A 111,375-nucleotide genomic window follows, 5' to 3' on the forward strand; every position below is an offset into this window, starting at 1 on the left:
TTATGTAAACAATGTTTTACTTCATGACATTCTGAAAGCCAGTGAGCTGAGGTTTCTTCGGGTTCAATGCTCAGAAGGATTGCCTGAAAGATTAGGGCTTCCCACATAGGCAGGCGGAGGAATTTCCAACTGGGGGACTGGAACATTTCTGAAACGGGGCCACTTCTGGCTGATGGGCTCTCAGTGATCCTTCCTTTTATTCCCAAGGCCCTCTGAAATCTACCAAAGATGTGCACTGTAGACAGCCCACCCCATCCCATCCCACCCCATGTGCTTTAGGGTGCAATGCACAGGTCCCAAGGGAAGGCTAGTATTGGGATCATCTATTTTCGTTGACCCTTCATAGTAGTCAAGGACTTTCTCAAGAAGTGAAGGAAGCTTTGTTTAATGAGACTGCCCAGATGGGAGCCATGCTAAATCCAATCATTCTAAGACTTCAAGAGTACAAGAGAGTTTAGACTGGGAAAAGACATCAACCACCACTCCTCAGTATCCAATGGGAACAGTGGGTAGACATCCACCTGCATAGCAAAGAATCAGAAAAACTAAAAGAAATCACAGGGGAGCCTGTGACAGGAGGCCACAGGTTATCAGAAATCCAGATAGAAACCTGAAAGGAAGGAGTGGACTCAGTTTTTGCTCCAATTCACACTCAAACCTCCCACCTAAATTCTCATTCATAGAAAAAGAAACACAGATGCCAGCCACCTTAAAAACTAGGTTTGCATTTCTGGGCAGGTTCCAAGTGACAGAATTTAGGAGTCATATTGTATCCAACCTGGCCCCATCTTAACTTATCTTCCTCCCTCCCACAAATAACATTGTACAAAACTGTATTTACAGGAAAACAAGTTAAAAATTAAGGGTGTGTACAAAAGTAGAAGAGAGCCAAATATCAATGCAGAGATGGTTTCAGGAATAGAGCATCGGGTTGGGACAATGTATCATGTGCTGGGCAGGGAGAAGTGAGTGAATCTGTGCCAATTTTAGGGGGAACCAGTCATTCCAAGGGAAGAGTTGAGGGGAGAGAGCTATTGGCTTTAATATTACAGCCTTAAATATCCAGTCACCTTTCTCCTGCCATATAGCAGAAGACAGGTGGTAATGATGGTAGTAAGGGTCAAAAACAGTGTCTCTGGCAAGCCCACAGGTACAGCAAGGGCTCAGAAGGCATAACGGGTCCGGATATCCTCAAGCTTCTTGGACACCTCAGGTGGGGTTCGGTCCAGTTCTTCAGAGACATTCTTTTGCTTATTGGGCTCCATGGAGTTGAACTGCTCACAGAGGTCTCCATCAATCACATTCTGAGACATGCAAGATTAAGAGAAAGAAAAAGGTTTGATACTCAAAGAAAAAGGCATATGCTAAAGCAGCAGCTGCAGAGAGAGCTTTTTCTTCTCCCCCAGATACCTGAGTAGCTGGAGTTCAGACTGACAAAACCCAGTACAGCTTCTTCTCTGGCTATGGCCTGCCCTGTGAGAAGAGGGCTCAGAATTTATCACTAACCATGAATCTCCATCATTGCCTCCTCTATCAATCCACTCACTCACTGCTCCACTCAGGACTACTCTTTTAAGAAGCAGAAGCCCAGAGAAAAGACCAGGTGAATAGGTTGAGAAACCTACCTTAACAGGGAAATAATAGGAACGAAAGCTAAGGTGGTCCCGCCCACAAAGCGGGGGATGCTCAGACCTCAGGTGCATTTCTACGTGTTGGAAGAAGTCATGGTCCTGGTGGAAGAAACAAAGAATCTGTCACTGAGAAAAAAAAATGATTTCAACTGCTAGTCTAATAGTTTCCACAAGCACAATGAACAAATGAGCCACTGATTTTTACCATCTGAACAGACAGTAAACATCTCACCACTCTTCTGATGGTCACAGGTTTTTCTGTTATAACAAGAGAGCTAAAGTCCAAAACAGACCTCATTGTATTTGTAATACAAGAGACACTGTCATTTGCTAACAGTGGCCTGTGAAGTCAGATTCCTGGCTAGAATGACATAAACCAAACTTAGCCAATTCCATAAGACAATGAGTCCCCCAAAGGACAACATTCCATCATTTCTAGTCTGTAGAAGTCCATTTCTGGGGCTTTAGCCTGAGAATAACCTATACCCAAATCAGAATTAGTATTATATAAATTAAATAATTTTGCTCAGGGGGTAAAAATTCAGGATTCCTATTCTCCCAGGCACTTGTAACTGTAACCTTATACAATTTCTAGTCACTCCTAATTACAAATAAGGATACATAAATGGACTTTCCCTCTTAGGAAGATTCAACACTAGAAAGGCCAAGTCCGAGGCCAAAACCATGTGGGGGAATCTCACCTCATGGGATGTGAATGGGACAAGGATGCCAATTCCACCTGACAAGGTGGTATAGACAAGTGATTCTGAACCTCCAGGGATCAACGTAGTCTTCTGTAATGACAGCACTGTCTCCCCAACATGGTAGTTCATGATCACCTCTGCCTGTAAGTCAAAAACAAACTAGTAATTATATGTGCTCTCTGGAGCCTGTTCTGGCTTCCTGTGGGCAAGCAGTGCCTCCAGGAACATTTAACCACCTTTTTCTGGGTCAGAACTAGAGATTACACCCAGGGATGCCCTACTACTAAAATCCCCAGCCCTTTCCATTTTAAAATTCTGAAACAGACTCTTGCTAAGTTGTTTAAACCTGCAATCCTTAGTTGGCCTTAAACTTGAAATCTTCCTGCCTTATTCTCCCAGAGTTAGCTGAGATTCCAATTACGCCACTCTACCTAGCACATTTCATTATCTTTTAAAATTGAAAAATTGCCAAATGCAATGGCACCTGCCTGTAATATCAGCGACCTGGAGGCTAAAGCAGGAGGATCAAAGTTCAAGACCAACCTGAGCAACTTAGTGAGGCCCCAAGTAACTTAGTGAGACCCTGTCTCAAAATTTAAAAAAAAAGAAGAAAGTTTAAAAATATAGTTCAGTGGCTAAGCACCCCTGGTTTAGTCGCCAGTACCAAAACTAGTTAATTAATTAATTTAATCCAAAAATTACTGAAATCTAAAAACACTTTTTTACATTCCTTCATTATTTTAAACCTTGGTGCCTCAAAACATACTGAGGTTAGATAATTTCTCGTAAACAATCATCGTGTACAAACCTTTTGGTTAAATTATCAAGTTTACAATTAAAAAAAAAGAAGGGGCTAGGGTTGTGGCTTAGCAGTAGAGCACTCACTTTGCATGTGTAAGACCCTGGGTTCGATTCTCAACACCACAAAAAAATATAAATAAGTGAAATAAAAGTATTGTGTCCAACTACAACTAAAAAAAAAAAAAAAAGAAAACCACATAAAAATTATAAACAACAGCTATCATTAGGTTGTTCTCTAAAACAGATCTGTCTTTAAAAAGTCCAGAGATTCTCTATCAAAGTATATGCCTATAGAAGATGAGCAAAGTTCAAGACCCAGAGAAGAGGTGGCTAATACTGGGAATGAACCTTATGTCCACATTTTTCAAGAACCTCACTGTTCTCCAAATAGATTTTTACTGATTGACAGAATGTCTCAGAAAAATTCCTATTTTAAACTCATAAAGAACATGCAAGAGAACATTCAGCAGTCAGGTGCATTGTGGATAATCCAATCAAGACTCTTTCTTCAGTGTGGGCAAGAGGGAAGGTAGTGATCTTATCTTTCACTTGGGCCCTTTGTACAATCTTACCTTTTGTGAGGCCCCATTGAGCAAGCCCCGGTCCCACAGGGCTTTGTTTCCTGTGGGATCCTCATCCACTTCATCATTGGTGTTAGGTGGGAGCCTCACCTATAAGGAAGTGACACAAATCATAGGGATGGGACCTGAACCTGCTCCCCTGGATCAAAAAGCAATATGCTTGCCTGGGTCCTTTTAAGCAAGAAACTACCTAGGAAAACTATCTAGACAGATGCCGGAGCCCAAATATCCTATACCTGCTCTGGGGAGCTGTGTCTGAGGTGTAAGAAATCCAAGAGAACCAAGCTTTAAGCAAGGTTCAGCACAAAAAGAACAAAACTAGACCACAGATTACAGACAAAAGAAGTCAGGCCTGGGCAAGCTAAGATTCTACCAAAAGGTAAAAACAAATATTATCCATTAGTTCAAACAAAACCTATCGATATTAAATTACATTCTATGGAAAGGAAGGAGGTGACCATGGGGTTTGGAGTGGATGTCAAAAGACTGGTAAGAAGATCAGAAAGATTTTTGTTTTTTAGAATTTGCCTTAGCAGGACTGAATCTTATACCCATGTTTACTTCCCGTATTAGAGATCATAATCCTGGCTCTTTGGCTTTACCAACACCACAAACCAAACTCTTTCCTACACATCACAGTAACCAAAGTAAATAACAACTCACCACACAAATGTTACCAAACTTGTCTGCTCCAGCCACAGTGTCATAGTCTAGGAGGCTAGCTGTAGTGACCCACCGGGGGTAGGTGTCATCAGCAAAAATGATGAGCTGGTTCTCATTACGCTTGTAGCGAACCCAGATGAAACTTTCTTGGACATCTGACACAATTACTCTATGTCCAATAGTCTGGATTCCAGATATATAATTGGCAATATGCTGGGGGGAAAAAAAAACAAGATCAGAAATGAATTCTGGAATTCGAACCTACAGAAAATTGAGGCTGGGGTTGTGGCTCAGAGATAAAATGCTTGCCTAGCTATGTGAGAGGCACTGGGTTCAATCCTCAGCACCACATAAAAATAAATATATTGTGTCCACCTATAATTAAAAAATAAATATTTTTTAAAATATATTTTTAGTTGTTGATGGACCTTTATTTTATTTGCTTGTTTATATGCGGTGCTGGGAATCGAACGCAGTGCCTCACACGTATGAGGCAAGCACTCTATTGCTGAGCCACAACTCCAGCCCCAAAAATAATTAAAAAAAAAAAAAAAAAAAAGAACCTACAGAAAAATCCAGCTTTCTCTGACTAGAACATACACATACATAGGGTATGCGGAAAAGCACACATCAAAAGAATAGCAGTCAGCGATAAATGCCTAGAAGGTAGGGAAAAGAACGAGTCTTTTTTTTTTTTTTTTGGTTGTAGATGGACACAATACCTTTGTTTTATTTATTTTTTATGTGGTACTGAAGATCAAACTTAGTGCCTTACACATATGCTAGGCAGGCGCTCTACCACTGAGCCACAACCCCAGCCCAATAATAGTGAAAATACATGTCTAAATTCCTTATAAGAAATAAGAATAAAAAGCTGGTTCTTGGTTTGAATGAGATCATCTACTTCTGCCCCTCTCAAGACTTAAGAAGTCTAATTCTGAGGGTGGAATAGGGGGAATATAATATGGTTCTAATAAAGTCACATGACTTCAAGAATCTGTGTCCATTACCACAACAATGCTCCCTCTTGCCTCATAGCTAGGTCCTAGCCTCCACACCAGAATATTTACCTTATTCTCACATTTTCGGAGTAACTTCTTTTTCCCCAGGTCATAGACTCGCAAAAGCTTCCCCACACCAATCAACACCCTCCCTTGAAAAGGAGCAATGGCAGCAGGGACTTCTTCCACTGGAGTCTTTTGAGAAAAAAACAGATCATACACCTGTCAGAACACACAGCCACAAGCTAGTTTCACCCCTTCAACCCAGAACTGCCTGCTTCTATGGGCACCTGTCAGGAAGATAGACAGCAAGTGACTCTATGTATCTTTGCTCATAAGAGAAATAAACCATGTATGCAGGAGTCTCCATGAAACAGCATCTTTGGGTAAACAGATCCTATACAATGCATTTCACCTAGCAAGTGGCTCAATGCCACAAATGTGAAGTCTGGTGCCTAATGAGTGCTGTCCTTAGCCTATGCTAGGTTTAACTGTCACCATGAAATTTAACAGTTAAGTTTCAACATCTGAGAAGTGACTGAGGGTTATGGAGGGATAGAAAAGGAATGCTAGTGAAAAGTGACAGTTATAAGAGAGACAGTAAGTTTAACAAAGAATGGTCTGTGAAGTGATTAACTCCAAGAAGACACTCCTCATGGTAGGACTGAGGGAGTAATTTATCACTTATATTTTAAGACATGTCTATACAGTTCAGAGGCATTAACTATATTTATACTGTTATGCAACTATCACCACATCATCTCCAGTTTTTTTATCCTCCCAAACAGAAACTCTGTTTCTATTAAATGGTAACTTCCCAGAATTTTAATTGTTTAAAACTGCAAAATTTTGGTCACGAACTGCTGTTTGCTGAGTGAGACAGTAAACAAGGAGGTGATTCAGTGTGCATCTATCTTCCCACTGTGGGTGGTTAGCACCTAGGCTTCTTCTTGGAGCTAGGCACTGGTGCATCACTAAAGCATGACCTCAGCATTATCTCTGTGCTGCCAAGAGATGGATTAGAATCAATGAGCTGATCCCCAAAAGATATGACTCATAAGTTCAGCAAAAATGGAGAACCTAAGAGTCAGGATATCACTGGCTGATTCGTACCTTGTGCAAAAACTCCAGTTTTTCCCCATTGTTCACAAGCTTGTAAGTATAGACAAAGCCTCCTGCCACAGATCGAGGGTTGAGTATCAGATCCTTAGCCACACCCACCAGCACATACCAATCTTCACCAGTGTTGGAGAACCTACACACAGCCACACTATAAAAAGAGAAAGAAGCAAGAGTCAGGTATTAGTCAAAACCCAAAGAATTCTGGTACCTGCCTAACAAATCCTGAACTTTCCTAAGCTCCTTACCTAAAAGCTGCCTCATTCTGTTCCAGCTGGACAAGATCCAGGGTGTTTCCCTGAATAGGATTCATCACCCGGATCACAGAAGCCCATTGCCCATTGCCAGCCTTGGGAGCTCCAAAAATGGATTCAGGGAGGTTTTCATTGAGGAATGCTGCTGCCATTTCTGCAGCTAGCTCCCGTTCATCCTCTCCTGCTGCTTCCACCATTTCCTAAATCCAAAAAGAAAAGAGTCAGTGTGTTCAGAGGTGAGAAGTGGGTAAGCAGCAAGAACATTAAAGGGGAAGCTTAACACATAAAATAGCAAAGACTGTTGTTATCTAAAACCTGGATTTCCCAAAGTAAAGATTCAAGGGTAAGTATGCACTGATGAGAGGAAGTACAAAGATCACTACCTGGATCACTACCACCAAGTTAAATTTGAGAAGAAAATGCCAAAAGAATATACCAGTTGTAGCAAATATTAGTGGTCTGAGAAATGTGAAAATGAAAACCTCCATTTTTATATCTAGATTACTTCATATCCCTTGCTAAGACTATTAATCTCCTCTCTTTCAGGCTAGATCCAGTTCTACATGGTTATGATTATTTGGTTTTTGCTAGGAAATGGTTTCTGGAAAGAGGTGGTATTGTGGGGAAATCTGAAAGCTGTTTCCTCTGGGTTCAAATCCAGGAAACACTTAACACAACCTATTTTGGAAGTTCAAGGACTGAAGAACTCTTCCTTAGTGGAAGCGGAATCCTGAATAACCCAGGTTAGTATTTTAATACTCAGCCACAAGACTGACTTTCCTATAAAAGTACCCAGGCACGCCTTTAAACTGAACCACGGAAGTCAGACACATCACCTCTGCCATCTGCTGCTTTCTCTGAGCTTTTGTAGCCTCAGTATAGGCATTGTGGTCTGTCTCAATAATGATAAGGTTGTTACTCTCAGGGTGGATGACAAATTTCCTGGGTGTGTACTGAAGTGGAAAGGCTACTTGATTGAAGACAGCACCAAGCTTCTCCAATGCCAAAATCCTAAGACGAAAAGCAAAGGATTAACAGGCCATTCACTCAGGACCTAGAAACTGATGCTGAAATGGACCATGATCAGTGATAGTAAACACAATCCCTGAAGCTTTAATGTTGTCATTACACAATACAAAAAGACAGTAAGCTAGAAGATTCCACACAGTGAATAAGGAAATCCAGAAGGGCCATCCCCTTCAGCAATTTTACACTGATTTTGGTATCTACCATTGAAACACATGTTATGATTATCAAAGATATTTATCACTCCAGTGATAATGTGATAGTGAAAGGCAGAATCTCTTCTTTTACTGACAAATCCAGAAATAAGGAGCACTAAAATTCTAAATTTATTGTAAAGCACTGTAATTACCTGACATGGTATTAGGCTGATCATGTTTTTTTTTTTTTGAAAATTTTTAATTGTAGATGGACACATACCTTTATTTTATTTATTTAAAATATTTATTTTTTAATTGTATTTGGACGCAATACCTTTATTATATTTATTTTTATGTGGTGCTGAGGATTGAACCCAGGGCCTCACACATGCTATACGAGTGCTCTACCGTTGAGCCACAACCCCAGCTCCTATTTATTTATTTTTGTGTGGTGCTGAGGTTCGAACCCAGTGCTTCACATGTGCTAGGCAAGCGCTCTATCACTGAGCTATAACCCCAGCCCTCTGGATCATGTTTTTAAAAATAGATGGTACTATTCTGAATGAAAATCAGTCATAGCTTTAAAAAACTCATGGACAATCCAAGAGATAGCAAGTAAGGGAATACAAACTTCTGTCCAACAGGACATAGAAACGCAAATCCAAGCCAAACTATGTGTAAAAACAAGGAGAAAGTAGGCACTCTTAAAAAATAGTAACTAGATTTCTAATGATGTACTTTTAGTCACAGTTTAAATATTTTCTGCATTAAAACATAAAAACCTACAAAGGATAAAATAGAAGATTATAGTAGATATGAAATGCCAAATAAAATTCTAGTAGATGAAAAGAGGTACAGAGTTAAACTACAAATTGACTGAGCCCTCAAACCTGAGAAAGGTTTAAGAATTAGAAAGACAAGGATCTCAGAAGATCTTAGACGATATGGCACAGGGAGTAGTTTTCTAAAATGTCAAGTGAGGCCTGGGGATATGGCTCAAGCGGTAGCGCGCTCGCCTGGCATGCGTGCGGCCCGGGTTCGATCCTCAGCACCACATACAAATAGGTTGTGTCCGCCAAAAACTGAAAAATAAATGTTAAAATTCTCTCTCTCTTTAAAAAAAAATTAAAAAAAAAAAAATAAATGTCAAGTGAACAAAACCTTTGATCCAGTAACTCTACTTCTAAGAATGATATAACACTCTAGCAATAAAACAATATGGAAGTCATATAATATTTACATTGATTTCCAAGATGTACTATAAAATGAGAAAAACATGGTGTGAATAGTGGATGTAGTAAGCTCTCGACGAAAGCAAGAGAAAAAAAGAACACATACACATATTCATTAGGATATGCTTAAAACTCCGGTATGAAGACAACACACAAGAACCAGTAATTCAGTTGTCTGAGAGAGGACTAACTAACCACATGCCTGGAAAGAAGACATCCATTTTTCAAATGATGAAGCTGGGGACAGTGGCACATGCCAGTAATTCCAGCTGAGGCTGAGGCAGAAGGATCACATGTTAAAGGCCAGCCTGGGTAACTAAGTTAAGATTCAGTCTCAATATAAAATTGAAGGGGCTGGCGATGGAGCTCAGTGATAGAACACTTGCCTAGCATGTGTTAGGCTCTGGAATTATTGTGAATAAATAAATAAATAGGGCTGGGAATGTAGCTCAGAGATAGAGCACCCCTGGATTTAATCCCCAGAAACACACACACACACACATCCCCAAAGCAAAAACTAACAATACCTCCCCTCCAAGCTAGGGCCTTCAGAGTCATCTAAAACTTCACTCAAATCTTTTTCTTTCCATTTCTTCACTGAGTCTCTCTATGAGGGCTAAAAATAATGGTACTGCTATCTATATACTTAGGGTAATTCAACGATGTATAGAACTGCTAATTCTCAAGAAGGTAAGCAGTGTTTAAAGGTTATATACCTTTTGTAAAAGGTTTTCATAGAAATGAGAATGGGTACTCTATAACTGGCATTCTTTCTAAACTCAATTACCCATTTGATTATATACCCTCTCCCTCACATATACACCGGGACTATCCTGCGTGCCATAACTATAAGCTAAAGTCCACTAGATGATGCGGTGAACATATTATAAGACTTGCCTCTAGGGAATTCACATCTCGATCAGTCACCAGTACACCAGAAATCAAACGGTAACTAAAAATCAAAAGCCAAAAGACTTTTTATTTTTGGCTAGATGTGGTGACACACGCATGCCTGTAAACCCAGAGGTTCAGGAGGCTGAGACAGACAAAGTTCAAGGCCAGCCTAATAAAAACAAGAGATTATGTTTTACATGTAAACAGAAATACACACATACATACACAGACACCCACCCCCAAATAAATCCTCCAAAACTCTGAGGAAGAGCCAGTATCAAGCAGGATCTGGTCATATAATTGAAGAATTATCCAGAATGCAGCAGAATCAGAGATAGAATATGAAAGGGGATGGGGCCTGAAAGACAAAGAAGGACAGAATGAGAAGATTTCAAACATCTAATCTGAATTCCAAAAGAACAGAAATGAGAAAATTAAAACTTTTCAGGTAAAACAAAACAAACAAAAAACCAACAGAGAGAAAAAATATAAGCCAATCTAGATAAAGTCCCTAAGAACTACAGAAAACATCAAAAAACAATAACAACAGACCACATTCGGTCTGACCATAGTCCTAAAATTCAACAATGAAAGATAGCAGAAAACTCTCCCAAAGTGCTAAGACAGCCAACCCAGAAGCACAGAGCATAAAACAAAATAAAAACATTTGCTTATTCACATTAATATTGATAGTATTTCTACTCTGTGTACACCCAAGTTCTCTGAGTAGTTCCTTTATTTGTGGAGAAACAAATTCAAGTATTTCACAAATATCTAATTATAAAATGAACCATATAAATATCAAAAATTATCATTCTATCAAGAAAAAAATTAAGTATGCCATAAAGAAAACAAAACAAAAAATCACAATTTTTGATCCCATTGTTCTCATTTTCCTGTGATCTAACTCACAACTATAGAGCACAGACTCTAAGCAGAAAGGAAACCTGTCCTCAAAAAGACACATACAAAACTAAGACCACAGATGTTCTCATGCTATATTGCTTCTTGGAAAATACAAAGTTACCTAGCATTTGTCTAAGAGGAGGCATGAGCTATTGGTGATAACCAATACTTTGGGTAGTTTTCAGATACACTTTTAAACAATTATTTTAAAAATAATTAGCCTTCAGTGTTACAAAGGACACCATCAAGAAAATGAAAGAAAACTCCAGAGAATAGGAAAAAACACTCAAATCATGTATTTGATAGGAGTCTTATATCTAAAATATATATAAAGAACTCACAATTTGCTTTGGTTTGGATGTTGAATGTCCCCCTGGTTCTAGGGTGGTGCTTTTGGGAAGTGGTAGAATCTTTAGGAGGTAGAACCTGGTAGATCTTTAGGTCACTAGGTTGTGAACCAGAAGGGGATTATGAGACCCTGGACTCTTCCTTGCTCTTTTTTCCTTCCAGGCTTACAATGTAAGCAGTTTTGCTCTGCCACATGATTCCACAACAATATGCTACCTCACCACAAGCCCAAATCAATGGGGCCAACCAATTACAGACTAGAACTTATAAAACTGTGAGCCAAAATAAACCTTTTCTAAGTTGATTATCTTATGTGTTTTGTTATAGTAACAGAAAACTAACACAATTTAATAATAAAAGGACAACAACCCAATTTAAAAAATGGCCAATAGACATTAAGAAAAATAGCCAAAAAACATGAAAATATACTTGCTATTAGTCATCAGAAACATACAAATATAAATCATGATACACTTCACACTCAGCAAGATGGCTAGACTCCAAAGTCATAATGCAAGTGTGTGTTTGCAAGAATATGGAGAAATTGGAACCCGCATACCTTGGCTAGTAGAAATGTAAAATAGTTCAGCCACTTTGAAAAGCCATCTGAAAGTTTCTCAAAAAGTTTTTAAAAAAGTTTTCATATTACCTATCAATTCTACTTTTGTATTTCAGAGAAAAATAAAAACCTATGTCCACAAAAAAATTCATATGTGAATGTTTATAGCAGTGGTCTTCTCTTAAAGAAGTTAAGGGAAGTGGGGGGGACAGTTCCTGTTAGGAGAAAGTCTGGAGATTATCTAAATCTAGAGCAATTTAGGAGTTAGGGGCTACAGATGAGACCCAGGTGGAACCATGACAGGCAGAGACATAAAGGAGAAGTATTCAAGGGCAAGTGCAGAGATTTAAAATAAATAAATAATAATAGGGAATGTATGAAAGAATGCAGAAAGATTAAGTCTGCTGGAAAAGGTATATAAAAATGCCAAAAGTTAAGACAGTAGCTACCAATAAATCCTAAAAGCTGTTGCAAAAGAGCAAGTTCACTTAAAGAGTAACAGTTTTATCTTTTATCAAGAGGGCTACACTAGTTTCATTGTGAACAACCAAGAGTAATAATCAGGACATGAACAACTTCAATGTCTTAAAAACTTATAGCTGGATGCAGTGGTATACACTTGTAATCCCAGGTACAGAGGAAGCCAAAGCAGGAGAATCACAACCTCAGCAACTTGGCAAGACCTTGTCTTAAAATAAAAATATAAAGAGCTGGAAATGTAGCTCTGTGGTACAGAGTCCCTGAGTTCCCGGGGGCGGGGGCAGGGGGAGCTTAAAAAAATAAAAATTAAAACCCCGAGAAAGTCAAATTGACCAGGTTATTTTCTATCTTAATAAGAATACAATATATTTGACTCATAAAAGTCAATGCTGTTGGGCTGGGGTTGTAGCTCATTGGTAGAGTGCTTGCCTAGCACCCCTGAGGCACTGGGTTTGATCCTAGCACACTAAAAAACAAAACAAAACAAACTTAATCAACAAAATAAAGGTATTGTGTCTATCTACAACTAAAAAAAAAGTCAATGCTGTAAGAACAATAGCTTCCAAATAGCTTGCAAAAGGCCTAAATAACTTACACTGAATTCAAACTTTCAGATGTAATACTGCAAATGACAAGACTCCAAGATAATTATCAATAATTGGACCCTGCTGGGGTTGTGGCTTAGTGGTAGAGTGCTTCCCAAGCATGTGAGACATTGGGTTCGATCCTCAGCACCACATAAAAACAAAGAAAGAAGAAATAAATAAAGAAAGAAAGTCTAAAAAAAAAATTAAACTAATCCAATGCATTGCCTGTCCCTTTTGCTGGAAAACAAAAATCTTAATCTGAAGACTGGACAGTAGCGCTAAGTATTATAACTTGACCCTGAAAGTTTAAACAGAAGCTAAAACTCTCAACATTGAAACTTGGCTTCTAGGTACTTAAATTCTGAGCCAAAAGAAGGTTTCACTTGCAACTCACGGTGAAGAGCTGGCTCTCTTCCATCCCTCCACAACCTCCTCCAACACCAGCAAAAAGGCTTTCTGCTTTATAGTCACTGGGCTATAAACCAGTGCAGAGCAATTGCCTAGCACATGTGAGACACTGTGTTCAATCCTCAGCACCACATAAAAATAAATAAATAAATAAAAGTATTGGGTCCATCTGCAATTTAAAACAACAACAACAACAACAACAAAAATGCTTTCTGCTGGCCTCCAAACCTGGAACGCACTCACCTCAGGGTATTGGTGGAGATGGCCACAATGCCCTCAGGACACTGTTCAGAGGCAAAACCAGATGCAAATTCCAGGGTCTCATAAGACAGGGGAGTGAGATGAAAGCGAGACTGGTAAGAATAGCTTAACCAAGACCGACTTGACATGGCCAATACCTGAGGAGAGAAAAACACTTTCACTTTGAGCTTGGGAAAAATTCACACATGGTAAGCTGACCAAATATCTTAACCTAAATTTCAGCCCACAGAATATTGAGACCTAAAAGGAAATTTTTTAAAAAGGAAGTAGTAATGATAAATATGATAAATCCATGGGCTACCAGCTGCATGACCTAAGCTAATTATTACTACATCTCACTGAGCCTGTTTTCATAGGAATAGGAATACTATTATAGTTTAATTCTTAACAGTGTTGGGATTGAACCCAGAGCCTCACCCATGCAAGGCAAGCACTCTTCCACTGAGCTACATCCCCAGCCCCAGCTGTAAGAATAAAATAACATTTAAGAACTGGCAGAGCTTCAGCAAACTACTACTCTTAACTACAAAGGATACATTTTCCAATCTCTTTAACATTAGGTAGTAAATCATGATACTATGAGCCTGGGGTAAATTAGACAATTCATGGCTAATGGTGACCTGGGTGGGAGGTTTCCAACTATCCCCAGCCCAAGGGCAAAAGGGATCAATATTCCAATTTCCCTAAAACCAGATTATGCCACAGTGCCATGGAATCCCTGTTAGGAAGTTCTAGGTTAAGGGACCCAAGAATTTTTACATCAATTTTTACATCTAATCAAGATAGAACTGATATCATATCAATTATATACTGGTGAATTAGTGAAAGAGGGATTTTTTTCAGCTGGTGTCACTAATAACATCTGTATACGCTGCCTGCCCCACTTTATTACTTACTGCCTCCTGGCCTTGCATCCGGACTCGGAAGAGTTTCACAGGACGGGAACCCAGGTACCTAGTGCGAGTATCAGACAGGTCCCCAGTGACAGGGTCTAGGACAGTTCTCAGCAGCACACCATTCTAATCAAAAGAAGAGGAGTGGGTGAGCCTACTTACAATGTAAGCTTATCAGATATGACGAGGAAATCTCCCTCTTAGCTACTTTCAGAGCAGACAAAAGGAAAATGGCTTAGTGGTTTAAAAAAAAAAAAACAAAAAAACCTAAGCATCATTCATTCATTCTTTCAATAAATCACTAATTCAAATAGTTAAACATCTACTAAATGAAAATATACTTATTCTTCACTATATACCCTGTACTCTTTTTTTAAAATCATGAATGTTAAAATCTCTTTTATAATTTTAAAATAGATCCAGAGTTTAAAAATCCCAGGCCCACGGAGTATGGTCTTTATACACCATTTTCTCTAAAATGAACAAGGTTCCTAAAAGAAATGATTCAAGACTGGGGCAAGAATGTTCCAGATGCATGTGGGACATCTTATTGTGCAAGAAGGCAAAACAGTGGGGTCATGTTAAAAGAACAAAGGAAAAAACTTCAAAGGGGAACTTCCAGTTGTCTAAAATTAGACAATTTAACAACAAAACGATAGCATAGTTTGAAGAACAAATATACAAAACCCCACAAAATCATGTTACTTTAAAAAGGAAAAACCAGAATACCCACTTCATCAGTCCCCTCTGGAGACAGACTGTTATGGCCCTAACTCCTTAACTCTGGATACAAATGAACAAAGAGAAAAAATTAAGTACTGATCTTTTCCTGCATACACTACATTTAGGATAAGCAAATGAATCTCATTTTGTCTTTAGAGAAGAATTCCATCCAATTAAATAAAGAAAGAAATTAGAAAATCATTTTCCAAACCCCCAATGAAATAATCAATCTAGGCAATATGTATCAATAACTATTAAGTTTAAAAGCTAAAGGGAAGCTTTAAAACATAATACAAACATTTCAACATCAATAGAATTGGGACAACTAGACATTCCTGTATCTAATGTGATGCAATAGGAAATAAATAGCACCATCGCTGAACTATTCTTATCACCTCAAATTAAATCTGAATTAAACAAATATTGTGATCTGTACTAGCCAGTCCTACAGCCATTAAACATCAAAAGTGTGGCCACTCAGAACTGATATACGCTGTTAAGTTTTAAGTATCAAATACCAGAGTGCTTGCCTCCCATGCACAAGGCCATGGGTTCAATCCCTAGCACCACAAAAACAAAAATAAAAACAAACAAAAAACAAACTAAAAAGGACTGGATATGTGGCTTACTGGTTAATTGCCATTACCTCTAAATTAAATCCCCAATTAAAAAAAAAAAAGTATCAAATACCAGATTTCAAAAGACTTAGATCAGGGATTGGGGTTGTGGCTTGGCGCTGGGTTTGATCCTTAGCACCACATAAAAATAAATAAAGGTTATAAAAAAAAAAAAAGTAAATTCTACAAGAAAAATTATCTGGTCTCTTAAAACAAAGAATGGGAGTGGGACAGTTATTGTGAGACTTTAAAAGACAGGAAACAGCTGGGTGTGGTGGCCTGTCTGTAATCCCAGAAACTTGGGAGGCTGAGGTAGGAGGATCATGAGTTCAAAGCTAGCCTCAGCAATTTAGCACAGCCCTAACAACTTAGTGTGACCCTCTCAAAACAAAAAAATTTAAAAGGTCGGGGTGCTAGGGTTGTGGTTCAGTGGCAAAGTGCCCCTTGATGTAATCCCAGGTACTGAAAAAAAAAAAAAAGACAGAAAGGAAATGCAAATTATGAACTGTTCTATTGAAATCTTGAGTAGATCCAATTATATGGCCACTCTTTTATGGCAAAAACTATAACACAGACAAAGTATCACATGACGGTAAGGAATACAAGATTTTTGCTGGGTGTGAGAATATTAGTGCTTTAAGAAAACATCTGTTAAAGGTACTTTCATCAAGTATTTGAAAATGAAAAATGACTCATCTTGGATTTGCTTTAAAATACTCCAGGAAAAAGAGGGAAAGGAGGCATATTACACTAGTCTAAGTTCTGTTTATGCTTGAAAACTTCTAAAAAAAAAAAAAAAAAAGTAAATTTAAGGGGCTGGGATTGTGGCTCATCAATACAGTGCTCGCCTAGCATGTGTGAGATACTGGGTTTGATCCTCAGCACCACAAATAAAATAAAGGTACTGTGTCCAACAATAGCTTAAATTTTTTTTTTTTTTAAGTAAATTGAAAAAGCAAAAATACGGGCTGGGGCTCAGCATAGAGTACTCACCTAACACATGCAAGGACCTAGGGGTTCAAACCTTAGCACCATATATAAATAAATAAAATAAAGGTATTATGTCCAACTACCACTAAAAAATAAATATTTAAAAAAAAAAAAAAAAAAGCAAAAATATGCTCTGTGCAGTAGTGTAGTAAACCTGTAATACAAGCGGCTCGGGAGGCCAAGGCAGGAGGACTGCAAGCTTGAGGCCAGCCTTAGTAAAAGCAAGGTGCTAAGCAACTCAGAGAAATCCTGTCTCTAAATAAAATACAAAATAGGGTTGAGGATGTGGCTCAGTGCCCGAGTTCAATCTCTGGTATTAAAAAAAAAAAAAAAAGGCAAAAATATCTAGGTTAAATTAATGTGTTCATGTAAATAATAGTTAAGGAAAATAAAAAGTACACAATCAAGAGCCCCAACACTCTCGTATCCTTAGGTTCCTACTTTTAATATGACATGAAGAGCTTAGATCCTTTGACAACAAGGAACATGTAGGGATCCTTTATCGAGAGAGAAGTCAATTAGGAACTCTAAGGTATTGATTTCAAAAAGCTGAATATTGTGGGGACTGTATGTGACTCAAAGATCCCCCCCTGAAGTATGCTGCTATGATAATCAAGAGAAGCAGTAAGTACAGGGCTGGGGGTATAGTTCAGTGGTACAGAGCTTGCCTAGCATGCATGAGGCCTGGGTTCAATCCCTAGCACCACACACACACACAAAAAAAAAAAAAAAAGAGAGAAGCAGCAAATGTAGATTTTAGGGCCCAGGTATTCAGATTCCAACCAGAAGATTCTTTTTTTTTTTTTTTTTTTTTTTTTTTTTTTTTTTTTGAGAGAGAATTTTAACATTTATTTATTTTTTCTTAGTTCTCGGCGGACACGACATCTTTGTTGGTATGTGGTGCTGCTGAGGATCGAACCCGGGCCGCACGCATGCTAGGCGAGCGCGCTACCGCTTGAGCCACATCCCAGCCCCACCAGAAGATTCTTGAAATTGAGGGTGTCACTCACTGAGGGGTCCAGGGAGATGATTCTGACAGTATTGTCCACCAGTCCCACAGCCAGGAAGCGAGACCGCTGCTCTCCAGAGAGCACATTAGTCAGTTCTGACCCAGAACAGGGAAAGTAAGGTGTTTTTATCAAATGCAAAAATACTTTTTTCCAGGGCCGATATGTTCTAATCAAAGTGCTAAGAAAAGTAGAGCCCAGATCAACACTGTTCACTTCTCATAAGCTGGCATCTGAAATTCTGGGCATAAAAAATGCCTTTATTGGACAAAGGAGTGTGTAAAACCTACATAAGTCCTGACAACAACGTCAACCTCTGGATCTCTTACCTGCAGTCCAATGTTTAGGTAGAGGAAGCCAATAGAGCCCCTCTCACCCAGTTCGTCCTGCTTCTCGGTCCCACCCATTTCCACAATACACAAGGACTCAGGCTGAGCTGGGAGAGCTTGCATGCTCAGAGGTTGCAAACAGTCCTGGGGTTGGGGGTAGGGAGGACAGAAAAATCATTAAAAACAGGAAATGACCAATTTGGAAAAAAACATTCAGAAAAATCTAATGCTAGCATTGAAGGAAGAACCATCTTGTGGGCAGAGGAAACTCCAGGAATGAGAGGATAGTGCATTGTTAATTTTAACTAAATCTCAGAATAAGCTCTGAAAAATATTGTTTTTCTTCTTTTATCAAAACAGATAATGTAAGAGCAAATAAGTAATGGGTATCTCTCTGAAACTTATCTAAGACCTGGAAGTAAGTAAAATTCCTTCCATATATAGTCTTGGGGTTTTGGGGTTTTTAGTACAAAAGAGATTCAAGGATTAGCTAAAAGAAACAGTAGTTTCAGATCAACATTCTCAACCACAGCACAAGACTCCTAAAGTGTGTTGCTATGATAATCAAGAGAAGCAGCAGGTACAGGGCTAGGGGTATAGTTCAGTGGTATAGAGCTTGCCTAGCATGCATGAGGCCCTGGGTTCAATCCCCAGCACCACATACACCCCCACCCCCCCAAAAAAAGAATAGCAGCAAATATAGGTTTTAGGACCCAGGTGTTCAGATTCCAACCAGAAGATCCTTGAAATTGAGGGTGTCACTCACTGAGGGGTCCAGGGAGATGATTCTGACAGTATTGTCCACCAGTCCCACAGCCAGGAAGCGGGAACGCTGCTCTCCAGGGGGCACATTAGCCAGACTCATGCACACCACATCTGCTGACATCTCCTTCCGCTCAGTGTACTCATTCAGCTGTCCTGACTACATAAGGGAAAACATAGTGTGTTCAGAAACTACAGAGATGGGTCTAGATGCTCCAATTCACACCAAAATCCTCATCCAGGGAAGGAAGACAGGTGTTAGGTTTCTTTCTGGCTCTTCCCACTCCCCTTATATATTCAGTGACCAACAATTTCTCAACCTAAGAACCCAAGACAATATTTAACAAGCTAACAGCAAGCAAAATTAATGTGTCTGAGTAAGAAAAGAAACGAGAACTTTAACAACAAATTTAATGTGCCACCACAGTCCTCAGGAAACAGAAATATATAAAAATGTTTAAGCTGTTCATGAAAATACTTTGGGAGAAAGGGAATTCAAATATGATGATTAAAAACAAAAAAATCTCAGGGTGGGGATATAGCTCAGTTGACAGAGTGCTTGCCACGCACAAGGCCCTGGGTTCAATCCCCAGCACCACTAACTAACTAAATAAATAAATAAAAAGAAATCTCAATTTCTAACACAAAACAACAAAGAAATCTCAACCACACTAGAAACTCCTTAAGAGCAAGATAGTTTAGTATTGCCAAACAGATTTCCATACAGAAAAGAAAATTTCCCTAATGGATTAAGATGGTAGAAAACAAAGCTCTGCCAAATATTTGTTGGAAAAGTAGGTGTAAAATGCAGAGGGATCAAGTGTTTTACTCCTAGGAGGTAATCTTCCAACTTCAATGGAATTAAACATCAATTTCCTCCTTTTTTCTCCTTTGGAAAGGGTGAGATTGGTTTGTGGACAATTACATTCCCTCATTGTCTTTCTTGTGAATGCACTCTAGATGCCTGGATGACAATTCTCCACTTTACCTCTGGACCATATACTAAGTCCCACATGAATTGTAAAATAACATACGGGATCCATCTCAAAATAGACCAGCTCTCCTCCTGTCAGGGCAATCACCACTTGTCGCTGGTTCACTGCACACTTCACAATTGTTTTCTTTCCAGGGGTCTTCCATTCATTGACTCTCTTATCTGCTCGAATGTGCCGAATACCATCTGGATAAACCTGGAGTCAGGAAAGGAAGGAAACCTGACCTTAGTGATTTGACTCATCACTCAGAATGATCCCTAGACCTGTCAGATCTGTCATCCCTGGTAGATCTAGAGCCACTGCATTTGAGGCACCAACTGGAGTTAGTAAGTCCAGAGAAGGATAACTTTTTAAAGTTTATGTTTTGCAATGTCCACTTTGAAGAAGTTCAAAACTCATCAACAAAATAAGTATTAAAATCTTTAACAGCTGGGAAAAGTGGGGCATGCCTGTAATCTCACTAACTTGGGAGCCTGAGATAAGAAGACCGCAAATTCAAGGCAGTCTCAGCAAATCAGTGAGACCGTCTCAAAAAAAAGAAAAAGTAAAAATAAAGAAAAAAAAAAGTAGTGGGGAGATGATTGGGGATGTAGTTCAGTGGCAGAGTACCCCTGGATTCGTGTGAAAAAAAATAAATGAAAACTTTATAGAGATGGAGCTCTGAAGCAACTATAGAAATGGCAAAGAGGAATATTATGTTTCAAAATTCTCTAAGTGAATAGTTAAGTTGGTAAAAATCTGAAAAATCCAATTCTTGGTGTAGTTCTATATTTTTATAAAATAGCAAGCCCCTCCCTAAGGCTTTTGGTGGAGAGAGACCTGAATGCAGCTGCCTATATAGCACAACAAAGGCAAAGAAATGAGAAAACAAGCTAAGCAAGTAAGCTCTGAGAATTCTCACCTGTACCAAGGCATCATCTCCTAACAAGGAGCAGGACAAGGTTGGGGTGGTACCCAGGAACCCAGAGTCAGTCACTTCTTCTACAGTCTCTCCAATAGACAGTACAAGGGTGGCATTCACGAAAGACACAATGATGTAGGCATCAAACTCATCTGGAAAAAGAAAGAAAGGAGTTGGTCAGCTAAGAACTCCTCAGAATTAAAAAGTCAAATAATGACACATAAAAGTTTTAAGAATTCTTCCAAGGCATTTCTGTGTATGGTCAGCATAGACACAAAGCACAAAATGATCCAAAAGATAACTGAGCACCATAGAGGCTACATATAAATGCCTCAATGCGTTGAATACAAATATTTTCCTCAGCATCTTTGAAAATTAGTACTCTTGAGACATTTTCTAGAGAAATGAGAGAGGACAATGTAAGGGAATCAAAGGCATGAAGAAATCTTTACTACTACTACTAGTACTATTACTATATATGTCGAGCTAGAGCATGTTTTGACAGTTGCCAATAGCTAGAAGAAATATTCCTTAAAACTAGGAAAGATCCCTAACTTTTCCCAGAAGAAGCTATTGTAGGAATATAAGCTCTAATGAATGAAGCAGAGATTACTTAAACCTCCATGTGATTAAGTTATTCTAGGAATGGAAATTGAGAGAGTCCTAGTCCCATTGGGAATGATGTAAGAACACCAAATAACCAGGAAATGGGGGAGGGGATATGTTTATATTATCATTCTTTGACCCCTCTGGTTTTTCACTATTTAAAAATACAACCCAGTGATCATGACCAATCCTATTAGGGTTTGTTTTTCAAAATGAAATGTAGTTGGATAAACAAACACTAATGAGATTCTCAAGGAGGTCAGAGACCTGAAGTATACAGGCAACCCCAAAAGTTTTCTCTGCAGATTCCATAGTTAAAGGCCATCTACTTCCCATATTACAACATAAAACAGCTTCTGTGTCTCCCACATCCAACAATGTTTGGCATAAAACTTCATAAATGTTGAATAAAGGCACATCTTTTTTTAAAAGAAGAGTTGAGATTAGCAATCAGATGAACAAAGGACAGAACAAGACAAGGGACTAAACTTAAGAATGGCAGCTATGGGACCTTGTTTGCCTGAGCATTGTAAGAACTCAGTACCATTGGGCTGGCTGATTCCATGACACACTTATGGTTTTTGACTGCTCTAAGTTGAGTTTCAGATAAACTAAAGTTACTAGATTAGTTCAGCAGAATCAGCGTTCTTTATAGGAGGGGTCAGGTGAAGATACATCATTTATATAGCCCACAGTAGTGTTCTGACCTATTAGCAGGACTTTAATAAAATCAATCTAGGGGCTGGCGAACACCACATTATAACAGAAATAATTTTGAGGCTGCTTCACATTGTAAGGGCAAGTACTTTTTGGCAAAACTTCTGTTTCAGCTAATAATAGTATGTGTACTATAGTAGCTAAAAACCAGGGATCAAAAACCCTTCCCAATGCATGTTTTACTGCCTAGACCAAGAATCCACAGGGTACAGGTTCAATTTCCAAATCATAAATACTAGTGAAGAAGTCACTTGGTTTTTTGTTGTTGTTGTTTTGTTTTTCCCCATACTGGGGACTGAACCACAGTACAGGAAAAATTTATATTTCTCATACATGCTAGGCAAGTGCTCTAACACTAAACTACAATGCCACCCTCTATTTAAAAATTTATTTTGAGGAGCTAGGTTGTAGCTCAGTGGTAGAGTGTTTACCACATATAGATAAATTAATAAATAATAAAATAAAAGTCTCATTGACAACTAAAAATAAATATTTTTTTTAAAAAAACTTATATAATTTTTTTTTTTTTAAATTTTGAGTCAGGGTCTCACTAAATTGCCCAGGCTGACTTCAAACTTGAAATCCTTTTGCATCAGTCTCCCAAGTAGCTGGGATTACAGGTGTGTGCCACTGCACACAGCTGATACCTGGTTATTGGTTATTTTGATATTATCATCAACATATATCAAAAGCTTTGGGAACATCTTATAAAACAGTTTTAAAAGACTAGGCATTATTCATGATCATAAAATGAAAAAGGTTAGAGGTGTTCCTGAAGTAGAGGTCTTAATTGTTTTCAACAAAACCAAACCAATCTCCACATGACTCTAAGCTTGGAAATTTTAATACAGCTCTTAGTTTTGACTGAAAATTTCTGTCATGTAATTACTAAAACATAATATCTTAAAAGCTATGTCAGAAGAAATTAAAGCCAATTCTAACAGGCAATAATTTGCAGTCTTTTGCTTGAACAAAGGGGAAAAAATAGGATTCCAGAAGCTAGATCATAAACTTTTGACTCATATGCAAAAGAATGGGAGGTAAGAAGGAGAAGGCATGCCCGGGTTTGTACTTTTACCTCTAACCAAAGTACCAGATTGCTCAGACATAAGAAGATGCTCAGTCAATTTAAACAGGGTCATACTTTGGCTTGACAGTTCAGATAGAAAAGCAATGAATGGAGTCTAAAAGATGCTTTTCATCACAAATTTCCTAAAAATATCTATTATCCTGTGAATACCAAGTACACTGTTACTTCTACCCTTTCCAATCTCCAGCTTAGAAAGACCTGCAGCATAGCAGATACTCTTTTATGTCCTAGGGAGATTACAGATTAAAAGTTGGTATTCAGTACAAAGCCAACCTTTTAATTATAAGTTAAATGACTTAGGAACTATAAATATCCACGTTGCCTTTTTCTAGGGGTTTCAAATTTCATGAAGAATGTTATTTCATATCTCAGTGAAGAATGTCCTAGGATATGAAAACATGTCTTTAGGTCTCAGTTCAGTAGGACTTCTGTCTTAATACTGCTGAAACATCCTACAGAAGGAAATGCTTCATTCTACTCCCTTGCCTTAAGGATTTAAGGGTTGACAAGCAGTTCACTCTCAAGGATAAAGAGAGAGCCATCCAGATGATTTCAATTTCACTATACTCAAAGTACTTGGTATTTATCTTGTCTTAGCACAGACCTGAATATACTCTCCAGATCCTAATTTTTCAGTGTACATCTGAAATGGTCAACTCCAAGACAGAGTGTGAAGCTACAATTTGCTAGCTACAGTCTTAGTCAGTTTATCAAATGACAAATTAGTTAAGTTTTCCAAAATCTGTAGGGGAAAGTGGAGAAATTGATTCCTGCCTCAAACCAGCTGATACACAAGCAAATGGGTGTACATCATTATAATGCACATCAACACCCAACTGCAAAGTTACACTGAGAGACATCATTAGGGCAGCCTCAATATTTTATGCAGGTCCCTCTCCCTAGTTAAACTATAAGGCCCCAGAGTAGACCCTAGCAGTAGGTACACACCTGTGGTGATCAGCACCTTCACCAGCCACCTGTGGAAGAGAAAAAAAGGCTTGGTATTGGTAGTATGCATCACCAAGTACCAGCCAAGGTTAGTATTTGCCTGAAGACTGCAGCATGTGTGGACAGAGGAATGCTCAATAGTAAGTTGGGATATCTGGAAAGAAAATGAAGAAAGAGAACCTGACCTATTTCTGTGGGTGACTGTCCAAATTATAGTATCTAAAGAGCAAAATTTAGCAGAAAATAGTCTTTCCCAGGGCTTTGATATTTAATAGAAGAGGAATTTCAAGTTCCATCATACAATATACTACTTTTCACTAACTTAGCAAATATTTTCTCTTCACAAACTTTTCATAATCTCAAACACACGACCATTCCCTCTCCTCTAACCCCTTTTCTGGCAACACCGGTGTGCCTATCATAAATCAAAGCATACAATGGTTTTGCTTACTTGTTTTCTTTCATGTTTTATTTTTTGTAGTGCTGGATATTGAACCTAGGGTATTGCAGATGCTAGACAAATACTCTACCACTGAGCTATCCCAGCTCCCTCATTGTCATTTGTAGACAGAAAGTCCTTTGAGGCAGGAATTCCATGTTAATTACTCTAAACATATGGTAGGATCTTAAATGACCATAGGATAAAACTACAGAACTTATCCTAAAAGAAACTAGCAAGATCCACATACTCAGCAGGGTGTGGAGGCGCATGCCTGTAATCCCAGCGGCTCAGGAGGCTGAGACTGGAGGACCTGGGTTCAAAGCCAGCCTCAGCAATGATGAGGCACTAAGCAACTCAGTGAGACCCTGTCTCTAAATAAAACACAAAATAGGGCTGGGGATGTGGCCCAGTAGCTGAGTGTCCCTGAATTCAATCCCCTAGTACCAAAATAATCATCATCATCATCATCATCATCATCATCATCATCATCCATATACTCCCACCAGTGTTGATCAAAATGAGAACTGGTCTAGAATTCAGGACCCATTTCTGCTCCTATTACTTGTTATCTTGAAAGTTAACCCTTGGGACTTTCTGCCTCCTTCATAAAATGAGAACTTACTTTTCTATAAACCTAAATCTGGTTTAAAAATTCATCCAAAAAGTTTAAGGAAAATGAGGGGGCATACTAGGTTTTATCTAAAAGTATCTTTCTAATTCAAATAATCTAGACAACTTTAAAGAGCCATGATATCAACAAGCCACCAAACAAAGGGACATCAATACCAACCAACTTCTTCATATAAACATCTATAAAACACAGAAATCTTTTAAAAACAATTATCCAGTAATTATTTTCCCACCTAAAATGGGCCTAGAATCCCCCCATTTTTTATTTCCCCTTTCAACTCAACGTGATTCCAACAGATATAATGAAAACAAAATCTACAAAAGTGTGCAGTAATCTAACAGAGATTTACCTCCTACACATTTCCCGGCTCTCTTAAACTTATTCCATACAACTAGAACATCTAACCTGAAGCAGAATTATAGCTATTTTCTAGAAAAAGCTCTGTCTGCTGGCCAGGGTGACCTTACTCACCAGCCCCACATTCCTGAGGGAAAAAGGGAAAATGAGGTCTCAGAACAGAAATGACCCAGAGCTCCAAAGCGAACCAAAGGGAAAAATAAGTGAGTTCTACTTCTGTGGGGCTGAAATCCATTTTTTGTGATGAGACTTCCCTGCTACTGGAGTTCCATGAATTTTCACATTACTTTTAAGGTTTTAGGATGAGGTAACCACTTTAACCTAGGAACTCAACTTCCTCTCCTTCCCTACTCCTTCTTTTCCACTCACTCTAATGTTCTGATTTTAATCAACCAATCTCTGCTTTCCTTAAGACAAGCAGAACTCACCAACTAATAAGACAAGCAGAACTCACCAACTAATAACTTCCCCAAATATCTCAATTTCTAGAATACCACATTGAATTTCACTGTGGTTTCAGCACAATAAGACAGCACAGCTGACGAAAAATGAATAAGCAACAACTTTTCCTCAACTCACACCTCTTATATAAGAGATGGAACCAATGCCTTTATTTAAAAAAAAAAAAAAAAAACCTCATGAAAACTATGATACTAAAATGTTTACATAACTAAAACCAACAGCTGCCCTATGTCCCCTTACCCACTTGCACAAACAGTAGTAGTAGATGAAGGCAAACTAACTGGAAGAGCTTCAAAAATTAGGTATTGGGTCAAAAGTTTCTGGTATAAGATACTAAATGAAATTATATAGAAATATTATAAATGAAGTCTCTTAAGTCTTCTATGTCAGTGCCTCCCAGGCCCTAATGTTGACTACTGAGAAAGGGATGCTTACCTTCAATGTGCCGACGTACTGTCCAGACAGCATTGGGGTTACCAGGTAGCTCAGAAACAGCCATTTCCGACACCTGACAGGAAAGGAGGCAAGTACAGATCCAGTGAGCATGGAACTGAACTCAGCTACTTGCTTACTATGCTAAATAATAAGGTCCTAAAAGCAAAAGAAGTGTTCACACTGCACACTAGATTAAAAGGATGGGAACATCCAGTGAAGAAAAGAAGCTAAGGTCAAAAAGGTTAGAAATGCTAGTAGTCAGCTGGGCACAGTGGTACACAACTGTAATCCCTACAACTCAGGAGGTTGAGGTAGGAGGATCACGAGTTCAAAACCAGTCTCAGAAATTTAGTGAGGCCCCTTATAAGCAGCTTAGCAAGATCCTATCTCTTAATAAAATATACAAAAGGGCTGGGGATGTGGCTCAGTGTTTAAGCACTACTGGGTTCATTCAATCCCTGGTACAACAAAAAAAAAAACACTAAAAAAAGAAAAAATACCAATGACATACTTTAGCAAAAAGTCACAGAATGTCTTAGAGAATACAGTTGTTACAGCCAAAACAACATGCTTCCTTTGGAATGGCAATAACCATTGGGAATGAAAGAGGCCAAGGCCACCTAAATTAGCACCTCTTTTCTTTCCCTAGCTCCCATAAGGCCAAATACCATCTCTCTATGAACCCATTCAAATACTACTTCTTTAGAGAAATTATTCCCTTACCTTCTTATCTGGCAATCATCTCTCCTTCATAGAAATCAATCACCACCTTAGGGCAGTAACTATTTTGTCTTTCATACTAGACTCAAATGTCATATACATTCTCAAACATGATGAAATATCCCAGATAAACTAAAATGATGTAGAGGGGAAACTGGCTATAATATCCTTGCAATTTATATGTAAAAGTAAAATCATTCTAAAATAAGTTTATTGTTTTTAAATGATCCAGAGACAACAAATAAAATAAGTACCCAAGGGTGCAGGGATAGAATTTCAGTGGAGTAGACAAAGGGGAATGAAGGAAGGGAGGGAGGGAGAATGGGAAAAGGAATAACAGTGGATTAAATCTGACTTTCCTATGTACATACATGTATGTACACACATATATGTACACATAGGAATATGAGAGTGAATCTCACCATCATGTACGACTACAATTTTTTAATTATTGTGGTTGTAGACAGACATAATATGTTTATTCATTTATTTTTATGTGGTGTTGAGGTTCCTCACACATGCGAGGCAAGCACTCTAAAACTGAGCTACACCTACAACCCCAAGAAAGTAATTTTTAAAAAAATAAATAACTGTGGTAAATGGCAGAAATAGATTGAAGGGAGCGGGGAGTGAGGAAGGGAAGAGGAAGGAAAGATATTGGGGACTAAATTACAATAAGATATATTCCATGCTTTTAGAAGTATGTCAAAATTGATTCTACTATCATGTATAACTAAAAATAGCCAATAAAAAAAAATGTTAAGCATGCTATAATGAATACCAAATGTAAAACTGATAGGTCACCTTACTCAATTGAGTCCCTAATCTATTCACAGAATAAGACATAACAAAGACATAGGAACAAAGCAATGTTCAACAATTTAAAAATATTTTTATATGTAACAAAGATCTGCATATAAAGTCAAAGTGTGGGAGGCAAGAAATTAAAAAACAAATTTTAATTGAGTCCTTAATTTCTTAAACAATACACAAAACTTCCTGTTAATGCATATGTGCTGTTTTTTGTGGAAAGTGCTAGTTTTCATCAATGGCTCACGAGGATTCAGTGAACAGTGAGTAGGTAATCAAGAGATATGGCTCTAAATTGGGTCAAGGTCATTGAAAATGGTGGACTGATGAACATTTTGGCAGTCAAAAAAGATTTTCAAATTTAGCATGCCTGTAATCCCAACTATTCAGCTAGCTGGGACAGGAGGATCTCAAGTTCAAGGCCAACTTAAGCAACTGGATGAGACTCTGTCACAAAATAAAATAACAAAAAAAGGTGGGTTGGAAGTGGGGTGGGGTTAGGGGGGTGGCTAGATTGGTGATAGAGCTTTCCTAGCTTCTAGCATGTATGAGGCCCTGGGTTCAACTACCCACTACCAAACAAACAAACAAACAAAAACCTGAAATAACATTGCTAATAGCTAACATTTTCTATAGGATACTGTCTTAAACTAAGTGCTTTGCATGCATCATCTCATTTAATTCACAACAATCCTCTAAAGTAAGTACAATTATTAATCCCCTTTACAGAAGATACAAAAGCTTAATTACAGCCATTAAGTGAAAGAGCCAGAAGTCAAAACCAAAGTTATCTCAGTTGTATTGCAATAAAAATGTGTAAAAGGCAAGAGACCTCTTGAGAGCAGTAGTTCACTGACTACATGCTCTGAAATCAAACTGTCATAAGAAAGTTTATTTTCCTTCAAACAAGAGCAATTCCAGGGCTCTTGCTAGAATTAACACCAGGATAATGATATGACATGGGATTTGAGAAGTTAATTCTCAGAATCCATATCCCTAAAGATCCATCAATAAATAACTTATTTTTAAAAATTCTAATCTATTCATTTTGGTGAAATACTGCAGAAACATAAAAAAAAATATAACTTAAGAGCATACAGTAACAAGGAATAAATTTAATGATACCAGGGGTTAACGATGCAGCTCAGTGATGATGAGTGTTCAAATCTAGCACGATCCCCCCCAAAAAAATCAAAATCAAAATTAAAACTTTGAATAAAAGCCAGGCATGGTGGTGCATGCCTATGATCCCAGGTTTGGGAGGCTGAAGCAGGAGGATCTCAAGTTCAAAGCTAGCCTCAGCAACTTAATGAGGCCCTAAGCAACTTAGCAAGACCCTGTCTCAAAATAAACAAGGGCTGGGGATATGGTTCAGTGCCCCTGGGTTGAATCCCTAGTACCAACAAAGACAAAAGAAAAAGCACAAAACAAAACAAAACCTTTTAATAAAAACAAGAAGAAAAAAATTCTATGCAGGTTTTCTAGTCTCTACTACCAAGTCTAAGAACTAGGTAATATAGACACTCTAAACTTTAGGAAAATATGGAAAAACATTTTCCCCCCATTCAAATATCATATGTATTTATGACTTCATCAAAGTAATCCCATAAACTGCTTTGCCCATGCTTTCCTTCAAACACTGCTGAAAATCTAGAAATTGCCATCTTACCTCAAGTCCATGCCTTAAGACTCTTAGAGATGACCGAGGTCCTCTACCACAGGCCACATACAACTGTGGAGTATCTTCATTGGCCAGATCAGCAATCTGCAGAGAACAAGGGAAAAAATGTCTACTTATGCTAAGTTTTCAAACACAATTGTCATTCTTAGAGGGACAAACTTCTACTGACCCCGGAATATAAAGAGAAAAAAAGCCCCCATGTTCCAAAAAGTAAACTATTTTTAAGCAGCAAATTTTTCCAAAACTAAAAAAGGGTTACATCAATTCACAGGTTTAAAAGGGGACTTGGCAGGGGCTGGGGTTGCAGCTCAGTGGTAGAGTGCTTGCCTAGCATGTGTGAGGCACTGGGTTTGCTACTCAGCACTACATAAAAATAAATACAAAGGTATTGTGGCCATCTACAACTAGACAAAAATATTTTTAAAAGGGGAGAGGCTGGGGATGTGGCTCAAGCAGTAGCGCGCTCGCCTGGCATGCGTGCGGCCCGGGTTCAATCCTCAGCAACACATACAAAGATGTTGTGTCCGCCGAAAACTAAAAAATAAATATTAAAAAAAAGGGGGGGGGAGAGAGGGGACTTGGCAGTTAGTGAAATATAGTATAATCTCCATTCTGAAATGGTTTTCTTCCAATTAAAAATATAGATAACAAACTGTAATGTAATCAAGTTGCAACATTGTCACCAATAGAAGCTACATTTATTAAAGTTAATACTCAGAAATGTTATCCCCATCACTACAACAAAATTGTATTTTCCAGACCTGGTATCAGACTAATATAATCAGTCATAGTACCTACAGGTATTCCTCTGATGTAGCTGACCAGCTATTAGATAATTCTACACCCAATAGCTGCTAGTATTCAGCCACCACAGAGGGAAGTCATGTGTTCTCATATTAATACCCGAGACATCTGGCTGCTTTCCAGTACAATTGATTCTTGATTAATATGTAAAAACAGGTGAACCATTTGTATTATAGTTTTGCCAAACTGGACAATTCAAATGAAAATTCCTGAACTTTGAACAGCAGGAGAGTTTATTGTAATAGATGATCATGTAGGTTCTGAGTACATATACAACCGTCATTTTGTTCTCTGAAAAAATAAATAACTTAAAAGTATGTATTTTTTTCTTTTTGCTGTACTGGGAATCAAACCCAGGGACTCATGTATCCTAGGCACTACACCCCCAGGTCCTAGCTCACCTATTTAAAATGCATCATATTGCTATTTATTTATAAAGCCTTTTCTTAAAAAAAGGCATATATATTACTTTTCACAACTCCAACAGTGGGCCAGGTATGGTGGTATGGTGGTACACACCTATAATCCCGGTGGCTGAAGAGATTAAGTTGTAAAGATCCCAATTTCAAGAACAGTTTCAACAATTTATTGAGGCCCTAAGCAACTTAGTGACACCCTGTCTCAAAATAAAAATTTTAAAAAAAGGGTTGGTTCCTAAAGGTCACACAAACTAGCAATCTAGGGCACAACAACACGGTAAGATTCCTAGGTGCTACACCTGAGGTCAGAAGTGGGAGACAATCTCCATCCTGAGCCTCTTCACTTTTTTCCTCAAAGATATGATTAAAAATTTGTAAAAATACGAAAAAGGGCTGGGGATGTGGCTTAGTGGTTAAGTGAACCTGAGTTCAATCCTGTTGTGCCCTAGATCGCTGGAGATTGTGTGACCTTTAAGAACCAGCCCTTTTTTAAAAAAATAATTTTTGAGACAGGCTGTCACTAAGTTGCTGGATACAGTGGCACACATCTGTGATCTCAGAGGTTTGGGAAGCTGAGGCAGGAGGATTGCAAGTTCTAGGCAGCCTCAACAACTTAGCAAGGCCCAAAGTAACTAAGCAAAATCCTGTCTCAAAATAAAAGATAAAATGGGCTTGCGGGATTGAGGTTGTGGCTCAGTAGTAGAGCGCTAGCCTAGCACATGTGAGGCATCAGGTTCAATCTTCAGCACCACATAAAGATTAAAATAAAGATACTGTGTCCAACTAGAACTAAAAAAATATTTTTTAAAAAAATGGGCTTGAGGATGTGATTCAATGATTAAGTGCCACTGGGTTCAATCCCTGACACCCCTCCGAAAAATACAAACAAAACCTGTTGCTGAATGATTCCAGTGTCTCTGAAGTTCTTTTAAAGAGAAACTATATTAAAATTAGGTATGTACAGCTATAAGCAGACTTCTACGTGAAAAAAAGTCAAGTCAGAAATACTGTGTAGCACATAAACCCGTTCACTTCAAAAACAAAAAAGATGTAACCACACAACATACATATAATTGCAGATGCAGAGAAAATACTTGGAAGCCACCACAAGAAGTTGCTAATAGTAATGGGCTCCATGGAGTTCCAGTTTGAGAAGACTTGGAGGGGCAGGACTTTAAAACCTTTTATATAGTTTGAATATGTACACTGAAAAAGATTTACTAAAAAATAAAGCTGGGAGTGGTGGCGCACTACTATGATCCCAGCAACTCGGGAGGCTGAGGCAGGAGAATGAGGAGTTCAAAGCCCACCTCAGCAACTTAGCAAGACCCTAAGTAACTCAGTGAGACCCTGTCTCTAAATACAATACAAAAAAGGGCTGGGGATGTGGCTTAGTGGTTAAGTGACCCTGAGTTCAATCCCCAGTACCCAAAAACAAACAAACAAACAAACAAAAAAAAAACCTGAAGATTTATTAATAGTTTTCAGTTCCTAAACCTATCGTTAACTGCTTCACCTTTATATATTGATTCCATAGTTATATGGTTCTTAGACTACACCTTAATTTAAAATCAAATCAGCTGGCTAGCATTGTGCATCATGGAGGTAATTGGAAAGGTCCACACCTGGCAAAATAGAATGGGAGAAAGGCTGTCCAGTTCATCCACCAATACAAGGTTTTTGAGTGGTCTTGGCTGAAAGAAGAATGTATCTCCTTCTTCCAGAGGCATAGCAGATGAAAACTCAGGTTCTTCATCATCATCTCCAAGATGTGCAATTTGATATAAGTAACTAGGAAGATGCAAAGAAAGACTTTAGTTAAAAGACTCAAGACAATGGTCTGATTATCATATAAATAGCTAGTGCTATTTAATTATATTAAAAAAAAATACTGTTATTGCTTGTAGGTGTAATGTGGTTTTTTAAAACTTTTTTAGTTGTAGATGGACACAATATCTTTATTTACTTATATTTGTATGTGGTGCTGAGGATGGAACCCAGGGCCTCACACACGTGAGGCGAGCGCTCAGCCACTGAACTACAGCCTCAGCCTCAGGTGTAATGTTAAAGTATGCTATCTGGAATTCATTTCAAAGCTAAAGAACAGAATTTCCCCAAGGTATAAATAAAACAAGACTGGTCAAGAATCTGGGCTGAAACTGAGTGATGGGCACAATAGGTTCATTATACTATTCTCTCCTGTATAAGAAAATTTCTGTAATAAACAAAAAATGAAAACTTTAAGTGAAAAATGAATGAGACCATTCTTTAAAATTAAATGTAAATACTAGAAATAAAAAATATGCAAATAAATATAGCAAAATGTTAAACTGTTCTGGGATAATACAATAGTGGGTTATTTGCTTTTTTCATCATTTTCCAAAACTTGCCACATTACTAGAATAAATTAACAGGTACGGTAATACTAAATGGTTACAACACAAAGTACTCAGCGCTGGCTGGGTGAGGTGGTGTGCACCTATAATTCCAGAGCTGGGGAAGCTGAGGCAGAAAGATTGAGAGTTTGAGGCCAGCCTCAGCAATTTAACGAGGCTCTAAGCAACCCTGTATCAAAAATAAAAAACAAAAAGGGTTGGGGATGTAGCTCAGTCATAAAATGGCTCTGGGTTTAATCCCTAGTATCCGCCCCCGCCCCCCCCATCAAATACTTAAGTGTTTGGCAGAAGTATTCTTATTAAATACCTACAAAACCCAATAAGAGGGCTGTGGTTGTGGCTCAGTGGTAGAGCGCTTGCCTAGCATGAGGGTTCAATCCTCATCACCGTATAAAAAAATAAATAAATAAAATAAAGGTATTGTGTCCATCTACAACTAAAAAAAAAAAAAAAGTTACCAGGGGTTGGAGGAAGGGGAACATGAACTTATTGGTTAACAGGCACAGAATTTCTGTCTTGGGTGATAAGGAAATTTTGGAAAGAAAATAAAGGTTGCACAGCATTGTAAAATAAAATTAATATCAGTGAATTTGAACAATTAAAAAATGATTAGCTAGACATGATGTGCACACTTATAATCCAAGCTACTCATGAGTCAGGAGGATTTCAAGTTTGAGGCCAGCTTGGGCAACTCAGCAAGAATCTATCTCAAAATAAAATTGCCTGAGGATGTAGTTAGTCCAGTGGTAGAAAGCTTGCCTGCATTTGCAAGGCCCTGGTTCAATCCTCAGTACCACCAGGGGACAGGGAAAAAGTTATAAAATGGTACATAATACGTGGTGACATTATGCAAAAATATCTAAATTGAACACAAACAGAGGATATAGAAAAATGTTATCTGTGGATTAAAGGATTAAAAGCAATGTTTGTATACTCATCCTCACTTCTACAATAAATATTTCTTGCACAAAAAAGTAAAACCTTGACCCATGTTTATAGTAGCACAATTCACAGTAGCCAAACTATGGAACCAGCCTAGGTATCCATCAGTGGATGAATGGTTAAAGAAAATGTATATATACACAATGGAGTTTTATTCAGCCATAAAGAAAAATAAAATCATGTCATCTGCAGGAAAATGGATGGAACTGGAGACCTTTGTGTGAAGTGAAATAAGTGAAATAGAAGATTAAGCTCTCATATGTGCCAGAGAGGAAAATAAAAAAGAAAGGTGGGGGCAGATCTCATGGTAATCAAAGGGAGATCAGTAGAGGAAAGGGACCAGGGGCTGAGAAGTAGGGATGGAGGGTAGAAGTACTAGGAAGTGATATTGGTCAGATTATATTTTTATATTGTGTGCATGTGTGAATATATAGCAGCAAATCCCATCATTAAGTACAATTGTAATGCACCAATAAAAAAATGTGGGGAAAAAAATTTTTTTTTAATTGCAGGTTTCCATGAGCAAGAAGTGAAAAAGAGCAAGTACCACGTATACAACTCTCAAACTTGACTTTTCATAATAATTTTTTTAAATGGCAGCCCAAGGAATCTTTTCATAAGCAAATATGATCTACCCATGTGATCTAAAGACCCTGATTTCCTTTGTGCTCAAATGGGGCATTCTATTTTAAAATTTTGTATATATGATCACATGTGGTTTCAATAAAGATGACATCTGAGCTATAAAAAAAAAAAAAAAGTAAAACCTTGGGCTGGAGTTGTAGCTCAGTGGTAGAGCACTTGCCTAGCATGTGCGAGGCACTGGGTTCAATTCTCAGCACCACAAATAAATAAAATAAAGAAATTGTGTCCATCTACAGATAAAAAAAAAAAGTAAAAACTTGGAAATGGATGAAAACATTAACAGGCCAAATGTGAAAAGTGAAATGGTACAGTTAACCCCTCCACCCATGGGTTCCCTGCATCTTTAGAGTCAACCAACAGATCAAAAATATCCAAATGAGGAGGCTAGGGTTAAAGCTTAGTGGAAGTGAGCTTGCCTGGCATGGGTGAAGCCCTGGATTTGATCCTCAGCACCATATAAACATAAATAAAGTTTAAATTCTTAAAAAAGAAAAATGAAAGGGTAAATCCTCAGTAACAGTGAGCCCATGACTCAAAATAAAACATTAAAAGGATTAGGGATAGAGCTCAATGGTAAAGCACCCCTGAGTTCAATCTCTAGTACTCTCCCCAAGAAAATCCCTTACTTAGTTAAGTAATTCAATAAATATTCAATGTAATATACAACAAAAAGCTCAGAAAAGATGTGACTTTTAAAGATATTTCTGTAGACACTGATTAAGTACTGATTGAAGCCATCAAAGTAAAGAAGCAAACAGAATAAATGTAAAGAGGAAAGGAGGGTAATCCTTAGGTGTGGTGATGCACAACTGTGATCCCAGAGGCTCAGGAAGCTGCAGCAGGAGGATCAAAAGTTCAAAGTCAGCCTCTGTAACTTACTGAGACCCTATCTCAAAATAAAAAAATGAAAAAAGGCAGGGGATGTGGTGGATCCACACACAGTAGTTACACAGTAGTTACACACTCTGGGGTTCAATCCCTTGCACAAAAAAAAAAAAAAAAAAAAAAAACACTAAAATATTCTAATAAAACCAAATAAAATAAAAACTAAAATACTCTTATGAAAAGTTCCACAACCTTGATATACACCTCCCTCCTGCCAATTTTTATAGTAACCAAGGCAAACCAAGTTAATAAAAGGATTACTCACTGGTTTCCAAATTCTGATGCTACAAAAAGGAAGCCTGTTTTCAACACACACATGGCAGCAGCAACAGGCACAGTATCAAAATACTTCAGCCGGATCTCAGTTACCTGGAGTGAAAAGAAAAAAGATTCTAGTGTATAGGCAAGTGAAGTTTGGCATAGAAGTCCAATACTACTATAAATACGGTCTCCAGTATCTAACCAGGAATGAACAAGCTACAGCTCAAAAGCCAGCCATGATTTTTGTTTAAAGTGACACTGCCCAATCTCATTACACACTAGACCAGGTACTTACTAGAGTAGGAAAACATTCATATACAAGCCTAGGTATCCTAAATTTCCAACTTTCTAACTTGTAAAATATTAACTATCTTACCCACCTCATTTCAAGAGAGCAGCTACAATGAATAAATGGTTTGTAAAGCTTTATAAATCTTAAATATATATACATAGGATTTTTTAATGAGGTTATTTAATTACATTAAAATAAAATGTACAAACTTTCATCAAAAAAATTACAAGTGTATTTATTGTTTTGTTTCATTTCCCTCCCCTCTATCAATGATCTACTCACCATATCTTCATCTGTTTCCAAAGTGATCTTGAAGATATCACCCTGCTCAGTTTGGGCCAAAAAGAAGAACATTGATTTGGTCTTATGGGTGGCAGAACAAACGAAAATCATTCCTCTTTCAGGATCATCCAGATCATTCTAGCAAAGTCAAAAACACAATATGTTAGAAATGGCTACTTCTTATTTTTGGAACTCAGTACCCTACTCTTACCAAGTGTGGCTAAGTTGCTGAGGTTGGTCTTAAACTTACAGTCCTCCAGCCTGAGCCTCCCAGGTAGCTAGGATTATAGGCCTATGACCCCATGCACAGCTGGGTTTTTTGTTTTGATTTGCTTTATTTATGTCTCCAACATTTTGTATTTCTTAGAATAAACTCTTTGTGAATTTTATACTTCTTTGTTGCCTCAAAGCAAGCATAGTGTCTGAGATAGGCTGGTGCTCACTAAGTGTAAGAGCAACTAACTTTCCATGACTGATGAAGATTAAATTTCTTTTCAGGGGTAAGGAGAGAGAATTTAATAACTGATCCAGGAGAAAGATCAATAACAAAACCACAGGATGAAAAGATAAAAAGGTTGAGGAAGGAGGATTGAAAAGATCATAAGTTCAAGATCAAAACTCCAGCAACTTAGCAAGACCCTGTCTCGACATTAAAAATAAAAAGAACTGGGGATGTAGCTCAGTGGTAGAGCACCCTGGGTTTTCCCCACAGGGAAAAGCTCTCAAAAGACCACCACCAGATTCCATACTAATTACAGGAAAAAAAAGGTACCGTTAGGAAGAGAGTGGGTGGATACCACCTTAATTAATCGATCAATTTGGCATGAACAATGAGACAATCCAATATTATACAGGCATAATGTGACACAGTGAGACATAAACATCACCATCTATATAATAACCCTAGCAAAAATATTAACCTGAATATAATCATTTTAAAAAAATAGAATAAGGAACAAACTTTAAGAAAATAAGCCAATTTGAGTTCTTCTTTTCCTATGTGTATCCCTTATAGAAGAAAAAGTATTCCCTAATTTCCACCATGTGAGATTAGGCCCCAACCTCCTTAGTAAGACTCCTGTGGTCCAAGAATTAAAATCAACAATCAATAAATGAAATGGACTCAAACTAAAAAGTTTCTTAGCAAAAGAAACAATCTGTGAGTGAATAGAGAGCCTACATCTTGGGAGCAAATTTTTACCCCTCACACATCAGATACAGCACTAATCTCTAGGGTATATAAAGAATTCAAATAGCTAAGCACCAAAAAAACAAATAACCAAATCAATAAATGGACCAAGGACCTGAACAGACACTCCTCAGAAGAGGATACACAATCAATCAACAAATATATGAAAAAATGTTCATCATCACTAGCAGTTAGAGAAATGCAAATCAAAACCACTCTAACATTTCATCTCACTCCAGTCAAAATGGCCACTATTATGAAGCTAAACAATAGTAAGTGTTGGTGAGGATGTGGGGGAAAAGGTACACTCATAGACTGCTGGTGGGACTGCAAATTGGTGCAGCCAATATGGAAAGCAGTATGAAGATTTCTTGGAAAACTGGGAATGGAACCACCATTTGACCCAGCTATCCCTCTCCTTGGTCTATACCCAAAGGACTTAACTACACATCAATGTTTATAGCAGCACAATTCACAATAGCTAAACTGTGGAACCAACCTAGATGCCCTTCAGTAGAAGAATGGATATAAAAAAAATGTGGTATATATACACAATGGAATATTACTCAGCAATAAAAGAGAATAAAATCATGGCATTAGCAGGTAAATGGATGGAATTAGAGAAGATAATGCTAAGTGAAGTTAGCCAATCCCAAAAAACCAAATGCTGAATGTTTTCTTTGATATAAGGAACCTGATTCATAGTGGGATAGGGAGAGGGAGCATGGAAGGAATAAACGCACCCTAGGTAGGGCAGAGGGGCTGGAGGGGAATAGAGGGGGCATGAGGTTATTAATGATGGTGGAATGTGAGGATCATTATTATCCAAAGAACAGGTATGAAGACACAAATTGCTGTGAATATACTTTGCATAACCAGAGATAATGAAAAATTGTGTAATAAGAATTGTAATACATTCCAATGTCATATATAAATAAAAAAATAATAAAAAAGAAAATTAGCCAAGATTCACAAAAATGTAATTATCATAAAAAAAAAAAAGGTGAGAGAAAATGTCCTAAGTTTAAAAAGAGTAAAGGCAAATTATGAAGGGGACATTTTAGAACAAAGGAAATCTGAATATGTACTATACCTAAGCTAATTGTATTACATGAAAATATGAAAATTTCTTGGATGTGATATTAGCACTGTGGTTACATAAGACAATGTCTGTTTTCAGAAGAGACATCCTCGAAGACTATATTTGGAATTAAGTGTCATGACACCTGCAACTTATTTTCAAATAGGTTAGCCTGGAAAAAGTGTACATATCATAAGAAAAGGTGTACAGATATATCATAAGAAAAGGTAAATGTAGTTAAGGTATTAGTAATTAGTGAATCTAATGAAGGACATATGGGAATTCACTGTTCTTTTTTTTTTGTTTTGTGTTTTGTTTTTTGGTTTTTCGGTACATTAAACCCGTGGGCACTTAACATTGGGTAGTATCCCAAGCCCTCTTTATTTATTTTTCTTCTGAGACAGGGCCTCATTAAGTTATTTAGGAGGCTGGCTTGTAACACCTCAGAAGTCATTGGGATTACAGGCATACGCTCCTGCATCTGGTTGTTCTATTGTTTTAAAATATTCTATATGTTGGGAGTTTTTCAAAATAAAATGTTGGGGGGTGGGGACAGAAACAGAACAAAAGATAATCTATTTCCAACAAATGTTTGGATTTTTAAAACTAGAAATTTTCAGGAATTTCAAATTTACAATTACCCACAGATTCCTCTGAAAAAACATTTAATTTTTTTCCTACCCTTCAAACAATGTTTTGCTTTTATTGAAACTTGTTACCAGCTTTATTAAAAATAACATTTACAAGGGATGGGACTGTGGCTCAGCAGTAGAGCACTCGCCTAGAATGTGCAAGACCCTGAGTTCGATACTCAGCACCACGTAAAAATAAAGATATGTCCAACTAAAAAAAAACAAAACACACACACACACACAAAAAAAACTTAAAACTTGATAGGATATAAACTAAGAGACTACACTGCAGTCTTAAAAGCTGAATTCATTTCACAAATAATCTTTCTTCTTTTGGTAAACAAAGGCCTTACCCGTCTCCTGGGAATTGGACACCGTATATCCGGTTGGTCACCAAAGTTCTTGTAGGTGATATAGTTCTCAGAGCAGATCAACACTCCACTTGGACCATCTGATCCTCCTGGAACTGTCAAGAAAAAAATAAAACTTAGCAGTTATTTGATTTACCCACGAATTACTTTCACTTTCAACTGTTTCTCTCCTTCACAGCTTGATGATGACAGTATACCTGAAGCAGAGAAACATTCCAAGTGTTTCTCCGTTATGAACATACTAGATAAGGATGGAGCAGTTTGTGTTTATGTGAAAGATTTGGTTGATCTTAGCCTTAATAATGCATCTAAATTTCTATATTCAAACCTAGAATTCAGTACTCATATTTAGATCTATAATATAATTAACTACTGGATTTGGAAATCCCACAGTACTTCAAAAGTACAGCATGCTCATAAATAAACTTAATTTCCTTCCCAAACCTATTTCACCTCCTGGGTTCTCTACCTGAGATTGCCACCACTAAACAACAGACTAGGGCTGGGGATGTGGCTCAAGCGGTAGCGCGCTCGCCTGGCATGCGTGCGGCCCAGGTTCGATCCTCAGCACCACATACCAACAAAGATGTTGTGTCCGCCGAGAACTAAAAAATAAATATTAAAAAAAATTCTCTCTCTCTCTCTTTAAAAAAAATATAAAAAAATAAACTACAGACTATTCCAGAAACCTAGGTGTCATCCTGTAGTTCTCTTCCCTTTCACAGCCTTACTGATTCTGCCTCCTTAGTAGCTCTCATGCTGCTAATATCTGTTAGTGAAAGAACTCCCTGTCAGTTTTCCTCTATTCTATTAGGCAAAATGTAAGCAGTTATTTTTCTAAACTGTCCATCTTTATTAGATGTCCTCCTGAGCTTGAAATATTATTCCCCTGCTTGAAATACTTCAGAAAACACCACTTCACCACTATCCCTCTCCCAGCCCTTTAACTCTAATAACCCAATCCCAATAAGCTTTCCATTCTTAAAGTGTGTTCTTGGTAAATGCTGCAACAGAAACTCCCTCAGATCTCAGTTCAGACCTACTCTTCAGGTCTTAGCTCAAGTTCTTCAGAAAGCTTTCTCTTACACATTCCCTCCCATTCCCTAGGTCAGGGACCCACTCCTCTACGTTATCATGACAATAGGCACAAAATCTGGCAATTTTTTGTTGTTGTTGATGTTGTATTTACCACTAGTCTCAATCCTGTAGGAAGGGAAATACCACATCCAATTTTCACCACTACAGTCCCAGGACCCAGTAATCTGACTTGGCACATACTGACTGATTAAGCTCAATAAAAACTTGTTGAATGGAGCTTGGGGTATAGCTCAGTGGTAGAGTGTTTGCCTGGCATGCTGGAGGTACTGGGTTTCTGGGTTCAACCCCCAGCACCAAAAAAAAAAAACAACAACAAAGTTCTCATAAGTGAAAGATGTGGTAATATGTTACAGCAAGTGATAAAAGTAGGAATTTATATAACTTTCTACAAGATACTAAGAGTTCCCTGAAATTTTTTGAAGGAAATATTCCTGACAATAGCTCTAATTTTATTAATGGATGTTAGTCTTTTCTTTTTTTGGATCAGTTTTGTAACTGATTTTAGTTTTCAAAATCTTCCTATGCATTTTAGTTTTCAAATTCAGACACAGAGCTTTGCCTTGTTGAGTTTGTTCATTTTATATGTCCTTTCAAAATACGTTTAGGTGAAAAGGAAAAACTGACTACAATCAAATTATCACAGCAACTAGTAGTAATCAATATTTCAAGCTATGTCCTTTCCTCCCCACTCCCATTAGATTATGAAAGCTACTAAGGAGCTAGATACTTCTCTCCCACAATACTTTTTCTTTTTATCACTGTACTAATTTCTACCCTCAACGAAACATAGAAAAGGTACTCAAGTTTACTACAAATAAATTACTTTTCAAACCTCACTAAGTTTGGGCATCAAATGGATCAAATAAAAGGGACAGAGTAGCTCTGCAAGAAAAGTACCTGTTATAAGGAAGTTGCCATGTTCCTCCAAAGGTTCACTGTACTTTCGGACCACATGATTTAAACCAAGGTCTAGTTCATAGAAAGTAAGTGTCTGCTGAGTATTTGCTGCTGCTTCCCCTGTTGGATCATTGTCTGCTTCCTACAGAGAAGTTCAGTAGCATAAAACCAATCAATTAGAATCATAAAACCAAAGAATTTGTACGGTAGACTGGGAAAAGACATTAGACCGCCTCATTTTACATAAGAAAACAGAGGGCCAAGGTTACAAAGTTCACACTACTATATAATGATAGAGCTAGAACAAGGACCCATATCTCCAAATTCTGGGTCTCTACGTTCTACCTTCTATTCAAGGCAAAGATGGATATGCTCTGCCTTTCACCATCTTCCTTTGGAAAAAATATCCCAAACAGGGATATTTTTTCATCCAGTTTTCCCCAACAAATACTTTAGCCCATAGGGAGATTGTTTAAATCAGAGAAAAGGCTACCATGTATACAGTCAACTGGTTAAGCTCTGAAACATTCCAGAGAATTTCAGTAAGGTATTTGGAATATGGATATCTGCTAGCAAGACAGATTTACAATGTGAATAAAGAAAACAATTGTAGGAAGACAATGAGGAGACTGGAAGAAATTCAAAGAAGACAAAGAGAAAAACACAGTCCTCATTACCTCATAATCCATTTCCAGACAAGCAAACATTGGATTTTCAAATCCTACATCTACTCCAACCACATGATATACTAAAGTGTTTGCTTTGTGAGCCTCCAAGGGAGATGAAATGGTAAGTCGGGCTGCAGCATCTCTGTTCAAGATATATACCAACTTCTGTTTCTCAATGGCACCTACAGTTCAAGGAGACAAAACATACCAGATTTCCACATAATGAGTCACACAACAGCTCAATTCACATCATGATTACTTTTTAACAGCCAGCATTAAGTCAACAAGTATAGTAACTCAAGATTCTGCATCCCTTCCTAAGGGAATCTTAATATCTGAATAACTCTTCAAAAATATGCCCTATATTTAAGGATACTGGAAAACTAAATAATAACAAAACCATTTTTTTAAAATTAGACCTCATGATTTTGTGACTGCTCAGAGAGGGTTGCCCTCTAGAGGCCTGATCAGATACACAGAATTTCCTTCAAAAATTTATCAGAGAAGAGACATGATTGTGAATCATCACTTCAGGCTGATGAGGAAAGCAACCATATTCACTTTCTAAAAACATGTAAGATTTCATTACAGTCTTTGCCACAAATAAATTGAAAAACAACTATTTCCAACAGGTGAGAAGTAAAATAGGTACCTTAAGATGTTTCCTATCATTTTAAAAGGAAATAACAACTTTAAAAAAAGGAAATGTAACTGAATTCAAATAAAATGCCCAACTTCACCCAGGTTAAACAACTGACTGGCACACTGCCAAGATCACAGCATCATTATCCTAAACTGAGCATTTATAAGAATCAAAGATGCACTCTTTTGAGTAAATAAAGCAAGTCACTCACTAATCATAACAGCTCGCCCTTTGGGATCCACAGCTAAAAACTGGCCAGGAACAATTCGGCGACATCCACTTTTGCCAAAAGTTTCTTGGTGAATTTTCTCAAACATATTCTTAGATGGCTGGTATTCCAAGATAACAATCCGACCTGAGTCACTGCCAACTACAATGTAGTCCTTGGTGCCACCTGTCAACCTAAAGGCCATGAGTGACCGGATAACACCAAATACTTCCACAGTGAGGAGGGTATGTACTTTTCCAGTGTTAGGGTCTGGGCGAAGTAGCTCCAAGATCTTCCCACGAGAAACAACAATTTCCTGTTGTTTGGTTCCTAAATCACCAAAAATTAAAGATCATAAACAACCAGAGATAGCCCAATAATAACAGCTAAATTGAAATGCCACTGAAGATAAATTAAACAAGTTGGGGGGCCCACTGTTTTTGTTTTATTTTTTGTTTGGTACTGGGGATTGATCCCAAAAGTGCCTTACTACTGAGCTATACTTTCTATTTTCTTATTCTGAGACAAAGTCTTGCTAAGCTGCTGAGATTGGCCTCAAACTTGTGATCCTTTTGCCTCAGCCTCCCAAGTCAAACTGGGATTACAGTGGTGTGTACCACCAAGTCCAGCCACAAGTTACTTTAAGAACTTGAATCTCAAAAAATTGTCTACACACTCATGAACCTCCTGCATTACTTATGAATTAACTTACAAATGTTCAAATGTAAGCTGGGTATAGTAGCATACACATCCGTGATCCCAGCCACTCGGGAGACTGAGGCAGGATTCTAAGTTCAAAGCCAGCCTCAGCAATCTGTGAGGCCTTAGGCAATTTAGTAAGCCCCCCCCCGCCCCCCATCTCAAAAGGGGGGGGGGGGCGCTAGGATTGTAGCTCAGTGGTTCAATAGCTCAGTGGTTCAAGTGCCCAGTATAAAAAAAGAAAAGTTCAAATCTACAATGGCAAGGTTTTATTTTTATACACATTAGTAGCTTATTTTCTGTAACTCCACTATCTGATATTTCTTTTTTTAAATCTGATATTCAAAATTTCACACAATTGGCCAGGAGTGGTGGCACACAACTATAATCCCTACAATTGGGAGGCTGAGGCAGGGATGTTCAAGACCAGCCTCAGCAAAAGAACCTGCCTCAAAATAAAAGGCTAGGGATGCAGCTCAGTGGCTAAGTGCCCCTGGGTTCATTTCCTGGTAAAAAAGAAAAAAAAAAAAAAAAGACTTTTTTTCCCACACAATCTGTTTTTAAATTTATCTCTCCAAAATTATCCCCCAAGAGTTCAGCTTACTATGTGTGACACAATTTAGGTTGTGAGTAACATCAGCAAATGAGCTGGGTACAGTGGCACATGTCTACAATCCCAGCAACTTGGGAAGCTAAGGACAGGAGGATTGTTTAAGTTTAGGCCAGCCTCAAAAACACAGCAAAGGCCCTTAGCAACTTATAGCCAGACCCTGTCTCAAAAAAGTAAAAAAAGGATGGGGATGTGGCTCCATGGTAAAGCACCCATGGGTTCAATCCCCAGTACCAAAAACAAAACATCAGTAAATGTTGTTTCTACACACGCAGCAATTTCTATCTAAATTGCACTTCCCCTTCTCTTACACACAAATTTTAATATACCAAGATAAGGTACAACCTTCCCTTAAAAAGTAAGAATAAAAACACCTTTTGAATGAACTATTCTCTCTGGTAACACCTTTAGACATTTTTTTTTTTTGGGGGGGGGACCAGGATTGAATCAGGGGCACTTAAACATGGAGCCACGTCCCCAGTCCTTTTTTTATGTTTTTATTAGAGACGGGATGAGTGAGTCCTAAACTGCTGAGGCTGGCTTTGAACTTGCAACCCTCCTGCCTCCACCTCCCAAGACCCTGAGATTATAGGCATGTGCCACTGCGCCCAGTTAGACATTCTTTTTATCCAATCTGATATCAAATTTAGGATCAAGGATCAAGACTTACACATCTTGTTATGTCTTACAGCAAAATACAATTAAACTGGCACCAAGTAAATAGCACAAGAAATGTGTACTTCTGGAAAAATCATCATACACAGAGCTAAGAAATCCGTTTGGAATTAAATAACAAATAATACACTTCAATTTAATAGAAATCTCATGGATTACAAGCCACATTTGGATTGTTCACATTTACCAACAATTACCTTCTTATAAATGGAAAACATTTCCTCCACAAAATATAAGCAAAATATGTAATGACTCATTTCAATTCACAAAAATAGTAACTGGCTGGAGAACTTACCAGAGAAATTGCCATGAATGGCAAAGCTGATGCCAGTGGCTCGCTGCAAGGTCAAATTGTACAGGAACATGATGGCAACAAAACTAAGCCACTCAGTACTCTAGGACTTGGTAATACCAACAGTCAAGTCAAAGCAAGCTAAGGACACATAAAAACAAAAAAGTAGCTGGGAAATTATTATTTTAACAGATATTTTTGTACAGGAATTTCTGATTGAAGGTAGCAGAACGGGTAGAATAAGGCCTATTGAAAAACAACACTGATAATTAAGAGTGCCTTCTACATACCAGGCACCACTATATACTTCACTTGCAATCTCACAAGAATCCTAAAAAGTATGCAGTTTTATACTAATTTTATAGATAAGGACACTGGGGCTCAGAAATTAAATCAACTGCCTAAGATCATAAAGCCAAGTGGTGAAAGGGAGGAAGCTGGGATATATTCCATCAATGCAACTTTGTTTACTTTTTTGTCAATGTTTATGTAGGTCTATGTTTCATTGTATTCTAATAGGCTTACATTCAAATGGTTAAATTCAAAAAGCACAGCAAAAAACTCCCTAATCCATTCCCTAGTCATCCAGTTCTCCCTGGGGGAATCAATTTTATCAAATTATATTATATCCTTCCATATATACAGATATATTTATACTGTTCTATCTTCTCTTGTTTAACATAAGGTTGGGAATTATATTTTATATACTCACACTATAGTACAACTGATTTCTTATTATTTAACTACTTTGAGATAGCAATAAAGGGCTTTCTCATTTTTATCTGATAGTGGCAAGTATTCCATTTAATGGTTATATTATAATTCATTTAGCCAATACTCCACTAATTAACATTGAGCTTGTTTCAACCTCTTAACTATTACAATCACTGCCACACAGAAAATATTTCATGTTTCATTTACGCATGAGTACATCCCTAAGATTAATTCCTAAAAGTCATAGATTGAAAGGTTCATACATAAGAAATTTTGATAGATACTACCAAACTGCCTTTCCAAATAGACCCAACCAATTTACTAGTTCAGCAACATGAGTTCATCTTCCCCCTTAATTGGCCAAAGTGATGTTAACATTTCAACCTTTGCTAATCTAAAAGATGAAAATTGGTGTCTTGGTATAGTTTTCATTTTCATCTCTTACATAGCTCTATACATGAGAAACATTCCTGTGTGTGTGTGTGTGTGTGTGTGTGTGGGTGGTGGTGATTTGGGGATGGAACCCATACTAACTATATAAAAGGAAACATTAACAGCCAAACAAACATGCTACCACTGAGCTACATCCCCAGCCTGGTGAGGTTATAATTTAACATCTGAACCTAATCACCATCAAACACTAAAAGCAAATTGAATTCCTGCAACACCAGAAGTAGGCCTCCCTAAAGTGATATAGTTATAAAGAAGGGATTCCTTCTCAGCAGATGACACTGAAAATGGCACAAACTGAGGTATCTCTGCCACACAGAATTACCTAAAACTACACGCATGCATGGAGATCACTAAAAAATAAGCTGAATTATCTTTTCCCTTATGTAATTACTTAGAAGCAAAAGCAAGGGGTCTTCAGAAATCCGGACATTGGTGTTTGAAAAGAAAAAGAGAAGACTACCACGAACCACTTCTGAAACCCTGAGCAGCTCCCGCCAGGCTTGCTTGCTTTCTTTGTAGCTCATCAGGAGAATCTAGCCAATTTCCCCCCATTTCCTTTTAACAGATGCCATCCACTACAAATGTAGTTGGATCGAAGTTCTCCAACTACATTTTTATCTTGGGTAACCGAGGAAGGCACTTTCTGGAGGCAGATCAGCCCAGGAGTACAGAAACTACATAACAGGAAACATTAACGGCCCAAACCTGGGAAGCTCAGCAACACTCCCCATGCCTCTCTCCTCTCTGCGATCACTACAAGAAGCCAGTGTGATGGCTCACTCCATCCTCCTCCGTGTTTCAAGGGAACATCGCCGCATTTGGGCTCCCAAGTCTCCAAAATACTGACTATAGTCCCTCATTTTGCACACGACAAACAGGCTGAGAGGACGAAACAATTTGCCTAACTACCAAAACGCACTAAAACCAGAGAACTAGCTCCAACGACTGTTTCCGTTATGCTTTCAACAAGCTTAGCCTTCGTAGGTGCCATCTACTCTCCAGATGGCGGGTGACGTGCCGCTCCTTCTCAAATCTCTCAAAGGAGAAAATTTCTACAAGCCTTATTTTATGAGTCGGCAGTCGTTCCCACTCCGGACTAAATCAGAAGATCCCAAGAAGTCGTTTTCGCAGCCCAGGCATTCCCCTAACACTCCCGGTCCCCTGCACAAACCACTGAGGCCTAGACTGTCCGAGACTCCCGCCAAATTGTCGGGGAACTCTCCTACGTGGTCACTCTTCAATTACCCAGGGCCAGGGAAGTCGTGAGGCCACTTCTTTACCCTACGGAGGGAAGGATGGCGCAGGTTTTCGATGGATACTAAGTCCCTTGAAGGCCTAAGCCAAGGCCATCACCAATCCGCCGGCGTCCGCCATTAGCCTCAAGACTGGGACCTTCCGGCAGCGCGCGACGGAAAAAGGTACCCAACCCGCGCCTGAAGAATCTATCTTTAGGATAGGCTCTTTAAAATGCTTTCGTCTTGCTTCCACATGGCATTTAAAAATATTTAAACACATCATACGACTGTAACTTTCAGGAGAAGAGAAAACTAATAAATGTCTTTTAAGTAGTCTAAAAAAAATCAGGATTTAGTCGGGCACTTCTGTAGGCAGCCCCAAAGGCCCCGCGCGCCAACGAGGACGGGACCTTAAGGACCCGGAAGCATCAAACCGGGACCAAGATGGCAGACGTCGATTCCCCTCAGAAGTTGTCAGGGGACCCGCCGCCTTCGGAGGGGGTGGGAGGAAGTCACTGCTCCGAAATCTCCACCGAGCTCATTCGCTCCCTGACAGAGCTGCAGGAGCTGGAGGCTGTGTACGAACGGCTTTGCGACGAGGAGGTGGGGGGCTGAGCCTCCTCTTTTTCCGGGAGAATCCAGGGGTAGTTACGGGCATACGAGCCATAGGTTTGCGGAAAACCGGGCTGTGGGAAGCTCTTTCCTTGCTGGGGGAAAGAACAACAACAAAAAAGCACCTACCCAAATTAGTATAATTGGGCATTTAGGGAAACTGTCGAGTCTATTCCTTCGTTCGGATGCCCTCGAACGTGTTTTGTTTCCTGATAGATGGATGTTCCCTTCCCGTGACCCACCTCGTTGATTTTCCTGGCCCAGAGCCACTGTAGTGTTTTTCCACCCGGGTAAAGTTAGAATGAGAGTATATGCCAAATCGTTTTTTGGTTCTCATAATACGAATTGCATTAGCTAGCAATTTAAAATTGTGAAACACCACCTGTTATCTCATTTAAGCGAGAAGTCCTTGCAAATTAACTTGTGGAGTTTTAAAACTTCCTCTCCTACCGAATGATTTAGAAGTGTAATTTTAGCATTTCAGTTAAATGCACAGCTCAGTAAGAGTTTGGATTTTTTTTTCTTTCTTTTTTTTTTTTTTTTTTTTTACTTTAGATTAGGTCTTACAGTTACCCCAGGACGACTTCAAATTCACATGCTCCTGGGTCGGGGCTGTAGCTCAGAGTGCTTATATAATATAGTATGTCCAGGCCCTGGGTTCAAGAGCTCAGCACAGCAAAATGATAATAATAATAATATCACATGCCTCAGCCTCCCAAATAGCTGGGACTATAGCCATGTGTCACCGTCTCAGACTAGTGAGCACACACCTGTAAAGTTTTGAGGCTCAGTCACAACTGTCTAGACTTGAAAAAGTCGTTTCATCTCTTACACCTCTGATGCTCTAGCAAATGAGGGTGTGGACTAAGGTTCTTTTTAGTTGATAATTTTCTGTCTCCTGCCATTCTCCTTCACTTTTCTGTGACAACTTAATGCTGTCAGTTCACTTCCCAATATCATTTGGGTTCTTGACAGAAAAAAAAAATCTAATCTCTGATCTAAAATTCTAGCAGGTGTTTTTCTTAAACCAAACTTGTAAGTAAGGTTGAGCACAAAAGTCAGTTTCAGGGGTTGTGGCTCAGCGGTTGCGCACTTGCCTGGCATGTGTGAGGCACTGGGTTCAGCACTATGGATAAACAAATAAAATAAAGGTTTAACAACTAAAAAAAAAGTTTCAGCCTGGGAAAGGGAAGTCCTGGATATCTTCAAATATTAACTTGTAACAACTCTAGCAATTTCTAATGCTTTTTTCAACAAGATATATTTTAAAGTTAAGTGCTCTTAACATTCCAAAGCTTGCATTCATTGAGTTAACCAATACTTTGGGGGAAAAAATTAAGGAGATCTTAAAGACATAACAATATTAGTTCTGTATTTGTTGATTGTTGGGGAGAAGTGTCCCTCTGAATTCTACTGGGCTGTTAAAATGTAGAGCTAATATTAAAGGCTTTTAAACTGTATACTATTCACCAGGTTAAGCACTTTGTGTGTTATCCTGTCTGATTTACCCAACAGTTTGACGGAGAATGTATTGATAGTCCTATTTTATAGATGAAAAAACTGATATGTAAGTTTATATAAATTGAGGTAGCACAGTAAATGGCTTGACTGAGATAAACTTGTATTTATCTTTTCTGGCTGTTTAACTATGTGCCAAGAAAAGATTTTTGTGTGTAAGATTTTGGAAATCTTGTTTAACATGTGAGACACTGTTCTAATAATATTGAATAAAAGTTAATTTCCTTCCATTGTAGTGCTCATTTGCTAGATGGAATAAGATATACATAAAGTAACAGTCATTATGCAGTGTGGTAACTGCAAAAACAGAGTTGTTTAAGTCCAAGGAGAGCATAGTGGAAAAAAAGAAGAAATTTGAAATGGGATTTACTTGTCAGTTAAATAATTGGGTTAAGTAACTCTTAAGGTTCTTTCTGACCATCCTGAAAACACAGTGTTTCTCTTTGTTTCAGAAAGTGGTGGAGAGAGAGCTAGATGCTCTTTTGGAACAGCAAAATACCATTGAAAGTAAGATGGTCACTCTCCACCGAATGGGGTGAGTCTGTGCATCATGGCAAGAGCTATTATGAATTCCAAAAGGGTCCACTGCATAAGTTACCAGTTTTCTTAACTTTCTTTTATAAACTGCCAGTTGAGTTTGAAGTGAAGAGAATTAACTCAAGATAAAGTGAACTACCAAAGAGTATATACATAGTTTGTTGGTTACCAGAGAGTCCTTGGAACAGGTGAAAACTTGTTAAAGATACAGATTCTAGGACCCTAGCCCAAACTTACTGAATCTGAAACTCCGAGAGCATGGTCCAGGAATATGTATTTTAACAAGCCTTCCAGTGATTCTGATGTGTAGCTTACATTTGAGAACCACTGCTTTATAGGGATTGTGTGTTTGCTGGTCAAAAAGGTTTTTTTCATTGATCTCAGCATTTTCTCAGATTATTGGTTAGTACATTTTAGGCTACTTAGCAATTGGCAGAATCTGTTCTTTTAAGTATAGAACAGTAAAATACTCTTGAGAAAAAGCTGTGTGTAAACTCAGGTAAAAGTTATGGGGAGGTTAAAAAAAAAAGTAGAAGACAGTCTCCATTTGCAAAAAAAAAATGTTTCCATCTCTTACTCCTACTTTCTGCCCTTTGAATATGTGTGCTAACAATGTGTGTTTCTAGTCCCAACCTGCAGTTGATTGAGGGAGATGCAAAGCAGTTGGCTGGAATGATCACTTTTACCTGCAACCTCGCTGAGAATGTGTCCAGCAAAGTTCGTCAGCTTGACCTAGCCAAGGTAATCCCTTTGAGTTTTTGATGTTTCAGTTAATTGGGGGCAGGAAAGAAGCTACATTACAGATTAGAGCAACACCATCCAGTAGAAATCTAATATGAAATACCAGAACCAAAGAAACAACATGAAAACTATAAACTACTACTTGAGTGTGTATATAAAAATGCTCAGCAAGACACTAACAGAAAAAAAATCATGCAATGTATAAAAATGATTTTATGCTGGGCATGGTGGTGCACGCCTGTAATCCCAGCAACCTCGGAGGCTAAGGCAGGAGGATCTCAAATTCAAAGCAATCCTCAGCAATTTAGCGAGGCTCTAAGCAACTTCAAGACCCTATTTCAAAGTAAAAAGGGCTGAGGATGTGGCTCAGTAATTAAGTGCACCTGGATTCAATTCCTGTTACAAAAAAATAAATAATAAAATAAAAAGGATTTATACTGGATGTAATGGTGCATGTCTATAATCCCACCCCTATTTGGGAGGCTGAGGCAAGAGGATCACAAGTTCAAGGCCATCGTGGACAATTTCTCAAGACTGTCTCTCCAATATAAAAAATAAACAGCTGGGAATATAGCATGGTGGTAGAGTACTTTCCAAGCTTAGGTGAAGAGGCCCTAGGTCCAATCCCCAGTACTGCCAGGAAAAAAGGATTATGTACCAAGACCAAATGGAATTTATCCTAGGAATACTAGATTGGTTTAACATGCCAGAGGCTGAGGCAAAAGGATTACAGGTTCAAAGCCAGCCTCAGCAACTTAGCAAAACAAAAAAAGGGGTGGGGAGGGGTGCTGGAGATGTGGTTCAGGGGTTAAGTGTCCCTGGGTTCAGTCCCCAGGACAGAAAAACAGAAACACATGATCCCCTCAGACTCAGATAAAGCATTTGAAAAATTCATTGTCCCTTTAACATAAAAACATTTAACCAATTTGGCTCAGAAGGGAATATCCTTAGCCTGATAAAAGGCAACTGTGAAAAATCCACCTCTAAACCAGGCATGGTGGCGCACAACTGTAATTCCAGCAGCTCCAGAAGCTAGATAGGAGGATTGCGAATTCAGGCCAGCCTCAGCCAAAAAGTGAGCTGCTAAGCTACTCAGTGAAACCCTGTGTCTCAATAAAATGCATGAAAGGTCTGAGGATGTGGTTCAGGGGTCAAGGGCCCCTGAGTTCAATCCCCAGTACCAAAAAAAAGGAAAAATCCACCACTAACACTAACATCATTTCTCACTGGTGAAAGAAAGGCAAAATAAAGAGCAAAACAAGGATGTCTATTCTATCACCATGCCCACTGCCTGGTATTGTAGATTTAACCCAAGGGCATTTTACCACTGAGCTACAACCCCAGAATCCACACACACACACTTTTTTTGAGACAGGATCTCACTAAGTTGCTTAGGGCCTCACTAAATTGCTGAGGCTGGATTTAAACTTGTGATGCTCCTCAGCCCAGCCTAAGATGTCTGCTCTTACTAATGTATTCTAACCAGGGCAGTTAGACAAGGAATTAAATAAGAATCACCAAAGCTGAGAAAGAAGGAATTTAATATGAACCACATTTTACATTTTACATTTTCTAGTAGCCATTTATAAAAAGTAAACAGAATTAGTGAAAATAATTTCAATAACATAATTTATTTAACCCACTGTATCTAAAATACATTTATCATGTAATTACTATCATGTGTGTGGTAGAGTGTGGGGTATACTAGGGACTGAACCCAGGGATACTCTACCATTGAGCTACATTCCAAACACATTTTTATTTTAAGACAGAGTCTCCCTAAGTTGCCAAGGTTGACCTAAAATTTACAATCTTGCTCCCTCAGCCTTCCCTAAGGCTAGGATTATAGGCAATCATTACCACACCAACTATGTGATGATATTAGTGGGATTTTTTTTACCTTCTTTATTTTTGTACTCGGTATTTAAAATTTGGTGTGTATTTTACATATACATATATTAACTGGGGCCAGCCACATTTCAAGTATCATTATGGTTAATGGCCATGAAATAGCGTAATTCTTCCTGATTTTTTTGTTCAGATTCTGAGGCAATATCTTTTTTTTTAATATTTATTTTTCAGTTTTCGGTGGACACAACATCTTTATTTTATTTTTATGTAGTGCTGAGGATCAAACCCAGCACCCCACGCATGCCAGGCGAACGCGTTACCGCTTGAGCCACATTCCCAGCCCAGAGAGGCAATATCTTCACAAAACATTATAGCCATACAGCCACTGACTCATGTATGAAAGTTTTGGTTTTTAATTCTTGCTTATTCTAAAAGAAATATGCCTTCTGCATATTTCACTAATTTTTTTACTTACTTTACAATGTTCCCAAAATATCACATAAGTTTTGATTCAACTATAAATAAAGTTAAGAAAACAAGCCAAATTATAAATATTGATTATCCCTTTCTTCCCTTGAAATTAATTATTTGACCACATTAATAAGATTTTGTGAGACCTGTCAGCTGGCCTTGATCATCAATAACAGTTTTGTGAGGCTGGGGTTGTGGCTAAGTAACAGAGTGCTTGCCTCCAACATGTAAGGCACTGTGTTCGATCCTCAGCACCATATAAAAAATAAATAAACAAAATAAAGATATTGTGTCCATCTATAACTAACAAAATTTTTTAAAAAATAACAGTTTTGTGAGTGGTGGTGGAAGAGTTTGTAAGTTTGCCAGTTAAAGGCAAAAAGGTTAACCAGATTCAGACCCTGAATCACCCTATCTTTTGGATGGGTGTTTTTGAAAAGAAAATACATTACTTCTAGCCAAGCATTACTAGCACACACCTATAATCCTAGGTATTGAAGAGGCTGAGGCAGAAAGATAATAGGTTCAAGGCCAGCCTGAGAAACCTAGTGAGACCCTGTCAAAATAAAAAGAGCTGGGAGGTAGCTCAGTGGTGAAGTGCTTGCCTAACATGTGATACCCTACATTCAATCCCCTGTACTACAAAAGAAATGGGGGGAGGAAAGAAAAAGAAATAGGACTTTTTATTTCTAAGCGCAAAGTCTTTTTTTCAGAATCGCCTCTATCAGGCCATTCAGAGAGCTGATGACATCTTGGACCTGAAATTCTGTATGGATGGAGTTCAGACTGCTTTGAGGAATGAAGATTATGAGCAGGCTGCAGCCCACATTCATCGTTACTTGTGCTTGGACAAATCAGTCATTGAACTCAGCCGACAGGGCAAAGAAGGTCAGCATCCCAGACTTGATTTCTAGTTTGGTTACAAGCACTGTAATCTGAACTAGATACACTCAACCAGGAAAAAGTCATGTGTTGTTAGGAAGTTCCCTTATCTCGTTGTAAGCCCTATGTATGTCCTGTACCATCCCAGGGCAGATGTTGCTATTCTCAGTTTATGGAAAAGGAAACTGAATCTAAATCTTCTGATTCTCTGGCTGGTGTATTCTTTTCACCTGACCTTATTGCCTACTTACAAAATGAAATTAGTAGCTTTCCATTCTACACTTTCTTGTCTCTCTAGGAGTGTTCACTTGTGTATCCATTTATTGTGCAAATATTTGTTGAATTCCTCTTTATGTCAGGACATGTACTATTTGTAATATACAAAAATACTTTTCATCTTTCCACTCCTATTCCTTTGCTTATTTCATTCCCTTCTCCTGGAATTTATGTCTGTCTTATTCAGGCATCAAAATCCTGCCTATCTTTGAAAGATTGGATGTCACCTTCTCTAAGAAGCCTTTTTCATTACTTCAACCAGAAATGTGATTTGGGGGCTCCTTTCTTAGGACACTTAGAATAACTGAATTTTATATAGTTATTTGGGCACATTCTCTTTTACTTAATTGTAACTCCTGTGACAGTAGAATCATGCATGGCAAATTCATCTTTTAATCATCAGTATTACTAGTATGGTGTCTTTTGTTTTGTTTTGTTTCCGGTTTGTTTTTGTTTTTGTTTTTGTTTTTTTTTTTTTTGGTTTTTGGTACCAGGGATTTAATCCAGGGGCATTTAACCATTGAACCACATCCCCAATCCCACCTTTTTTTTTTTTTTTTTTTTTTTAAAGATAAGGCCACACTGAGTTATTAAATCTGGTCTCAAACTTGTGATCCTCCTGTCAGCCTCAGTTGCTGGGATTACAGGTTTGTGCTTAGTATAGTATCTTGCACACAGTCTTTTGTACATACTTGTCAAATGGATAGTGGTGCACAGAGTGGCATGGACCCAACAAAGAATTTTTTAAAACTAATTCTCATTTTCTCCCCATGAGCAGGAAGTATGATTGATGCCAACCTGAAATTACTGCAGGAAGCTGAACAGCGTCTCAAAGCCATTGTAGCAGAGAAGTTTGCCATGGCCACCAAAGAAGGGGATTTACCCCAAGTAGAGCGCTTCTTCAAGATTTTCCCACTGCTGGGTTTGCATGAGGAGGGATTAAGCAAGTTCTCAGAATACCTTTGTAAGCAGGTATGGACCCTGATGGCTTGGTATGATAATGGTTTGGTTCTTGGCTATTACTGTGTACCAGGCATGGTCTAGACAACTACTGATGCACATTTTTTTCCAACAGACCAAGTGAAAATATAGGTAAATTAAAATGGAAATTCTCTGACAAGTTTTAAGCTATCAGTCAAAAACTGGCTTCTAGTGCTCACTTTGGCAGCACACATACTAAAATTGGAATGATACGGAGAAGATTAGCATGGCCCCGGTGCAAGGATGACATGCAAATTTGTGAAGCATTTCATATTTTTTGCTGAATGTTTTCTTTGATATAAGGAGGCCAATTCATAGTGGGATAGGGAGAGGAAGCAGGGGAGGAATAGATGAACTCTAGATAGGGCATAGGGGCTGGAGGGGAAGGGAGAGGATGCATGGGTTATTGATGGTGGAATGTGAGGATCATTATTAACCCAAGTCCAGGTATGAAAACACGAATTGGTGTGAATATACTTTGTATACAACCAGAGATATGAAAAATTGTACTCTGTATGTAATTAGAATTGTAATGCATTCCGCTGTCATATATAAATTTTTTTTTAAAAGGCTCCTAGGGGGCTAGGATTATGGCTCAGTGGCAAAGTGCTTGCCTAGCACATGTGAGGTCCTGGGTTCAATCCTCAGCACCACATAAAAGAGAAGAATAAACAAATAAAATAAAGTTATTTAAAAAAAAAAAAAACTGGCTTCTATTAAAAACTGTTGGATCTTAGGTAATGAAGTCTCAAGACTTCATAACCAGGCTTGGGTCTCAAAATAAGCCATATTGACATGAAAGAGGTTAGGTCACTTAAAGTTAAATCCTGAGAAGGAAACAGGGTTCAGTTCAAATCTCAGGGCTTTAGTGCTTTTCTTCTCTTTGAAAATAGGAACTGTCACTAGCCAAGGGAGGGTCCCTTGTTCTATGGAATTTTTGTTGTTTTTTATTCTTGGTGCTTATTTGTTTTTTGATTGGTTGCTAAGGAATCCAGCCTGGGGCCTTTCATGTACTAGGCAAGTGCTCAACCACTGAGCTACATCCCCAACTCTATGGTACTTTTTAAAATCATTACTTTGCCACCAAGGCCCTAGAAATGGCTTCTAATTTTAATCATTTAAAAGACCCTTTTCGGGCTGGGGATGTGGCTCAAGTGGTAGCGCACTCGCCTGGAATGCGTGTGGCCCGGGTTCGATCCTCAGCACCACATACAAAGATGTTGTGTCCGCCGAAAACTAAAAAAAAAAAAAAATATTAAAAAATTTTCTCTCTCTCTCAAAAAAAAAAAAAAGAGAGAGAGACCCTTTACACAGTACACAAGTAGCCAAATTTCTTGTCCTGGCTCAACAAAGTACTGTTTATTTTTTGTTTGTTTTGTTTTAAATATTTATTTTTTAGTTGTAGTTGGATACAATGCTTTTATTTGTTTATTTTTATGTGGTGCTCAGGATCAAACCCAGAACCTCTCACGTGCTAGGCAAGTGCTTTACTGCTGAGCCACAGCCCAGGCCCCCACAAAGTACTGTTAATAATAATAAACTACACATAGAGAAGAAACTGAAACTGAGGGCTCTGTTGGCCATTGGCAGTCCATATTTTCAAAGAAAAGACAAGAATGTCCTGCCTGAGCTCAGAAAGCCAAGAACCCTCCAAAGGAGGTTCCTCTGTGCTACCTGAGCCTCCAAGCATTAAGGGAAACATGGGAATAAATAAGTCAATGAGAGGCCTTTTTTGGAAAACTGAGACAAACCTAGTTGAGACTGGTCTTTGTTCAGAAATATATGTGGATTTTCTGTTTTGTTTTGTTTTGTTTTGTTTTTTCAGGTGGCCAGTAAAGCTGAGGAGAACCTACTCTTGGTTCTAGGGTCAGATATGAGTGATCGAAGAGCTGCAGTCATCTTTGCCGACACACTTACTCTACTATTTGAAGGCAAGCCTCTTTCTCCACCCTATGAAGGCCAGAGAGATTTCTCTCTGACACCTGCATGCTAGCCTTTCTTTTGTCCCCTCTAACTCGATGCTTTAATCTAATCCTACAGTTTACTGTGTGTTGACTTATTGGAGAATTTACTTCCAGATTTAATATCTGATTAGCAAAACTAGTTAAGAGCCACTACAGTATTTTGATCCTCCCTAGTCCCCAAGACCCACATTCTATGAGTAAATTTCTTTTCTTTTTTAAAATTTTTAATTTATTTATATGTGGTGCTGAGAATTAAACCCAGTGCCTCACACATGCCAGGCAGGTGCACTACCGCTGAGTCCAGCCTCCCTTTTTTTTATTTTTTGGTTGGTTGGTACTGATTAAACCCAGGGGCACTTTACCACTTAGCTACATTCCTGGCCTTTTGAATGTTTTATTTTTAAATAGAGTCTCACTAAGTTGCTTAAGGCCTTGCTTAGTTGCTGAAGCTAGACTCAAACTTGCAATCCTTTTGCCTCAGCCTCCCTAGTTGCCAGCATCACAGGCATGGACCACTGCACCCAGCTCTGAGTAAATTTAACCCTAGGATAAATTACGGGAAAGAGAGTGATCCTGATTTCTAGAGATACAACTAGGGAAAAAAAAAGTATTTTTAATTTAACTTATCAATATAAATTCTCAAATGCTTGTTAGTATATCAGTCACTGTGCATATTTAACAAATTTGCTTAACAATTCTCAGCACCAGCTACAACTATATGTGTTCATTTTGTGTGGTGAAGCAACCCAAAAGGATTGAATTAGACCTGGATTAGTCCAGGATGGGAGAAAGGAGTTTATTTTATAAAATAGAGACAACTATTTGCAGTTCAACCTTTTCACTTCCTTCTAGGGATTGCCCGCATTGTGGAGACCCACCAGCCCATAGTGGAGACATATTATGGACCAGGGAGACTTTATACCTTGATCAAATATCTTCAGGTGGAATGTGACAGACAGGTAGAGAAGGTGGTAGACAAGTTCATCAAACAGAGGGACTACCACCAGCAGGTGAGCTGGGGAAGCTATGAACAGTTTAGAAGCATTTTTAGTCAGGAATATGGAGTAGAGTACACTAGAGGAAAAAAATTAAAATGGTGCATAGAATAAACAAATTTTAAATTCAGACTGGCATGCATTTTCCCATTACCACCTTGTTTTCAACTTGAGATATTGTCAAGATGGTGATGGATAGGAAATAGAACTTCCTAAAGAACACAACATATATGTTAGACCATTTCTTCAGTACAGAATGTACAACAGTGCCCTCTGGTGACATTATGAGGATTTTCTTTCCTAAGGTCCTATTGAGTGATGTGTAATTAGTCTTGAATTTCCCCTTAGTTCTTTCATTGCAAACATAACTTTGCTTATTCAGAATTTTATTTTTTACATTCCTTTGATCAGAGAACGGAAAAGTAGTATATAGAAATAGGAGAAGCCTCGTACAATTGTGTTTCCAGAATTTCAGACTAGGAGACTCTAGACAGTAATGCATTGGAACACCACTAGTATTACTTGTAAGTACAATAACAGAGGCAAGTGTTAGCATCTAAGCCAAAAGTTACTCTTTGACCCATTATGTTGGAAGCTTACCTCTGGCTTGAAGGAAAGGTATACCTGACAAGCTTACCTTTTTATCGGGGAGGGAATGCTGGAAATTGAACTCAGGGGCAATTGACCACTGAGCCACATCCCCAGCCCTATTTTGTATTTTATATAGAGACAAGGGTCTCACTGAGTTGCTTAGAACCTTGCCATTGCTGAGGCTGGCTTTGAACTCCTAGCTAGCTTACCTTTATGCTTACATGCTAGAAGTTTGGAATAACAGAGGCAGATAGTTGGTGGGTGGGAAGAGTTTCCTCATTTTTGTGGTGTATTACAGTTCCGGCTTGTCCAGAGCAACTTGATGAGAAATTCTGCAACAGAAAAAATTGAGCCAAGGTAATCATCCTGTTTTCTTCAGCCCAAAGGAATTTGAATTGATAGTCATATCTAATTCAGAGATTACGCTGCTATAATGTGGTCTGTGATTTTAAAATATTGTTTTGTAATGGAAGCTAGCATAAAAACAAATGTCTGTATAATATATATGTGGATCATAAAGAATAACAGATCATTGCAGTACTTTTGAAGCCTCGAAAATGATTCTCTTCATCCTTTCTCCCAAAGGTAACTATTACCCTAAAATTTTTAACTTTTATATAGTAGAGTTGCTCACCTAGCACGTGTGAGGCACTGGGTTTGATCCTCAGCACTGTAAAAATAAGATAAAGGTGTTGTGTCTACCTACAACTAAATATATATATATATATATATTTTTTTTTTTTTTTTTTTAAAGACAATCCAGGCTGGGGGGTGTGGTTCAGTGGTAGAATGTGTCCTTAGCATATACAAAGCCCTAGGTTTAATCCCCAGTACTGCCTCATGCACACACAAAAAAGAAAAGAAAGTAAGCTACATTATAAAATGTGTTCATTTAATCAAATTTTTACTGATTACATATAATATGCCAAATACTGGTCCTTGTATGGCAGAAAGCAAAGTGAACAAAACAGATAAAATTCTTTTCTTTGTGGCACCTACAGTCTAACAAGTGAACAATAATAATAGCTAACACATATATGATGCTTACTATATGCCAGACGCTGTTCTAAGGACTTAACAAATACTAAGCCATTTAGTCTGACAGGCGGGTGGGGGGCATATTTGTTTTCTAGTTTTTTTCTTTCAGCACTGGGGATCAAACCTGGCATGCTAGGCACACATTACCACTGACCTATACCCCCAACTCCACTAGGTTTCTTAGCCTCTGCAATACTGGCATTTTGGCTGGATAATTCTTTATTGAGAGGAATTGTCCAGAGCATTGTAGGATGATTAGCAGCATCTTTGGATTCCACCCACTAGATGCTACAAGTATCCTGGGGTGGGGTGGGGGAGCAAAATTACCCTCAGTTGTAAATCACTGATTTAATCTTTAAATGTTTACAAATGAGGAAGCTATAACATGGAGAGGGTAATTGTCATGCCCAGGGTCATACAGTGGCAGGACCAGAAATAGAATCCAAGCAATTTGCCTACAGAGTTCATGCTGTTAACCAATATTATATAATGAATACAGGTTATAGGAGAGTGTGTAATAAAAGGATGCAACCTAATCTGAGGAATTTTCAGGAAGAATTCCTGAGGAAATGGCCTTAGATCTGAGATCTGGAGAGTGATTAGGAATATAAAGTGAGAGTGTCCCAGATAGAGTAAGAAAAACATGTAAAAGACCTATGAACTTAAGAAAACCAGTATAGCTGAACTGCAAAGTATGGGGGGAGCACCTGATATGAAGAAGTCCTTAAGAGTCAGGCTATTCAGTGTCTTATATCCTTTGAGCTATGGACACCATATGCTGTGACCAGATTTTTGCTTTGGAAAGTTCTCTTCAGTGTGCAAAGGGAGTTGGCTTTTGTCTGTAACATGAGGTAGAGACTCAACTTCATTCTGTTTCGTGTAATATCAGTTGTCCCCCCACACAATTTGTGGAAAAGACCATTCTTTCCCTATTGAATTGTCTTAGCAGTCTCATTCAAAATCAATTGACCATCTGGACTCTCAATTCCCTTACATTTACATGTCTATCATTATGCCAGTACCACACAGTCTTGATTGTTGTAGCTTTGTAAAAAGTTTTGAAATTGAGAAGTGAGTCCTCTAATTTTGTTTTTTCAGGATTGTTTTGGCTATTCACTGGGCTAAATGCATGGGCGTGGGACACATTTTAATAGTGTATTCTAAAATCCTACCATGGCTGAATTAGAGGTTGGAGAAGTATATTTTCTTTCACATAAGGGATAATTTTTTTTCAAACCACAAAAGAAAACCCACCTTCCTAGCCTCATATTTATCCAGGGTAAATTCTTAAGCATAAATGATTCAGGTGAAACATATAAGGGGAAAATGTGGTTGACAGCTGTCTTTTATAGACAGGCAGCAGAGCCAGGATGACCATCTGGCAGGGCTGATCCTTATGGTCCCAGTGGGGAGGGGGATCTGAGGACCATGTTGGCTCTGTAGCTGTTCTATTTGAGGGAATCCAATATCCTATTTATTCTTTCTGCCTTGTGTGTCTCAGAGAACTGGACCCCATCCTGACTGAAGTCACTTTAATGAATGCCCGTAGTGAGCTGTACTTACGCTTCCTCAGGAAGAGGATCAGCTCGGATTTTGAGGTGGGGGACTCCATGGCCTCAGAAGAAGTAAAGCAAGGTAAAACATGTTTCCCATAATCTTTGAGCAGGCTGGCTTAAATAGTTGACACTGTCTTCTCATAGTTAAGCCACAGATCTCCTATTAAGGAAATAACTGGAGCTTTTTAGTTTCTAGGGGTCTCGGGCCAAATTGACTCTCAAGAAGAAATTTCGGTGCACCATGGCTTAGAAATGGACTGGACCTCTGAGGGCCATTTAAATATTTTATAGTCAAGGAAAACTGATACTCAGTTTTAAATGATTTGCCCCTGTTCTTTTCACTACACGCTGCTTTATCCCAGCTCTGGTTTAGTTTTGTTGTCAGATTTTTGGAGATGTGTATATGATAGATAGTTTAAACATAACAAAAAAACTTATGTAACTGCAGTAGGGAACTTTGGGGAATGATAGAAATGTTATAAAACTATGGCCAGAGATGTGGCTTAGTGACAGGGCACTTACATGTCATGTGTGAGGCTTAGGTTTGATCCCCAACACTAAAAAAGAAAAGAACAAGAAATATTACAAAACTGATTATGGAAATTGTTGCACAAATCTATAAAGTTACTAAAAATTATTGAATTATACACATGCAGTGGATAAATTTGTGAAATATACCTCAATAAAAAAATTTTTTAAATATATGATGCAGAGGAAGTTTTTATCCCCTTCCCAGCCTTCCAGTTCCACTACTCACTTTTTTTTTTTTTTTTGCAGGGAGGGTATCAGGGATTGAATCCAGTGGCACTTTGCCACTGAGCTAAATCCCCTGCCCTTTTTTATTTTTTGAGACAGGTTCCTCCTATGTTGCTTAGGGCCTTAACCTCCTGAGTGTTTCACCATGCCCAGCTCCACCACTCACATTTATTTGAAGGGATAATGACAATTGAAGGAAGTGGGGCAACAGTCTAACTTCAATTACAGATTGACTCTCCAGTATTTGTCATGAGATGGTGTCTCACTATGTTGCCAAGGCTGGTCTCCAACTTCTAGGCTCAAGGGATCTTCCTTCCTTAGCCTCCTGAATAGCTGGGACTAGAGGCACACACCAGTGTGCCCACCTGACTTTCCAGGGTTTTAAGATGACCATTTTCCCAGTGCAGTGGTGCATGCCTATAGTCCCAGATATACAGGACATTGAGGCTTGAGCCTGGGTATTCAAGCCAGCCTGGGCCTCCTTTGAAACATTGTCTTTTTAAAAAAAAAAAAAACTCTCAAATTCCTGCTGTACAAGTACCTGCAGAGTTCCTGAACTGGGGATTTGAGACCCATCCAGTGTCTGTGGCATGCTACTTGGATTGTACCAATGAGACACAGCAAGGGATTTACTGATTTGACATTTAAAGAAAAATGTATTCTGATTAGGAGTTTGGTGCTCATCAGTGTACATACGGTTTAAAGCTATGTTGTCAATATAGTAGCCAGCAGCCACATGTAACCATTGAAATTCAGATTTCATTAAAATTATATTTTAAACTTTAGGTCCTGAATCCCACTAGCTATATTTGAAGTGTTTAGTAGCTGCCATGGCTGTTGGCTAGGATAGTGGAAATATTCTATATTTCTATCATCACAGAAATTCCTATTGAATACTGCTAGTTTAGAAAATATATTTCAGTCTTTGCCCTGGAAAGCTATATCTTTTGACTCTTAGTATTAATCCTAAGAAAATAATAAAAATAGAGTAAAAAGTTGTTTGTACCAAAGTCTACACTGTTACCTCCAATTATGAGGCTATCTTCTTATCTCCAATAGTGGCAAAACACTTGGAAATAACCCAGATGTCTAAAAATAGGAGATTAGCTAAAATACTATGGATTATTTGTATAGCCATTAAAAATAAGTAATAGCCAGCACAATGGTGTACATCTGTAATCCCAGACACTTAGGAGGCTGAAGTAGGAGGATCACAAGTTCAAAGCCGGCTTCAGCAATTTAGTAAGACCCTGTACCAAAATAAAGACTTCAAAGGGCTGGGGATGTGGCTCAGTGGTTGAGTGCCCCTGAGTTCAAGCCCTGATACAAAAAATAAATAAGTAAGCTAAGAGCTGGGGATATAGTCTCAGTGGTAGAGTACTTGCCTAGCATATGTGAAGCCCTGGGTGCAATTCATAATACCACACACACACACACAAAAAAAAAAGTAACCTAAGCCAGGCACAATGGCATGCTCCTGACTAGTCTAATGACTCAGGAAGCTGAAGCAAGATCACAAATTGAGCCAGCCTTGGCAAGTTTAAGGCCAACCTGGGCAACTTAGCAAGGCCCCATCTCAAAATAAAAAGGGTTAGGGATATAGCTTAGTGGTAAAGCTCTCCTGGGTTCAATCCCCAGTACTAAAAAAAAGTAAGCTACACTGGGAAAAATAAATAAATAAACATAGAAACATGGAAATAATTTGTGATATAATTTTAAAGCAAAATAGAAATTGCATTTATGCTATGATTATAACCATATAAAGCCAGGTACCTATTTGGAACAAAAAAGAACCTTTAAAAAAATGAAAAAAGTTGTTCCCATACCCTTGGGGGAAAAAAATGAATATTCCTATCTTTGCTATCCCCTAGAGCACCAGAAGTGCCTGGACAAACTCCTCAATAACTGCCTACTGAGCTGTACCATGCAGGAGCTAATTGGATTGTATATTACGATGGAGGAGTACTTCATGAGGGAGACTGTCAATAAGGTAGGACAAAGGACAAATCTATGGGGCTGCTTGTCCCAAGAAGCCAAGCTAAAGGAAGTAGCTGAGGCCTGTCATATTTTTTGGTCCTTTTTTTTTTTTTTTTTTGTACCAGGGATTGAAGTCAGGGGCACTTAAACACTAAGCCACATCCTCAGTCCTTTTTTTTTTTTTGTACTTTGTTTAGAGACAGAGTCTTGCTGAGTTGCTGAGGCTGGCTCTTTGAACTTGCAATCTTCCTGCCATAGTCTCCTGAGCCACTAGATTACAGGCGTGCGCCATGGCGCCCAGCTTGGTCCTGCTTTAAGAATAATTTTACATGTGGACTGAGTGTCACTACTTTGTATGATAAGAAGTATTTTTGGATACTCTTGTTTTTGTGTTTGTTTTTGTTTTTGTTTTGTGGTGCTGGGGCTTGAACCCAGGGCCTAGTGCGTGCAAGGCAAGCACTGTACCAACTGAGCTATCTCCCCAGCCCTTTGGATACTCTTACCATAACTGTTGTCATAACTGTTCATATACCAAATTGGGATTTCTTTTCCAAAGAATACAAAAGAACAGCTCCGCTCCCCAGGGAGCCTACTTGTTCCCAACCTTCCTGGAGGTATGTGGGTGAGGAGTCTTGAGGAAGTAGGGTCTCCTATGTCTGAAATCCTAGGTGATGGATGTTTCCAAGACAAAGGCCATCAACATAAAATTTCATGATGTAATAATGAATATAGAGAAGCTAGCTATTTTGGCAAGCTTGTGAGAAGAATATGCCATATTACACGGGGTGTGGTGACACATGCCTATAATCCCAGTGGCTTGGGAGGAGCCTGAGATGAGGATCTTGAGTTCAAAGCCAGCCTCAGCAACTTATTGAGGCCCTAAGCAACTCAGTGAGACCCTGTCTCTAAATAAAAATACAAAAAAAAAAGGCTGGGGATGTGGTTCAGAGGTTAAGGGCCCCTGAGTTCAAATCCCTAATACCAAAAAAAAAGAATATGCCATATTGTGAGAAACATGGGTAAGATATAGAAAAGGGAGCAAAGCCAGAACTATATAACCAGAACCATCTAGAACATGACATGCAGAACTGGGATACTCACTGGGTGCTTTGTCTTTTGGGTAGGCTGTGGCTCTTGACACCTATGAGAAGGGTCAGTTGACATCCAGCATGGTAGATGACGTCTTCTACATTGTTAAGAAGTGCATTGGGCGAGCTCTATCCAGCTCCAGCATCGACTGTCTCTGTGCCATGATCAACCTTGCTACCACAGAACTAGAGGCTGACTTCAGGTACACTTGACTGCCTTTCTGCTTCTCAGGTACAAAGGTCCTAGTAGTGGTTGATTCCCAAGCCCATTTGTTTCTTAATTTTCTTTATGATTCTAGTTCAGGTCTGTATAAAATAAAAACTCCTATCCTTAACACAACATCCTTGGCTCCCAGCAGATACCCATCAGTGAGGTACCTTAAGTGCAAATTTCTGTTCCCTCCATTGGGATGAAGGGGTCTTTGGTCTCAAACCTAGGAAGAAAAAGAGGTGATTCAGATGAAAACAGTAGTTATAATAATGATCATAGTTACTATTTCTGCGAGCCAGGCACTGCTAATTCCTTACTCTTTTAGTTCTAGTAACAACCCTATGAGGTAAGAGCTATTAGCTGTATCTTGTAGATGTAGAAACTGGGGCTTAGTGAGATTCTATACCTTGTCAAAGATTACTCACCCCATAAGTGATGTAGTAGAGTCCAGAACTGATTCAAAACCTTTCCTCTCAACTCCTTCATGGTACTGCCTTTCACTAAGCTGTACTGCCTCCTCTTTGTTAGAGCTCAGTAGTAATAACTAAAAGCCTCATAAGAAGTACATTGGCTAAAGGCACAACTAAAATGACATCATCAATACCATCGTAGAATACAGTGTAGAAACTGAATCCTTCCTTCCCCTTCCCCCAACTCTGCTATGTAATGAATTGATGTCCCATCAATTTAAAAAAAAAAAAAAGTTCAATCTCCTCTGTAAATTTTTGTATGCTTGAGGGAGTGTTGATTACTGTCATACCCTGAGTCCTAAGGTCTCCTATAGTGGTCTACAGGATTTAGTTATCTCCCCAGAAGAGTAAATGGTGCTGCTGGGTTAGGGTTATGGACACTTCAATCATACCATCCTAGAGGCCAGGTTGAGCACTGTCATTCCCCATATGCCATTCTGCCCCCTAGGGACGTTCTGTGTAACAAGCTGCGGATGGGCTTCCCAGCAACCACCTTACAGGATATCCAGCGTGGGGTGACAAGTGCCGTGAACATCATGCACAGCAGCCTCCAACAGGGCAAATTTGACACAAAAGGCATCGAGAGCACTGATGAGGCCAAGCTGTCCTTTCTGGTAGGTGACCCAAAGATTGGGACCTGGGTCAGTTTTTCTTGAGAGGTTAAACTGTGACCTCTAAGCCATAGTATAAAAAGCCTCAAGGTGAAGACTTTGCCTTCAGTATCTGTACAGAAAAAAGTCTCTATGAGGCTCTTAATGCAGGGAACTATTCTGAGCAGCCTGAGCCCAAGATATGCTTTTTTGGGTGGTGGGGGATGCTGGAGATTGAACCCAAGGCCTCACTCACGCTGGGCAAGCACCCTACCACTGAGCCACACCCACAGTCTAAATATGTACTTTTTCCTAGAAGACTGAGCTCCTCAACTCTCCTGAATGCTCATTCCCAAGACCTCTGCCTGGCTCTTTAGCGGTCCCACAGGGTAGCCAGCTTGGTGTGCTTCTGCCAGGTCTCCAGACTGCTTCTCTGAGGAGAGGCTCACAGAAGGCGTAGGTGCTAATGCCTACCAAGACTGCTTTTCTAGCAACTTCCTTTGGAAAGGTGATCCTGTTATAGCCCTTAGCTGTTTAGAATAAATGACAGGTACAATTGAAGCAATGAGTCTTACAGGGCAAATTTTTGTGACAGTTGAAAATGGAGAAGCATGGAAGAATGAAAGGTTTTATAGAAAGTAACATCCAGTTCATGATGGGTCACTGGGAACACAGGACTCTGAAGTTCATTATCAGGCCTCTCTGGCCCATGCCTCTTGGCCTGAGTGGGAATAGCACTGTCACAAGTCCATTATGCTCCATCCTTAATATTGGCTAGATTCTGAGTCTTGGCTTCTGAGGCTCAGAGACTGAAGGAAACATCCAATAATAGAGCTCTCCATCACCAGTCCGTAGATGGGGATGGATGCAAAATTGTGAGGTCTATAAGTGAGGTCCTTAGTCTGTCAGATTATTAAAGAGGTCTGTAACCCCCAAAGAGTTCAAAGCTTTTGTTTTTAGAGACAGAGTCCTAACTTACTAAAATCTACCTTGTCCCTGTGCAGGGGAACCACATTAACCAGTCTGTCAGACTGGTTAGTGTGAAGACTATTTAAGCAGCCCGACTCACTCTTGTCACTGAAAGTATTTTCCCTGGGCATGAGTTCCTTTAATCTGGGATGTTGCAATTGTTGCCAGAAAAGAGGATCAGCTCCGAGAAATTGTTACCTGTGAAATGTGGTACCTTTGGAGTTTGGAGAACTTTGCCAAAACTTCCAGCAACCAGCATCATGAACTGACTTAAAGATTCATTCATTTCTGTGTGCAGAAGTTTTCATTGGCTTTGCTGCCTACCCCGTAAAAGCTAGATGTCTTTACCTGGTCATCTATTTAAGTCCTCCCAAATCTTTCCAGTCCTGTTTTCCACTTGACTCCACACTTCCTCAAGGCTGGCCAGTCAGTATGCCTTCAACTCACTCCTTGCTCTATGAGGACCTCCCATTCAGAAAGCTTCATTGTTGGAGGATCCAGAAGATAAGGCCAAAAAGAAAGGTGGTGCTAAATGCTTGGTGACAAATTTCTAGTTTTCCTTATGCCAAACACTTAAAAATATCATCACTCCCACCACAGAGCCTACCTTTTATAACACTTTTGATTCATTTACCTGTTAGAATGAATTTCCCAACTGTACTGACATATCATTTTTCATGAGCAGGATAAGCCCTGTGAATCCATGCTTACAAGGATTGTCAGTACAAGGGAAACTTTGAAATCAATACCATCTGAATTCAAATCCATTTTCCCCTTATGGCAGTTATTTTTGGTGTCCTTAAATGCCTTGGAAACATTCATGTTGTGGCCTTCATCCTTCAGCTGTCAAGACAGTGGAGTTATTTCTCTGGAAACTTATTAAATAAGCATGTTTGTGTTGTGGCCTGTAGCCTTTTCCCTCCATACTCAGAGTGGCCTTAGCAGCACTGTCAACAGTGATTCTTCAGTATAGACTGCAGGAAGCCAGCAAGGGCAGCAGTCAGAGGAAGGACTTCCCAGTCTCAATCCCTGGAGTTCTGGGATTCTCCTTATATCTTGAGATCCTTAAATTCCTGACTTATGGCTCTTCCCTACTCTGCCCTCCTGGCCATGTCACCAGACACCAGTCTAGAGACACTGAGACCTCTCAAATTGCTCCCACTCACAACCTATAGAATAGTATTTGTACACTATAGCAGTGTTCATGTGGCATTCAGCTTTCTGTCTCCTCTTCCTTCTGTCCTTACTTTCTCTTTCTTATAGTACTGAGGATTGATCCAGGATCTTACACATACTAGGCAAGTAATTCTGAGCTACATCCCTACTTCTTTTTGTTTTATTTTGAGACAGGGTCCTGCTAAGTTCCCTAGGCTGGCCTTAAACTTTTCATCCTCCTGCTTTAGCCTCCCAGGTAACTGGATTACACCCAGCTGTATAAAACTTTTCTCTGAAGAGTCCTCAGTGCCATTCCACTGACCACAGAACAAAGGGCCAGCTATTCAGCACAGCACTGAAAGTCTAGTCAGACCTCACCTACCCCTGTAGATCTGTGTCACCTACCCCTGTAGATCTGTGTGTCTTTGAGCTCTGTTGGTCTCCCAAACATTTCAGAGTTTTTCTGCCATTCTGCATTTTCTTACATTATCCCTTTTCCAGAGTGCATTCTTTAACTTACTCATTCAACAAATACTGATTGATAAGCTTCTGTATATCAGGCACCATCCTAGGTTCTATAGGTGAGCTGTCCAACATATAGCTACTAGCCACAGTGACTATTTAAATTTACATTTAATCCAGGCATGATGGCACACGTTTGTAATCCCAACAGCCTCGGAGACTGAGGCAGGAGGATCACAAGTTTAAAGCTAGCCTCAACAAAAGCAAGGCTCTAAGCAACTCAGTAAGACCTTGTCTCTAAATAAAATACAAAATAGGGCTGGGGATGTGGCTCAGTGGTTGAGTGCCCCTGAGTTCAATCCCTGGTATCAAAAAATAAATATAAGTTTAAATTTAGAACTAAAAGTACATTTATATTTAATCTGAGTATAGTGGCAGATGCCTGTGATCCTGGTGACTCAGACCAAGGCAGAATGATTGCAAGTTCAAAACCATCCTGAGCAACTGTCTCAAAAGATAAAAAGGTCTGGGGATATACCTAAGTGGTAGAGCTCCCTGGGTTTGATCCTTAGTACTGCAAATATTAGTAAGTAAATTTTAAAAAATCTTAAAAACTTAAAGTTATATTTAAAAATCCAGTCCCTGAGTCATGTAACGCACATTTCAAGTGCTCAGTAACCATAGATACCTAGGGGCTGGTATACTAGACAGTTCAGATTTAGAATCTTTGCATTATCAAGAAGTCAAATAGTACTGTACTAGAGATATAGTGGTGGTGAAAACAGGCTAGGTCCTGCCTTCAGGGATCTCATTCTAATGGAAAAAGCAGACAAGAAACATGTATACCAGATAATGTCAGGAAACTATGTACCCCTGAGAAAATATCAGTGGGCTGATGAGTGTTGCTCAGTGGTAGAGAGCTTGTCTAGCATGTATGAGACCCTGGTTTCAAAACCTAGCAATATACACACATCCCAAATAGAATAGTGAGCTGGAGAGGCTGATGGGGTGCAGAAGTGTACTCACCCTCATCTCCTCTCAGAACCATTTCAGCCTTACAAGTTCAACTCAGCCACCAACTCTGCCACACAGCCTCCCTTGCATTCTGCAGATCAAAGCAGTTCTGCTTTCCTCTACGTAGCTGTAGGAGTTTGTGCCTTGATAATCACTTTTGTCACATGCTGCTTCTAGTCTCTAAGGCAAGTGAGTAATAAAAGAAGGAGCTGTTGGCCCAGAGTGGGGACCCCCTTGAATTCTAATCCTGGTTTCAACTATGTGGCCTTGGGGGCTGGGGATGTGGCTCAAGCGGTAGCGCGCTCGCCTAGCATGCGTGCGGCCCGGGTTCGATCCTCAGCAGCACCACATACCAACAAAGATGTTGTGTCCGCCAAGAACTAAGAAAAAATAAATAAATGTTAAAATTCTCTCTCTCTTTCTGTCCCCCTCTCTCACTCTCTCTTTAAAAAAAAAAAAAAAAAAAAAAAAAAAAAAAAAAAACTATGTGGCCTTGTCACTAGCTTTGGGTTTTGATTTTGGTTTGGGGTTTGTTTTTTTGTTTGTTTGTTTTTTGGTACCAGGGGTTGAATGCAGGGGCACTTAACCATGAGCCACATCCCCAGCCCTTTTTTTGTATTTTTATTTAGAGACAGGGTCTTACTGAATTGCTTAGGGCCTCACTAAGTTGCTGAGGCTTTGAACTTGTCATCCTCCTGCCTCAGCCTCCCGAGCCACTAGGATTATGCGTATGCACCACTGTTCCCAGCCAGCCTTACCACTTTTTTGAGTTTCTGTCCCCGTACCTGTTTTATTTTCTTCATAATATTTATCACCACCTGACATATATTTAATATAATACATATATTTGTTTACTATCAGATTTCCCTTCAAGAATGTCAACTCTATTGTAGCAGATGGTATTGTGCCATGTGTGTGCATTGTGCACACTGGAAACTGAACCTAGGCCTCACACATTCTGAACATACACTCTACCACTGAGCTATTCCCCTGCCCTGAGTGGGTGGATTTTGTCTGTTTGGTGAACTGCTTTTTCCCAAATGTCTGGAACAGTGCATGGCCCATAGCAAGTACTCAGTAAATATTTAGTCTGTCAATGCCGGCTGACCTTGGTGAACCATTTTACCTGCTAAAGAGTATCATTTCCCACTCCTATAAACAGGACCTGATAAAACTTTTAGGCAGGTATTCAGTAGAGGTAGTGAGATAATAGTTGAGAAAATGCCTCCTGGGTGGCAGGCTCTCTGGAAGCTCTTGGTAAGTAAACATCAGACCTTACATCCCTAGCCCAGGATTGCCAATTTGGAGGCCAGGACTTATCCTTGACCTGTGTACCTGTAAGTATCATGGAGCAAAAAGACTTGGAAACTAGGCTCTACCTGTGCAGTCCTGATACTTTGCTGTCTTGGCATCAGGCACAGAAGAAAGGGTAAGCCTTGTTCACCATTCTCCCCAGTCCAAGACCTAAGTATCCCACCTGATGACGGTGATGCGGGCTTTCCTTAGCATCTTAGATCCCTCTCTGAGCCTCATGGAGTATAACTGACAGCCAGTCAGGCACTGGAGTAGGCAGCAAGCACAGTGAACAGGACCTCACATTTTTCCTTCTTCATCTCGCAGGTGACTCTGAACAATGTGGAAGTCTGCAGTGAAAACATCTCCACTCTGAAGAAGACTCTGGAGGTACAAGGGAAATTGCCTATCAGCTTTTAGCAGCTATAGCTTGCCATTTTGAGAAAGAGCCCTGTACTCATTATGGTGGGGACTGGAGCATTCTCTCACATAGAGCCATACTCAGGGGAATTCATTAGTGATTGTCATGATAACAAGACATCTGTGGACCATGGGGAAAGCTCTGGCCATGAGTAGCAAGATAGAATTCAAATTAGATCTTCCAGCTCATATTTGACATAGAACCTTAGCCAAGTCCCTTAACTCTGAGCCTTAGTTCTCTGAGCCTTAGTTTGTCATCTGTAAAATGAGGGACAGATCTCTACCCTGCCCTACTTGGGGTTTGTTGGGTAACCTAATGAAAAACAGGGTGAAAACATTTTATAAAAAAAGTATACTATTTTTATGACAAAACTCTGGATATGACACATTAAATAAGGATCCTCAAACCCTGTTCAAGCTAGTAGCTGGGTTCTTGTTGGTTTGTTTACTTTTTTAGTTGCTGTTATTTTAAAGGAAGGCAGCAGTGTTGAGGAGAAATTGCATGGACTATGAGTCAGATACTATGGAGTTCAAATCTCCACTTGATCTCTGACCAGTTCTGTGGCTTTAGGCAAGTTCCGTAACCTTCCTGAGCCTTGGTCTCCTCACTTTTTTGTTTGTTTGTTTATTTAATAGTTGTTGATGGACGGTATGCCTTTATTTCATTTGTTTATTTTTATGTTGGGCTAAGGATCAAACCCAGTGCCGCACACATGCTAGGCAAATGCTCTACCACTGAGCTACAGCCCCAGCCTCCTCACTTTTAAAGCAGGAATCATAACCTCTTCCCCAAGGAAGTTATAGTCAAATGAATACAATAATATAAACCACCTGATACAGAAGAGGCATTCAGTTGTACTTTTTTTTTTTAATATTTATTTTTTAGTTTCAACGGACACAACATCTTTTCTTTTGTATGTGGTGCTGAGGATTGAACCCAGGCCACGCGCATGCCAGGCAAGCGCGCTACCGCTTGAGCCACATCCCCAGCCCCTCAATGATACTTATTAATTATAACAGTTAAATAACAGCATGGCTGGTGTATGCTATGATCCTAGTCCCTTGAGAGGCTGAGGAAAGAGGATTGAAAGTTGAAAGCCAGCCTCAGCAACTATCTGAGCAATTTGAGAGACCCTGTCTCAAAACTAAAAAGGTTGGGGATGTGGCTCAGAGATAAAGCACCTCTGGGTTCAATTCCTGGTATTAAAAAACAAAACAAAAAGAATAGCATGGATCAATCACTTTGCTAAATATTAGGAAATGAGGTGCCCAATTCTTCTCCACTCTTAGACTCAGCCTCTGGGATACAAAGGAGGCTAGGGTCCTGCTTCCAGTGGGTAATACTATAGAGGCAGAGGCTTTGCGGCAGAGGCAAAGGGCCGCTTGCACAAGCTGTTGTGAAGTGGGCACTGTGAAGACCAAGGAAGAGGCTGGAATCAGCACACAGGCCTAGTAGCTAATAGAGTTCCTGAGCTCAGGATATGGAGATATGGACTAACTTAGGAATTTACCCCAAGGAGGCTCTCAAATAGAATAAAATAAGGTGATGCTCACAATGTATCAATAACGTGTCTCTTGTGTCAGGAGGCTTTCATCATTGTTTTTAAGTCATGGCACTTGAGATTGTATTCCTAGCATCAGCCTGTTAGAGTATTTTGTTTGTTTTTGGCAATGGAGATTTAACCCAGGGGCACTTTTCTGCTGAGCTACATCCCTAGCCCCCCCCCCTTTTTTTTGAGACAGAGTCTCACTAAGATGCTGAGGCTGGCCTTCAGCTTGCAATCCTCCTGCCTTAGCCTCCCCAGCCACTGGGATTATAGGCGTACACCATAGCACTCTGCATGGCTTCATCCTTGTCAATCTGTTGTATTTTTAAGTAAAATTTTAGGAAATGTTAGACATTCATAACTAAGCCAGTAGAATTAGCCAAATAAAAGAAAAGGTGAGTAGCAAAAAAACGGAGAAATTCCCATAAATTAGACTTGCATTTCAAAGATACTCTTTCTCAGCCTCATCAGCAGCCCTTTGTGATAACCAGATTCAGGGGGCTGATACCCATTTCCAGATGAGGTGAACAGGCTGGGCGTGGGAGCTGGGTCTGCTGCCCAATAAACCAGTTCATTTGCGTCTCTCCACACTGCTTCTGCTGTGTCCAAAACAGCACAGACTTTCTAAGGACTACTACAAGAAATGTGGGCAGCTCCTGGCAACCCAAATTACCATGAGCTTCAGGCAGGACCCCTATGAAGTTCTCTACACCTGGGCTGTAGTGCAGTGATCAGGAACAAACACCCTGAAGCTGCAATTCCTGAGGTACAATCCCAGTTCCACAACCTACTGCTATGGCTTTAGTAAGTTATTAAATTCTCTGTGCCTTAGTTAAATCTCAGTAATGACCATGATAATTTCCCTTTGACAGTCAGACCTAAATATTGAAGAGGTGAAAAGTACAACAATAATAGTGTCAGCCAGGCATAGTAGCACATGGTAACCACTCAGGAGGCTGAGACAGGAGGATCAAAAGTTTGAGGCCAGCCTCAGCAACTTAGCAAGACCCTTGCTGGGGTTATAGCTTAATGGTAGAGCGCTTGCCTAACACACACAAGGCACTGGGTTCAATCCTCAGCACTACATAAAAATAAATAAAATAAAGGTTTTATGTATATCTATAAGTAAGAAATAATATTAAATAACAACAACAAAAACTGTCAAAAGAAAAAAGGGCTGGAAATGTCACTCAGTGGTAAAGGGTCCCAGTACCACAAAATGATAATGATGAGTATCTCCGTAGTGCTTACAATGCACCAGGCATTTTGTGTATTATCTCATACAATTCGCAAGCACCAAGGGAACAGGAATCTATGTTCCTGTTTTATGGATAGGGAAATTAAATCTCAGAAACTTTAAATCATTTGCCCAAGGTCACTCAACAAATACATGGCTGATCCAGGACTTGAACCCCAAAATGTCTGGCTCTAAAGGTATAAAAAAATTTCTGGCATGTTTTTTCTTCACCTCCCCTCTCCCTATATTACAGTAGGAAGTAGAAGAGCCACAAGAGTAGAATTCAGGTTTTTTGAAGGCCATAAGAGTAGAATTCAGGTTTTTTGAAGGCCATAACGACTCTTGCATAAGATAGGTCAAAGCTGCTCATAGAGGAGGCTGAGGCAGGAGGATCACAAGTTCAAGACAAGCCTCAGTAACTTAGTGAGACCCTGAGCAACTTGGTAAGACCCTGTCTCAGAATTTTAAAAAGGGATGGAGATATAGCTCAATGGTAAAGTGTCCCTGAGTTAAATCCACAGTACCTGTCCTCCCCCAAAAAAGGGCTGAAGGAGAAGAGATGGCTGGTTGCATATTGGCCTCCTCTGCACTTCCTCACCATTCCCATTCCCATGGCATAGGCGTGCTTAGTAGTCTAAAGCTGTGTTCTCTCCTAGAGTGACTGCACCAAGCTGTTCAGCCAGGGCATTGGAGGTGAGCAGGCCCAGGCCAAGTTTGACAGCTGCCTTTCTGACTTGGCTGCTGTGTCCAGCAAATTCCGAGACCTTTTACAGGTAAGCCCCAGAATCTCCATGTGGTACCTCAGAAAGATACTCAAAGTAACCTGCTGGTTACTCTGACTTGCTGTTTGCCCTTAGTCACAGGTGCTGCTAAGAACTAGGCACTATAAAATCTTCTTTTGAGAGTTTACTAAAACAACCTCAGGACTTCATTCTGGACCTGAATCTGCACAGATCTGGAAAAGGACCTTTTGTTTCTGGATCCTTTTATGAGCATGATCTCCTTTCTGCTTTCCATAGAGTTTGTAGAGGGCCTCAGAGCTGCAAGAGTACCCTGCACTTGAGGGAGGGATAGAAAAAAACGGAAAGGGTGGGGATGTGTGACTGATGTGTCTCTGCCCTGTCATTGCATAGGAAGGGCTGACGGAGCTCAACAGCACAGCAGTCAAACCACAGGTGCAGCCTTGGATCAACACCTTTCTGTCTGTCTCCCACAACATCGAGGAGGTCAGCCTGACCACTGCAGTCTACAAGCCCAGGCTTACCCTTCCCCCACCCCAGCAAGAGGACTGTGGAGCCATCTGATCACACTAGACCTTAGCGTACTGCTCAGCTGCCTCCCTCTCAAGGACTAGGGTCCTTCCGAGAAACAACTTGTTGCTACATCAGAGAAACATGTGAAGGGAATTTGCCTAGACCTATTTCTTTTTACTGAGGCTTTTTTTGCCCCACATCTTGTAGACTCAGGAATTTTTTTCCCTTAGCCTAGTGATTTCGCTCCTATAAAACATGAGCTGCAGGAGAAACAGGCAGCCAGGTGCCTTGCCATAGTCTGTCATGGCTCCACAGCCCAGGGCTCTTCCCTGGCTAGAGGTGTGATGCAGCAGTTCTGCCAGCCTGGAAGACTAGCTGGTTCTGAACTGAAGGAGTCAGAGGCTACAGAGAGGAAGGGCCTCTTACATTTTTTTTCATAGAGGGGTAAAGAAGGGGTGGGAGTGAGTGGTACTTCTTAGAGGCCCATGTTGACCCACCCTTGCTTCATGACAATAGGAAGAATTCAATGACTATGAGGCCAATGACCCTTGGGTACAACAGTTCATCCTTAACCTGGAACAGCAAATGGCAGAGTTCAAGGTGAGTGGGGGCTTAGGGAACTACCCATCTCTGCCCACACCAGCAGCCTGTGTCTTATCACACCTGCTGCAAACTCTGAAAGCCCTTCTGAGCCCCAGCCTTGGAAATACTCCCCCATGGTCTTATGTAATTGTCCCCTTCTCCTGAAGACTCCAGTGAGAGACAGAGGGGCTAGGCAGGACTCCACTGATACCACGCCTCTGTGCAGGCCAGCCTGTCCCCAGTCATCTATGACAGCCTGACCAGCCTCATGACCAGCCTTGTTGCCGTCGAGTTGGAGAAAGTGGTGCTAAAATCCACCTTTAACCGGGTAAGTCAAGGGAGCCCAGATTCACACCTCTTTCGTCTGAAGAAAACAAGTCATGCCTTCCCAAGACTTCAGTGCTCTGCCACCTGCAGACCCTGTGTTTGTGGGCCCAATCCTGCCCTGGCTTCTAATGCCCTAGAGCAAATAAGCCACTTGGCACTGCCTGAGGCCCAGCTGGCCTTGTCTCTCAGTTCTGAGGGCAGTTGGAGACTAGTGCTGCTTGTCCACCTTAAACAGAACGTTGGCTTGTGTTCTCTTCAGCTGGGTGGTCTCCAGTTTGACAAGGAGCTGAGGTCACTCATTGCCTACCTTACCACCGTGACAACCTGGACCATAAGAGACAAGTTTGCCCGGCTCTCCCAGATGGCCACAATCCTCAATCTGGAGCGGGTATGTGGAGCTTCCTCAGCCTAGCCAGGAAAAGAGACTGGAAAGAGGCAAAAACAAAATTTTGGATCCCTGTCACTTTCTCATGTCTATCAGCAGCCCTACCCTGTGGGGAACCTTCCCCTTCCTAGGTACCCTGCTTTGCCCTTGGTGGAGCCCAGGGCCTTCCCTCAGGATAGCCCCCCACCTTGCTGAGTGGTTTCTCTTTTTACACACAGGTGACTGAGATCCTAGATTACTGGGGTGCCAACTCTGGCCCACTGACATGGCGCCTCACCCCTGCTGAAGTGCGTCAGGTGCTGGCTCTGCGCATAGACTTCCGCAGTGAGGATATCAAAAGGTTGCGCCTATAGCTGCCAGAGTGAGCCCAGCCAGCCCATCACCCTTCAAGGACTGGTTCCTCAGTAGCCATAGCCAAGGAGCGATGCGAGGCTGGCTGGCTTCAGGGAGCTCCTACAGCTCAGGACTATTCAACTATGGACAGCAGGAAAACAAGGCCTGGACTTACTCCATTCTTGGCCCTCAGACCTAGCTGGGTGGTGCTTTGGGAACAACCTTTCTCCACCAAGAGAGATGGGAGGGCCAAGGCAGGAAGCATGTGGCCCAGGCTAGCCTTCTGCATGGGTGGTCATTCTCTTACCCACAAACACTGCAGCGAACATGCTGCCCCTGCCAGCACCTTAGAGGACTTGGGTGCATCTGGGGACTTGGGAATTAGGTTTGACTAGAGGCTGTGATGTTTACAAATAAACATCAGAATAAAGACACTACTAAGGGGCTGGGGATGTGGCTCAAGTTGTAGCGCACTCGCCTGGCATGCTTGTGGCCTGGGTTAGATCCTCAGCACCACATACAAAGATGTTGTGTCCGCCGAGAACTAAAAAATATTAAAATTCTCTCTCTCTCTCTCTCTTTAAAAAAAAAGACACTACTGAGATGCCACAGTGTGCTGGTTCCAGGCAGGGCAGGTCTTCCAGTTGTACTGAAATGTGAAGTTAAATGCCTAAGACCTCAGCCTCTTCCCACACTTAAGGCAGTACCCAGCCACCTCCAGGACCCACATGTCCACAGACGCCCTCATTCAATCCTATTTTCTCACCCCCATCTTGGACCTTCAGTTCCAGAAGCTGGATCACACCAGGGCCGTTTTCCTACAGTGCCAAGAGAAGTGGGAATTGCTCCCAGCAGGAACAAGAAAGCTTTCTGAGAACCATGAAGGGCAAAGTGAATTTATTCCAAGATGTCCTTCTTGAGAAGCCATTGCCCACAGGCACTGGGTCCTTTAGCACTGTCTTTAGTGTTTCTGGTTAAGGCCTGGGTGGGTAGAAAATTGCTGCAGGACCCCATGGAGCCCCACCCTCAACCCACTCCCCCAGAAGAGCTGAGGAATGAGGGTTACGCATGTCTCCAACACTAAAACAGGCCACAGGAAATGACTCAAAGGGCCTCTCCAGGGTTGGCCTCACCAAAGGATTCCTTAGCCACCTGGTGTGGCTGGTTGTCATTCCCTTCCTCCAGGGTCCTAGTGGAGAAAAAGCCAAGGCCTACACTGGGATACAGAATTTGTAAAGGCCACATAGGACACAGCTTAGAACATTCCTGAGTTCAGATGGAGCAGAAGCCAAGCCTCAGCTATTGTCAGCCAGGATGTACAGTCTGTCCCTAAGCATTGCCTCACTTGCCCAAGTCTTGCTTCCTTTGGAAACAGATTCAAAAAAATAAATGGGGCATAGCAGGCTGAGATTTCCCACAGGGGAAAGAGGTAAAGGAAAGACAGCTCCAGGTGTTGCCCAGCTTCATTGCAAAGCATCAGGAGGAGGCCTCATTCCTTAGAAGTTGCAGGCTCAAGCCCTGAGTATCCACTTCTACCAGGTGGACGCTGTAGTTGCCAAGGCCCTGGAAAGGAGAGAAGGTGCTTAGAGGCCTCTGAGCAACTCTCAGGCCTTCTAGAGGCTGGAGTAAGGCAGCAGGACCAGGGGGACTTGTAGATGCAGTCCCTGGTGAGTTGGTAGGCTCCAGTGAGGTGTCTCACCCCCACCAGCTACCGACCCTGACACCTTGTTGTACCTGAGTCTTGGCCAGCACAGCTTCCAAAGCCTCCTTCTGCCGTGGCTCCTTGGTCAACAGATAGAGAAAGCCCCCACCACCTGCCCCTGCCAGGCTCTGGCCATGTACATGTGGAGCCAGGACATCCATCATTCGCCGCACAGCCAGGGGCTCACAGCCTGGAGCCATGAGCTTCTTCTGTTCCCAGTATGAGGTCAGGTATTGTCCTAGTAGAGGCAGGCTTCCTGGAGTTGGGGCAAAGAAGGGAGTGGCATGCCTGGGCCAAGACACTCAACACCCACTGGTAGAGGAATGCAGTGCAAAGAGGCACTATACCGGTGTCCCGATTATCCCAGTGCTGCACTGGCAGGAAAGAGGAATAATAAAGCTCACTACACAGGGCTGAGGACTAATCCACACAAAGCAACTGACATGGTGCCCACCCAGCATAGTCAGTATTCAGAAAACACTGTAGCCACACACTTGGAGCCCTGCTTAGCTCTGACTTCCATGCAACAGGATTAGCCTCTTTCCTCATCTGCTTCCTGTTATGTGGGACTGAAGGGCCTTTCTCATGAGTCAAGTTTTGTCCACATGGTTCCTATCTTACGTGTGAGATCCTGGAGGGGACAGACAGAATGCTTCCATCCCTGGAGGCCTTCATACCTTGAGCCTATGCCAAACCTAGAAAGGCCCCTAGCCTCTAAGATCCATAGTGTCAAGGCTCCTGCTCTTCATGCCCCAACCTCCCTTGGAAGGAACACTTCACCTTGGCGGAAGGCTTCTGCACACTCCTTGGTCTGCTGCACCAGACTGTGGGCATTCTGTACCACAGCAGGCAGCCGGGCATACCAACTCCTCAGCACATCCTGCAGGTGGAGCAGAAGAGGTGTGATGAAGACCCAAGCCCCACTGTGCCACTGCCTCCCTCATCCTAGGCTTGGGCTCACCTGAAGTAGATTCCGTGCCAGGCGGGTTTTGCCAGTGTACACCAGGAGCAGGTGGTCATTGAGCTTCTGGACAAAGCCCTCGGGCACAGTGATCTCTTCGACCTCCACCTTCAGTGGCAGCTGGGCCCGGGAGTGCCCCATCTTGATGCCAGGCATTAGGCCACCCACCTGGTCCTGCCAGCCACCTCCTGCAATCCCAGGGCCCTATCATTCTTGGAGCCTAACTGGCCCAACTTCACTATTCCAGCACAAGCTCCTGACCCTGCATCCATGGCTGGGACCAATATGGGAAGACAGTTCCCCCAACTCCAGCTGGGACAGGTAAGCTATTCAGCTTCTTTCCCCAAACCTGGGAGCAGCCCAGTCCCAGCAAGGGAGAAGGCTGCAGTCCAGGGCCAAGTTTGGTATTCACAGGCCTCAGTTTGGAATTCAGGTAAACCATATCAAAGAACAACTGTAACTAACCCTCCCTTCCAGGGAAGTTACAGCCAGAAGAGAGGGGATAGTAATTCCCGTAGCTAATGGTCCCCTCTCATCTTGTCTTCTCAGTTTATGTTGGAAATAAACTTTTCAGCATCTCTCATTTTTTTAATTTAACTTCAAAGATGAATACATCTTGCTTTAGTAATAAAAGTTATGAATTTCTTCCCTTTGAAGCTATATAAGTGACAAATTTGGGCAAAGTAGCACATGCCTATAGTCCCAACTACTTAGGTTAAGGCAGGAGGATCAACATCATTTATTTAAAAATAAATAAAAGTAACTAAGCACAGTGATGCACACCTGTAATCATAGCAGCTTGGGAAGCTAAAAGCAGGAGGATTACAAAATCAAGGCCAGCCTCATGAACTTAGAAAGACCCTGTGAGATTCTCAAAATAAAAAATAAAAAGGGCTGGGGATGAAGCTCAGTGATAAAGTGCCCCTCGGTGTAATTCCCAGGACCAAAAACAAACAAACAGAAGTGGCCACATGCCATGGCACATACTTGTAATCCCAGCAACTCAGGAGGCTGAGGTGAAAGGATCACAAGTTCAAGGCCAGCTTCAGCAATTTAGTGAGGCCCAAATCAACCTAGCAAGACCCTGTCTCAAAGTAAAAAATTTAAAAAGGACTAGGGATATAGCTCAGTGGTAAACTGCCCCTGGGTTCAATCCTTGGTACCAACAAAAAATTTTAAAATACTGAAAGAACTTAAGTTGCTTCTGAGACAGGCTTTTGATAATTGAGAAAGGGCCTGAAAGGATTTAAAGTACAGAATGCAAATGGCAAGAGGCAACTGGAACTTTCTAACTAAAAGACAGTGATAGGATACAATTCAAAATGTTAAAAACCCCTTGAAATGCACACCTCTCCTTCAGAGCACTTAGTGTGGTTTAACATGATACACTCACTAAAGTGGTTATTGATTAATGTTAATCTTCTTTATGTGCTATGACTTTTTTTTTTATAAGTGCCTTTTATTTTTATTTATTTATTTATTTAGAGAGAGTTATTTATTTATTTTAGTTTCCAGTGGACACAACATCTTTGTATGTGGTGCTGAGGATCGAACTCCGGGCCTCAGGCATGCCAGGCGAGCACGCTACCGCTTGAGCCACATCCTCAGCCCCTACACTATGACTTTTAAAAGCAAGAACCGGGGCTAGGGATGTGGCTCAAGGGGTAGCGCGCTCGCCTGGTATGCGTGCGGCCGGGGTTCGATCCTCAGCACCACATACAAACAAAGATGTTGTGTCTGCCGAAAACTAAAAAATAAATATTAAAAATTCTTTCTCTCTCTTTAAAAAAAAAAAGAAACTTTAAAAAAAAATAAAAGCAAGAACCATGTTTTTCCTCATTTGATCCCCAGTAGATTCTCAATAAATACTGTCAGTTGACCAAATGAAGAACTTGAATAGCACACCCCAAAGGAAACTGAAAAGAACTCTCTATCTAACCCTTTCACTAGTGACTACCTGATATGGGCTATGAGTCATTTCAATGAAAGCAGAGGGCTGGCTGCAGAGGAAGAGGAGTATGGCTGCCATAATCCAGCATTTGTGGCAGTTTTATTCCAGAGCCATGCTGGAGACCAGGCCTGGGTGAACAGAACAGCCTAGGATCTGGAATCAGACAAGTCCCTGACTGCTCTATTGATGCATGATTCCAAGGCAACACAGAAGTCAGGAGGAGAGAAGCCTGGTGCCAGGAACATCCGATTAGATCATATCCTTGGTTGGCCCTTGCTGCTCCTCCATATGGCTGGAGAGCAGCAGGGGTACAGATGACCAAGAAAAAGGCACATTGCCAGAAGGGCAGGCTGAAGTCTCTCCTTCACTCCATACTGTTTTCCCCACTGACCCTGAAGGACAGTCTGGAAGCGGGAAGAGTAAGAGAAACTAGTGACTGGTGCCCACAGATACCCAACACACATGAAAAGCGCAACAGATTCTGGCACTTAGTAGGTGGTTATAAGACATCAGCTCCTTCAAGGTACAACATTTCAAGTTGAAAACCACTAGAGAATATCAAAATGATAAACTATAACCATTTTAAGGAGCAGTACAGTTATGTGGCTGCTGGAAAATTCCATGTAAACTCAGGGGATCTCCCCAAGGCCTTGGGAAAGACGGCTCCACCCTGGGCCATCTCCTACCTGTGGTGAGCACCTGCTCCAGGTGTAGAACTGCATGTATCAGGGCTTCCATGCCCACCACTCGGCCTGCAGCCCGCTGCAAGGCAGCCAAGGCAGCACCTGCCAGGATGCTGCTGGTACCTGCAGGGCACAAAGGAAGGCACTAGACATGAACCACCTCTGCCGGGCCAATCCTGCCCCACTCTTTGGCTGTGCAGAGGTTAGGGAGGGGGGGTTGCAAGCCAAGCTAGAGAGCTGTGATAGGGCAGGTGGGCAGCAGGGAGCCAGGGCCCACTCACCAAGGCCGGAACCATGGGGCAGCTCAGACCAGGTGTGCAGCTCAAAGCCACCCCCAAAGGTATGCAGCAGTTGTTCACGCAGTGGGCGCTCAGAGTGGACATGCACAATCCCCGCACAGATAAAGGCTGCCTTCAGGAGGGCTCCTTTAGAGGAATAGGCACAAAGTAAATAATTTGGTTTCTTGTGACACAAATCAGACATCCCACCAAACCTTGCAACTTCCCAGTCTGGGATAGGGTTCATCTGGTGGAACAAAAGTCCAGCAGCAGCACAGGCCCATCCTCAAGCCACAATAGGGCCTCTAACATGGGCAAAAGTGTCATCTCTATTTCTTTTTTTTTTCCCAGTTGCAAATGGACACAATACCTTTATTTATTTGTTTATTTTTATGTGGTGCTGAGGATGGAACCCAGAGCTTCACGCATGCTAGACAAGTGCTCTACCGCTGAACCACAACCACAGCCCCTCATTCTATTTCTTATGCCTGTATGTGCCTAGGCAGCGTGACTTCCAGCCCTTTCCTTTCCTTTGGGGGCTCTTCAACCATACTGGCTAGGTCCCCGGAGCCTGCAGTCCTATCTGGAGAGAGCTCCAGGTTCTGCCCCGACCCTGGCTGGCTGCATATGCCATCCCCATCCACAAATGTCCTGACCTGGGGCATGGGGCTGGCAGTAATCCTGCAGATCGTCCAGGCTCCGGCACACTATCTTCACAGCCATCTGATCCTGCCGAGGCCCCACGGCCAGCCACAACTCAGGTTCTAGGATTCGACGTGCCCTGGCCCCAATAGGCCGGCGGCCATCTACTCGCACAGCCAGGCCCAGCACTGCCCCACCATGCTCATAGGCAAGCGGTGGTGTGTCACTCCAGCCCCCTGTAGAAGTTTGACAAGCTGATCATGGAGCCTGCCAGCCTGGCCCTGTGTGATTACTGTCACCCCTAACCCCAAAAGGAGCTCACCAGAGAAATCCACACGGGCTGGACACTCAGCTATCACCCACTGCCCAAGTGCTGGCAGCTCCACTGGCTCCATGGAGACAAAGTGCTGGGCTGTCATCACAGCCTGGCGGATCAGGATCTGCCCAGCCCCCTCATAGTGGCGGGCAGCTCGCACTAATAAGGCTGGCCTGCCCAGAGGGAAGGAAGATAGCAACGTGGCACCTCAAGCTGGGGGCAATTACCTGGATGACCCACCTGTCTCTGGGCTTCCACCATCAAGGGCTATTTCCCTGGATGGCCAGGGGCTTCTCAAAGGGTTGTGACTTTCATTAGTACCCACCTGCTCAGCCATTTGTCCCTCTCCTGGGCAAGTGCCTCCACACCCGCTGCCAGGTCTCCGCACTCCAGGTATGAGAAGGGCCGCATCCATTCAGGATTCGCAGCTGGCCCACTCCGTAAGCCTCCCTGGCCCTCTGCCATGCAGCTCAGTACATCTGCCACACAGGCCAGAGCACGTGCTACCACACCAGGATCTCCTGCCCTCGCTGCAACTGGGGGTTAGAAGTTAGGGATGTCAGGGAAGGAGCTTATCTCCAACACCCTTTGCTCCCAAAGACTACTCAACAGTCCCCAAACACTCTGGATCCCTCACCCCTGCCTGTGAATGTACCCTATTCTCTGCCCGGCAAGAAGTTCTCATCTTGACAGCTCCAGCCCAAATGTGCTTCTTCACTCTGACCCAGGACACCCACAGCAGTTAAGCACTCAGGTTCAGCGGTCAAACCACCCAGGTTCAAGCTCAATCTCCCCAGCAACTAGCTGTGTGGGAGAGTGACTTAAACAGGGACCATTAATATTTCACAGTTCCAGTGCTTTGTGGAATGAGGCACTACCTCCAAAGTAAAGGCTCTAAGCCCCCAGAAAATATGTCTGGGGCCTCAGACATACACCCTGGCACCCAGCATAGAACATGCAAGTTTGCTCATGTTTCTAGGACCCAGAGACTGAACAACCAGGCCATAACCCTGACCAAACTCCCCACGGACAGAGATGAAGTTTCCCAAAAAGCTAAGTAAACCCCATTGGGTGTCTCCACTGCTGTGGAGTCACATGGCTCCTAGTCATGGCAATTGGCGCATAGGGCATGCAGGACCAGAGACCCTGGGCTGACTCACCCTGGTCCAGTGTGGCCAGCAATAGCCCAGAACAGCCCTCGTGGACAGCAGCCCGGATTAGTGGGCACAGGCTGAGGTCCTGCCGGGCCTCCAGCACATGCTGTGCCTTATGCAGAGCTTGGCGGAAGAACAGGTCCCGGCGGGAGGCCAGTGTGGCTGCCCGGTCCAGGTGCGGCTGCAACTGCTCCCAGGACAGGCGCCAAGAGGCTCGCCAGGCCCTCAGGGCTTCACCCCCATCCTCTGGGGGATCCAGCATCCATAGCATGTCCCGGGGCCCCAGAGCCCTCAAAGGATGGAGCACAGGAAAAAGGCGGGCACTGAGAAGACAACGCTCTGCAGGGGGTGTGTCTGGGTCCCACAGGTCCCAATCTCTGAGGTGGGGAGAATCACATTAGTAAGAGGGAAGCCAAGGGTGCCTCCTCCCAAAACCCTGACCTGCCTGTCAATTCATGGGGACAGTATAAACTCCTCCAGGGGCAGCACAGAGGACAGTTCAGAAAGCAAGGCCATGCTCCACAGGTCACTGAACAAAAATCTAAAAGTCGGAGCATACCCAGGGGTTTGGAGTTGCCCAGAGGGAAAAGTACTGGTAAGGATCCAGCTGCCCCAAACTACCCCAGGCCTGGAGGGATGGTAAGGGGAATGGTAAGGGGAATGGTAAGGGGGATGATAAGGGGGATGGTAGGGGGGCTGGGGCTACTGTAGGGCAAAGAAAGGAATAAGTCATCAAGAGGCCACCCTAGTTGCCTGGGCCCCCAGAGCATGCCAAGGCATCAGCTTACCGAATGCCTGTCTTCTTGAAGAATTCATTCCAGGACATGTTGAGATATGTGCCTTCCCCCTGTCTCTGGGGGAAGAGGAGGAAGCAGTCAGGGCTGTGGGGACCCCAGAAAAGGATTAGGGATTCTAGGCCAGAGGGCAGACAACTGCTCCAGCAAGGACTAGAAGAGATGTGGGCACACAGCTAAGCAAATTCTGAAAAGACCTCGATACTCTGCTTGGGTGCCTAGAATTTGGAGCAAAATCTGGAGTTCCACATTTGATCTTTCACAGCTGACTCTGTCTCTCTGATTCTAAGTCTCCAGCCTGCAAAATGGGGGGGAAAAAATCACCCAACCCACTCACAAGGCAGACAAGCAAGAGGCAAAGGCCTGTTGGGACCTCCTGGCCATAAGCACCCACAGTCTACTGCTAAGGCCAAGCCTCAGAGGTCCCAGGGTGGGGTGAGGCCCTCAAAGCCTGAAGATGGGGGTGAGGAGATATAAGGCAGATACCTACTTCCCAGCTGTCCAGGCGGCCAATCAGGGTGAAGGCACAGCCTAGGGAGCCAGGGAGCCGCACATGGTGTCCCTGCAGGACAAGGTCATGCAGCTCCAGGCCATGTAGTGCCTTGGACTGTGCTACATCCAAGCCACTCACAAAGCAGCCAGCACCAATGTGAATGGGTCCCTGGTAAGGAAAAGGAGAGGCATCTTGGGTAGATAAGCACACAGGCAAGCCCCCAACATGTAGGACACTGGCCACTCTCGCCCCTACCCATGCTCGAAGGCCTCACCCGCAAATGGCAGTGCTGCAAGACACTCCCAGGCCCCAGGTGAATGGCACCCTCCAGCAGGCAGCTGACCACAGAGCTCCTGGCTCCCAGGAGCTGTAGTTCCTGTGAAGCCAAGGAGAGAGGTCTTAAGGTTGAGGACTCAGGGCTGGCCTGACCCTCCCCAACAACAAAGCATCTGGGTATTGAACATAAGGCCCACTGTTCCCATGTCCTTTGGCCAGCCAGACCCCTCTCTGGACCTGCCCTGGCCCCAGCTGAGGCCTTTCCGATCTCACCTACCCAACATCCTCCAACCCCAAGGCCACCTCTGAATTAGCCTGCCCCTTTCCTGAGCATCATGGCACTAACCTAGGTCCATATCTTCATATGTACCTCTCTCCCCAAGCAGACCCCACAGAAAGGTTGTCGTTAGTTTCTCAATCAGGCGAACCATAATGTAAAATCCTGACTTGGTCACTTAGCAGTTCTGTGGCCTTGGGTAAGTTACTCAGCCTCTCTGAGTCTCCCATGCCTCACGTATAATAGAGATGAAAACACCTACACTCCAAAGTAATTTGTTCAAGGTGTATTGGTCCCTCCCTGAAGCCCACATCCCACCCGACCCAAGGCACCCAGCAGGTCTACCTCTAAGGAGTAGGTAGGTCTCACCTCCACCTGAGAGTGAATGATCTGGGGCCCAGAGACCCCAGGCAGTGTGAATATGTGCAGGAATTCACTAGCTGAGGTGGTCATGTAGCTATAACTGCCGTCAGGGATATACACTGTAAAGACAAAAGTATGACCCCAACCCCATGCCTGCTGCGGGTCAGGAGCCAGACTGGGTCTCCTGCCAGCAGAGACACCTTCATCAGACACCTCCCCAACCTCCCTCTGCACACACTGCAGCTCTGGCAGGGCAGCTGTGGTGATGAGCCTATTGGGCTAAGGGGAACCTGAAGTCCAGAGGTTCCACAACCTGCCCAAAGCCCCACAGCTAACAAGTGGACACAGCAGGATTGCAGTCCAAAAAAAAAGAAAAGCAAATTTGGGAGAAGAGGTATCTCAGTGGAAGGGCTCTGGATGGGGAGGGTGTGATTGTCTAGTCTATGAGACAGGCTGCCTGGTCCAGAATGCAGGGACAGCCTCATTCTGGGGGTCCTCCCTCCCAGGATCTCTCCAACTCAGAGCCAATGGACAGTACCCACCCATGGTGAGTGGCTGGTCACGCAGCTCCCTCCACAGCTGAGCCCGGGCACCCTGCAGGTAACCTGCTATCTCCATGTCACCCTGCCCCATTTCTGGGGGCCTCCCAGCCAAGAAGTCCTCCCTCTTCACATTTCGAGCCATGCAGAACAGGATGTCGAAAAACAGGGACAGCTAGAGCAAGGGTAAGAAGCATAGCTATTGGTGGGGCAGGGGTTGGGACCCACAAGCCCAAGGTTGAGCTAGGATGGTCCCATCAGCAGAGATACTGATCCAGAGAGAGGAAGGGGCTGAGGTCATGCACCACTTTGTCCCCATCCAGGGACCCCTACTAGCTGCCCTCCCCGTTACCTGAACAGGCCGGGCTCCAGAGTCCAAGCCCATATAGGTGCAGGCATCTAGAGGTGGGCTCACATGGGTGGCCAAGAGGTGTTCAGCAGTCTCCACAGAGAAGAAGACAACCCCAGAGACCTGGAAAGGCCCCCAAAAGGGTCAGGTAGCACAGGTGCTGAGACCAGGCTCAGGGATGAGAGGCTGGGCCCAGGGAGGACAGATGCCACACCAGTCCCAGTCTTCTGAGCCGCCCCAGCACCTAGACTCCAGGCATACTTGGGGCAGCTCCCACCAAGGCACCTTTCAGTACTCTTCCCAAGCCTAGTTCTCCACCTTCCCCATGGTCCAGTCCCCAACACTTCGCCACTACTCCCACCCTGTCCTTCATTCTAGAAAAATTCTAAGTTTGCTTCTCTACATCCTGCCAACTGCATTCCCTGACTTCCTCACATTCTGGTTCTAGGCTTTCTGGTTCAGGACAAACCCCAAATTCCAAGGCTACCCCTTCCTCAGATTCTGGCTACAGCTGCTCCCCTAAAAGCCAGTTCTAGACCATCCTCAGATTCTGGTTCTAGCCTGCTCTGGAAGCTTCCAGAATGAGTGTGGTTTTTCCCCAGAGAGGAAAGCAAATTCTCCCTCCCATCCCAAAATGTCCTCAAAGACCCCCATCCGGAGCCCAGCAGCCATACCAGTGGCACATGCCCATCAGGCTGGATACACCGCCGTATCTCTGCATCAGTGCCCTGGTAGTAAATGTCCAAAACGAAGCCCTATGTGGGGGAGATGTTCAGAGTTGGAAAAGGGAGCAAGAGAGGACACAGAAGGCAATATTGCCATAGGTGTCAACAAGTGTTCTCCAAGTGAAAACTTATCATGCAAGTCTGGCAGGCAGCAGCACACTCAGAGGACACAAGCACCTAAGAGTTCTACCCACAGAGGGTGAGAACCAGCTTTAATTGTGGGCACTGCCTGGGAGCCCTACCTGAGCCTGGCAAGCAGTCAGAATGAAATGCATCTGTGGCAAAAGGTAAGTGAGCCCAGAGTTGTGGCCATGGAAAAGCACGGCAGGCTCAAGACCATGCTGGGACCAAGGACCAGATCAAGACCAGGACAAGGGGTTTCCTAATGCATGGGACTCCAAGGCCATCCCAGCCAGCTCAGCTGTCCCCAGAGGCAGTACCTGGGAGTCAGTGAAGTAGACACCATGATTCAGAGCATAAGTTGGGCTCCCAGGAAGAGCGATCACTCTGGCTCCCCGAAATCCGTCCCAGCTCATCCCTGTGGAGTAGCATATACAGGAGGCTCCCAGGGGCCCCAACCCAAGGCAAGGAACCCCCAGTTACAGAGAAGCAAAAGCCCAGGGCTGGGTTTCTGGGCACCTCTAAAGGGAATATGGATATAAATAAAAGGGAACATGGTTTCCAAAACCAAACGGACACTCCTTTAGAGAATAACAACCCTTGTCTCCCAAAGTACTTCCACAAAGCCCTGTGGGGTGGAAGAGGCAGCACTGCTGTGTCCATTCTATAGACAGGCATACTGAGTCGTAGCAAGGGAAAGCCTGCCTCCCTGGCTTCATCTCTATATCCTAAGCCTCCCTTCTGAAGGCCCAGAAACAGAATGGGCTAGAAAGGTAAATCCTGCCCTAGCTGTGGCAAGGGAAGGTGATCCCAGGCCCTTTCAGACTTACCAGGGTTTGAAGGAACAGACAGCAACATGTCAGTGCTGCAGACCCACACACCTGGGGGACAGCCTGGGCCCAGCTTCAGGGGACAGAAAAAAAAGAAAAAGAGAGAAAGCAGCTGGATGGCCTGGCCCAGCCCTTTCTCTACTCCCTCACAGGCATGTTGGCCTGTTTCACATGCCCCAGCAACAACCTCATCCCAGGGGAGTCTACTCCTTAAGTAACAGGGGCCTCTCAAGACCTATGGTACCAATGATCACCACCCTCTGTCCCACCTAGAGCACATCTTCCCCCAAGGAGGCCAAGACCAAATTGAGACAATAACAAATTAAGTACCTGAACTTTCTGGGGTCTCCTATTGAACTGGCACAGACCTTATCTGGTGGCACAGTATGAGAGAGGTGGCTCTAGTCAGAAAAAGGCCCCTGGGCCACCATGTGGCTTACCCGGTGGGTCATGATATCCAGCAAGCAGTCCAGGTTGCAGACCAAGGCCTCCACAGGGGCCTGGGGGTTCTCCACAGGGAGGCAGGTAAAGGCCCGGCCACAGTCATCAAAGGGAAAGTCTCGACCCTGGGTGGGAGCAGGGATTGGTGAAGGAGCTCTGGGGGCAGAAAAACTGGGACACCTCATCAGCTGTGCAAGGGTGGCAGGCATAGAGTATAAGATGTATAAAAAATGTTATCATAGCAATTTCCCTTACAATTTTTTTAATGAACATGATTACTCTAAAAAAAATTAGAAAATTCAAATATGCAAAAAGGAAAACTATCCCTCAGATACTAACTACTGCCCTAATTTGAGGTACATTCTATCAGACTTTAATTTATACTTTAAATGATTTTTTTTTTTACAAGAATGAGATGATTCTCTGGGTTGGGGTTGTGGCTCAGCGGCAGAGTGCTCACCTAGTACTTGTGAGGCGTGGGTTTGATCTTTAGCACCACATAAAAAATAATAAATAAAATAAAGGTATTGTGACCAACTACAACTAAAAAAACATTAAAAAAAAAAAAGAAGAAGAAGAAGAATGAGATGATTCTGGTAAGGCTGAGGCAGAAAGATAACAAAGTTCAAGGCTGATCTCGGCAACTTTTGAGACTCTGTCTCAAAATAAAATAAGGGCTGGGGACATAGTTCAGTGTAAGAAGACCTGGGTTTAGCCCAGTATCACCGAAAGAAAAAAAAAATTAAAACTGAGATCATTCCACACAAACTTCTGTCACAGGCCTTTTTCACTGAGCACTTGGAGTAAGCCAGACCCTGTTTTATGCATTCATGTGGGTCATCTCAGCACGTCCATAATCACATTCACATCTACATGAAGGAGGAGCTGTTGCTGTTCTTGCTTTATATGTGAAGACACCAGGATGTAGCTTAGTACTACAATACCTGCCTAGCATGCACAAAACCCTGTGTTCAACCCCAGCACCACACACACATACAACAGATGAAACCAAGATCTATAGTCTAGTGACTTGCCAAGATTACAGAGTTGGTAGGTCTCATTCTAGCTGAGCATGGTGGTGCACACCTGTAATCCCAGTAGCTCAGAATGCTGAGACAGGAGGACAGCAAGTTCAGCCTCATCAATTTAGTGAGGCCCTAAGTCACTTAGCAATACCTTAACTCAAAATTAAAAAATAAAAAGGGCTGAGAATGTAGCTCAGTGGTTAAGTAACCCTGAGTTCAATTCCTGGCACAAAAAAAAAAAAAAAAAAGTTTCATTCTAGGTCAATGCATAAAGATAGACCTTTTAATCTGTCTGAAGGACATACTGTATATATTTAGCCAGTTTCCGATTTTTGGACATTTTGATTGATTCTGATTCTTTGGGATTTGCAAAATGAACACCTTGCACATGTACAATGGTAGACAGTTCCTCAAGTTCCACCCAACCCTGAGAATCAGGATTCTGATCCTTTACATTGCCCATGCCCATAATTCCACTTACCATGTGTAGGATGAGGATCCAGGATGAATGCAGGACATCAGATGTGACCACCTGTCAAGAGAGAGAGAGCCCGTGGACAGAGGCCTTGAGTAAATGGCACCTGGAGGAAGACCTGTCTAAGGAGGGACTCCGACACAAGTCCACTCAGGTACCAAAAGGACAAAGACCAGGTCAAGACCAATGGCTCCAAACAGGGGAGAGGCAGCCCTGGCCTGGGTAAGGGAGCCAGCAGCTCTCTACCTAGGCCACCTCCCTGCCCTCGGTTTGGATAGGCAGCTGTAGGCAATGACTTGAGGCCATACAGCTAGGTGACTCAAGGAATGTCAGCTACTCAGCAACCAGTGTCCCCATCCCCTACCCATGCCACCTCTGTGACCACCCTCACTCTCCATGCTATGCATACAAGGTGACCAAAAGTGGCTGGGTGTGTGTGAGGACACTGACTCACATGTCCCAAAGGAAGGCCACATCTCAGTTCCAAACAAGTATGACTGACAACCCAGGATAGCAAGATCTTCGAACACTGCTTCTTGTTTGTTGAGTTTTTTGTTGTTGTTCTTTGTTTTCCATTACTAGGGACTGAACCCAGAGATACTCTTCCACTAAGCTATATGCCCAACCCTTTTTATTTTGAGACACAGTCTTGCTAAGTAGCCAGGGCTGGCTTCAAACTGGCAATTCTCTGCCTCAGCCTCCCAAGTAGCTGGGAATCTTCAAACTTTTAAAAAGCCAGAAAACCTCCCATTAAGATATTGGTTTCAGGGCTGAGGATGTGGCTCAAGTGGTAGCGTGCTCGCCTGGCATGCGTGCAGCCCGGGTTCGATCCTCAGCACCACATACCAACAAAGATGTTGTGTCCACCGAGAACTAAAAAATAAATATTAAAATTCTCTCTCTCTCTCTCTCCCTCTCTCTTTAAAAAAAAAAAAAAAAAAAAAAAAGATATTGGTTCCAACTTTCTAAAAACACTACAAAGGCAGACCCTGCCTTCTGCTCTCACCTGGACGGCATGGCAGGGATGAGTTTAGCCAAAGTACAGATTCTAAAACACAAGCCAAATGCTGACCTGGCCAGGGCAACGGAGCCAGAGAGGTGGAAATCTTGGAAATTATCTGATTCCAACAAGAACAGGGCCAGAGGGGCAGCAGCTGGGAATCACTCACAGTGAAGCCTGCACGGGCACTCAGGTGCTCAGCAGCCACCAGTAGCGCATTGAGGGTAGCTCCTCCACTGCCCACGCGTGTCTCAGGGTCCTCCACAGCCAGTAACAGTGTCCCAGTGGGGATCTGCTCCCGCTTCTGCCTCACTTCCAGCTCTGTGGTCAAAAAGTATGCTGAGACCTGTCCCCCAACCTCTCGGTCCAGGTCCAAAGCACCTGAGCAAGCCTAGAAATAGTCATTGATTTCTTTGACTTAGCTTTTCATATGGTTGCTTATCAGATAAGTAAGAGTAACCTCTCACTCCTATTTTACAAGTGAGAAAACAAGTACAATGAAGGGCCAGGTCAGATATGAGATCAGTTCCTGGGGCTGTAGGGATCTGGCAAGGGAGAGGATGGGGAAAGTTTACCTTGAGGGCAAGGTGGGGAGGGGGAGTCACCTACCTCTCTGGAAGACCTGCACACTGTCCTTGTACTGGCATGTCAGGATGATGACTGTCCAATCAACCTTCTTTGGCTGCTCCATTCTGGCCAAAGTGCAAGAACTTCCTGAAGCAGCAATAAATTGTTGTGTATGATTTTAATTGTTATACACTAAAATTCTTTCTGATATATAGTCCTATGAATTTTAATACAACTATAGATTATTGTGCTCACCATCACAAAAACTCCTTCACCCTATTACTTTTTTTTTTTAAATATTTTTATTAGTTGTTCATGGACTTTTATTTTATTTACTTATTTATATGCAGTGCTGAGAATCAAACCCAGCGCCTCACATGTGCTAGACAAGCGCTCTACCAATGAGCCACAACCCCAGCCCCACCCTCTTACTTTTTGGTCATACCCTCCTCCCTCCCTAACCCCCGATAACTATTCATCTGTTCTCCATAGCTATAGTTTTGTCTTTTCAAAAATGTCAGATAAACAGAATATGAACTTTTGAGATTAGCTTCTTTCCTTCAACATAATGCGTATGAGACACAGATTGATAGCTGATCCTTATCTTTTTTCTGCCAAGTAGCATCCCCTGGAGTGCAGGTACCACAGTCTATTCATTTGTTCACTCACTGAAAGATAGTTCAACTGTCTCCAGCTTTTGGCAATAATGAATAAAGTTCGTTCTTTCTTTCTTTCTTTCTTTCTTTCTTTCTTTTTTTTTTTTTTTTTTTTGGTACTGGGGATTGAACCCAGGGGTGTTTAACCACCGAGCCACATCCCTCCCTAACCTCCCTCCTTGCCTTTTTAATTTGGAGACAGGGTCTCACTAAATTGCTTAGGGCCTTGCTAAGTTGCTGAGGCTGGCCTCAAACTTGCAATCCTCCTGCTTCATCCTCCCAAGTCACTAGGATTATAAGTATGCACCACCATGACTGGCTAAAATGAAGTTCTTATTTAACCTTCAGGTACAGATTTGTGTGAGTACCATACTTCATTTCTCTAGGGGGACATGGGAAGTGGAATTGCCAAATCATGTGGCAAGCATGTTTTTTTGACTTTCTAAAATGTGAGTGAGTCAAGCCTGGTGGTACCTGTAATCCCAGCAACTGGGGGGACTACAAAAGGAGGACTGCAAGTTCAAGGTCAGCCTTGGCAATTTAGTGAGACCCTGTTTCAAAATAAAAAATAAAAAGGGCTGGGATATAACTCAGTGGGTTCAATCTCCTAATACCAATAATATAAAAATGCAGGTATGTAGCATTTCCTGTGAGAGCACACTTAGGAGATAGGAAGTGAGGCAAGTGGGACAGGGTTGATCTCTGGTCTCATCTTAAGCAAGGGGCTGCCTTTTCTGTAACAGGAGCCCCTCATCACTCAGTCACCAGCTTCGAGCTGGGGAAGAGATGGAGAGGAGCACCTAACCTCCCAGGTTCCCTAGGCTGGGGAGATTGCCTGGAAAGGGGGCAGCCAACACAAACACTAACTTGTGGGAGGTGTGCAAAACCTGTTGGAGGGGGCTGGGGATGTGGCTCAAGCGGTAGCGCGCTCGCCTGGCATGCATGCGGCCCAGATTCGATCCTCAGCACCACATACAAACAAAGATGTTGTGTCCGCCGAAAAAACTAAAAAATAAATATATAAATATTAAAAAATTCTCTCTCTCTCTTAAAAAAAAAAAGCCTGTTGGAGGAAATCCAGACACTCAGGGACCTCCTCTCCCAGAGGCTCTGAGGCAAAAGGGGTTGCACCCTACCCCTCAGTCATCTTCCTCCAAGGTACTGATAAGTGGTGGGAAAGTCCAGCCAAAGCTATGGCCTCACCCGTACCCCCAGGCCAGCCAACACTCTAACCCATGGGAAACCAAACTGACTCCAGAGCCTCTGCACTCCCACAACCATCTGTAGCTGGATCCTGAGATGTGCCCTAGTATTTGACTCTGGCAGGGATCTGCTACTATCCTACAAAGCAACACACCTATCACCTCTTCCCTCCAGCTCCTAAAGTTCAGTGTGAGAAAGGTCAAAGCAAGCCACATGCCACTGTCCAAGATGTGCCCTACATATGCATCCAGTGGTTAGCCCACACCCCAGCCAAAAGCCAACTTGACACCTGAATCTCAGCAACCAGTCTCTTCTTATACCCGACTCAGCTGCCTCCAAGCTCATAGTTATGGCTGATTTAGCAACTCCCACGCATCTCCCGACTTTCAGGAAAAGCCTCTGTCTACTGAAAGAAATTGCTCTGCTCCCTGCTCAGCCCAGGGGGGTAATCCAAAGAAATCTGACCTAGAAAATTTAGCCAGGCACCTGAGGGCAAACACATTCCCTAGGATGCCCACGTGGCTCTCCCTGTGAAGGGAACAGCAAGGAACTCCACTGTGGCCACAGTTCACTGTGTGGCCTAAGGCATCTTGAACCCTCTAGGTCTCCTGAGGCAGAGAGTATAACTGACAGACACATTCCCACCCCCCACACCCCCTGCAGTCTGAATCTACCTTCCTGTCTACATGGAGGCTACTCTCCACAAACTGCTCCCCACAAATTCCTCAGGGTAGACCCAGACTCCTCTGACAGCCTGACACAATGGCACATGCCTAGAATCCCAGCAACTCAGGAGGCTGAGGCAGAAGCAGCGCAAGTTCAAAGACAACCTTGATAACTTAGTGAGACCCTGTCTCTAAACAAAAAATAAAAAGGGCTGGAGATTTAAAAGAGCCCCTGGACTTAATCCCCAGTACTATAAAAATAAAATGTAAAGGGCTGGGGATATAGCTCAGTTGGTAGAGTACTTGCCTAGCATGCACAAGGCCCTGGGTTCAATCCTCAACACCACAAATAAATAAATAAATATTTAAATATTAAATATATATAATCAAGACTCCAGTGACAGGCAATTGTGGCTCCAGGACTCCCCAACTGAAACTGCTTTCCAACTGCATTGTAGTCTGAGCCTTCCAACCCATCCCTCCCTCCTTCCAGGACTCTATCACAAGGGTCAGACCTAGATCTCACATTGGCAGCTCTACCGCCTCCCCAGCTCGCTCCCCTTTTTCTTCCCCCAATAAAAGCTCATAAATCTAACCCCAACTTACTCTGTTTTTCCAAGGATCCAAACTAACATGAAGAAGATAATGTCATCTCCTCTTAGAAACCTAAGGGAAAAATCAATGTAAGAACCTCTAATTTGGGTCTGGGTGCAGTAGCACAAGCCTGTAATCCCAGACAGTTGGGAGGCTGAGGCAAGAGGATCACAAGTTCAAGGCTATCCTTAACAGCTTAACAAGGCCCTGTCTCAAAATAAAAAAGTAGGGCTGGGGTTGTGACTCAGTGGTAGAACACTTGCCTAGCATGTGTGAGGCACTGAGTTCGATTCTCAGCACCACATAGAAATAAATAAAATAAAGGTCCATCAACAACTAAAAAGTATGTTTAATAAAAATTTAAAAAATAATAATAATAAAAAAAATAAAAAAGGGCTGGGGATGCAGCTCAGTAGTTAAGCACCACTGGGTTCAATCCCCTGTACCAAAAAGAAAAAGGAAAGTTATCTCTTGTACCAAAAAAAAAAAAGTGTGGCTTAACAATGAAAACACTTGCCTGGCAATGTGATGCAGGCCTGTAATCCCAGCAACTAGGGAGGCTGAGTCAGGAGGATCTCAAGTTCAAAGTCAGCTTCAGCAAAATGGAGGTGCTATGCAACTCAGTGAGACCCTGTCTCTAAATAAAATACAAAATAGGGCCAGGGAAGTGGCTCAGTGGTCAAGTGCCTCTGAGTTCAATCCCAGTAAGGGATTAAAAAAACAAACAAACAAACAAACAGGTGAAAACACCCTGCCTTGCCTAAGGTCATACAGAGGTAGTAGAGGTAGGCAGGAGTTTCAAACTCCAGTATTTGTGCTCAGAAATACAGAAATCTTAGAACACACATCATAATTATTCCACTACTCTGCCCACTTTCTTTTTTTTTAATATTTTTAAGTTGTCAGTGGACCTTTATTTATATATATGTGATGCTGAGAATAGAACCCATTGTCTCACACCTGCTAGGCAAGCGCTCTACCACTGAGCCACAACCCCAGCTCCCTCCCTCTGCCCACTTTAAATAAAACTTCATCTGCTGAAGCTAAAACTTTTTTTTTTTTTTTTTTTTTTTTGGTGCTGGGGATTGAACCCAGGGCCTTGGGCTTGAGAGACAAGCACTCTTCCAACTGAGCTATACCCCCAGCATCAAAGATAAAACATTTTTTAATGTCCTCGGCAACACACTGATAGAGTGGGGGAGCCAGGGAGAGACTAAAATAATAAGGCCTTCTCATATATAGTGAGATGGGCCAGGCAAGGACTTTGCACATTTTAGCACCACGAAGAGGGGAAAAAAAAAAAAAAAAAAAAAAACAGGCTTAGAGAGGGCTCTAATTTGTTGCCTTCTGGAAAACAGGTAGAAAAGAAGCAATAATGTAAATTACACAAACGGCATGCCTTGGAGATTTGTGCATAATGATGAGACCTGATGGGGTAAACCGAGGCAGGAGGTGGCCTCAAAGTAAAATCAGAGCGGCGTCTGCATTCAGCGCCCCACCTGCCTCAGGGGTCGGGGGCGTGTCCCTCCGTGTCCCAGGCGTCCACAGTCCCCTAAACTTCCGCTGAAAGACCCAGGCCATAGGAGAGTAGGACAGCGGAAGTCCCCTGGTGTAGGTGAGCGCCCGAGGGTGCCGGCAAAGCTCTCGAGACTCTTCCCTGGGGGGACCCGGGCGTGCGGCGGGTCGCAGGAAGCGGTGGGAGCCCGCGGGAGAACTGCGGAGCGCCGAGGAGTCGCGCGCACCACGTACCTGCGGCCGCCGGGTGCTCTCGGAGCCAGCTCTTTAACGCGGGGCTGGCGTCGTCTCGCGGAGCACCCTGGGAAATGTAGTTCCGCCCTGCACCACTAGGATAGGTTCCCGCCGCCGGAGACGCGGCCCTGAGCCTGGGCTTCGGCCATCGTACAACTCCGCGCCTGTCTTTGCCAAAGGCGGCGTCTTGAGATCCCCGGGGAGCTGGCGTTCTCAGCTCCTCCCCGAGGAGCCTGTGCTTCTGAAACACGCAGGCCGGTTTTCTGTGACTCGAGGTTGCACGCTTGGGTGTATTGGGCTTTTTTTTTTTTTTTTTTCAACTCCCCTGGCCGAATCCTTGGACTGCGGTTCGAGCAGAGGTGGTGGGTGGGAATCACAGTTCTTGCGGGAGCTTAAGCAGCTACAGTTAGATTGATTAGCAGTTAGCAATGCTGCTCCTGATTTCATCACTTGGATTCTTTCGGAAAAAAACTTTCCAAATCTACAGTGGGAAGAGAAACTTCCGGAGCTTTTGCAAAAGTTGTGAATGGAAACATCCCAGAGTGTCAATTTCTAGGGTCCTGGAAACTAAAGTAGGCTCATCCATGTAATGAAATACAATGCAGCAGTTAGCTAGAAAGGCAGGGAACGATGTTCAAGACATCTTGTTAAGGAAAAAAGAAGCAAGTTGTAGAACAGACACTATGTACAGGAAGCCACTTGCGTAGAAAGTAATGCGTATGAACACAGCATACATAGGTACAAGAGCAGGACTGAGTGGGCTGGGGGTGTAGCTCAGCGGCAGAGCGCTTGCCTCAGACTCGTGAGGCACTGGGTTTGATCCTTAGCACGACATAAAAATAAATAAATAAAATAAAGTAATGTGTCCATCTACAACCTAATTAAAAAGCAGAACAGGACTAAGAGGAAAGCATCAAGACAGAGGCTGCTACAGTTGGGGATGGGCAAGGAGGACTTGAGCTTTATCTGTACTATTTTGCTTTCCAAATCTGGTGCCCTTAATAAATAGCCTGTGGGCTGGGGTTGTAGTTTCAGTAGTAGAGCACTGCCTAGCATGCCTGTGTCCCTGAATTCCAGCCGCCGCACCCCGGAATTAAAAAAAAAAAATAGCCCAAGAGGCTCCCAGGTTGATCTTTTTTGTACTGGGGATTGAGTTTAGGGCACTCCCACTGAGCCACATTCCCAGTCCAATTTTGAATTTTATTTAGAGACAGGGTCTCACTGAGTTGCTTAGCGCCTCAATTTTGCTGAGGCTGGCTTTGAACTCCATCCTCCTGTCTCAGCGCCCCCCCCAATCCTGGGATTACAGGACGAGGTCAGTTTTTTTTTTTTTTTTTTTTTTTTTTTTTGTATCAGGGATTGAATTCAGGGGGACTGGACCACTGAGCCATATTCCCAGACCCTTTTTGAATTTTATTTAGAGACAGGATCTCACTGAGTTGCTTAGCGCCTCAATTTTGCTGAGGCTGGCTTTGAATTTAAGGATCCTCTTGTCCCATCCTCTCAGTCCCTGGGATTATAGGCAATGGGCCGCCATGCTGGGCCACCATGCTGGGCCTGGCCTGAGGTCAGTCTTAATGGAAGTAGAGAACCCTGCTGTCACTCAATGTAACTTTGGCCAGTCACTTAGCTACTGTATCTCCCTGTCTCCATTTGTAAAATGAGTTAAACAGTATCAAATGACCACAATTCTTGTGTTTGCTTTACTCCATACTAAATACTACCAAATTTCTTTTTTTTATTATTTCTGCCATCATTATACCCATCCTGCTCCATTAACACAGAATTTTTGGTTTGTTCACTATTGTATCCTCAAGCCCTAAGACAGTGCCTAGGATGTTATAGTTAGAAACAATTTGTTTATTGAAGAGCAGACTTGAGTTTGGTTCCACCTTGAGTCATGTCCCCTTTTTTCTTGGCCCAGGCCTCATATCATTCCCTGACTTCAGTGCCTGCTCACTCTTCTGTGAATCCAAGAGGCCTCCAGGAAGCAAAGTGCTACCTCCCTAGTTACTCTTCTCAGCAATGCAGATCCCCAGCTCTGCAGCAGAGCGGCAGGCAGAGATGCCTGCTGCTGCAGCTTTGGCAGCACCTCAAGAACACAGATTGTGTCCCCAAGGAGCTCAGAAGCAAAGGGCAGACCTGGGTGTGGGGGAGGGACGGCTCCAGGGCTGTTCTAGCACTTCCTCACCTGAGAAACAAAGATATAAGGAAGGTTTATTTAAATGAAGTCCCCCTACTCTGGGTCTGGGTGGGTAGCTCAGTAGGTTTATCCCCAAACACTGCAGAAACAAAAAAAGAAGAAGCAAGATTCAATCCCCAGTGCCAAGAAAATAAAAGGAAGCCCTCAGTGCAATCTGTAACCAGTAGACAGACTCAAAACCATGTAACTTTTTGTATGTGGTCGGACTGTCTGGGGTCTACAGAGTGCAAAAGTACACTCTACTGGGCTGAGGATGTAGGTGGAATCTGTTCATTAAATCCGAGGGTGTGAAGTTGAGAATCTTCAGAGTTTCCAATCCTTCCTTTCTCTTGAGTGCTCAAGTCACTCAACCTCTTCGAGCCTCAGTTTCTTTGTCTGTAAGATTCCAATAGTATGTGCTTGATCAGGTGATTGGGAGGACTCGATAATCTAATGCACATAAAGTGTTTAGCACAGGGTCTGGCACACAGTAGGTATTATTAGATGTGAAGCTTAGGTGAGACAAAGCAAGAAAGTTCAGAGGTGAAGTGATTAGATTAGGAGAGTTGTAACATAATCAGTGGATAGTCCTATGATATGCATGAATTTGTCAGTAACTGTAGGCAGGTAGGGTGTGGTTGGAAGAAGTAGGTCACTGGCGGCTTGCCTTTGGGTCTTCTCAGCCCCAGGGCAATGAACTGGGTTGTCTATGGACTTAGACCTCTGAAACCGTGAGTGCCAAATAAACTTTCCCCTCCTCTAAAATAATTCTTGTAAAGTCTTTTGGTCTCAGCAGTGAAAAGGCTGACTAAAACAATAGGTATCCAACTCCTATTTATTTTTATTTCTTTATTTCCTTTTATTTTTTATTTATTTATTTATTTATTTTTATATTTTCCTTTTATTTATTTAGTTTTGACACAGTTCTCCCAGGGCAACTCTCCCACTTTTTTCTTTTGTGACAGGATCTCATTAAGTTGCTGAGGCTAGCCTCAAACTTGTGATTCTCCTGCCTCAGCCTCCTGAATTACTGGGATAACAAATGTCTCAACCTCACCCACACTCCTTAATCTTTTTTTTTTCAGGTGGTGTACCAGGGTTGAATTCAGAGAAACTCAACTACTGAGCCACATCCCCAGCCCTATTTTATATTTTATTTAGAGAGAGGATCTTCCTGAGTTGCTTAGCACCCCACTGTTACTGAGGCTGGCTTTGAACTCACAATCCTCCTGCCTCAGCCTCCCAAGACACTGGGATTACAGGCTCACACTCATTAATCTTAAGCAAACAAGCTTCCTGTGTGACAGAGTCCAGTAGCAGGAAATCTTTCTGAAAGCCACAAGTGCCTACAGAGATATCTTAGGTTGAAGTCCTAGATGAGGGCCAGAGACAGAGAGTCTTATGCAAGTGACTTATTGAGCCAGAGAGAATGCGGGACAGGGCAGAGGAAGAAACCAGCAAAGATACCAGTTCACCCAGGTCTAGCCCCAGTCTGATCTTCAAGGCTAATCTCTCTCAAAGGCAAGGAGATAGACTTTGTACCCCACATCAGCCATTCATGGACCTTGGGCCACTGGGGAGTAGGGGAAGAAAGCATACTTCCCAGGCATCTCTGGGCAAAGCAGCTCATGTAGGCTGAAAACAGTTCCCCAGAGGAGGTGAAGCTGGGACAAGCACTGAGGATGGGAGGCTACTGGAGTGAAGGGTTGACCCTGGGAGAGACACCAGAAGCACTTACACCTGGGGGACCAGTAAAGAGATGGAAACAGAAAGAAGAAAATGAGAAGATACTCAACTCTTCTAGTTTTTTTTTTTTTTTTAAAGATCGCTCTTTAAAAATATATATATATATATATATAAATAAAATAAAAAAATAATATAATAATATAAAATATAATATAATAATATAAAAAATAATATAATAATATAAAAAAATAAAATAATGATGTTGTGTCCAACTACAACTAATATATATATATATATGGTACTGAGGATCGAACCCCAGGGCCTCGAATGTTCTAGGTGAATGCTCTACCACTGAGCCACAATCCCAGACCTCTTCTAGCTCTTTCAAGGAGAAAATGAAAAAAAAAAAAGGTATAGATTTTGTCTTTTTATTGTGGTTATAATAACAGCTAATGTGAGATCTTCCCTCTTAGCAGGTTTTTAAGTGTATGCTATAGCACAATGTTGTACAGCCTGATGTGGTTTCAAGTAATTGAAACTCAGACTTGAAAGAATAACCAATCATCCAGCCTTTCCTGAGAGCTATTAAATGTACTTCATCATTAAGTGGTCCCTTTCCCCAAGGCCTGGGCATTGCCAATGCCAAACATCCTGTGCAGTATTTTCCAGAGGGATATTCTGTGGGATGTTAATAAGTGTTGCCACAGAAGTGCTGCCAATGAGCGGGGTGTAGTGACTGTAATCCCAGCAGCTCCGGAGGCTGAAGCAGGAGGACCGAAAGTTCAAAGCCAGCCTCAGCAATAGCAAGGCATTAAGCAACTCAGTGAGACCCTGTCTCTAAATAAAATACAAAATAGGGCTGGGGATGTGGCTCAGTAGCTGAGTACCCCTGAGTTTAATCCCTGGTTTAAAAAAAAAAAAAAAAAAAGTTCTGCTGATCCACTCAAGCCAAGGTAGGCATGTTTAGTTTCTTCTTCTACCTTTTATAAATCAATATGTTAAATAAATAAAATGTGAGATATTCATACAATGGAATGTTATTCAGTCATTTAAAAAAATACCAGCGTATGCTACAACGTGAGTGAATCTGAGAAACTTGCTCAGGCTGGGCACGGTGGTACCCCCCAAAAAATAATTTTTTAAAAAATATTTTATTTACATTTTATTTTTCGGCAGACACAACATCTTTGTTTGTATGTGGTGCTGAGGATCCAACCCCGACCGCAACTATGCCAGGGGAGCCCGCTTCCGCTTGAGCCACATCCCCAGCTCCAATAATTTTAAATTTAAAAATGCAAATGCAAATGAACACATGTCATGTGACTCCATTTATATGAAATATCTGGAACAGGTAAACCCATTAGAGACAGAAAGCAAATTTGTGGTTGCCCTGGGCTGAGGGTAGAGAGAAGGGAAATAATGCTTAATGAGTACAAGGTTTTCTTTTAGGGATAATAAAAATGTTTGGGAACTAGATAGAGGTATTGGTTGCAAAACATTGTGCACTGTGAATATATTAAATTCACTGAAATGTATGCTTTTAAGTGGTTACTATTATGTTGTGTGAATTTCACCTCAATTGAAAAAAAAAAAAAAAGATCGAGGTACTAGTTGTGGTTATTACTAATGGGATGTCATTGTTTTCAGGCCTTCTCTGCGGACAGAATTAGGGGAAAAAAATACCAGTATGCATGGGGAGCCATCAGGCTAACATAAAACATTTCACAAATGTGTGAAGTTAGGAGCCCTTCTCTTCCTTCTTTCTTTCTTTCCTTCCATCCTTCCTCTTTCTTTCTTTTAGAAAAGGCATAAAGGGGGGCTGGAGTGGTGGCTTAGTGGTAGAGTACACACCTAGCATGCATGAGGCACTAGGTTCGATCCTTGGCACCACATAAAAACAAAATAATGTTAAAGACACATAAATAAATAAATATTAAAAAAAAAAAAAGAAAAGGCATAAATGGGGCTGGGCCTGTAGTTCAGTGGTAGAACACTTGCCTCACATGTGTGAGGCACTGGGTTCAATTCTCAGCACCACATATAAATAAAAAAATAAAGGTCCATTGACAACTAAAGAAAAAAAAATTTTTAAAAAGAAAGGAAAAGCATAAAGGTTTATTTAGTGAAATCAAAGTACATTCAGGGTATGTGGAACACCTAGGCCATCCTAAGAGAGCAAGTGGCTTAGAATCCATTTTTAAGAATGGCAGAGAGCCCATCATATAATGCACTTTGTTAAATGCTAATCCAGTGCAAGTAACATGAATGAGAAATGGGTCTCTTGAATTGAGGCCTCCAAGCTACAGGCTATGGCTCATACATGCAATCCTAGCGAAGTGATGTAGGAGGCTAAAGCAGGAGGATCACAAATTTGAGGTCAGCCTCAGCGATTTGGCAAGACCCTATCTCAAAAAGGAGGCAGATCTGGGAATGTAGCTTAGAGGTAAAGTGCCTCAGCCAAGTGCCTGAAACAGTCAGTTCCCTAATTTCTAATCCTTTAATGATTAACAAAAGACACCAGCAATTGAAGCTTTCCCAATCCAGTCATTTTCATTTTTATTCTTCCTTTCTTCCTTCTTTATTTTTATGGTGCTAGGCTACCACTGAGTGATAGACCCAAACCTCACTTCATTTTTCATTTGAATCTGCAATGTTTAGGGTTTTTGTTTGTCTGTTTGTTTTTGTACTGGCAATTGAACACAGAAAGTGCTTTACCACTGAGCTACATTCCCAGTCCTTATTTTTATTTTTATTTTTAAGACAGGGTCTCACCAAATTGCCCAGGCTGGCCTTGAATTCGTAATTGTCCTGCCTTAGACTCCTGAGTCTCTTGGGATGCCGGGTGTGTGCCATAACACCCAGCAACACTGAGATCATTTTAAATATTCTCTCACAGTTGCACCAAAATCATCCTTTATTTGTAACTTTGAACACATGCACATAGGGTACTTTGTTAAAAGAGGAATCACTAAATCAAATGGTTTACACATTTGTAATTTTGAAGAGATTATCAAGTCATTCTTCCTAGAGTTTGCACAGATTCCCAGTTACACTGGCAGCGTACTCCCCACATTGCTGCCAAGATAGTTATCAAGCTTTTTGCTCTTTGCCAATCTGATAGGTGAAAAATGATATTCGAGTGTGGTTTTAATTTCCATTTCTTTTATTAAGAATGAAGCTGTCTGGGCTGGGATTGTGGCTCAGTGGTAGAGCACATGCCTCGCACATGTGAGGCACTGGGTTCTATCCTCAGCACCATATAAAAATAAACAAAGTAAAGATATTGTGTCCATGTATAACTAAAAAAACTATATATTAAAAAAAAAAAAAAGAGTGAAGCTCTAGGGGCTGGGGATATAGTCAGTGACAGAGCGCTTGCCTGGCTTGTGCAAGGCCTTGGGTTCAATCCCCAGCACTAAGGGGTGGGGGGAAGCGAAGCTCTGAGAAATTAATAAGCGGATTTAGAGAAATTAGAACACTTGTGCATCATTAATGAGAATATAAAATGGTGCAGCAACTATGGAAAACACTAGGGCAGTTCCTCAATAATTAAAAATAGAATTACCACATGATCCAGCAATTCTACTTCTGAGTACACAACCAAATGAATCGAAAACAGGAACTCAAAGAGATGTTTGTACACCCATGTTCATAGCAGTATTACTCACAATAGCCAAGAGGTGGAAGCAACCCATCATTGACAGATGAATGGATAAAGAAAATGTAGTATGCACTAGATACAATAGGGCATTATTCAGCCTTAAAAAGGAAGGAAATTCTGGCATATGCTCCAACATGGATGAAGCTTGAGGACATTATGCCAGCCATGAAAGAGCAAACACTGTATAATCCTACTTAAATGAGGCATTCAGAACAGTTAAATTCGTAGAAACGGAAAGTAGAATAGTGGTTGTCAGGGGCTGGGGAGAGGACAGAATGGGAGTTAATGTTGCACAGATACAATGGTGTACAATGGTTTGCAAGATGACAAGAGTTACAGAGATGCATGGTGCTACTCTTCCATTGAGCCTTATCCTCAGCCTTCTGGACCCAAGCAATACTCCTAGGCCTCCCTAGTAGCTCAGACTATGGTTGTGTACCACCATGCCTGCCTTTAGCTAGTCTTCCAAATGAATGACTAAAATAGTGCCACACAGGGGCAATGTTCACAGGGGGCGGAGGCAGCCAGGAAGAACCCTCTGAAAGGAAACTCAAAATGGACTTGGGACTGCCAGGCAGAATTAAGATGAGTGGATAAGATTGGGTGGAAAGCACAACTGGCAAGCGGAAGTTGGTGAACCAAGTCAATGTAATTGGGAGGTGGTGAGGGTGGTGATGGGGGGCTCTTTTTTTTAATATTTTAATATTTATTTTTTTTAGTTTTTGGCGGACACCAACATCTTTGTATGTGGTGCTGAGGATCGAACCCAGGCCGCACACATGCCAGGCGAGGACGCTACTACTTGAGCCACATCCCCAGCCCCAGCTCTTGTGACTGAAGGATAGAGGGTCTCTGTCTTGCCTAGAAAAAAGCATTTACATTTATCCTGAATGGCAGGCACGCTGTCCCATGCCTGTGGTCCTAGCCACATAGAAGGGGAGCTGGGAGACTCTTTTGAGCCTAGGAGTTTCAGGCCAGCCTGGGCAACATAATGAGACCCCCATCTCATCCATCAGTCAATCAATTCTCCCTGAATAATCTGCTAGCAGAAATTTGAGAGATGGATACAAACTTAACAAGATTCATTTATTTCTTTTTTCTTCAACAGTACTTCAATCCAGTGGTCCCTTTACCATTGAGCTACATCCCCAGCCCTTTTTAATTTAATTAATTAATTTATTTATTTTGGTACCAGTGATGGAACCCAGGGGTGCTTAACCACTGAGCCCCGTCCCCAGCCCTTTTTATTTATATTTTATTTTGAGACAAGGTCTTGTTAAGGTGTTTAGGACCTCACTAAGTTGCTGAGGCTGGCCTTGAACTTGTGATCCTCTGAGATTACAGATGTGCACCACCGTGCCTGGCTTTAATTTTATCTTGAGAGGGGGTTTTGCTGAATTGCTGAGATTAGCCTCAAATTTGCAATCCTCTTGTCTCAGGCTCCTGAACCACAGGAATTAGAGGTGGTTGCCACTGTGCCAATTCTTTTAACATCTGCCTGGGAGAAACAGTGCCATTGTCCATGCTGGGGGTGCAGAGACAAAATATAGGACTGCCTACTACCTATTCTCTGTGATGGGGACACAAAACTAAAGGAAACCTTCAGAACTTAGTCAGGATTCAATGTCTATGGAGGCCATTGAGCTGCTTGCTCAAGGACATAGGGAAAACTCAACCTTTTTAGTCCTGGGTAAATGGGGCAGGTGTGGGGGTGGGGCAGAGGCTAGAGTAGAGACCTCTAGGATTCAAATTAGATAACCACCTTCTCAAAAATAAAGTCAGACACTAGTTAAAATGGTAAGAATGGTTTTTAATCAGTAATATACTTTTGCAATAGGGATGAGTCTAGCATGAACTGAATTCATCTTGCTTTGTTTTGTTTTGTTGTTTTTGCAATGCTGGGGATCCCAAGGCCTCCTGCACGCTAAGTAAGCTTTCTACCACTGAGCTATATCCCCAGATCTTCTTGTTGTGGTGGTGATGGTTTTATTTGTTTGTTGTCATGCTGGGCATCAAACTCAGGACCTCAAGAGAGCTCTACCATTGAGCAACATCCCCAGCCCTGAACTTGGCTTGGATTTGCACAGAGGTGATTGGATGTTTCAAGGGGAGAAAGAAAGAGTAGGGAAGGTGGCAAGCAGGGGCTCAGCTGTGTCTATTAGCCGCCAATTAATGAAGAGAAGATTTTATCCTTCCAGGGAGACCAGGAGATAGAGGCCCTATCCTTCCTGAAGGTTACATTTTTAAAGGAATGAATTTCAGGTCCTTGAGATAGACACTCCAAAGTGTAAGAGATTTAAATAACTTGTATACATCTCCACAGGACAAAGGAAGGATTCACAAAGGTAAGACCTTTTAGGAAATGTTCTAAGAGAGGATGGACTGGGCCCTAAGGTTAGGTATTGTCTGCAACAAATAGAAAATCCTTTCCACAGCCTTGAGCTTTCTCAGACAGGCACTTGAAGGTTTAGAGTCCTTCCAGGGTTGTGCCCTTGGGCGGTTAGAAACTGTAAGTGTTTAAGGCTTTTAATGTGAAGGGAGGAGGAAGCCAAAATAAGAGTCTGATCATTTTTATAGGACAAGGCTGAGATCTAGTTGAGAAGAGGGTTCAGTGGAAGCTCCCAAAAATATGATGGAGGAGAGGATCTTGGTCATCTTAGAGCTGGAAGAATCTAGAATTGGCTGGGGATGCAGTTACATGATAGAGGGCTTGCCTAGCATGAGTGAGGCCCTGGATTCCACCCCCAGCACTACCTGGTGGAGAGGAAAAAAGTCTAAGATTATGCATGGGGGTGGTGTTCCAGAAGCTTCCCCTTCAGCAGCATGCAGCTCCAGGAACAGCAAGATAAAATAGGTGGTGAACTCTTGCCCAGCAGCACCATTGCATGCCTGTAATTCCAGCAACTTGGGAGGCTGAAGGAGGAGGATGGAAAGTTTGAGGACATGTAGAGAGCCGAGCGACAAAGGCCACAAATGAGATGCTGTTGGCCGTGGGTCCCTACGGGCAGTCTCAGCCAAGCTGCTTCGTGAAGATGGGCTTTGTCATGGGTTGTGCTGTGGGCATGGCGGCCGGAGCGCTCTTTGGCACCTTTTCCTGTCTCAGGATCGGAATGCGGAGTCGGGAGTCGGGAGCTGATGGGCGGCATTGGGAAAACTATGATGCAGAGTGGCGGCACATTTAGCACATACATGGCCATCGGAATGGACATAAGATGCTAACCAGGAAAGTGGTTGCCCACTCCATCTACATCTTTCTATCCACTCAGGGCCTTGTACCATAATAAAACAAAGTGTTTTCTCCAAAAAAAAAAAAAAAAAAAAAAAAAAAAAAAAAAAAAAAAAAAAGAAGAAAGAAAGAAAAGAAAAGAAAAAGGAAAAGGAAAAGAAAAAAAGAAAGTTTGAGGACAGCCTAGTCAATTTAGTCAAAAGGAGCACCTCTGCTGCCCCTTGTGCAACAGAAAAACCTTCTCAGCTTTAAGAGCAATATCAAAGACTGGAACACATTTCAGATGGATGGCTCACATGGTATCTTCTTTCTTTCTTTTTTATTTTAAGACAGGGTCTATTTGCCCAGGCTGGCCTAGAACTCATGAACTTTCCTGCTTCAGTCTCTCAAGTAGCTGGGGATTATAGGCCTGTGCCACTACACTGTCCTCCTTTTTTTTTGTAATTAAATAGAATATTCCAGCAGGGTACCGAGATGCACACTTAGTGACTGTGGAAGCTGAGGCAGGAGGATCGCAAGTCCTAGGCAATTTAGTGAGACCCTGTCTCAAAATGAATGAACCCTTTAAGAAAAAAGGGCTGGGGGTGTAACTCCGTGGTCCAGCACCCCTGGGTTCAATGTCCAGTATAGGGTGGAAGACACATTCCAGTCATGCTCACCGGCTGTAATCCTAGCCAGTAGGAGGCTAAGTCAGAAGGATTGCAAATTGGAAGCCAGTCTTGGCAATTTAGCAAGACCCTGACTCAAGATTTAAAAAAAAAAAAAAAAAAGTAAGTGAAAAAGGGCTGGGGATGTATGTAGCTCAGTGGTAGTATCCCTGGGGGTGGGAACAGGGAGCCTTCCTGTGGACCAGTACCCTGCCTTCCCTGGCCTGGCTTTCCAGATGTTACTACTGTCTCTTAAAAAACAGTGCCAGAACTGTAGTCATCAAACACCAACAGCAAGGTTCTCAAAGTAGTTCCCCAGGCCGGCAGGTTCAGCATCCCCTGAAACTTATCAGAACTGCATATTCTGGAGATTGCCCTAGAACTAATAAACCAGAAACTGCGAGTGGGGCCCAGTAATCTGTGTTTGAACAGGCTCTCCAGGGGGATCCCATACACATCAAAAATTGAAAATCACTGATCTAGCAGTTTTCCTTGGGAAAGAAGCTTTGGAGGGCGAAACTGGGGTCAATTAGTAGCTTCATAAAGGTTTGGAGCTAGGTTTGAAAGTTGCGGAAAGCTAAGAAAAGACAGGGGAAAAGGAGTGTACTTAACCCTAAACAGTAGGAAGCACAGGGCATCTAAGATAATGAGAAAGAAATGAGGAGGTGCCCCAGCGAGAGGGCTCTAGGGAACCCACACCCTGTTTGCAGGTGGGGAACACGAAGTCTGGATATTTCGTCCTCATCATTGCCAGGGGCCTTCTCTCCCCTGGCCTGGGCGCAGCGGCCCTACTCAACTCCCACTTGCAGGGCCAGGGCATGAACCCAGGCGGCTCAGGTCGTGGCTCTTAGCCAGAGCAAGTGGGCACAGTTCCCTCCAGCCAGAGTCGGCCTCAGCTCAGGATAGCCTCGTCTGAGAGTATCCTCGGCTAGTTTGCACTCCTCTGAGCACCCAGGTATGCAAC

At 41.8% G+C, this 111,375-nt stretch overlaps 3 protein-coding genes, 1 long non-coding RNA gene, 2 other non-coding genes and 1 pseudogene across 16 annotated transcripts; 3 read left to right on the forward strand and 4 right to left on the reverse strand.

Moving 5' to 3' along the window:
* Positions 1-369: 369 nt before the first annotated feature.
* Sf3b3 (splicing factor 3b subunit 3) lies at positions 370-48,266 on the reverse strand. Of its 2 annotated transcripts, none has more exons than XM_005318407.5 (26): positions 48,110-48,266; positions 45,701-45,838; positions 43,425-43,751; positions 42,580-42,752; positions 41,903-42,044; positions 39,890-40,002; positions 36,635-36,772; positions 36,065-36,168; positions 32,557-32,722; positions 29,697-29,792; positions 26,498-26,570; positions 20,810-20,961; positions 19,948-20,103; positions 18,918-19,073; positions 18,152-18,295; positions 14,489-14,611; positions 13,575-13,729; positions 7,591-7,765; positions 6,749-6,954; positions 6,495-6,651; positions 5,451-5,576; positions 4,381-4,593; positions 3,709-3,807; positions 2,333-2,476; positions 1,626-1,730; positions 370-1,304 (listed from the first exon to the last, which is right to left on the reverse strand). In XM_005318407.5, exons 2-26 carry the CDS (start codon positions 45,768-45,770, stop codon positions 1,164-1,166), a joined length of 3,654 nt encoding a protein of 1,217 aa, XP_005318464.1. In that variant the 5' UTR covers positions 45,771-45,838; positions 48,110-48,266; the 3' UTR covers positions 370-1,163. The 2 variants fall into 2 exon arrangements, with proteins under 2 accessions (XP_005318464.1, XP_013221381.1); XM_013365927.4 differs by having other exon boundaries at positions 48,145-48,265.
* LOC120888204 (small nucleolar RNA SNORD111) lies at positions 43,030-43,108 on the reverse strand. Its single transcript, XR_005731702.1, has one exon. It is a non-coding gene; the product is annotated as a small nucleolar RNA SNORD111 (small nucleolar RNA).
* Positions 48,267-48,510: 244 nt separating the features above from the next.
* Positions 48,511-78,625, forward strand: Cog4 (component of oligomeric golgi complex 4). Of its 2 annotated transcripts, XM_005318404.4 has the most exons (19): positions 48,511-48,702; positions 50,682-50,764; positions 51,393-51,507; positions 54,543-54,717; positions 55,766-55,959; positions 57,794-57,899; positions 58,785-58,942; positions 59,817-59,875; positions 62,058-62,191; positions 64,740-64,858; positions 65,970-66,136; positions 67,063-67,228; positions 72,425-72,487; positions 75,958-76,074; positions 76,435-76,527; positions 77,071-77,154; positions 77,363-77,464; positions 77,723-77,851; positions 78,067-78,625. In XM_005318404.4, the coding sequence occupies exons 1-19, from the start codon at positions 48,544-48,546 to the stop codon at positions 78,199-78,201; spliced, it is 2,358 nt and encodes a 785-aa protein (XP_005318461.1). In that variant the 5' UTR covers positions 48,511-48,543; the 3' UTR covers positions 78,202-78,625. The 2 variants fall into 2 exon arrangements, 1 of the variants encoding a protein (XP_005318461.1); XR_002483230.3 differs by lacking the exon at positions 78,067-78,625 and having other exon boundaries at positions 77,304-77,464.
* On the reverse strand, positions 53,032-60,188 carry LOC120887989 (uncharacterized). The gene is made up of 2 exons (XR_013430982.1): positions 60,153-60,188; positions 53,032-59,850 (listed from the first exon to the last, which is right to left on the reverse strand). It is a non-coding gene; the product is annotated as an uncharacterized LOC120887989 (long non-coding RNA).
* LOC120888169 (U6 spliceosomal RNA) lies at positions 56,140-56,246 on the forward strand. The gene has a single exon (XR_005731675.1). It is a non-coding gene; the product is annotated as a U6 spliceosomal RNA (small nuclear RNA).
* Positions 78,626-79,061: 436 nt separating the features above from the next.
* Fcsk (fucose kinase) lies at positions 79,062-99,097 on the reverse strand. 9 transcript variants are annotated; one of them, XM_013366535.4, is made up of 25 exons: positions 99,010-99,097; positions 97,273-97,332; positions 94,185-94,289; positions 93,745-93,896; positions 92,582-92,632; positions 91,075-91,200; positions 90,635-90,707; positions 90,125-90,222; positions 89,634-89,714; positions 88,963-89,082; positions 88,614-88,785; positions 88,078-88,190; positions 87,430-87,531; positions 87,153-87,323; positions 86,657-86,721; positions 85,875-86,245; positions 85,040-85,250; positions 84,721-84,887; positions 84,413-84,634; positions 83,760-83,903; positions 83,482-83,601; positions 80,845-81,032; positions 80,664-80,763; positions 79,916-80,139; positions 79,062-79,744 (listed from the first exon to the last, which is right to left on the reverse strand). In XM_013366535.4, the coding sequence occupies exons 3-25, from the start codon at positions 94,264-94,266 to the stop codon at positions 79,658-79,660; spliced, it is 3,240 nt and encodes a 1,079-aa protein (XP_013221989.1). In that variant the 5' UTR covers positions 94,267-94,289; positions 97,273-97,332; positions 99,010-99,097; the 3' UTR covers positions 79,062-79,657. The 9 variants fall into 9 exon arrangements, with proteins under 9 accessions (XP_013221989.1, XP_040135597.1, XP_077888768.1 ...); XM_040279663.2 differs by having other exon boundaries at positions 98,764-99,043; XM_078032642.1 differs by having other exon boundaries at positions 98,760-99,043.
* A 10,151-nt stretch (positions 99,098-109,248) lies between these two features.
* Positions 109,249-109,845, forward strand: LOC101958060 (reactive oxygen species modulator 1 pseudogene; annotated as a pseudogene).
* The last annotated feature ends 1,530 nt before the right edge of the window (positions 109,846-111,375 follow it).

The sequence above is a fragment of the Ictidomys tridecemlineatus genome, chromosome 15 (genome assembly GCF_052094955.1).
Source record: "Ictidomys tridecemlineatus isolate mIctTri1 chromosome 15, mIctTri1.hap1, whole genome shotgun sequence".
Taxonomy (NCBI): Eukaryota; Metazoa; Chordata; class Mammalia; order Rodentia; family Sciuridae; genus Ictidomys; species Ictidomys tridecemlineatus.

Excerpts from the sequence above, each read along its gene's own strand:
- Sf3b3 (XM_005318407.5), bottom strand. The coding sequence starts at position 45,770 with ATGTTCCTGTACAATTTGACCTTGCAGCGAGCCACTGGCATCAGCTTT. Across the intron at positions 18,296-18,917 it reads TCATCTCCCTGGACCCCTCA|GACTGTTTGCAACCTCTGAG; the intron begins GTGAGTGACACC and ends CCCCAACCCCAG. Across the intron at positions 6,955-7,590 it reads GAAAGCAGCAGATGGCAGAG|GAAATGGTGGAAGCAGCAGG; the intron begins GTGATGTGTCTG and ends TTTTGGATTTAG.
- Cog4 (XM_005318404.4), top strand. The coding sequence starts at position 48,544 with ATGGCAGACGTCGATTCCCCTCAGAAGTTGTCAGGGGACCCGCCGCCT. Across the intron at positions 76,075-76,434 it reads AATTCCGAGACCTTTTACAG|GAAGGGCTGACGGAGCTCAA; the intron begins GTAAGCCCCAGA and ends GTCATTGCATAG. Across the intron at positions 76,528-77,070 it reads TCTCCCACAACATCGAGGAG|GAAGAATTCAATGACTATGA; the intron begins GTCAGCCTGACC and ends TCATGACAATAG.
- Fcsk (XM_021721724.3), bottom strand. The coding sequence starts at position 98,841 with ATGGCCTGGGTCTTTCAGCGGAAGTTTAGGGGACTGTGGACGCCTGGG. Across the intron at positions 87,324-87,429 it reads TGCAGCACTGCCATTTGCGG|GGACCCATTCACATTGGTGC; the intron begins GTGAGGCCTTCG and ends TTTCCTTACCAG. Across the intron at positions 84,888-85,039 it reads AGGGACAAATGGCTGAGCAG|GCCAGCCTTATTAGTGCGAG; the intron begins GTGGGTACTAAT and ends CCCTCTGGGCAG.